This window comes from Aethalodelphis obliquidens, unplaced genomic scaffold (genome assembly GCF_003676395.1).
Source record: "Aethalodelphis obliquidens isolate GAN/ISIS:26980383/991018 unplaced genomic scaffold, ASM367639v1 scaffold1, whole genome shotgun sequence".
NCBI lineage: Eukaryota > Metazoa > Chordata > Mammalia > Artiodactyla > Delphinidae > Aethalodelphis > Aethalodelphis obliquidens.
This window is the reverse complement of record NW_020837945.1, coordinates 61,581,988-61,726,166: the sequence shown is the minus strand read 5'-3', so window position 1 is coordinate 61,726,166 and position 144,179 is coordinate 61,581,988. Positions and strand designations below refer to the sequence as shown.

Below are 144,179 nucleotides of genomic sequence, written 5' to 3'. Positions count from 1 at the left end.
CTTGAACAAGTAGAACATCTTCAGACACTGGTCCTAAAAGGCAACCATCGGTGGGAACCGAGGAGCAGGGTCAAGTTTGCCACAGTACCTGCCTCACCCTATTGTCTTACACTCAGCTTTTCACCTGCATGGCCTTGTGAGGCATCTGAACATGAGACTCCTGGTGTACTCAGGGATCATAAAAGCTGAGAACTGAGCTACCAGAGAAGAAGGAGCCTCGATGAGGAGACTCCTTTCTCATGAAGAGAAAGGGAATGGCTGATCTGAGGACGGAGTTGGATTCAGGAGCCTGGGAAGTACAGCCTGATAAAGGGTATCACAAACAGATCAGCACTCTGCTTCCACACAGTGCCCACCATGTGAGCTGGATCAAGGAGATGAACAGGGATCACCTACAAGAAACCTCTTTAGGGAGGTCCCTGATCCCCTGGGATTCTTGTATGATCCCAAGGGAGGTGGAAAGGACCCCCCCCCCAAAAAAAATTGATGGAGGTAAGTTTACTTGTCAATTTTGATATGTGAGAGCTGAACCATCATTTAATTTGTCTTAGACAAATAAAGAAATGTAATTTTTTTCCAGCATCCATATATTTGTAACACTAACATTTACAGAGGGCTTCTTATGCTAAATTTGATTCTTATAATAACCCACTGAAGTGGACACCATTGTTATCCCCACTTTCTATCTACGTGGAGACTTAGATAAAATGCTCACAGCCATACAACTAGTAAATGGTGGTGGCCAGTCTTAAATGCAGATGAGTGTGTGACTCTAGTTCAGGAATCATCAAACGTTTTCCAGAACGGGCCAGAAAGTAGATCTATTATAGACTCTGTGGCCATATAGTCTCTGTTGCAGCTACTCAACTCTGTATTATTGCATGAAACAATGCATAAATGAATGAGGATATCTGTGTCCTAATTAAACTTTATTTATGAACACTGAAATGTGAATTTCTTGTCATTTCTACTTGTCACAAAATATTACTCTTAAAATTTTTTTTCAACAATTAAAAAATGTAAAAGCCATTCTTAGCTTAGCTCTCAGGCTGTACAAAAACAGTCAGGGAAAAAAAACCAACAACAACAGACTAGATTTGGCTGTGGGCTGTAGTTTGTCAACTCCTCCCTAGGGCCTACACTAATCTATACACTTTGCAGGCACTCCCTGCCTAGTGGAGAAAAAACAAAGATATTTTCCCTACTCACGTTTCAACAAGCATAAAAGACTGTCTGCTCCCTAAACGAGTAGCTCTTCAACTCCAACTCATCATTATATCAAGCTTATAATCCACGAGGGAGTATGATATATTAGAAAGAGCAGTGGACTTGATGTCAGAAAAGCTGGCTTCAAATTCCAAGCTGTGTGATTTTGAGCAAATGACCTAAGTTGTCAGAGGTTCAATGTCTTTATTTGACAATCGCAATGCTTGCCTCAAAGATTAACTATGGGCCATGCTCTAAATCAGAAAAGGCACCTGAAATACATAATATAGACAGGAAAATCCAGAATTTGGGGTGCCTAAACTTTATTCAATTTAGAGAACCTTATCTAAGAAAAAGAATATAAAATTTTTATTAAAGAAGTAGCCGCTGACAGTAAAAGTTTAGAATTTGGGGTGGCTAATCTTATTCCGTTTAGAGGACCCTATCTCAGGACAAAAATATACAATTTTTATTAAAAAAGTTGCTGCTGAAAGTCAATGTTTATTTAGAATGAGAAGAAAATCCCAACAAATAATAGAAGCCTCCGACATTCAGGTTGTTTTCTTCTGAGATTTCTTCAGGCAATTTACCAAAAATGTTTACATGCACAATTGTCCTAATTATGACTTGGCTTTCCCTTCCCATCAAAAGGTGCTAGAACCCCCAGCAACTCGCAGCATTCATAGGTGTCTGTGCATGTCAGAGGCCCTGAAGCTTAGTGTCACAGTGTGGTGGCAGCAATGGGAAAGTAGTAACACAGAGGGGAATTGATCAAATAAACATATTGAGGGTAATGGGAACTAAGTTTCTCATTGTCAGAGAAGGAAGGGGGGATATTGAAAACAGAATGAACTCTACTGTGACAGGATGGAATCAGAGGTACTGGTGTGAACTCAATTTTCGATATAGGCAGATACAAATAGAGATGATAGATAGATAGATAGATAGATAGATGGGAGTAGATAAATGTAGATGTAAATGTACGCACATGTATGTGTGTGCACACAGCCATAATCCTAACACTGTCCTCTAAGAGCAGCAACAACGCAAAGTAATGAGCTCACTTAGTTCCCGGAACTTGCTTTCTAAATATCATTCTCCAGTAAAAGGAACCGGGGTCCTTGGAGAGATAGCTGATTCCAGAGTTGGGGCAGAGAAAGTATAAAATAAACCTGGAGCATTTTACTGTGTCAAAAAGTTTTTTTTAAACAAAAGCTCAAAGAACGGGAGAGATATAGGAAAAGGTCAGAAGCCAGCTTGAAAGCAGTATCACTGGCAAAATATGGGCTAATGTGAACATTAAAATTAAGTATGATAGCAACAGATTACAAAACACTGAGTAAAATAGGTGAGTCCACACTGATATAAATAAATCAATGAATAAATTGACATTTTAATGAGGAGGGAGATATTTACATAGTTTCAGGGTAACCGCTATCCCACCTCTGCGACACCCACACACACCATGAATACTCACTAATCATAAAGGGAAAAGAGGAACTATGCAGTGGAGAAGTCTGGAAGACATTACTTTCATTAAGGGATCAAAGTGGACATCATCAGTAACGGGGCAAATCAAAATCATGGGCTCCTGGGCTTCCCTGGTGGCGCAGTGGTTGAGAGTCCGCCTGCCGATGCAGGGGACACGGGTTCGTGCCCGGGTCCGGGAAGATCCCACATGCCGCGGAGCGGCTGGGCCCGTGAGCCATGGCCGCTGAGCCTGCGCGTCCGGAGCCTGTGCTCCGCAATGGGAGAGCCCACAACAGTGAGAGGCCCGCGCACCGCAAAAAAAAAAAAAAAAAAAAAAAAAAAAAAAATCATGGGCTCCTGACAGGATGCAGAGAAGGAGCACAGCATCACTTCTGTGATAAGCATAATCATGAGGAAACAGAGATAAGCCCAAATTGAGGGGCATTCTACAAATTCTTGACCTACAGTCTTCAAAATTATCAAGGTCACGAACCAGGAAAGACTGAGGAACTATTCCAGATTGAAGGAAACTCGAAGAGACAACATCACTAAATGCAACACATGTTCTGAACTAAATCTTTTTCTATAAAAACCAATGTTAGGATAATTGGTGAAACTTGAGTGGGATCTGAAAATAGGATAGGAGTAAAGTAACAATGTTAATTCCTGATTTGATGATTATAGTGTGATTCTGCAGAATACATTTTTTTTTTTAAATATACAATAACGGACTCAGGGATTATGAAGCACTGTGCTGGTAACATTCTCTAATGACTCAGAGGAAAAAATAACTTTGTACTAAACTCAAAGTTTTCTGGAAACTTAAAAGTGTTGAAAAATTAAAGCTGCATATTAAGTATAAAAAGAAAACTATTAGATTATAAATTTCATGAGACCAGGAACTATGTCTTATATTTCTTTTGAATCCCTCATAGAAATTCATAGATCTGGACATATGGTAAGTATTCAACAAATGCTGTTGAATGGAAATTTATTGAATGAAATGGGCAATGGGACATTATTTAAAGTGTCAGACTACCATAAATGTGGCCTCTAGTATTTTTTAAGAACTAAGAAAGCATTTATACAGGGCAAACCATCTCTGCTTTATGGAGGCATAAGTAAAATTTGATGTTGAAAGCAAATAAAATGCACAACAAAATTAATGTACGTTAATTATGAAAAGAAACATTTTTGTTTCTTAATGATTTGACATAGTAATAATCTGAGAAATACTGAAAAGGAATTTAAGTACTCTTTTTATAATTATTTCAATCCATAGAAAATTTTAGGCTTAAACATAGAGGTAAAAACATTGTGATCTGATACATAAATCAAAATGGTAGTGTAAAAAAATTAGTAATCTTTTATACTGTATAGAAATCCTAGCTATGCAGCACTGCACTATGTATTTATAAGTTACGGTTCTATTGGAGAAGCAGAACCACCATCAATGACACAGAATCAGGAATTTATTATACAGGTGATTTGTATGAATATTATCCCCATATATGTAATTATGGGAAGGAGTTAAGCAGTCCACTGTCTCTGCATCTGCTCTTGGGACTCAGCAGTTCAGGAAGGATAGATGTATGTGAAATGGGTTGAGCAGGGACAAACTGGGACCCTTGCCTGTTTTCTGTGGTCCCCATCAGAGTGACTTTCAGGATAAACCGAAGCTCTTCCTCACAGAGCTGTACACACACTTAGCCCAGGATTCAAAGAAGCTGAGCCAGCAGACCGGCACCAACCTGTGTGCGCTGTAACCACACCTGGGCCTGCACCCACCTTCAAAGCAGAAGGATGGCTGTGCTTCTCTTCTGCCTTCAAAATATCATACGCTTTTCTCTTGTGGCCAACCATAACCTGGAAATGAGGGAATTCTTGGAAATGTGGTTCCGTCTTAGCCAAGCAGACATAGCACAAGGCCACCAGACATACATAGGAGTCTTTATGATTGTAGCATAAAGTTCACTGTATTTTTTGCTTGGGAGAAAGCAGTGCATTTTGAATATTCAAAAATAAATCACAGATCTATGGGCTCCAACAATATATTTTCCAGATACTTATCAGATTACTTTCCTAGTTTGGGGGCTATGGAGATTCAGTGGGAGAGAGATCAGGAAGGAGGAAAGTGCTCTAGGTGATTTCAGAGCATGGACTCCAGAGAGGATGACAGGCCAACTTGGATGGAGTCACATAGTCCAGGCCTTTCAACGGAAATCAAGACAAGGATGGTTCACTAAGGTCCTACAAGATAAATACGATATCAGCTTCAGGAGCCATCCCAAAAAATAAGATGTAAGAAAAATTGCCTATTGCCATCTGTCTGGCATAAGTGGCAAATTCAGAAAAGGCCAGCCACCAAATGTGATGCTGAATGATGCTTGACATGTTGAAAATTGTACTTTAATTTTTCCTTCACTCTAAACTTTCACAGTCTGCCCCTCTTCCAGATGTCTCCATTTCTGAATTGACCCTCGATCCACCCCATTTCTTAAGGTAAAAATCTAGGTGTCAATCCTGATTTCTCTCTTTCCTTCAGCCCGTCAACTCACTTTGTCAATTCTATCACCAAAACACATCTTAAATAGTTTCAACTCTGTTGCCACCTGCAAAACACAAGCCTGATCCACTGCTAGAGCTTTCTAACTGGTTTCCTGCTTCCATTGTTCCTTTTCTAATCCACTCTCTGTACCGCAGCCAAAATGCTAATAAAAAAGATGAATCTTACTAAGTATTAAGTTCATAATATCTGTATTTATGAGCACTAACCTGGGTGTCAACACGAGGTTTCTGAGCAGATCTAAATTACTGAGAGGAAAGGCGCTATGGCAGAAAATGCATGGGCTTTGGAGTCAGAGTCATGGGTTCAAATCTTTACTGCTTACTTGCAAGGTAACCTTATATGGATGAGAATCCTGAGGCTCTTAGGAAAGGAGTGACTTGTCTAATGATATTAACACCAATTTTATAGGATCTTTGTAAGAATAAAATGGAAAGTATTCACCTAAATATCAGGGCCCTTCCATTCTTCCCATACCCATAGCCCTCTATCTCCAGTCCCTTACACACCACTGAAATAGTGATCCTTGAGTCCTCTGGGCTCTCAGCCTCACCCAGTTCAGCAATCGTTGACCATCTGCATATATTAAGAATTTTAATACACATGAAGGGCCTATATGCTACAATTCCAAGGCATGCGGTACATATTATCTAATGGAGTGGTCACGAAAAACAGATGCCTGCCTGTCTGGTTCCCTGCTCAAAAGGTACCAAGGAACACTGTAAGCTGATACAAGCTGATACTCAAAGGCTGGACCTCACCCTGGGTTGATTATGAACTTGTTGTTTCAAACTTTCTGATTCAAAATTAAACACGTAAATAAATGACCATAATCCAATCTGTCTCCCAGTGTTTCATATGAAATAAATATTTAAATAAAGGGTGAGTGGTTTGAAAGCATAATGTGCTGAATAGTGTAATGTGCTATGGGACCAGATCTTTATGAAGACATTAGAGGCAGAATTGGCCACAGGCCCACAATGGGAACTATTCATCTTTCTCTAGATAGAAAAACCATACTGTAATGCCCGTTCATTGGGATTTCAACACCAGTGGGCTCCAAACTTTAGATCATGTACCCAATCTAGAAAATAACTTGAGCATGTACCCTCAAACATGTATATTTATATGTAGCTGCATTTCTGTACTAATGTGTTGTACATAATTTAAAATATAATTTAAAATGATAAATCTTTTTAAAAAGTGAAAGAAAAAATATACAAATAGAAATTGTAATATTTTCTTTTTGCACTCTGTTGAATCAGCTGGTACTGTGCTATTTCAGAGACCACTGATTAACTGAATAGACCTATTTATTTTAAAATATTTTAACAGATAGAAAGGTTAATCCTAAATGTTAGAAAATGTGCAATTAAACAAGGAAGTTACCCTGGGCTTTGGTATGACCAAGAAGGGACGAGAAAGGAACAGTGGATCTGTGACCTCTCTCGCCACCCCTACCTCTATTACCCACACTGCAGCTAGTACAGAAGGTACAAAAAAGGTAAGATGGGCAAAGACCGTACACCAATTCCCTTTGGACATAAGGTACTTTCTCTTTACATAACCAGACAACGAAAAGGGCACCTAGTTTGGAAAAATGGGCTAAGGACTGAATGATGATAAAAATGTGTGTCAGGACTGTGGCTACTCCTGCTGCTTTTGGACTTAAATGAAGCTGCAGGGCATGGCAGCACCTGGGTAACATAAATTGTAAGTGTGGGGTAACTACTACTCTCTGGGGCTAATTTTGACTAAGGGGAAACAAGATGGAAAAGAACCAGGAGATAAATCTCTTTTTTTTCCCCCAAGAGATTCTTCTGAATAGGTTTGGACCAACCTGCCCTGTCTTGAAGACATCCCACCCCACATGACCAAGCAATAGGCTATTTTCTTAAGAAGTATGGCTAGCTAGGTGGCATGCCACATTTGAGTGATGGTCTGGTCACCTTTGGAACCTCTCCCCACTTGTAACTCTTATGCTGAAGTGTCCCACCTAAGATCTGTACCAAGTGTCCCCACACCTCTACACACACCCTTTGGAACAAGAAACACTTGACTCAAAGGTCATTTCTAACCTTTGAACACTGGACAGCTGCCTGTGACAGGTCAAAGAGAAGAGCTGGGTCAGGTTCCTTTCCTGGGATTTTGGGTTTGGGCAATTCAAGTGAATGATGTTTACCATCCGTGGATGCTGAGTGATTAACTCTGAGGGCTGGAGTAGCTGCTTTGGGCCATGGTGGAAAAGCCTCTTCAGAGAGAAGAAAATACCGGATACAAAATGGAAATACAAATTGGTGGAGATGACGAGGTAAGCCCAGAGAAAGAGCTAGGTAAGTCAGCTGCTTTTGTTTCTTTGCAGTTCCCAGATACATTTCCCACAAAGCCCAGCTGTTCTTTATTTCTCATATTTAAATTGTGGGAGTCTTCTCTGTATCCCTACATCATTTTCTTGTACCAGCGATATGGGTCTCTGTTCCCTCCAATGAACAGTGTCCCTGACTATAGCATGACTGCTGCCCAATAGCCATCACAAGCTTAGCTGAGAAGAGCAGGTAAAGCCTGATGGTTTGCAGTACATCCATTTCTCCAGACACTGTAAAACTCTGCCTCTGGATTAAATGAAGCCAACAGAGCCGCTAACTTGATGGATTTTGTATTACCAACCCCTTTCCAAGCCCTCTAGAGTAGCTTTTTCAACATTGTATCTGTTATGATATCACGAGTCTTTTTTTTTCTTGAGGGACTTTTTAAGAAGCAGCCCTACAGTATGCAGTGCCTCAAACATAAGAATATTGTTGAGGAATTTGTTCCTGATAATGTGGCATCCTTTTTGTAAAAACCCTCAGGATAAATGTTTTTATAGTCTAAGAAATAAACCTACTCCTCGCTAAGAAAAACTTGTTTCCTAAGCCCTTATAGTGTTAGAATTTATATAAATGGATGCTAGAAAGCTTAGAATAGGAATCTGTTCTTGCATTAGTTTCATTTCTGATTCTAATTTATGTCCTGACACAGTGTTTAACTTTTCTCTTTCTCATTTGCTTCTAATTTATCTTATCTTGATGTATGGCATGTGTCCTTGAAGCCATCTTAAATCTTTCCTGGAGTAATGCAGATGTAACATAAAATATCCCTGATACTGATAACCCAGAAAGCAAAAACTGTGATGTTATTTATGATAATACACTTGAAAAAATTCGAATGGTTAAACTCACACAAACTATTGACTAATTTTTAATGTAAGACAAGCAATCTAATGTAACAAGTCCAATAAATTGGTTAGGTTTCAAAATTGTTGTATATGTCTACAGCAGAGAGTCATCAAAGGCACCACCCAGTACCCAGAGAGTCATTACAGAATAAACTCACGGAGAACATCAAGAACCTAGTGACAATCCGTCACAGTTTGTCTCATTGATCTGGAATTTTAACATCAGTCTGGGACTCTCATAAAGCATAACAGCATTCAGTAATAAAAAGGAGACAATGTAGAATTATTTTTATCAATATAGCCTGGCTACAAAGCTGCATTCGCTAATAGAATTGAGTGGATATAGGAAGCCCTGTTAACGGCTAATCTGAGTACCCCTTTCTTTTTCTTTCCCAATACTTAAGGGAAGGATCAAATTGACCTTTCTGAAGGCTCTCGAAATTCACAGCAGAACCAATGCTTTTTATATTTCCTGTCAATTTATTGACATCCCTCCCTGCTTTTCCAATTATCCTCTGTAAATTGTTCTCCTCTTTTCTGTCTATCACCATCTTAGAATTATTTAAATTCATGGTACCAGGAGAAGGAACTGTTCCTGGCCTCTAATTTTATTGCTACCTACCCATGGAGGACTGTACAGTAAAGGGAGGGAATCCTCACAGCTAATCCTATATTTTGTATCTGATTAAAGAAAAAAAAAATCCTGTTATCCTGTCAATGCCGCTACGTCCATATTTGAGGCCATCATTCTCCCTGATAAACCCTTTCCTTTCTTTTCCTATTTTTGATTGGAGACAATGGTAAAGAATGGGGAGGGAGAATCTGGCTAATAAGTTCCTGCGTCCTTTTCAGCCGAAGCAGCTCAAATTATGAGTATGATTTCATGAGAGGAAAAGAGAAAGTGGCCTCAGGGGGTAGAGTTTTGAAAACCACAAAGCTATGTATACGATGGCATGGAAAGAATCAATATGTTACCAATTCATAGAATCACAAAATTTCATGAGTGAGAGATGCCTTAGAGACTATCTAATGTCCTTTTACAGATGAAAATACAAGCTCTAAAATGTACGACTTCTCCCCTCCCCCACCAAATCTCAATTGGTTGGAAACTGAAGAATACTAGGCACATGGAAAAAGGTCCAACTTCTTCTGCAGAAAATTCAAGGTATGGACGATCTATGCTCCTATGCCTTTTAAGCCTCATTTCTCCACACATACAGTCTACACATCAGTCTCACAGAATGCAACATGCACATTCAGACTTCTGAGACTTTGCTGATTCTGTTCCTTCAGCCAGGAACACTCTTCCCTCTTATTTCTGCCTATTAAAATCTAGCATCTGATTTAGATCAAATGTCCTCTTTTCTATGAACATGCTCCTGATTCCCCACTAAAATTATTCTGATTAGGGGAATAGAATGGTAGTTCTATTCCAATCAGAATGGTAGTTAAGAGCAGATCCTTTCTTGAGAGGAAACAAGATATTTTCATAGTCTCAAAGTACATCTCCCAAGATACTTATCAATTACAAAGGAAAAAAACAGTAATTTTATGGTAGGGAAGTCTAACAGACATCACCTTAGCCAAGTGCTCCAGAGTAACATCACTAATCATAAGATATATGGACTTTGTGTACCCCCTGAAATGATGTACTGAGAAGGATACACCATCACTTCTGTGATATTCATGTCCAAAAGACATAACCTCCATTTACTTGTGAGAAAACAATAGGCCAAAATTGAGAGACATTTTACAAAATAACCAAGCAGGACTCTTCAAAAGTGTCAAGTTCATGAAAGAAAAGGAAAGAATGAGAATCTGTCACAGATTGGAGGACACTAAGGAGACACAAGAACTAAAGGCAATATGTGATCCTGCATCGAATACTGGACCAGAAAAAGGACATTAGGGTAAACATTGCTTAAATCCTAATAAAGTCTGTAGTTTAGTTAATCATATTCTACCGACATTCATGTCCCAGTTTTTCATAAGAGTGCTATGGTTATGCAAGATGTTAACATTAGAGCAAGCCAAGAGAAGGAATATGGAAACTCTTTGTACTATTTCAGCATCTTTTCTGTAAGTCTAAAATTATTTATAAATGAAAAGGTTTTTAAAATTTTTTTAAGAAGAAAAGCACATCCCCTAGAAGCTGTCTCCCTGTATGACCATGGGCAAGTTATACTTCTGGCTCTTGATTTTCTCATCCTTAAAACAGGGGTAGTCATAGTGTTTGCTTCATTGAATGGTTATGAGGATTAAATGAGTTAAAACATATTAGTGTCTTTAAGATTATGCCTAGCAATTAATAAGCTCAATAAGCTTTGGTTGTCTAATCATTTTGAGCAGCTATTCCCCGTTGCCACTTTTAGACCATTCTCCTTTCCTTCTCTCTGAAACTCCCCCAACTTTGAATCCCATGACATTAGGTTATAGCCTCCATTACCCTTTACATCTACCAACACCTAACACATTTTCCTCTCCTTTCATGAGTGTTTGTACTTTTGGCTCATTGTAACTCTCTCTAATAATATGATTGCCTTTATTCTTCATGATTTCTTAATAAGCAATTAAAAAATTTTTTTTCTTTTATTAAAATTTATTTTATTTTTGGCTGTGTTGGGTCTTCATTGCTATGTGTGGGCTTTCTCTAGTTGTGGTGAGCGAGGGCTACTCTTTGTTTTGGTGCACGGGCTTCTCATTGAGGTGGCTTCTCTTGTCGCAGAGCACGGGTTCTAGGCACACAGGCTTCAGTAGTTGTGGTACATGGGCTCAGTAGTTGTGGCTCGCAGACTCTAGAGCACAGGCTCAGTAGTTGTGGCGCACGGGCTTAGTTGCTCCACGGCACGTGAGATCTTCCCAGACCAGGGCTTAAACCCGTGTCCCCTGCATTGGCAGGCAGATTCTTAACCACTGTGCCACCAGGTGAGTCCCTCTTCATGATTTCTCTATGCACTGAGATGATCCTTCCAATACCCTCACCTCTCAGTTTTTTTTTAACTCTCTCCCTCCAAGATATCTTGTTCTTCCCCAACTTCAATCACTTGTTCTCCCATTATTTTTCATTACCAATAACTGCAGATACTCAAGAACCTCATCTTCTTGCCTCCCATTCTCTGACCTTCATTTTCTAAATTTCTGGCGGAATTTCCTCTAGTATCCCAATCTGAACAATGCTTTGCTTTGGTGAATCTCCAGATTTTGGATCCTACCACTCTGTTATTGCTTCCTGCCCCCTTGTGACCCTCACTCTTCTCCTTACCCACCTAAGTTCTTCAGCCATTAAAATCACTCTCTTAACTCTCCACTTTTTTTGTTTCCTTGTACATGCTTAGTTAAATTCCATGCTGGAATCTAACTGTGTTTGCTCCAAACTGCACCTGTGCCATTGAACATAACTAGAGAAAAATACACAGCCACACTAACTTTACATTTATGATCTTGAATCTGAAGCGGGCTCTCACCAATAGCAAGCAATCAAACTATGTGATTCACTTCTTGCTCCCAAGCTCCTCTACAACTATTCAGATTTTTTCTTTTCTTGCCTCCAACATCTCCTTGTCTCACCTGATGACTTATTTCCCACCTCCCTGAAGAAGCTGAAACAGTGGAAAATATCCAACTACACTATCATCTACCAGCATCTGTACCTACGTACACCTCTTCCCTCCTGTTACAATAGGTAATTCCCATACTCTTATCCAAAGCTAATTTCTGCATTCGTGGATTAGATTCTATTCATTCTTGTCTGTTCAAAGACATTGATCCAGCATGTTCCCTTTTCTCTCTCCTAATTCATCAAATGTTTGCTCTCCACTTATTTGTTCCCATAGACATATAAACATGATGTTCCTACTCCTGTTCAAATTTCCAAAAGAAACAAGGATGAATGGCTGAGCTTGGATTGAATGTCCAGCTATGGTGAAGGGAGCAAGGCCATGTAATAGAAATCTGGCTTCCAGGGGATTAAGAAGAAAGGCCTGCTTAGATTTGACTAATACATGTATTGCATGACTATTTTTCAGGAAAGAATTTGGTTATAACAGAGCATGGGAAGTTTCAGGAACAGGATGATTAGAAGGAAGCATGGTCTAGCAGGTGCCATGTGACTAGAAAGTCAGGTTCCCTAGTCCAGGAAGTCAAGGAGAAGTGTTTAGGAATGACGTATCAACTCGACACTGATTGGCAAGGGTCAAGGTCTATAATGGCTGGGAATAGCCCCCAAATAGAACAAGTGGTAGAATCATATCAGAAATCTTTAATATGATTTCGACAGAATTAAAGACATCTTGAAGAGACTGATAAAAATAAAACTTGAATTAACCAATGTATAAGTGATTTTTTAAAGTAAGTTCCAAATATAGTGACTCGTAGAATCCGAACAATATTTGCTATCAAATGAGACTTCTTCCACAGAGACCTCTGATGTTGGAGAAATTACTACAACAACATGCCTCAACACTGGTGCACATTATAACTGCAAAACACTTGAAGCCCATAATTCAGCAGGCTCCTCTAATACACAAGATAAGAGAAAAAAAAATTGTTCTGCAGTACAAAACAGTACAAATAGTACAAAACAGGATCCGTGAAAATGAGTTTCAGCTTGAATCATCTGGGGAAAATATCTAAAGCACTATATACTCAATAAGCAGGAGCACATGGAACACTAATGCTAATGAAAGAGACCTTGAGGTGACTGTGGGTGGAAAATTCAATGTCAGCTGGAAGTCAGAAGAGGCTTGGCCCACAGGACACAGGAGGAGAGGGAACAGGGTGACCCCTCCAGTCCACCCAGGGAGGTTGTATCACCCACCGCTAAACCGGGGTCATGGGATTACATCATTAAAATAAGAGAAAAATTGGGTCTTGGTAGAGAGGCAGGGGGTAAGGTGAAGGCAGTAGCCAAATGGGGACTGAAGATGGAAGACTTAGTTCAATGCCCCAGAAGTCTTTCAATTTGTTGAATTGGTTTGCCCCTAAGTAGAAGTGAGAGAGGGTTTTTTCCTTCTTCTGAAACAAAACAGAGGACTGCCTTAGTTTTCCTCCCCTGAACTATTTATGTAAAGATCCGATAGATCAGAAGTTGTTTCCTGAAATTCTCTTGGCACTTTCAGGTGGCAGAATTGCTGAAAGTTGTTCTGTCTTTGAGATGAGGGCAATTATGGAAGTGTAGATAAAAGGAATGGCATTGAAACAAATGGTTAGGAATGTAAGAAAATGAAAGTTGAGGGCCCTTCTGACAGATGGTGTGAGAAATGGCAAGATGTATTTCAGGCCTGGCAAGAAGGCTAATCTGGCTGTCCCTAGGGAATATTTATTAGTCAGGGGCTGTTTAGTTACAAGAAATAGAAATTCACTCAAGCTAGCTTAAATGAAAGGGTATTTAGTCTAAGTACTAGAGTACTTCATGGAACCCAAGAGCAGGAAGGCCGGCCAAGCCTCATATTTGTGTAGAGCTAAGAGCAGGTTATGCCTTCAAGAACCAAGGCATCTACTTTTTTTTTTTTTTTGCATCTACTTTTTAATCTCTCTCTCTCTCGTTCTGGGCCTCTTATTTTTGCTGTTTTCTGGATTTTGTCTCCGTTTACGTGCTTCTCTCTGCAGAGTGCTGCTTTTATCCAGTTCTTAGCATCCATGGGCTCCAAGTAGCTGTGGCAAAGTGACAGTCACACACTCTTGCATCCATGTTACCATCTAAGCCCAGTAATATTACAAAACCAACTGAGTCGTTGTGTCGTAAACCCAAATTCTTTGGACAGAGAATCCGATAGGTCTAGTTGGGTCAGTTGTCTACCCCTTGTCCAATCGTCTGTGGTCAGATGGCTGGAGCCTAGGGCTACTCAGGAAGATCTGGCATAGTGAGCTCAAAGAGCTTTTGCAGAAGGAAATATAGAGGCAGGTGGGAAATGATGGATCAAAGGAGGGTTAGGAAAAGGTAACTTGGGCCTTTTACATTGAGGGCGGTAAATGCTGGGCTGAAGGGCTTTTTTTATATGATAAATAATTTAATTCATTTATTTAAGCCAATCATTTAAGGTATTTAAGCAAAAGAGAGTTAAACCAATAATTGCTATTACAAGATTACTGTAGCAGCAGGGGAAATGGAAGAAAAAAATAACTGAATATACAAAGACCAGGATGAAGATGGCAATAAGCTTCGCTTGGCATAATAAGATTTTAAGCTGGGTGATGGCTGTGAGAATAGAAAGAGAAAGAAGGATTTGAGAGAATCCTGATAGAATTTGTTACACCCCAGTTGCAGGAATAGAGATAATGTACTATATGAATTCATGTTAAGAACAGAGAGGAGCTGTATAAATGTAACAATAAATGTATCTGAAAATAAAGACTGAAATGCATGATGATGATATTTTGCTAACAGACACCATGCATCTGAAGGAAATTCATGCCATAAAGTCTGACAAAATCCTGGAAAAGCAGGCCTAGCAAGCTGAGGAGAGAGTACAGGTGGAAGACAGGGACAAAGGACGATCCTCCTGGACTTGATTGTAGTAGAAGGGAACGTGGGAGGGTTTCCTTTAAAAAGGCTGGTTGGGAACAAAGGAGCATCTAAGGGAGGTAAAATTATTTTTATCTGTTTATAAAATAATTATAAAACTCCTTCCTCTTACTTTCTCTTCTAAAAGAATATAGGATCTCTTTCCTGGCTTGATCATGAGACTTCAGCTCGGAAGCAAAAATCTATCTTGCTGGCCTTAAAGTGATTCCTCTCATCTGCACAAAAGAAAGAACGCGTATGACCTCACATAGCTGCCGTTCATGGTGCTTTGCTAAACTTTTGATTGTGTAATTTCCCTATTGCCAGATGATTATGCATGGCAGACTGATTCAGAGGCCGTTGTCTGTTTTGTAATGAACCCCTAGAGTGCACTAATGGGATTTTATGCCATTAATGCTGAATAGAGTGGGATGAGAAATCGCTTTTCTGATCTGTCTGCTCCTTGGTCTTGGGGCTCAATGAGAGCACAAGTGGCTACCATGAGAAAAAGAATTCACTGAGATGTTGGTGCCTTCATCCTCTTCCCAAGCTCCTGCCGTGAAGTAATGTGGCTTTACCTTTCTCATCTTTTTATCGTTTCTGGTTTTATTTAGGACACCGAGTCATCAGCTCCAATTTGTCAGGGTGGGTGAGTCATCTATCACCTTCTTTATAGCCCACATCATCCAGAATAAAAAGCCTTGTGCTATGGAGACATTTAAAATCAGAGACCATCAGTTTTGTAGATCAGGCCTTGTAATGTTTTTTTTTTTTTTTTAGAGAAGAATTTTCTTTGCAGATTTTCCGTCTCTGGTCCTTCTAAGTCTTTGAAGAATCCACCATTTTTTGGGCCCTGTAGTCAAGGAGGAAGGTGAGCTGAGCTATAGCTGAGCTGTTTATACTTCTTTTGTCTTGCTACCATGAAAATCGTCCTCCAGCTCTATCCTACAAGAAAGAAACCTGAGAGAGGTTGAAGCTCAGAGCAGAGTCTGGATGCCTCTTTCTCTGCAGGACAGCTTTTCAGTTATTAATTTACAACTGGGGCTCAGCCTGCTGCTTCTCTTTTCTGGCAACAATCTAGAGTGCTTGTTTTCAGTACATCCACATTAACAAAATCCCTTTGCAACAGAACCACCACACTGCTTTGGCGTGTTTCTTACAAATTGGTTTTATCTGCATCATCTTTCCCTCTTGCTGTGGAGGACACCTGGAAAAAGTAAAGAGGAGCATCTGCACCTTCATCCAAAACCTTTGGTGAAAACTAGTAATCTATTGGGATCAGCAAGGAGGGGGGAATCGCAGTGCTAGAGGGGTCAGTGTGTGGGAGAGCTTCAGAGACTAGCAGAGGAGAGATTCTGAGCACTGCTAGGACCTGAAGAACCAAGGCTAAGTCCAATGACTATTACTCCTACTTGCAGAGCTCCTGCTTCACTGGCACAAAAGCCATCTCTCTCCCTTGTAGTCCAGCCATGCTGAACGGGATGAAGATTCATGTCACCCTCCCTCACATGTCCTAGAGGCGGTGAGAGGCTCTGAACTAACCTCTAGAAGGTGTTGAATTTAATCCCAAGATATAGGCATTGTTATTACCAATTTACAGATATGAAAACTAAAGCTAAAAAATAGTAACTTGGCTAAGGTCACACAGTTACTAAATGCAAAAGAAGTTTAAAATTCCAAGCTTTTTGTGTCTCATACCCTTTCTACTACACTACACTGATTTCAAGCTTTTTTAAAATTAACGTAAAATGTTATATGTAAAAATTGAAAACTTGAGGAAGAGATAAGTTTTAATTATATACAGATAACAAATGCTAATTCATGGAGATCTTTAATTATAGAATGTATACATGCAGTTTTCTGAATTTTATTAAATAATAGCACTCATTAAGCCCTCAATTTTATAGGCAATGATCCACGTGCAGGGGGAATTTGAAATAATACTAATATTAAGACAATTCTATTTTAGGGTGGGAAGGGTTGTTGATAAATTGAGGTGGGAAGTAGAAATAAAAACCTGTCTCTCTCCTTTTTATGTTTTCCAAATCCAGAGTATGGTAAAACCAAGGTAATATATTTTGTGTCTATAGGAAATTGAATTTAGGAATTTGTACCGCCACAGAGTAAAAAATGAAAATCGGACTCAGAATTAATACCCTCATAAAATATAAAACTAAATCTATGTACTGAACGTCACCTGGAAGGGAACATTTCCACCCCTGTGGACTAAAGCACTGTGGCAACAGTGGGAGTTTACTCTGCTCTCCACCAGGAAAGTGCAGCCTTCTGCCTGCTCTTCGCTGTCTCCAGACAACTGCTCCAACCATGCGGCTTCCGGATGGCTCTGCATCTGGAAACGCAGGTGGACAGAAACAAGACACCTCACTCAACGACATGCCCCTGTAGAAAGATCTGTGGGAGGCATATGAATACCTGGTAGTTGGGATGATTCTGGGCACATTAGGATGATTTCATAGCAGCATGGCACAATCTGTGAACACTTTGATAAACATTTCACTCTTGCAAAGTGCGTACACAGTCGGACGAATATTTTCATGCTACAAATAAATATGTGACTGTCGTGGCCTCCACTCCCACCCCACTCTGCTACCTTTCAACCATGCTACGAGAAGGGGGAAATGTGTATATGTATATGTAAGCACATATGAATGTTTATTATGTATACAAATGTATATGTGTGTATATAGGTATGCAGGTATATGTACTGATATATGTATAAATACACATACACTTGCTCATCCATATAAATATATAGTTTGCTTAGGAAAAAATAAAAGAAGAAAAGACTTTTATATCCTAAAATAGAGGCTTTAAAATAAATCTTTGAAATGATGAGTTCTGGATCCTACCTGTAAACAGGACAGGCTAACCCCCTGGACATCTCTGTAGTCTTGAATTAGTCTGTTTTGCTGTTAAATGTCAGGGGGACAGGTGATCCATTTCAGACAACTTGGTTGAAACTTCAGCTGTCTCACACAAACATCTGCCAACACCACCATTCCCTCAAATGTTCTACATTGAATCATATTGTCCCTAAACCTCAGACAGGATGACATCTAGGTAAATAGTAGGCAGTTTAAACTGTACGACTGTAGCTCAGGAGAGGTGTCGTACCTCAAGATACAGTTTGGTTTTTTTTTTAACTCATTGGCACACAGGAAGTAGATGAAACAATAGACAGGATGAAATTGTCCAGGGAGGCTGTATAGACTGGGAAGAGATAAGAATGGAGGACAAAATCTAGAAACATTAGCATTAAAGAATAGATGAAGGAAAAGAAGCCTTGAAGAAGACTGAAAGTGAACTTTTTAGAGGTGGAAAGCAATCAGAAGAAGCCAAGGGCTTCCCTGGTGGCGCAGTGGTTGAGAGTCCGCCTGCCGATGCAGGGGACGCGGGTTTGTGCCCCGGTCTGGGAGGATCCCGCATGCCGCGGAGCGGCTGGGCCCGTGAGCCATGGCCGTTGAGCCTGCGCGTCCGGAGCCTGTGCTCCGAAACGGGAGAGGCCACAACAGTGAGAGGCCCACATACCACAGAAAAAAAAAAAAAAAAGAAGCCAAGAAGAGAGAGTTTTGAGAGGGTATACTGGATAGAGGTCAAGTATATTTTTTTAATTCTTCTGAATAATTAATAAAAAGAGAAAGCATCTTAGTGAAAAATGCCAAGGGAAGTACTAATATTTTTGAGTATCCACTGCATGAGCTAATCACTTTGCATATGTGTTAGAATACGAAAACATTTCCTGAACTTGGATTTTATGGATAATAATTCAAAATTTAAGAAATTTTTAAAATGTGGAACTATAAGTACATTTTCTGAGGAATCATGGATCCTAATTTTATTGCTGCCAGAAACTTGCACAATGACCTGGAACAAATCACTTTAACTTTCTGAGATTTTGTTTTCTCATCCATAAAATAAAAGAGAGGATTTGGAAATACCTCTAAGTTTCTACCCAACTCTACATATACGCTGATTCTGGTAAGTGGCATTACAGTACATTGCATGCTACATATAGCAATATACTCTAGAGGTTGAGTCTATCAGCCAAAGATCCAATCCTGACTCCACTGCATTTATTTACTTATTTGTTGAGGGACCTTTATGGAGATTATTTAACTTTTCTGTGCTTTAGTTTCTTCATGTGTAAAATGCAGATAATAATAATAATAGTTCCTATATTACAAGGCAACTGTAAGAATTAAATAAGTAAGTCAATGTTTATAAGGCCTTAGTACAGTCCCTGCAATATAGTAAGTGTTCAAGAATTGTCTTGTATTTGTTGTTGGTTATATTGTCATAATCATCACAGATAAGGTAATTTTGAGCATTAATATCTTTAAATTCCTATTTCACAATAAAGACTCAGCAGGAAAGAACCAGTCCAGTAGAAGAGTTGTTTCAGCCTGTGCTTGATTGAGTAATTAAAATCACAGCTTTAAAAATGCTTAGTTATCAGACGAGTTGGCAAAAATTTTAAGCATCAACCTGTGTGCTGTGTTCTTTCTCTTCCTATCCTTGCTTATGTTAAGGAATTATATTAATCTAGTTTTCAAATAATAAGGGAAGGTGGTGGTATGGGACTGCACATAACACTGCATTAGTGATAATGATGACACTTTAATTAATCAAGGCATCTACTCATGGTGATGTTTGTAGAGTTGGCCATTGTCAACCAGGACTAAAACCATTTAAGGCTATGGCAGGATTGCTCTTTGTTCAAACTAAGATTCCTCATCAAATATGTGCTCCAGTCACAGTTATAGACAATGCACTTAATGCACTGTGAAAAATACTCCTAAAATAAGTGCATATTTCTAAAAAATATGTGTAGAATATGTGTAGAACGCCCAATGGTCAAATCATCCAAACTTATGGGAGAAGTTACTGTGTTAGCAATTTAAGAAGGATCTGGCCAGATTTCTGCATCCCATGATTCCTTCCAGGCTGCTGATAAATGATGTCAATTGAGCTACAAATCTTCCTGAAGAGTAGGTAATTTGGACCATCATAGGGAATGTTAATGGCCACATGACACACACCTGTTTTATTTGATTTATTAAAAGCTTTTTCTTATTTAACTGGAAATGGTGCTGCACAGCAGAATTTAGAGTTGTGGTTCTCAAACTCGGCTGCACGCTAGAGTCACCTGGAGATGTTTTAAAAACCCCAGCGCCCAGTCCATACAATATAGCAATTAAATTAGAATCTCTGGGTCTGAGACTCAAGCTCAGTTCTTAAGGCTCCCCAGGCGATTCCAGTGTGTGGCCAAGCTTTACAGTCAGAGCCTTTGAACCTTGCCACTCGTTCTTGCCAAAATCTGATTCATGAATTTTTATGTGTAAATATGTGTGTTTGTAAACTATTGCATAGTTTTAGCTGTAGCATTTTTCCTTCCTAATTCAACTGAAGGAGACTTTATTTTTAAGTCTGAGATTATAGTTCTATGTCTCTAGCTAGACAGAGATAAGTTCACTCAAAGTGTGGTGTGTACTTTCAAGTTTGAAAAGGGCTGTCTTAGAGCATTGGTTCTTACCAGTCATTGAGTCATTTGAGGAGCTTGTTAAACATGCAAATCCCATGTCCCTTTACTTCTGATTTCTGATTTAGGCCTGAGATAGACCCTAGAAAAGTGCATTTTTTAAGCTAACATCCCAGGTGTGGAGCTGGGATATTATAAAGTTGCAGAAGCCTGTGTTCCATCCCTATGTCTTCTGATCCAGAGGATCAGGGTAAGGCTTAGGATATCACTAAGTTCCTGTTTCATAATAAATCATCCCAAAACCTAATAGCTTAAAACAGCAACCATTTACTATTGCTCTGAAGTCTATGGGTGCCTCTTTTGGTCTCAGTTGGCTTCAATCATGCATCTCCAGTCATCTGGGTAAAGGCTCTGCTGAAGTTGGATGGATTCCCTCGCTGGTTGGGGGTTGGCTGTTGGCTCTTTGTTGCCTGGTTGAGGACAGCCTTGGTTCTTCTCCATGTTTCTTTGACACCCCTCCTGCAGGGTAGCCCAGGCTTATTCATGGTAAAAGCAGCAGGACAATAGAGAGGGCAAAAGTCTGCAAGATGCACCATCTCTTCTGCCACATTCTACTAGCCAAAGCAAGTAGGAGGCCAGTCCAGATGCCCAGATTAGGAAATAGGCACCACCTCTTAAGGGGAGAAACTCCAAAGTCATATTACAAAGGACATGAACACACAATGGGCTCAAGAACTGCAACCATTTTTGCAATAGACTGACCACATCTGGGCATCTATTTTGTTAACATTTTTGCATATATTATTTCATGTAATTGTCACAGTAATCTGAGGAAGTATGTAGTATTAGCTACATTTCACTGAAAACAAGGGACCAGAGGGATCCAGAAGATATAGAATGGTTGCTAATGTTATGTAGGGACAGGCTGCAGGTACAATTTGCAGATAAATATTTTAACTTAAATGAGCAGCAGATGATGAGGTCATTACCAGTTTGGCAATGAGATTGTCTTAAAGCGTAAATGTGCTGATTTTGTGAGATGGAGGTATTTTATGAAAGAAGAGGTTGGCATTCAAGATTCAGTTTCATTTCACTCTCACAGCCCTCTTTTGGACCCTAATCCTGATGTATTTTATCAGATTCTGACACGGCGGGGCATATGCAGTTGAAACCTGATGCTTATGTTCAGCTCCATCTCAGGCCTTAGAGATGGGAAACTGGAGGATTCTACTCATTTGACCCTTGTAGAGAAGTTGACTGGTGATCTGCTTAACTGAGGCGGCAAGGAAGACGCCTTGGAGGCGGCTCTCACCCAAGAGAGCCTTGGAGTTATTTGATTTCTCTCAGCCTCAAATTCCTTCTCTCTCAAAGAGGATTTACTTGACAAGATAGTTATGGTACCTGGCACATAATAGGTACTCTGTAAAGGACAGCTGTTAAAAGAGCTAGACTTTGCTCTAGAAAGGATTCATGTTTGGTAGATAGGCAGTAGTATTAAATGAAAGCTACATATATATATTTTTTTTTTCCTGTTTTCACTTTAGTAAACCAGGATTAAAATCATCGAGGGTCCATGCTATGTCACTGTATGAGGCTATGTTACTCCTGTGACTGAGAGACAACAGATGGATGATAGCAGGGAAAGGAGCTGGGTGAACAGGTCTGAAGGTGGAACAGGGGCCCCAAGGTGGTGATGCGAAGGTGCCCTCTTGAGAAGCGTGAGGTCCATTCATGCTTTAGTCTTGTTTGCTGACCCTTCACCAAGCCATTTCGTGGAGGCAATTCCTCATTATTTGATCCCTGGTAGACTCTTGTCTAGTGGGGAGGGCAGACTCAGGCAGAGAAAAGACATAGTTAAACGCCATTTCCCAGAATGCGCCATTCCTCACTCCCTTTCTTTCAGATCTGGGAGAGGCTGGCAAGATCCTTGGGGGGATGAGCATTTTCTTTCTGCTCCTGGACCTGGGAGTAAGCCCCTGCCACACACGCACACACCTCCTACTGTGCTGCTTCCTCTCAGCTGTCTCCTCCAAGGTCTCTTCCCTAATGGAGGAGAAGGTGAGCCTGAAAGAAACTGTTAAAGCCCATGAATATTTCAGAGGGAAAAGCCAAGGGACTCCATTAAACCTTGTACACTTTTCTGTAAATGGAGAAGGAGCTGAATAATGAAATGCTCAGAGGTACTAAGGTGATTTCAGAGCAAAACAGGCAGAGACTAAATAAAATGCTTCTCACAGTGACAAAATCTCCATTTCTTCTCTAGCCTTTCTCCCTCTAGTTTCTCTTGGCCAATTCTTTTCAGGCATCCAACATCCTTGTGCCTATCAGCACGAAAAGGCACAGAGAAGCCAAATAGCAAGTGGTTAAAGATAAACCTTTCTCTTCCAAGAGTCCTGGTTTCTCACATTGACTGGCATTATCTTGAAAGGCATTTTATTTCCATGTTAAGATGAAGAAATTCAGGATCAGGGAGAGAGTGACACAGCACTGATTTTATTTATTTATTTATTTTTAAAAGTTTTTTTTTGATGTGGACCATTTTTTAAAGTCTTTATTGAATTTGTGACAATATTGCTTCTGTTTTATGTTTTGATTTCTTGGCCGCAAGGCATGTGGGATCCCAGCTTCCTGATCAGAGTCAAACCTGCACCCCCTGCACTGGAAGGCAAAGTCCCAACCACTGGACTGCCAGGGAAGTCCTGACACTCACTTTAGAATAGTGTGATGAGACTTAAACATGGCAAATCAATGCATCTCAGAGCACAGATTAATCACTTATTAAATGTTCCTTCTTTTTATTATGTATTCCTCTTCCACACGTTTTCCTATATTCGTAGAAACTCTCTTCTTTACCCAACTTCTTTCCAAACCACAGCTGTGCACCACCTCAGCCCCATCGGTCAAGTCTGCAGCCAGGCCTGGCATCTCCGACAAGCAGTCACCGTTGGCCTGACAGACGCATATGTCATAGCTGACCCAGTCCTCTTTCTAATGGCCCTGGGGAAACAGGGCTTTTAAGCCCACACATGCATACGACAAGCTAGAAAGCCTTTATTAATGTCAGGACCAGTTAATTCAGTAGGTGTATAATAGGGGATACCTTCTGCTTTCCGGTCTGGTGGGAAAACATGCCTCTTTCCCTTTCTTTAGCCCCCTCCATACAATATAAAAATCAATTCTGAGTTGTCAGACCATCCATGTTTGTCATTATCAATTCAGAGCCCAAATGGGTGTCTATTTTGAACTCTGGCATTACTGGAGTAGGAGAAATGGAAACTCTTTTCCCACTGATGAGTTCTGTGTAAACTCCTCAAGGGTAGAGATGGCTTAGGCACTGACCAAGATGTTTTGGAATCAGTTAATCTGTAAAGTATTCTCCAGATTAAAGAATTTTCCCTAGGCCATTGAAAAGTACTGCAGTTTCTACTCGCAAAATATCCTAGTCAGTTCAGGCTGCTATAACAGGATACCATAGACTGGATGGCTTATGAAAAATGACAATTTATCTCTCACAGTTCTGGAGGCTAAAAGTCCAAGATCAAGGTGCCAGCATGGTCGGTTTCTGGCGAAGACCCTCTTCTGGGTTGCAGACTGCTGACTTCTCCCCGTGTCCTCACATTGTGGAAGGAACTAGAGAGCTCTGTGGGGCCTTTTTTATAAGGGCACTAATCCCATTCTTGAGGGCTCCACTCTCATGACCTAAACACCTCTCAAAGGCCCCACTTCCTAATACCATCACATTAGGGATTAGGCTTTAAGATACGAATTTTGGGGAGACACAGATTTTCAGTCCACATCACAGACGTTATTGCGTGACTACTGAATCATCAGCCTCAGCATTATATGCTGGGTGTGCAAAACACACTTGGTCCCTGCCCTTAGTAACCTAGAGTCTAATAGATAACTGAATTTAACATCTAATCAGCAACTCACTGGGTAGACAATTAAATGGGCAATTTTAATGTTAATACAGTGGAGTGTTAGCAGAGAAGTTAAGTGCCATGGTAAGAGGAACCTTAAAGCAGATGGGGACAGTCAGGAAAGACCTCTCAGCAGTGGCAGCATCTGAACTGAGTCCTGAAATATGAGTAAGAATTAACCAATTGTCTGATACAATACATAATTTGTAGTTTCATCAGAGCAAATTCTTTCAGACAAAATGCTATATACCTGATCTCAAATTTCGTCTTTTTATGAAGACTCCTGCTTTACTCCCCTATTGCAAATTAATCTTACCTGGTTTTGATCTTCTGTAGCTCATTCCCTTATACCTATAATTTAGAACTTAAACAAAGTCCAAGCTTTCATTGCTGCTTTACAACTATTTCAAGTCTTTTCACTCCCATTGAATTTGTAAGCTTCTCAAGAGTAGGAGTTCTATCAAAGTGAATTATATATTTCTAATATTTCCTGTGTGGTTTTGTCAAAGGTCAACTATCTGGAAGACAAAAACCATGGATTCTACTCCCAACTCTGAAAATTTTTGCATAACTTGCTGAAGTTCTCATGTATATAAGATGGGGATGATATCCCTCCCTCAGCCATTTCATGGTATTATGTAAGGTTAATGAGAGAATACCTCTAAAATTCTTCTTAAAGAGTAAAATACTGTAAATTGGGCTTATTGAACATGCCTCCTGATAATTGCCTTTTATTGAATAGAATGCTAGACATTCTATCCATTACTGCCTCTATCAGTCAGGACAGGTGAGATTAAGCTGCAATAATGAACATCCCCCAAATCAACTAAGGTATATTCTTAAATATTTAACTTGTCCCTCCTAGATTGTGGCTGGGAGGTGGGATCTCTGCTCTGTAGTCTCTCAGGGACACAAACCATTGGCCACCTTGAGTACCACCAGTTGCAGAGATAGAAAGAAAGAATTTGAGAGTTTCACATGGGCACATATTTGCTTATGTCAGGAAGCCACTACTACTTATAACTCAGTGCCTAGAGCTAGTCACATGACCCAGACACAGCCACAGGGAGAACAAGAAATACAACCCTAGCACGTGGCCAGAAGACAGAGAGCCATGAAGAGTTGGCGAATAGCAGGAGTATTCTGGTGGTACAGGTATTAATGGTCCACTGCTTTTGAGTATCTCCCAGTGTAGTGAAGAAGATGGAAACATAAAGACTGCACAGTGATGGTGAGAAGAGGTGACTTCACAGAGCTAAGGGACACAGTGGACCAATTTATTCATTCAGAAAACATTTATTGGGTGCCTACACTGTGCCTGGAACCAGGGATCCCAAGAACCCAATTCCTGCCTTCAAGGAGCACATGATCTTGACAAGATAAAGAAAGAGACAAGAAGAGCGTTAATTAAGTGCCACCTTTGTGCCAAGCTCTGGGATACCTTTCTGATTTAATCTTCACCACAATCCCACAGAATCGCTAGTGTCCCCATATTACACGTAACCTAGTTATCTCTGAGTTCTCTGTGTTATAGTGACAGAGCGGGATTGGAACTAGGTCTGTCTATTCCAAAGCAGTGCTCATTTCACCATGCCATGCTGACTCACTGGTCAAAGAGAGAAAGTATATAAGCAGCAAATTACAGCATGGGAAATATAGCAGCATGACCAGTGCATGCACTGTGTACTCTGTGGGCCCTGGAGAGGAAACTAAATGCCTGGGGAGTGTCTGAAAGGTTTCTCCACGGAGGTGACATTTTAGCTGGGGCTTTTGAAAGATGAGTCAATATTTGCCATGCAAAAATCAATTCAGTCTAAGTAGTAATAAATGGGGCTTAAAGAGGCAAACAGCCAAGTTGTTTATCTAATGTCAAATGTCCCTGCGATCACACAGTTCCATATGTCTTCCTTGCCACCAGCATCATTCTAAATTCTCAGACTGACAACCAAACAGCCACCCTCAATTTCTCTCTTTCACCCTTTACATCCTGTTGGCAATCTATCACCAACTTCTGATAAATTCTTCCCTGTGTTATTTCTCAGGAGTCCACTACATGACCAAATCCCAAAGAGGGCGGTTTCCTGGAGGAGAGGAATGTTGCCCAGCGTAATCATGGACCTCCAGTCTGCTTAAGTCACAGAAGTAGACCTGTCAGCAGAGCTGGAGTCGATATTGTGGGAGTTGGGCAAAACTGTTTCTCTCACCCCACTTCAGCACCTGCCACTTTAGCTCTGCTTGGTGTTGGCAAAGAAAGAAGAACGATTGTTTCTGAAGGTGTAATGTGAAGCTGGAATAATGGTAAAGGGAATCCTACTTATAATAATTATGCTTCAGCATTTCCCTGCAGATATTTCCTTCTTTTAGCTCCTTACAGAAAAGTAAGAGAAGATTTCTGTCTTTCTAAAAAAATTTCCCCTTTCGTTTGCTAAATAAGCCAACTTAATATGAGAGAGATGAAAAAAGAATCAGCATAGAGTATTAATATAGATTTTGAGGACTCTGGATTTATGCTCTGCTCACTCTCTTCACTATTCAACCTGGTCATACCAATCAGAACATGTTCTTTTCTTTTTTCCAGTCGTCAGCTTTGTAAATTTTACCATCAGCAGAAAATCCAGCTATTCTTTCTTTTACTTATGACGAAGTCTAATACAAAGACAAAGCAATTAGAAATGATCTGGAAATTTTGTCAGTGATGCATGATTCAGCTTGCTATTACTTTATATAACTTGAGATTGCTCTCAAGGTAAGGGCTTACCCGTGTTAAGGAAGATTTAGCCGGCAGGATGCCAAAGCCAAGGAGGGAGGGGCCATTTTGCAAATGACATTATATTTACTTAAGTTTTCTAAGCAATTTCATGTTAATTGAATATAGAGTAGTTATAATAAACCTGGAAGGTGGCTTCTAAACTGGGCTGAAGATGTTTGAAATTGAGATTTTGGGGAGTCTTGAGTAACAGGAGAAAGTGTCAGTTCTGAATCTACATAGGAAATGGAGTGTAAAGGTCCTCTCTAATATATTTGAGAAAGATTTAGGGAGGAACTGAGAGGCAGGAGGTCCCTGAGTGCTAGGACAGTCACAACCTGGAAGGTAGACAGTTTGAAGATGGGTACAGACAAATTATGTTTTCTGATTCCTAAAATGTGGATTTTTCGCATGTTAATATTTCTAAAATGAGATTCATCTTCAAGAAATGCATATACCTAATGTGATACTGTTCCTTTATTTATTTATTTATTTAGTTAGTTAGTTAGTCAGTTAGAAAAGAAGCTGTTATTTAGAATTATTTTAATGGCTATTGTATGAAAGCTCTGTAAAAATCTTTTGGTGTTTCATTGGATCATTTACATATTATATACATTTTATAGATCTTATATGTACTTTTACTATTGAGTTGTAAGAATTTTCTTTCAATATTTGTCTCAATGTGTAGTTTGTCTATTCATTTCCTTTCTACTGTTTGGAAGATCAGGTGTTTCAAACTTTAATGAGATTCATTTTATCAAATTTTTCTCTTATAAATCATGATTTTTTTGTCTTATATAAGAAATCATTGCCTATCCCAAGATTACAAAGATTTTCTCTTATATTTTTTAGATGTTTTATAATTTTAGCTTTTACATTTAAGTCTATTACACATAGAGTAATAGACTCTACGTGTAATAGACAATGTTTGAGTTCAATTTGAGTATGAGTTCAATTTCATATATGATTTGATGTAAGGGTTGAGGTTTATTTTATTCCATACAGTTATTCATTGTTCTAGTGCCTTTTATGGAAATAACTATCCTTTTCCCCATTGAATTATCTTGACTCTTTATCAAAAATCAATTGAACAAGGCCTTCTCTGGTGGTGCAGTGGTTAAGACTTCGCCTTCCAATGCAGGGGAATTGGGTTTGATCCCTGGTTGGGGAGCTAAGATCCCACATGTCTTGCGGCCAAAAAACCCAAAACATAAAAGAGAAACAGGGCTTCCCTGGTGGCGCAGTGGTTGAGAGTCCGCCTGCCGATGCAGGGGACCCGGGTTCATGCCCTGGTCCGGGAAGATCCCACATGCCGCGGAGCGGCTGGGCCAGTGAGCCATGGCCGCTGAGCCTGTGCGTCCGGAGCCTGTGCTCTGCAACGAGAGAGGCCACAACAGTGAGAGGCCCACTTACCGCAAAAAAAAAAAAAAAAAAAGAGAAACAATATTGTAACAAATTCAATAAGACTTAAAAAAAATGGTCCACATCAAAAAAAAAATCTTAAAAAAAAATCAATTGAACATATTAACTGTGGGTCTACTTCCTAACTTGGTATTCTTTTCCTTTGACATATGGCAATACATATTGTCTTGATTCCTGTAGATTTATAGTAAATTTTACATTTATATTTATAGTAAATTGTACAAGCTAATTCTTTCCCCAAATTATGTTGCCTATTTTAGGCCTTTTGCCTTTCCAAATAAATTTAAAAATCAGCTTGTCAATTTTTCCCAATAAAGCTTGCTGGGATTTTGATCACTAATCAGTGGAAGACAAATTACAAGCACAGTGACATACCTCTACACACCCACTAAAGTGCTAAAATTATAATGACTGACATTATCAGGTACATTGGTGAGGGGCGATTTGGAATAAGTGGAACTATACCGCATTGCTGATTAGAATAAAAAAATGGTATAACCACTTGGGAAAACAGTTTGTCAGCTTCCTAAAAAATTAAATATTCACTTACTGTATGATCCAGCAATTTCACTCTTAATTACTTACCCAAGAGAAATAAAAACATGTGCTAGCACAAAGACTTGTACGTAAATGTTAACAGCACTTTAATTCATAATCGCCTCAAACTAGAAACAATCCAAATATACAACAATAGGTGAGTGCATAAATAGATTCTATTGTATTTATACAATAGAATAATATTCAGCAATGCAAAGACATGAACTACTGGTACGTTAAACAAGCCGGATAAATCTCAAAAAGATGCTTCTTGAAAGAAGCCAGACACAAAAGCGTACATACCATATGATTCTTTTTATGTGAAAATCTGGAAGGGACAATTCACATATATAGTGAAGAAAGAGGATCAATGTTTGCTGGGAGTTGGGGTAGGGTTGGAAATGGACTGGGAAAGGGCAAAAAAGAAACCTTTGGAGGGGTAGTGAAAATATCCTGTATCTTGACTGTAATGAGAGTTACACAGGTGTATACATTTATCAAAGCCTATTGAATATATAGTTAAAATACATGCATCTAATTATATGTATATTATACACCAATAAAATAAATTTTATATTTAGTACAGTGAACCCATATTTCCTTCCTTCTTGAAACACTCCTCTTTTTCAAGAATTTTACACTTTCATGGCCTTTCTCCTGACTTTCTTGGTGTTGCCTCTTGGTTTGTTTTATTAGTTCCTCTCTATGAGTTTCCCAGGGCTTAGTCTTCTCTCTTCAGTTTGACTGAAATACTATCTACAGCATTCAACTTTTATAGCTCCAGCTCAGCTCTTTCTTCTATGTTAGAGTTCCATAAATTCATCTTCCTACTTGACATCTCCAATTAAATGTATCATACGCATATCAAAATTAACATATCCAAGCTGAACTCATTTAATCTTTCAAACCTGTTTCTCCCTCACTCTTTGCTTCCCCAGTGAATAGCACCATTGTATACCTAGTTGTTCATGACAAAAGTTTGAGAAACATCCTGTATACCTCCCTTTCTCTCGCACTTCAGATACAGTCTATCAGCAACACTTAACCGTACCATAGGTATTAGTTAGTGTTCTCCAGAGAAACTGAACCAACAGGGTATGTACATAGAGGAAAAGAGGTTTTATTATAAGGATTGGCTCACATAATTATGGAGGCTGACAAGTCCAAAATCTGCAGGGTGAACTGGCAGACTGGAGAAACAGAGGGGCTAATGTTCCAGTTTGAGTTCAGTCTGTCTACTGGAGAACTCTCTCTTACTTGGGGAAGGGTTAATCTTTTTATTTTATTCAGGTCTTCAACTGATTGGATGAGGTCCAACCACATATTTAAGGGTGATCTGCTTTACTCAAAGCCCTCCAATTTAAATATTAATCTCATCCAAAAACACCCTCACGGAAAACCTAGAATAATGTTTGATCAATTCGCTGGACACCATGGCCCAGCCAAGGGACACATAAAATTAACCATCACATCATATTTAACCTCTCCCCTCTTTCTCTACCATCCTGTCCCCTGTCCTAGCCACCATCATCTTTCAGCCTCCCACTTCCATTCTTTTTTGCCTGCAATCCTCACTGTACACAACAATCAGAGTTTACTTTTTTTAAGATAAATCAAATCACACTGACTCCCTTGAGTTCCTAAGCAGCCTCCTGTTCTACTTAGGGTAAGGCGCAATCTCCTTATCAAGGCTACCATGACCCAGTGACCTGGCCTATTCTACCCTGGCAGTCTCACACTATCCCACCCTCCCCGCTAATCATCACCTCTAGCCGGACTGCTCTGCTTTTGTTGCCTAGAACACAGCCAGCTCTTGCCCACTTCAAGGCTTTGCACATGCTGTTCCCACTGCCTCATCTTTTCCTCCTCACTTCTTCCCACAGCTTCCTTCTCACTCTCATTTCCAGTGTTTCTGTTCATTCCCCATCATATCTCACCTAAAGAATAACTTTAGCCTCCTCGCAAGAGGCTTCACCTTTTCAACTTCTTTGTACTCTGCAGTATTGTCAGTTTTCTTTTTTTTTTTAAACATCTTTATTGGAGTATAATTGCTTTACAATGGTGTGTTAGTTTCTGCTTTATAACAAAGTGAATCAGTTTTACATATACATATGTTCCCATATCTCTTCCCTCTTGCGCCTCCCTCCCTCCCACCCATCTAGGTGGTCACAAACCACCGAGCTGATCTCCCTGTGCTATGCGGCTATTTCCCACTAGCTATCTATTTTATGTTTGGTAGTGTATATATGTCCATGCCACTCTCCCACTTTGTCCCAGGTTACCCTTAGTTTTCTTTTTAAACCACAAATCTAGTCTCTAAAATATCTCTAATATAAAGTTCTTAACCTTTTTTCTTCCATAGATCCTTTGGCAGCTGACCAAGAATCAGCACTCATTATTCTCCTTCTCAGACTATTGCCTGAAAATAATCAAATAGTATGCATACAATTACAGCACAAATTATTGTGAAATAAGTTACTGAATTTTTTCAAAAATTTGTGATAGTTATCAATGTGCTTCTTTGTTAATAACATGATGTAGCAGTAGATCTCATCACCAAAATTTTGAAGATGAGATTAGCATAAACATTTTAAGGTATCTGTAACAACTGTAATATGAAATAAAAATACCTAATTTCTTCTGATAACAGGGTCACAGGTATTGCTAGTACTGCAACCGAAAGTGGGGTCCGGCTGCTCACGGTTCAAAAGCCACTAAAGAGGCCAGGTTGTTGGAAAGGAAAGTTTGCTTTATCTTGGATGCCAGCAAATGGTGGGGAGGGCGGACGCCTGCCCAAAGGCCGACTCCCCTCCCGTCAGTCAGGGGGCAAGAGCTTTTATAGACAGAGGGAGGGGGCTACATGCAGAAATAATACAGTCAGCTCTGACAGTCATCTTGAAATTGGTCATCAGTGGTCTGACCTGCATCATCTTGATTGTTTTAGGTACAGTTAATCTTCAGTTCCAGGGCAGGTTTGTTTCCATTTCTTTGAGGCCAGTTCTTGGAATTGTGGCAGCTTATGTCATGGCTCCAGCCTGGTCATCATGTAGTTAACTTCTTCCACTTGGTGGGGGGTTTCAGTATCTATAAGACAGCTCATGGGATATGGCTCAGAATATTATCTATAGCCCTTAAGGAGGAACTAAAGGTCCTTGACTATGCTTAATACTAAACTACTATTATTTGGTCTCCTTTGACTGTTTTCCTTTGTTTCTGCATTTTCTCACTTGTCCAATTAAACTTATTCTTTAGCTAAATTTTTTCCACAGACAAAAGGCAGGTTGAGGACATGGGGGTGGTGGGGGAGGACCATAGGGTCCTGCTCTGTTTCAGTACCACTATATTTTGTTAGTTACATTAATAATTGAAGGTGTTATGACTCAATGTTTCTTTCCCCCCAAAAAATTCGTAGACTAAAGCCCTAACTCTCAACATTACAGTATCAAATATGAGGCTTTGGGGAGGTAAATAGATTTGGATGAGGTCATGAGGGTGGAGCCACCATGATGGGATTAGTGCCCTTGTAGGATGAGAAAGACACCAGAGCTCTTTCTCTCTCTGCCATGTGAAGATACTGCAAGAAGGTGGCAATCTGTAAGCCAGGAAGAGGGTCCACATCAAGAATCAAATCTGCTATCACCTTGATCTTGAATTTCCCAACCTCCAAATCCATGAGAAGTAAATGTCTGTTGTTTAAGCCATTCAGTCTATGTATTTTGTTTTAGCAGCCCAAGAAGACAAAGACAGAAGGAAACACTATAATAATTATTATTTTACATAATAATTAGTAAAAATAAAGATGTATTTTATTTTCCATTTAAGTTTACAAACCCCTTGAATTCTATGCCAGATGGATTCTAGTAGTTGAGTCCCTATATACCAACTATTTTTACAATAAAGTCAAAACTCCTTAGTTTTCTAAACAATTTACAAATAATTCCAGCACTTTTTTCCAGCCTCATCTGTATACAAAACCACATATCCCCTTATAATCTAATCTCCAGACATACAGACCTCTTGCCATGTCCAATTCTATCAAGTTGTTTTGTGTCTTTAAGTCTAAGGGTGGTCTCTCTGGCTGGAATATCTCTCTCCAACTTCTTCACCCAACAGTCTTCTTCATTACTTAAGACTAAGCATTTCTGACTTCTTCCTGTCCTCCAGGAAGTCTTTATTATTCTCTGCACAGTTTAGGTACACATCTACCTGGTTCTCACAGAACTGTTTATTCCCCTAGAGCAGCCCTCACAACCCTGCCCTGCCCTTGTTTCAGGTCAGCATCCTTTAACTGTATGGAACACGTCTTATTTCTTGTGCTATCTCCTGTGTTTAGGGCAGTGTAAGGGTTTAATACATTTCTGTGGAATCAATTGATGTCCTGAAACTGTAGCAGCTTCTAGGCTCCTGTGGAGTAGTCAGAAAACAGAGACTGAGCATGTATAACTAGGAGAAGTGAGTCCATCTGAGTTGCCCTGGTAATGGCTTTAAAGTAGCAGGTAAGGATTTGAACTTAATAATATACAACATGACACAATAGCACCAATTTATGCATCACAAAGACTATTTGGAGAAAAGGCCAGCAAAGAGGAGAGGCAAAACATCATGACTTTGCCTGTTCAGGAATACGATAAAGCCCCTTTCCAGAGCAGGCCTGGGGTGCTCGGTAATCATCCCTATTTTAAGTGATACCCTGGTTAAATGAGTTCTTCCTATATCCTGATTCCTTTAGAAAAAATCCAGGATAGATACTAGTGACAACTGGTTTTATTACAGCTGTTAAGGTGAGGCTCCAGTGTTTTAGTTTTTATTTTTGTTTTCAATTTTTTATTTCTTATCTCACTTTCTACACCTTATCAAATTATTATATACACATATATATATATACACACACACACACCATACACATATTAAATATGTATATATGTATACATGCATATATACTCATATTTACATATATGTGTGTATATCATGTATAAATATATATATATAGTATCTTTCTCATCTGGCAAAAAATTATACTAATTTTTATGTTATTAAACACATACTCTATTGCAGCATAACAGTAACATACCCAGAGTAAATATTTAAAAATATTTGTTTAACATAATTTGCTAATAGGAAAGGATCCATGTTCATTAAGATGTATAATTACTTTCATACCATATGCTGTTCTGTTGTAAAATAGGGTTTGATATTTAAAGGTGATACCTATGATTTCAAAATTAGATCACATCCAATATCCCACTCTTCTAAATATACAACATGCTTTATGACTTTCATTCCGAGTTTGGGGGTGGGGAAAGTGTCATTGCCATCCCTGAAACTCACTTCCAACCTTGGCTATCATGTTTTTCTCCTCAGTAGCAATAATGGTATTGTCTCTCAGCATTTTCAGTTTGTTAGTTAAATCTTGAAAATTTCAAATCAACATGTGAGGGAAGAATGAGGATATACTATATACTTTGGACAGCAAATCACCATGCTTATACCACAGATATTGTGAAAATGTCCAGGGGCCAAGGAACCAGGACCAACTGGGTGGAAGGTTACTGGAGCTGGGGTAAGAATGAGGGACTGATGTACCAGGAATCTTTTACATTGTACATGGCAGAAGCACCATTCAAACTAGCTCAAGCAAAAATGGGAATTAACACACATAACTGAAAAGTCCAAGAATAGTACTTGCTTCAGGCATTGTTAGAACTAGGTGACCAAACAATGTTACCAGGACTGTGTCTCTTTCCATTTTGGGGGTAGGCTCTTTCCATGTGATGAGAAAACAGTCATCATCTGTGAAATGCATTCACTTGTCTAGAAATGCTACCAGGAAAAAAGTTTTTTTCCTGCTGTCTCTGGCAGAAAATTCCATGGGAGGACTGGCTTAATCCAATCACTGTGTCCAGGAGATGTAAGGTCTGATTGGCCAGGCTTGGTTCTTATATCTATCCTATGTTGAGGAGGAGAGGAAAAGATTCTGAGTCAGCTCCATTAAAACTAAACAGCATAGATTCAACGTAAGAAAGAGGTAGTCTATTGTCAGAGGAATGGAAAGGATGTCAGGTGGGCAAGAACAACAGATGTCCACTGCTAAGTAATGTTATGAGACACTGCCCTATGGATAACTCTATTGTTTTAAAAGTGATAAGGTCAAAAAGCATGTGCCAAATTTAAATAAAACACTTAAAGTAAAATTTGTGATTACAGTTTTGAGAGAGTCATTCATTTCCATTTACTGAGATCCTACTAAATGCCAGGCAGTGTCTTAAGAGCTGGAAACAGAAACAAAAGAGAGAAAGTTCTTAATTTCATGAAGCTTATAGTCTAGCGATCTAGTGATGGAAGATAGGTGAATAAAGCAATTGAGTAAAGGATACAGTATTTTAATGGAGATAAGACTTATCTCTACTTGAAATACTTTCAGAGGAAAGGGTGATAGAAAATATTGAGCAAGCTGCTCTTGGGAGGCTCTGATGAGAAGATGATGTTTCAGAAACGACTTGAAAGAAACACATGGATTTCTAGGGAAGAGCATTCAAGCAGAAGGAATAGAAGGGGCAGAAGTGGCAATGGAGGACCAAGATGCAATGTCAGGAGTGGAGCAAGCAGGGACAATGAGGAGGCTGCAGTGGATGGAGTCTCTCAGCCACCACTGAGTGACTGAATCAAGACTTGAGAGAGTCATGTAGCCATTGTTACCCCAAGTTCATCATTGGGTAGATACATGAGAGTCCTAGGTTCTCAGGCAAATGCTTCTCTCTCTTCTCGGACAAGGGGCCTGAGTTGTAACTTGGAACTCCCATGGGAAGTTTGCAAAACTGAAGGAAGGAGAAAAGAGTTAGAGAGTGACAGGCAAGAATCAAAGCCCTTGTATTCATTTATTCATTCGTCCATTCGTGCATTCTTGAAGGGTTTATTTCGTATCTGCCTGCTATTTTCAGACACTTGGGTAACCAGAGTATAAGACTAAGTAGGACAAAAATCCCACACCTAAGCAGTTTGCAGTCTGGCAGGAATCGTTTATGCAGACAGGGTGGGCTACATCAGGGATGGGAAGGCAGGATTCCTAGGTCCAGGCTGGCAGGAGCTTAGAAATTCGGCGAGGGCAGCACTGCAGAGCACTGTTGGTGACCCCATTGCTAAGGCAGAGGCTGCCTTCCCTCCTGGGTGGAAGCGATACTTAGAGCCTTCCCTGTCTCTTGCTGCTGAAAGAGCTGAGACCCAGGTGCTGCTTTCCTCACCCTGCCACTGCCTATCCCCCCTTGTTTAATTAACACTCCTGGGCTTCTAGGTGCTACTCTATTCTACTTACTAAAGGAAGAAGGGGGAAGGACCATGAGGGTAGAAAAAAGAAAAAAGACAGACACAAAACTCTTCCTTTTGTTTCTACTCTGCATCATTCTTTGCCTAATATGGTGGGGAATTTTTAAAAAGTATAATTCTTCCCTCCAGGCTTAAAAAAAAATTCCAGGGGACAGAGATACCTTCTTTTTACTTCACTGCATAAAATGAAATATCCATCATCTTCTTATCTAGAGTTTAAAAATAAATTTGTACCAATGGTGTACAATCAGTGAGCCCTTCATGAACATGAGTTTTGAACTGACTGAGTCTTGCTTTGTAACAGTGCTCTCCCCAGCATAGAGATAAACACAGCTGGGACGGGTGGTGAAAGTCCACCAGGCATCGCAAACTGGTGGTTTGGTTTGGCAGCCCTAGATTATTCGTGTTTATTTTTGATTTATTTTCAGAATGTTAAGGTAGGTCATGAATTCTTTACATTTATTTATTTTATTTTTGGCTGTGTTGGGTCTTTGTTGCTGCGTGTGGGCTTTCTCTAGTTGAGGGGAGCAGGGGCTACTCTTCATTGCGGTGCGCAGGCTTCTCATTGCGGTGGCTTCTTGTTGCGGAGCATGGGTTCTAGGCGCAGGGGTTTCAGTAGTTGTGGCTCACGGGCTCTGGAGCGCAGGCTCAGTAGTTGTGGTGCACAGGCTTAGTTGCTCCGTGGCATGTGGGATCTTCCCGGACCAGGAATCGAACCCGTGTCCCCTGCTTTGGCGGGCGGATTCTCAACCACTGTGCCACGAGGGAAGCCCAGGTCATGAATTCTTCAGTTCGTCCCAGCCCTGACCAACTTGGAACCACTCCATGGTGTCTATATCTGTCGAAAGCAAGGAAACTTTTGGGAATATTACACATTTAATTCTCAGGTCCTGATGGGCCAACCCACTCTCAAGCCTTACAGTCCCTGGGTATCACCAAGACCTCACATAATCACAGCTGCCCAACCATCATTAGAAAATGTTTATCTAGAGAACACGATTCTAGCATTTCCTTTGGGAGCAGCAGAGCCAGGGTTAGGGTGAGGGTAGTGAGGTATATCAAAAAATGAGTGATCAAGATAAATAATATTTAATGCAATATTTTAAAAATCAAAATTAATGTAAAAATATCTATGATAAACAGAATATTAAAATTTCAAATAAAAAATTTTGTTTGTTTCATGACCCTATATTATTGCACAATGGCACCATTCCTTCCCCATCAACCCTCAGCTCTCTGGCCAGGCAACACGGCCCATGTCCACCAGCAGGCGGGTTTGTGAGGGCTGACGATGGTGTGCCAACTGATCGGGCAATGTGGAGCTTTCTATATAGTTATGTTTTTCATTGTAGAGCTTTTATTAAACTTCCCATTTGGTTCAAAATACAGAATGATATTTTAATAAGCGTATACAGAATCGCACACTTTTCCTTTTACCTCAGGCTTCACTAAGGCACTGGAAAGCAGACGTGGAAACCACAAGGTCCTCTCTTATTTAGCAGTCTGAATGAAAATGTCTGCAGTGGGGAAAGCAGTTTACAAAATAATATGTACAGCATGAGCCTATTTTAGCTTTAAATATGTATCTATATACACATAAGAATATAGCTCAATAGATAAGTGGATAATCTATGGGAAAGGAGGAAGGCAGATAAGCACACAGTCAATATGAAGATGTATCTCTAAATGGTTAGATGCTCAGTTCTGGGTGGTAAACTGTAGATTATTTTTAACTTCTTTTTTTAATTTATGTTTTCTACCTTTCTACACTGAAAGAGTATTATTTGGGTAATTAAATAATAAAATTATTTTAAGGTTCTAATGACACTCCCGTGTGCTTTCATCGCCTGATTATATACAAGGCAATGTTAATTGGCAACATTTTTCTTTGTATGGAGGCATCTCGCTTCATCAAAGATGTACTTAGTAAGGTACCATCTGTGACACTAAATATGCTGTATTTACCAACAAGGACGCACACCTGTAAGAAAAAAACCAGGTAACCAATCTGCTAGAAAGTGTACATTTAAAATGTCCTTGCCACTTTAATAAAATTCTCCAAGAACATTTAATGACTCATCGTTCTCATAGCTATAATCTTGCCCTCATTCCTTATGACTGTGAATTTCTTTCTAGGAAGGAAGCACAAAATTGCAGTTATATACAAGTAAATATGTGACTGAAAGAGATGGTGAGTATGGATGCAGCCTTTTCCTACATGATAGGCAGGCGTGAGTTTTAATCCCCTACGGAAAAAAAGTGAGTTTTTTTGAAATAAAGAAAGCCCACAGTTTTTTGCGCTACGCGGGCCTCTCACTGTTGTGGCTTCTCCCATTGCGGAGCACAGGCTCCGGACGCGCAGGCTCAGCGGCCATGGCTCACGCGCCCAGCCGCTCCGCGGTATAGTGGGATCCTCGCGGACCGGGGCGCGAACCCACGTCCCCTGCAACGGCAGGCAGACTCTCAACCACTGCGCCACCAGGGAAGCCCCAAAAGCCCACAGTTTTAATGTTCATTAGCTAACATTTAGCTAGAAGGGTCACCAATCATTAAATTATTTTCATAGGCAGCTTAGCAGAAGCTGTTTCTATGACAACAGACAATGTATGGAAGGTAAAAAAAAAAAAGTGAATGGACTTTGTGGTGATCTTAATAATGCTTTATGAAAATCATTCATTAATCTGATTTTCCTGTTGCTCAGGATTCCGTGCCAACTGCAAAACCAGCTTTCCTGGAACTGGCTGATGTTGGAAATAATGCATTTTTGAGAGCTCCAGTGTGCCTTTCTCTAGGGAGTTGAGATAGAGAGTTTGGTAATCCCCCCTCAGTCTCTCTTATGAGCTGAATATGGGAAGAGACTACTACTAAAAAAAACAAAAAACAGAAAACCTTAGATCACCTCAAAGTAACTACGGAAAGTGTAGGTTTGGTCAGAACAGCAGGCACAAGTTTTATCCTCATTCTCTTTTGGAATCAACATCAGCAGGTTTGCTCATGAATTCAATGTTATATGAGAAAAAGAGGAATCAGGCTGCTTTCTAGATTTCTGAACTAAGCCACTGGGTGGATGATGGTGGAAAAGGTTGAAGGATGAGCAAAGTGTGTGTAGGGCAATGGGAATAAAAGGTTCTATTTTAGAAACCTCTTCATCTCCAAAGAGATCAAATGTATTACGTCATGCCAGAACATTTTAGACCTAAATAACATAGCTTGGTCCAAAGAGTTTACTTCATGCACAAATGGCCATGGTTTTGCTATAAATTGAACATTGGGCCTGGTGCCCAGAATATGATCTTATTACCACCTGAAAGAATCACTTGTCACTGTTGAGGGACTTTTAACTTGTCCTCAACCTAGTTTTTATTTTTTAAACAGTAATCCAGATGTAGATGTTTTGGAGTCATCAAATTCTAAACAGAATTTAGAATCTATTTGTTTTTGTATCTTGAATGGTCCATATTTCCCAGTATCACCTGACTTTGTGTGTGTTGTGTATATATTTGAGTCACATTGTTTTGCACCAGTGTGAGGGCTGCAGTTATCCTTGGCATGTCCTTTAGGATCATTCCAAGCCTCTCTGATGTGTCTTCCTCCATTTTTATAATTCTATTCAGGAGACAAGATTTTAAAAATCAAATAAAAATAGATATTCATAAGTAAAAACGAAATTCCAACTCTGACACAACTAGTAAGACCACTGAACAGCGTATGTTAATATAGACTTAAAAGGTCATATGCTATTATTTTCTATGAATATGGATTCAGTGGAAGAAGTTTAGAATTATACTTTGAAGGAGTTGAATTGTGTCAGGTCACAGGAATGTTGCTTTGCAGTGTAGATTTGGGAAAGAAATGAAAGCATTTATCCGACCAAAAAACTTTGGGGTAAAACAACTCTTAAAGCAATATCCTGCCAATATGGCTCCAACCCATGGATAACATTTTTCAACACCTTTTCTCACATCTGATGAGACCATAGTCTGAACAAGATTGAGTCCCAGATACTTGCAAAGTCTTCTGTGGAAATCATACCAACTCAGAATAAATTCAAAACTCTTTAATTGTTTTAATATGTTATTGATGCTTTCCTTTTGACCTTTTTATGCTTTTCCTTATAGACCTTTTTCCTTGTGATTTCTTCTTCCACTTAGTGTCAGTGATGAGGAAAAATCCCTTGATCCAGTAAGGACTCACCTTTCATGTGACATCACCTTTCTTCAAAGCATTAACTGGGCACCAGCTCCACACAAAGCTGAGGAGAGTTCCCGAGGTGTAGGTTGTATCTCCTAAGATCACTTATTTCCATGATCTTCATTATTTTGAAGGCTTTGACACAATTTTCTCTTCCTTTTTGGGAAATTCTATGTGCAGATGAATGTAGAAAGCTTAAGGGAGTCCATTGGCAATGCTTGTCTATGAGAATCAGGGTCAGGACAGAGTATGACATGTTAAGAATTTGTACCAGGATTGACTTAGGAAATTTAGAGGGAGAAAGAACACCATCAGATGCTTCAAGATTTAGGGACATTGTTTTGTTTCTCATGGGAACTGTTTACCTTCTGGTAGAGGGTATTAGAAAACAGAAACTGGAAGGAAATTTGAAAAGGATAGATGTGCTAAATATAGACCCTTTCTTTGTATACTATCACCATTGGCAGGAACAATGATTATGACTAATCAAGAGTCTGTCAGCTGCCTTGTGTGGGGATAAGTCTAAGAGAAGTTAATAAACTGAAAAAATTAAATGGACCATGTCAATACTTGGGTTAAAAATAAATTATCTAAACAAAAGCCTGGGGGTTTCTAAGAGTTATGCATGTCTTACATTATTTAACTTAGCAAAACCTAGAGTAACTTTCCATTGGATACTTCTCCTGAGTCATGAAAATATGCTGAAGTGATTTTAGTAGAAGCAAGTCTTAGTGCCTGATATGGGTTGAATTGCGCCCCTCCTCCCCCAATTCACATGTTGAAATCCTAACCCCAAATACCTTCAGATGAGACCTTATTTGGAGACAGGGATTTGACAGAGGTAATAAAGTTAAGGTGAGGTCATTAGGGTGGGCCCTAATCCAATACGGCAAAAAGGGGAAATCTGGCTATTGAGATACCCAGAGACGATGTGAAGAGATGTAGGAAGAAGATGGCCCTTTACAAGCTGAGGAGAGAGGCCTGGAACACATGCTTCCCTCACAATTCTGAGAAGGAATCAACCCTGCCAGCACCTCGATTCTGGACTTCAAGCCTCCAGAACCGTTAGCAAATAAATGTCTGTTGTTGTTTAAACCACCCAGTCTGTGGTACTTTGTTACAGCAGCCCTACAAAATAAAATAGCACCCAAGAGCCCCATCAAGGACCTACGCCATTGGTTCTGACTGAAGCCTTATGGTTTCATCCATCTTTTCTTTGTCAGGGTGGTTGGTGTCAGACTGGGAGGCCAGAACAAAGATAAAATGTAAGAAGCCCAGTGTGTCAAACCAACTCATGAGAAGATGGAACAGAAACACAGAGCCATTGGGAGTTTGATTACTCTCATGGTTTATTAATATTCAGATTGAAAAAGGAGCCTTAGAGCCGCAAGTTAACGCTAATTGGCACATTTGCTTTATTTCTTTATTTTCAAAACAAACTGGGTTTTGAATTTTTTCCTTTTTGTTCATTCCATCACATTGAAAAGGAGGAAAAGAAAAATGGTTTTGAATTCACTCGATATTTTGGACTCCTCAGATGAACGGAACATTGCACACACACTTGGAACAGAGAGAGATAGAGAGGAAAGTGGACTCCCACAGGGCCACACGCACCAGATCAAAAAACTTGGATACAGTGCAAGAATTTCCCAAAATGATTGGATCATCATTACCAAAAACTCGCCATAACAACACCAAGAAACAAAAAATGTTTAAGCCACACTGTTTGACTTGGGATCTTTCCTGCTTTTTTTTTTTTTTTTTTTAAATGTTTGCCACACAGAGAGAAAGAGGGCTAGTGGGTGGGAGAGGACAGACTCACAGACGTGAGTAGGACAGGAAGGGAAACTTCAGAGAGGAGTTGAGAAGAGGGTGAGGAGCGACAGGGTTCAGGAGAGGGGAGAGTGGGGATGTGGAAAGCCATTTCTTAAAGTTCAGGCATGTTCTTGGTCCGCCTCACGTTCTTCTCCTTTACCCTCATCCTGCCGGGCACTTTCCTTAGGTTTGGTTTCGTCTACAGCTTCTGAGGAAGAAAACAGATGGGGTTAGGGCAGGGGAAGCAGAGTTAGTATTTTGTCTCATCTGTTCAGATGATAGTGCAATGCATTTCTTCTTTTCATACCACTTCATAAAAGATTTAAGATAAAAAGAGATTATTGCTATCTCAGTAATGTAATTTCCAGGTTCAGAAGAGCTTACCCACAGGAAATTGTTCAGTGACACATAGGGAAGAGCTCAGGAACAAAGCTGTGATATCGTGGGCGAGGAGTTCACTAAAGAGAAACTACTATGGTCTTTAATCTCTCAGCCTTACAGTTAAGGTATCCACACATGGGGGGTCCACAACGATCATGTATTTCTTTTGCATTAATGTCAGACTTATCATGACAGATATTTTATGTGGATCATTCAACATCCATTCCAACTCTCTCACCCCTTATTTCTAATATTATAAAGGCTGGAAAGTGAAATACTTGCATTTTCAGCTCCCCTTGGAGCTAGGGATGTCCATATCACACAGTGATGGCCAAATCGGTAGAGACAGACTTCCCTGGGAAGGCTCCAGAGGAGGTGTTTGCTCTTTACTTTCTCCTATTCCTGATGACTGTGACATCAAACTACCTGGTAGTGTAGCAGTCACCTTGTGACCACGAAGATAAAAACTATACACTAAGAATGGTGAAGCAGAGAGATAGAAAAAAACCTACTTGTGACCGACCATACTACTCCTGGACACTTTTCCTCAGACTTTTTCTTATTAATGTGAGACAAATAACTAACTTCTTTAAGCCACTGTAGTAGTTTTTAGTTTCTGGCAGTCAAAAACATTCCAAATGAGTACACTTATCCATAGGGCAAGTGTGTTTTGCTTAATAAGAAAGACTTTGTTTCTTTTTAAAGATCATTTTTGTCCTTAGGAAAGAGGTGATTTTCTAATTACTCTTCTGCCTGGTTTCCTGCTAGAACTCAGTCAACTGATTTCATACTACAGACAGCTTACTAGTATGCCAGCTAATGGAAAGAGAATTTGCCTTGGCATCACATCTGTTATTAAACTAAACTCCTGTACCAGGGTCCCCAAGACTCCCCCCAGATTCAGCGATTTGCTAGGAGGACTCACAAGACTGAGCATATAGTCCTACTCATGGCTACCATTTACTACAGTGAAAGGATATAAAACCAAAAAAAGCAAAGGGAAAAGTTGTATGGAGCGATGTTTGGAGGAAACCAGGCACAAGATTCCATGAGTCCTCTCCTCATGGACTCATACAAGATGTGCTTAATTCCTCCAGCAATGAAATGTGACATGTGTGAGATGTCATAGACTAGGGAAGCTCACCTGAGCTTACAAGTCCAGGGTTTTTATTGGAGACTGGTTGTGTAGGCATCCTCTACCTAGCATGTACCAAATCCAGACTCCCAGGAGGAAAACAGATGTCCAGCATAAACCACATTGTTGGCACAAAGAGTTTAGGCACAGTGAAAACTCTTAGTTAGGAAGTGGTGAGAACCCTCTCAAAATTCAAGTTCCCGGATGCCAGCCAAGGGTCAATATTTCACACAAGTATTTCTAAGACTTGAGAGATGTTGAGACTAGAGAAATGGGGAACTTTTAGGAGACCATTAGAAGAGCTCATAAAAATGTATGTTTCTTTGAAATCAGTCAGCTATATATTTATATTCAGATAAAGCTGAACATTTATATCCAAACAAGACCACTGCTGCTAAATATAATTTTGGGGATTCCTTCTTTGGACACCTGTCTATTAATATTCTTTTAAGTCTCTTCAGTAGCAGAAAATGCTTATCGTTTTGAAAACAGATGTGTTTTTTTAAGAATCAAATGAGGCTGGTCTGGTAAATAGTAACTATGATAGGTCATTTTACCTTACAATGACTTGTTTTTGATCAAAGTTTTTAAGTCTGATTTATTTTGTGGGATTTGCAACAGACTGTAAGTTACTTTCAAAATGGAGTTATCCTAGTGAGGCTATCTACTACTACTCATAAAGAATTTTTTTAAGGCTAGATCCCTCCAAGGTGATCATTATTAACTCTTGAAGAACCAGCACACTGATCACATTTTCCAACAAAAATTTTTGGGTGAAACTAACTCAGTTCTGATCTTCATAATACTCTATGTACCAGCAGTGTTCCTCGTGTATTATAGAACTTTGGTGCGCTAATGGATCATTTAATTTTCTATCAGAAGAAAGCTTCCATATTTGTTAGATCTTTTTATAGTAATTTTCAATTCTTTCAGATAATTTATTTATTTCCCTAGCTATGCCCAAATTTTGGAGACTACAGGTATGCCCACAGTGGTTTATCATCTTTACCAGTTCCAAGAAACCACCTATTTAGTGCCCTCTTCAAACTGCAAAAGAAACAGAATATTGATTTAAACTGTCTAGAAGAACATAGAAGGATTAGCTACAGGAGCAAGAGAAGACTTCAAACCTCTCTTACTAAATAAAAACTTTGGAGCTATTATGTATGATTTGAAGGAGATTAGGAAACTCAAGAGAAAAGGTGAAATCAGGCTGGTTAAGGTGAGAACAGAGGTATATTTGTGAAATAAGGGAACACAGTTCAAAAGGAGAAAAAGAAGGAAAAAAGATCCAGATAATTTTAAATAGCCACAGTTTCCGTCCACTTCTGGAGTGGAATCAGGTTAAATCCTTCCAAATTCCCCCACTTTCTCTTGTCATTCTTTGCCTAGGCCCAGGAGAAACAGTGAAACTTGACATGCATCTGTTTATTGTGACAGGAAGTCATTGTTGTCTGTTCCTTATTAAAAGAGCTTCAATATCTACATATTCTTTCTCTCAAATGCTTCTTTCTCTCAAATGCTTTCAAGTGTTTGAAATATAATTATTTAGTTGTTCTATAAATTGGTATCGAACACCTGCAATGTGCCAGACGTTCTTCTAGGTATTGAGAAGAAAAGTGAGAAAACCAGTAAATACCCTCGCTCTTGTTTAAGCCTTTTGTAATAAACATTTAATAGGCAATGGAATCCATAATTATAGAATATTGGCAGTGAGAGGGACCTCTAAGATCACCCAGTGACTAAACCATAAGTCTTCAAGGGTAACGACAGTATCTACTTTTGTACAACTTTGAATCCCCCATGTCCAGTGCAGAACCTCGTGCAGGAAAGGCCTTCAATAAATACTTGCTGAATGAAAGAATGAATGGACATCCTCATTTCATAGAAGAGGAAACTGAAGTTCAGATAAAGAGATTTTTCTCTAAATCATATGGTTTGCTCATGTCAAGCCAGGACTAAAATCTAGGTCTTCTACTTGTCCAGGTTTCCCCATTATATCAGGTAGTCAAATTCGACCAGAGAAGGTCAAGAAGGTCTTTGTGGAAAGAACCATAAATTGTAACTTTCCTGACCCCTTGTATAAAGTGTTTAGCTATAGCTACCATATTTGAGTCTTTCCTACATGTTTAGAACAGTTCTAAGTGCACTTGTGTCATTTGATTAATTCTCACAGCTACCTTTATCATCCCAGTTTTATAGGCGGGGAAGCTGATGCACAACAAGATAAAGGAACACACTCTCTGTGAATGGCAACAGTGAATTTCAACCTAGGACAGAGCCATCTAGGTAGCATCTATTTTACATTGCTCTCCCAGCTCGTCCCTTTGCCCAAGAAGGGTGGATGGGCTCAGAGTAGGAGCTATAGCAGGGGGTCCACAGGTATGTAGGCCTGGAGACTATGAAGTCTAAAAATTGGTCTTTGTAAAAGCAGTTCAGAATGGATGGAAGAATTCTGATTAGTCTTGAATAATATGAAATCTGGTCTTGGCCCTTTCTGGCACTAATTACATAATTTGTAAATGCTAGAGATGAGTTAATATGTATTCTTTTTAGTATTTTATGCAAAACCTTTGATCATCATGGTGAGTTCAAAGATGGATGAATGGCTGAGGCCAGCTGGGCACTCCAGTGATCATGATCCAATTAGCGTAAATAATCACATTCCCCATCTAGAGGCTCAACCTCTCTGTGAGACAGTTGTTGCTTAAGAAGAGGCTGTGGAAGCTAAAGACTGAAAGGGATTTTCAGTACCAAGTGACATAAAGCAAGTGAGGGAAGTAAATGGGCCCGGAGCTGGCGAATGAGGAAAGCCTGATGTGACAGCTGAAATCCAGCAAGTTAAAGAACAGAAAGTGTTCTCCTTATTTCAGTTTAGCTCTGAATAGTACTTTTACTCATATTAAATATGAAAACCTAACATTAATACTGTTATTTTTGTTAAGGCATTACAGGAAAAGAAAGATCACAAAGCAAATCACAGTTGACCCTTGAACAACAACTGGGTTGGGGGCGCCGACCCTCTGTGTAGGTGAAAATAATCCATGTATAATTTATAGTGGGCCTTCCATATACATGGTTCATCCGTATCTGCAGTTCCTCTGTATCCAACATCCAACGTCCATAGATTCAACCAACACGGATCGTGTAGTACTGTAGTGTTCACTATTAAAATGAATCCACATATAAGTGGACCCGTGCAGTTCAAACCTGTGTTGTTCAAGGGTCGACTGTATATATCTCCTATCTATGTGTATATATCATGTGACTAGTGAGCATCCTCACTAGGAATCATTATTATTCTACCTAGGATGGGTTTCTTCCCCAAAATCAGTCTTCACCCCAGAAATCAACCCTGGAATCCAATTTTATTATGATATAGACTATGCCCCCAAATAAATAAATAAAACAAAAACTGATGATGTGTCTTAGCAGTTTGGTCTAAAAGGGGGAAAAATTTGCCTCTTAATAAAATAAAATTGAGCAATTTTAATAAATATTATTTGTATTAAATAAATTCTCAAAAATCACAGTCAATTTGAAGAGATAATGTTAGAATCTGATAAAGAGCTATACCCTTCTCCAGCCGTGGCATGTTAGCCTTGACAAAAATATTACTTCTTCTGGGCCCAAAGACCTCTTAGAAATAACTATGTTCACTAGCAGCTGCCATGAATTTTATCATTTCTATGTTACTTTAAAAAGAGAAAGTTAACATCATGACAGTAAAGGCATGTATTCTTCATGTTCTAGAGTTGAAGGTTGCTTCAAAAGGGAAGAAAGAAATGTGTTCATTAATTCATTTATTTATTCAGTAAAAGGTCCTGGGCTTTACTACATGCTACACACTGTGCCATGCATTTCTAATAGTTTTTTTTTTTAATTTTATTTATTTATTTTTGGCTATGTTGGGTCTTCATTTCTGTGTGAGGGCTTTCTCTAGTTGCGGCGAGCAGGGGCCACTCTTCATCGCAGTGCGCGGGCCTCTCACTGTCACGGCCTCTCTTGTTGCCGAGCACAAGCTCCAGACGTGCAGGCTCAGTAGTTGTGGCTCAGGGCCTAGTTGCTCCGCGGCATGTGGGATCTTCCCAGACCAGGGCTCGAATCCGTGTCCCCTGCATTGGCAGGCAGACTCTCAACCACTGCACCACCAGGGAATGTGCCATGCATTTCACTTGATCTTAGCCAAAAGGCCGAGAAGCGATATGTGCCATGCATTTCAAATGCAATGCAGTGCAGTGGTGATACAACAATGAAAACATCAAGCAAAAAGCACTGCCTTCTTGGAATTCATATGCTAGTAACTATTGTTTGTGGGAGAAGGGGTGATAAAGGAAAAAGTAATATCTAGACAAGAAGAGCTCAGCCCAAAGGGGCATATTTTCTCCTAGGCCACTTCTCTTGGATTTGCAAAGTTGAACGTCTCTAATGAATCTCATAAATTTTGAAATATGGAAAACTCTAGTAGTTTTCTTATTCTTGACCCACAACTACCAGTCCTAAGAAAGATCAAGACCACATTAAGTCAGCAATAAAAATAAAAGTCATTTCTATATCCATTTGGAACCGGGTGGTGGTAGGGGACCCCGGTGGATGATTTCACAGTGGTCCTTGAAATATGTGATTCTAACTGGCTCTCTGATTCTTGCTGAAATAGATTCTGGAAGCAGCTCTTCTCTTTATGCATTCCATTCATTTCCTCGAAAGGGTGAGAATAGCACGTCTGCACATTCTGTTGGTGAGCAAATACCAGGAGCATATGCAGCAGCGGCTGCTTGTGTGCTCAGCCAGGCAGCCCGGCTGCAGTGCTGCTGGAGAGATGGCGGTGTTCCCAGCTGCCATCGCCTACACTGAGCTCTAATGGCCCTGTTTACTGGCACCGGTCCAGGCCCCTCCACAGCCCTCCATTACTGAAATTAGGTTGAGTGGATTTCCCAGTAAAACATTACCTCTTGGGACCTGCCCAGCTCTCCCCAGCCTTGTCAACATTGATTAAATAGAAGCTGCTATCATCCTGGGGCCATGCCCACAATTACTCTACCAATCACCACTGGGCTGGGCTGTTTGCTTCCTTTCCCTTTTGATTTTCACTTTTCTTGAATATTAAGCATCATTACCTCAAAGGCTCAAAGGAAAGTAATAAAAAAAACATTCTGTAGCTACCTCACATACGTCCCTTTGTTACTTACATGGTCTTCCTCTTGAGCTGTGTACCAGATATCAGTCTGGAGCCTGGATCATGGCTTTGGGTGGTCACATTTTGCTATTTTTTGTTTTTCATTTTTACCATGTTTTCCATTTCAAGTCCCTCTCAAAACACTGAGCCAGTATACAGCATTTTGTGTCAGCAGAGTGGTGCAAGTGTCACCTATGCTCCCACTCAGTGCTTTCTGAGACTTTGAAAGCAAATAATCCTATTGCTTATCACACTACTCACTTGAGGATTTCAAAGAGCAGCAGACAAAAACCTAACCAAGGAGAAAATTCAGAGGCGAAGTCCCAGTGATATCTGAAACATACATATACAAGTCTTCTTCTCTCCAAAGTTTCAGCCTAGGACCAAGCTGATTTCTATCTAGGCTTGCTACCAATTAGTCATCTGACCTCAGAGAAGTTACTTTTCCTTTGCCTCCATTTTCTAATCTATAAGAAGTATGGATAATAATGACTGCCTCACCTTATTGAAGGAAGGTATTTAAAAGCAATTTATAAAATTTAAAGTGCAGCATATAGTATGTTGAGATTTTAATCCAGCCTGTGGGATTCGGAAAAAACATCCATTAAGTTTAACAGTTTCATCCCAGGAGGAAAAAAAGCAATTTCCCACAGGAAAAAAAAAAATCATCTTTCTCAGATAAACGACTAAGAGGACTTCTCCCCTAGAATGTTCCTATAAAGTCTCTAAATAAGAATACAAGCGATTTATTAGTTAAATAGATCTACTCTGTTACAGAAATTGAGAACGAATCTAGGATTTCTAACCTTTGGAACAAAATTTAGTGTTTTATTCTGAAACACAAATGACCCAGAGATTTTAAAAAATTAAAATAAAAGTCAAAGACGGTACAAGTTGGCCTTGAAAACATCTTAAACATTCTCTCTACAAAATGTCTATCAAACCATCAAAAACGAGTGTCCTACCTTCTTCCTCCATTAGAAACACACAGAAAGATCAAAAATTACAATTTATGTGGCTTGCATAATTGCCTTAAGTCATTTTTGGAACAAGATGGGATAAGCATGTAAAGCTGAATGGAGTTAACATGATCTCTTATCATTATTACAGTGAATAAGTCAACTTTTAAAGGCTGAAAATAAAAATAAAAATTTGGGGGGTATTTCCACTCTAGCATAAAAGTCAAGTACACTCACTCCTTCATCCCTCCCCTCAGCTACATTGTGCTGAGCTGGAAGTTGAATCTGTAGATCTTCCGAGGCATTCCTTACGGTTAGGATGCAGGAGGAGTGGAGGAATGGGGAGTCAGTACAAACAATGACGGCTCCTATGACACTGAGACATTTTGAGAAGGGCTGTGTCAGGGATAGAGAAGTGATGTGATATAGTGTGCTGCTAGTAATGACTATCCGAAGACGTTCAGCCTAAAATTTGTCTTACCCTCTTCTGTAGATTATATATATTTTTAAAAATTCAAAATCCCATCTGACCAGAGTTCAACTCTGCATCTCCCCTTTCACCTCATAGTATCCCAGGTGAGGAGAATCTAGCTAGGAGAAAATCTTAGCTGCATCGCTCTAAGCCTTTACAAACTCAACTGTCTACGGCGCCAGGCAGCTAATGTGAATGTGAAAATCTAGCCATAGGTAAAATCCAGTGGCGGGGTCAACGGAGGCCTTGTAAGAGCAGGTATTGCCTAAAGGCATTTAAAAATTTTAAAACATTATCACTGGAAAAATAAAAGGGGAAGGAGTGTCTGACATAAGACTCTTAAATTATACCAGGAAGATACATTTCTGGACTCTGACTTCAAAATGGAAGCAGTTCCCTTTAATCAGAATAAAAGATAGTCACACTGTATTTGTCTTCAAGAACTAACTCCAAATCAGGAGTCCTAACTAACAGTGCGAACTTTTCCATTTTGCTAAATTTAAATTACTCACATCTCAAGATTTTTTTTAGTGAATGAAGTAAAAAATAAATAATGACTGTGGCAGATATTATAAATGGCCTCAAAGCAAAAAGAGATACCAAAAAATCCAATTCTCAATATTCTCTCTCCCCTCACTTGCCGTTCAAATATTCTCAACATCTCTACATCCCTACCTATACCTTCCAGGTGTCCTAGGCTCCTTTTACAGATGTTGTTGGTGACATTCTCAGATCCCTTTTACCAGGCTCATGTCCCCAGCTCCCAGCTGCTGGAGGGGTTGGCTGCCAATGACCCACACCTGCTCCTTGGGCGGGGGATGTAAACTGAATCACCTCAACCTGAGGTGACTGAGAGGTCATGCCCCTTCTGCCCCCTGTGACTCCAGACACAGACAATCTCTGTCTGTGATGCAACTTGTGCTTCAGCACAAATTGTGGGATTAGGCTGAGACCGTGCTTTTCCTGAATCTATTTTGCTGTCTTCTTCCCCTGGCTTCTCTTCTTTCTTCATTCCCTTATGGATTTCCACCAATAAAGTATTCGCACAAGAGTCCCTTCTCAGGCTCTGATTCTGGGGAATGGGACCAAAGTTATTCCTTTAACCGAAAATCAAGGACTGGAGATGGGAGGCAGGCCAGTCAATTTCCTTAGTCAATGTACATAGCAAGTCTTCAAGGTTTGAATCATTTGGGTTTGCAGCTTAGCCCTCATGACCCAGCTCAATTGTTGTTTCCATACCTCCAAACCTATCCTACATGGAATTAATCACCTCCTACTCTTTATTTGTATAGAAATTATATCCCTTGCATTATATCCTAGTTTGTGGTATCTTTTCTAGTCTTCTTGACTGTGAACTAATTTCTCAAATGAAAAGTCTGATACATTTGCCATAATTTGAACTCCACAGAGGCAGAGATTTTTTATTTTGTTCACTGATGAATCCCAAATGCTTAGAAAAGTGCTGGCAAATATATATATTTTTAATGAATCAAGGCATCTATATTAACTTCAACTCCTAGCGTCATGCTTATCACAAGATAGGCATTTAATATTTATAGGAGGGACGAAAGTGATGAAAAAAGGGGACAATTCCAAATATGCTTTGTGTCATGTAGATAAAACTTTAATTACCTCAAGCCTAAAAACTGTGGACCTGTATTGTTGTCATGACCAAATAGCAGAGGTATGCCTGAATTTCAAAATATCGTATTATGAAAAGGAAACAATATTATTCTGATTTATAGGCATCAGGCATGGAAAGAATTATTCCATCATCTTCCTTTTTTTTTTTTTTTACTAATTTTAAGTCTTCTAATTTTATAACAAATTATTCAGATATAAAAAACCCAAATGTAAAAAATAGATATCTACTATAAGCATCACTATTTTTAGATGTCACAGGGTAGGGGTTAGGACAGCTGGCTCTGGAGTCAGCTATTTGCATTTAAATTCTATCTCTGACACCATGACTTGGAGTGAGTTATTTAACCTCTTATTGCCTCACTTTCCTTATCTGTAATTGGTATTAATATTGGTACCCACCTCATGGGGTTACTAAAACACTCAAATGTGTTAATTATTTAAAGTACTTAATAATGAATGGCATGTTTCAGTAAACTGCTCAATAAATATTGGCGATTATTATTAAGTGAGTGGGAGGGAACTAACATTGGTTTAATGTTTACTATGTGCCAAGCCCAGTGCTAAGGGCTTTCACATACTGGCGTTCAATATATATCATCCGTGCTCTCCTAGTCCTTTGTCAGTAAAGTGGAAGTAATAATATCTACCTCATAGATTTGTGATGAGCATTAAATGAGAGGAAAAAAAAGACAACCTCACACAGTGTCACTCCCTTGCTCACCTATGTGCCTAATAAATGAGAATTATCTTCTCTCTCTCTCCACTAATTCATGCGTATCCACTCTTAGACTATAGCCAAAGAGAAACTTTCTTCAAGTATCCTGAGAAAGGGAGAGAGAAGTTTGTTCCTTATAAAGTTTCTGCTCATAGAGTAAAAGAAAAATAATTCTTTGAAAAAAAGGCTTTGAAGTCAAGGTCTAAAGTCCAAAAATGATCACCAGGGCAAAGCTGACTGTTGGCCAAACTTGAGAGGCATGATTCTATGATGCAAGAATCAAGGCTGCTAAATAGTAATGTCTCAAAAGGCAGGAACTTCTCTGCTATTGCCTCTACTTCCGAAGAGGACAGTCTTCTCTATTTCACACTTAAATAGCAGTCAGTTGATTTCAAAGGAAACCACCTTATCCTTGGGCTTCGCTCCATTGGATTCCCTCCAGTTTGTAGCAAAAGTACATTTACTATACTGACTCAGCAAGAACCAAGGAACCCCTTGCCCTCAGATGTGTCGTAAATCTTGTTCCAGTAGGCAAGTTACAGGGGGGATGGCAATTACCCAGGCTTAAGACAGTACATCCAATTTTAAGAAAAATGCCCTGATTCATTATAATTATTGAACCCAAGACTTGAAAGAAACCTAGGACTTTTTGTCCCTTAACCTTAAGGAAAATGATCATTTACAGTGAAAATTTTCAGCTTTATTATGAGAAAGAACTTTCCATTTCCGGAAAGGCTTGGAGTCCTCTGTAGACAAGGCATGTTTTGGGGGAGAAATCCCTAGGGCTGTGTGGAAGACTGCTCTGAGGGGGTTATTCCTTCTGCCTATGCACTGTACTGTCTCATTTCTGGGACTTCTCAAGCATGGAGTTCCAGCAAACCTTGAAGAGTAAAGAGATTAAAGATGGAGTAGGAAGTGGCCACTTTCTTACAAGAATTACAGGCAAAGAAACGCCATACTTCTTTTGGAATCTTGATCAAACATGATTGAAGTTAGCATTGTTTTTCTCCACTAAAGTTTATTCATAATTCCTCTTCCTGCATTTCGGAGAAAGTTAATAATTTTCTAAAAATCAAACTTCATGTATTTGATGTTAATTATGTAGGTCCATACTTAGGAGATGAGGAAATGTCGGACAGGCTAATTGTGTTTGTTGGTCATTTTTCACTGAATCTACTCTCTTAGCTATTCTTTCTTGAAGTTTTTCACATTTATCGAAACAAGCTGCTTAGGTATTATACCAGCCATTTCAAACAATTGTGTTTCCTTAGACACTTTTATTACGCTCACTGTTTTCAACAATGAGTCATCCTAGATCTTATCTAGTGATCAGTTACAAAAGTGTAGTAATTTGTGTTTGTCAGACCTTGAGAAAGTTAGTGAACTATTTTCTAGATTATACTGGTTTTAAAAATTCAACCAATGATTTGTAATGTTTTAACATATATTGAGTTAACATGCCATATTACAAAACATATTACAAATATTTTCAACATTTGTCTTTAAAAGCAAAAGCAGATCTAGATCTGCCAAATCTCATGATCTGATATTTGATTACATGATTTGATTATCTGACTCCACAGTTAAAATATAGAAACCCGAACTAGAAATAATTCCAACTCTATAAGGGTCTCTCCAGTAGTGACTACAGCTGCCTAAAAATTTTTCCTACATATGAATATCTATTGCTTGGATAACATTTAAATTTTAAAAGAGAAGCACTATACTTGTGAGTCATATTCAGCTCATGCCTTGCCATGTCTCACCATGATGTGTTTGGGTAGTAACTGAGATTAGCTAAACAATTATTTATCTGTGTTGTTTAATTTTCCCGTATGGCTCTATCTACACAGCACAAAGAAAACTAAAGACTTGGCAGTTGTCTTGCTAATTTTATCATTGCAAATGGATAAACCACATAATTCAGGACAAAAATACAAAATCTGTATATATTGTTACGGAGTGAGCTCCTAATTGTAAAATTACAGAATAATGAAAGCTGAAGGAGATCTTAGAGATTATCTGATCTCAGCCCCTCACTCTCTCTGAGAAAAACTGAAGGTAGAGCATTTCTGTGACTTGCCCAAAGTCTCACAGCTAATGAGAATTCAGTGATCCTCCCATAACACCATAATGTCTCTCACAACCTTTGGGGATGATGAATTCCACTGCTTGATTTTAAGTGGCATCTCTCTCCAGTAATCCTAAATGCACTGTGTAAGTCTGTTCCTCCCTCCCTCCTTCCCCCTCCCTCCCTCCATTCCTTCTCTCCTTTGTGGAATAAAAGGTAAACTCAATATCATTTTACTTTAAGAGCTACCAGAAGTAATTTTAGATACTCTGGAGGCTTGCAGAACCAGGGCTGAGGATTACTGTTGCATCAAACTTCAACACATTATGCACAACTGGTGAGAGGTGATGTGAATATTCTATACAGAGAGGGGAAAACATGGGGACCTCTAAAATTGGTGGCGTAGGCTGAATAGTAATCACTGATTATGGCAGGTTTCATAAACTCAATGACTAAAGAGTTGCTGAGTAATGAAAGTCCAGAAGTAGCTGAAATTACTACAAATGCTGTCATACCTAGAAATCTCTAAGAGATCAGTACTATGTCCTGATAAGAGCAAATAAAAGTGCATATCATTCCCCCATCTATCACCCCCTCCACTTCCCAATGAAAGCAGAGTGTTCAAAAGCCCACTGAGAAGGTTAACTCAATTTTGAAATTAATGAAAAAAATATTATTGTAACAAGAAAGCCCTATAAAAGTTGTTTGTTGTTATATGCTTGTGTGCAGGTAAATAGATACAATCCCCATCTCTTGCTGGGACAATTCATTTTGCACTCATTGTGTACTTTGGCTTCCTAGGGCCTGTCAAATTATGGCACTGCCTTTGAATGAAAAATTGCTCTAAGAATCAATAGTACTCACTGGAACACAACCAGAACTATATCGAAAAAGTAATATTCATATTTGTACTGATTTCTCTCTTTTTAGTGAAGATCTCAGAGCTCTTATATTTAGTGGCAAAGAATGTAATAGTCTTGGCTATTTAGAGACATTGGGACAATTAGTAGTTAAAGAATAAAGATTCATGGTGAGTCTATAGCTTACCTTAGATAGAACCATAGAACCATATGTGTCCTGCCCATCCTATAGCACTGCCATCGGAAAAATCATCCTGCTGAAGGCTTTCTATCTTCTCCACCCAGTGTTTTTTCTCCAATAAAACTATTTTCTAAGACATACCTTATGTCTAGAATCTACCTCCTACTCTCTTCTTTCTTTCAAAACCCTATTTATTTGAAAGTAATCAGACTGCATACAGAGACCTTAGAATAGAAAGGGGGCTCTGGAGACCCGCCAACAACAACTCACCTAATACAGGAATCTCCCAGAATCCTCCTAGCAGACAGGCAGACTCTGCTTCAACAGGCCACTCCAGCTCTAACTGTAAATTCTTCCTGATAGTCATCTAACACCTACCTCTCCTAAGTTTTTATGGAGTTCTTTCCTCTAGAATAACACAGAACAAAATATGTCCTCAATATGTTTTCTTTTGTACAAGACAGTCCAAAAATGCAAAGATAACAGCCTCTTTCTTCAAGAAATTTACCAACCTGTTCTTTTTCTCTTCAATCAACAAACTTCATGAAAAAATAAATTCAAATTACGCCTTTTCTTCATCTCACCGCTCTTAGTTCTCTAGGAGCTGACTTCAACTCTATCATTTTTCTAACAGTGCTCTCCTCAAATTCAACCCCTCCCTCAAAATGATATCCACATCATAAGGCCTTTTCTCATTTACCATTGCTCTTGATCTTTTTCTGACTACTCCTTTTGACAGTGTTGACTTTTACTTGAGCTCTATGCTCCAGAAAATAGGGGCAGTTAAGAAATTCTCCCAAACTTTTGTTTTCTGAAGTCTCCCCATCATTATATGCTCTAGGAAATGGCTTACTGTAAATACTCTTCTCCATATGATCTGCTGTCCACTCTCTCTCATGACTCCAGAAGACTCATGAGTGACTCCCTTGTTTACCTGCAACAAGGCCAAACACAGATCTTTCCTCCTTTGCCTTGAACTTTCTATTCTTTGTTTCATGAATGAGGATAGAATTGTTTGTCTCTTTGAAACAAGGTAGACCAGTGATAAATAAATCTTGTTCAGCTGACTAGACTTCCCCTGATTGCAAAATAACCTCATTTGTAAATCACCCCACCTGTAATTTGTCTACTCCTCCTATAAAAGTCTAAGGAAAAGCTACCCTGCCAAGACACTGTGATCTTGGGAGCTGGGGTCCCTATTGCAATAGTTTGAACAAAACCAACTCCTTAATTGTTGGTGTATTTTTGTTTTTGACATCTTCTTAAAATAGTCCTTTTTTCTTAACTTTAATGAAGACCATGTTCTGGATCTGTGTTTGCTGTTTCCTTACTTTTCTTTGCCATTCTGGGTCTAGTGTTTGTTCCTTATCCCCTAACAAGACACAATCCAAGATTCAATTCTACATTCTCTTTGCAGGCTCTGCATCAAATAACTCATTCTCTCTAATGACTTTGACCCAGACCCCATAACCAGGTAACCACCACATTTATATTATCATTGTCATATTGTTAATCCCTAGACATCACTGTAAGCATAGTACTTTCTTTAACACAAGCTTTAATGACTCCTGGCCTCGTATACATCAAATTCCAATTTCTACTGCCAAATACTTCTCTACATCCTTGACTCTACTCCTGGCTCCAATTCTATATCTCAGTCTATATTGGACATCACACAACCACTATCGCTACAAATATAATGAGATTGGCCTTATCATTCTTTCAGAGATCCAAATTTAAAATCCTCCCTCTCTATGTGCATCTATCTGTGTCTATTGATTCTCCTTTCTCAGCAACACATATTTCCAATTGAGGCCATGAAATGGAAAAAACAATTAAATATAAGTACTGTACTGATATACTTGATGAAAAATGTGCCAAACTCACAGGGAAAAGAGACTAGCAATACTACTACAGCTTGGGCACGGAGCCAGTAGTAGTCAGAGGAAGGAAGGACAGGTGGGTAATAATAACACAATATCTGAAGTATATATGGTTAAAGGCAATGGTCAAATGGAAGGTCAACAGCAAGGATAGTCAACAGGCGTTGGAAGCTGATAGAACACAGCAGCTAGAAAGAGGCCAGTATAGATAGACCATGGACATGTGGGCAAGTCTCTCAGCCAGCAATAGGGTCCCCTAATCATGGAACCAAGAACAAGATTCCCATCTCTAGGAGACAGGATGAGAATAAGGCAGGGTCTTAGTCTCAAGAGAAATCAGAGTACAAATGAAATGAATGAGACAGGGACCTAGGTAGAGCAAAACCAAGATGAAGTTTAGTTAGTAGAACTGTTCCCAAGTGAGAGACTAATTATTGGTGTTTGGGCACAAGTTGACTTGAGGCTGAGTCAATTGTGTGTAGGCCTCTTTAATTCTTCCTAGTCTAGGAATGAGAATGACATTGATTCCAGAACCAGACATAGAACTCAACTTGGAAAACAGATGGCAAGTGACCTCATTGCTGTGGCCTAAAGGGACACAGCACAGTACACCAGGCTAGCACTTCAGGGGGTGGTGGCAACACTAACGTCTGAGCCAATAGAGCCACCTCTTAGCACATCTTTCTGCCTCCAAGGTGGCCCTCTTGCATGCTCCTCCGCTGTCCCTGATAGGGGTAACTATAATAGTTATTTAAAGCCTATGGATGATAATGCGAAAAGAAAGAGGATATAGCTGCTATCCCAACAAACTAGTGTACATCACTGAGTCTAAAAGAGGGGACATGACTTCCCTTGCGATTTAAATGAAAGTGTACTAAATAAAATTTTTTGGTCGTAGTCTCACTATAATTTGCTTGGACATGTTTTATGTCTGCTGTCTGACCCTCATGTCTTTGCCATCACTGCTAAGTTCATAGAATTCCCAAAGGCTTTTAAACTCATCCAGGGACCTGGGCCTTCTTGTCCAATGTTGAGACCAAACACAAGAAAATACTAGGGATAGGAAAAATAAAATAGCAGTTAATTTTGTTTTTTAGGTTAGATTTTTATGAGATCTTAGAAGGAGAATTGGTGAACTCAGGGAGAGTTAGTAATAAATTTGGGGATAAAGTATTGAAAATATTCCAAAAATGTGGGAGAAAATGACTTTTTTACTGAAGCTAACTTGAGTATAAATTATAATGTAGAAAGAAATTTTATGTGGCAGAGTCTCACAGAAGACTACTAGAAACATACCCATAGTTGAACACAGCTTGGTCTATTGACACGTCACAGCTCGCGAGAGCACACAACATGGAATCATGAGGAATGGCAGTAAGAGGGGGTTAGAAAGGACTTATCTGGGCTTGTGCTACAGGATTTGGAGGTAGAGTCAAGGAAGCAGAGCTTTGCTCTTTATTGGATGCTATCACAAAATAGGTGTCATTTTATGATTGGGCATCTTTTTTTTGGCATCACTTTTTAAAAATTATTTTTAAATTTATTTATTTTTGGCTGTGTTGGGTCTTCGTTGTTGTGTTCAGGCTTTCTCTAGTTGTGGAGAGTGGGGGCTACTCTTCATTGCGGTGCACGGCCTTCTCACTGCGGTAGCTGCTCTCGTTGTGGAGCACAGGCTCTAGGCACGTGGGCTTCAGTAGTTGTGGCACACAGGCTCAGTAGTTGTGGCCCACGGGCTTAGTTGCTCCATGGCATGTGGGATCTTCCCAGACCAGGGATCGAACCCGTGTCCCCTGCATTGGTAGGTGGATTCTTAACCACTGCACTACCAGGGAAGTCCCTATGATTGGTCATCTTAATAAATATTATCTAGAAGGAAGGAAGAATGAGGTAAGTATTATCATTCATACAGCCAGGCTAGGGAAATATTTGGCCATTTTATGGTTTAGACAATGTCTATACTTAGTCCGTATTCAGACGTGATTACAGGGGTCTTGCTTTGTCTGGAACCATCACACAAAGTCCGATGTTGTGTCCTCTGAAACTGTGTATGTTAATAGGAGAAGACTAAAGCCCACCTGTGGGTGCCAGGCCAGATCCTGGCTGTTAGGAGCTGCTTTTCTCTTTCTTGGGAGAAACGGGAGAGATTAAACATAACTTTTCCAGATTTGAGGTGTCAGTGTTCAGGTCTTTCCTTGTAATTGCCTGTATCCCCCTCCAGAGTTCTCCCTCTTGTCATACTTAATGAATGTGTGATTCCCCTGAGCATAGAAAGAGAAATTACATTGATCGCCCAGAGACAGTGAAAAGATTCTACCTCAGTCCAGTGTCATCAGCCGAAGCCCTATCCTGAAAGGTTTTACTGGCTCTTAAAGAAGCTGATGGTTCCCAATGGACTAGTGGCACTGTTCCCTAATTTAACATATTTTAATTAAATAAAATCTTTCCTGAGGAAGAAAGAGCGAGCCACATCGGGTCTGTCATTTCAGTTGTTTTCTCACTTCCCTGAGATGACGAGACAGCAAGTTTGAGTTTTTCACCCTCTCTCTCTTCCCCTCCTTCCTTTAATGGCCTGTCAAAAGGAAATTCCATCCTGTGTTGGCATTACTACCTGCTGTAAATAAAGAGGAAATGGGAGGAAAGAGGAGGTGGGAGGGGGAAGGGTGTGTGTGATAGAAGCTAGATCCACAGATCAATTGCAAGGCATCTCTCAGAGTGTCTAGACACCAGCTGCCTGGTAACCATGGAAACCCACAACTTTGACTGATGGGCTGAGGAGTAACGACTCTCAGGAGATCCTGTTGGGAGCTTGGTGGCAGCGGGGAGAGGAAGGAAGGTTGGGATAATGGCGAGAGAGTGTTAGAGTAATAAGGGAGAGAGCAAGAGGAAACACAACTCTCTGTGAAATGGGGGCATTACCCCGCTTACCATTTTTCTCATGCACATTCCACAAGTGGTGACAAGACACAAATGTGCCATCCCCAGCAGGTGTCAGGACACAGGTTGCTAAAGATGAAGAGCTGAGTTGCAATGATTACATTCCCTTCAACTTCCTCAGTAAACCAGAGCTTTTGACAGTAAACAGACATGATCAACAATTGCCTGAGGCAGGCTTGGGAGTGGGAAATTCCGGTCCCCAAGAATGGTTGTCACTTTTACAAGCACTTAGAGATAAAGAATACTCACAGCTCTGTACATGAAGTGTCCACCCTTCCTGTTGCTCCCATTTTCCTTTGTCCTAGGAAAGGGTTAGGATGCTGTTTAAATAAAGGAGGTTGGTGGTGGGATTGTTGAGGGAATGAGTAAGAAATGAAGAGATACCAGTTTAGGGCCAAATCATCTGTCATATAAATGTATATTGTTCTCTTCTTCATAGACAGATGCCTATCATCAGAGGTTTCCAATCCATAGATTTTCAAGTGTTACAGTTGTTTGCTGTAACCCTGGTCCCTTCCCACCACACATTCTTTTTGGATGGAGATTTTCAGGTAGCCTTGTCACCCCTCCCCTCCACCCCTCTCACCACCTAATTTTGTACCCATTCCCACCCCCCCAACCCCATCTCTCCACTCCACTTCCTTGACCAAGTACCACCACATACAACCCCCCCAGGGACCCCCAGACCCTTTGGCGATGCAGAGCAGCCCTTTCTCACCAGAGTTTGTCTACAGCTATACGGACTACATTTATTGTCTGTCTCACAGTGTTTTGCCTTTACTCAGGCAATCTTACCCATCACAGTTAGAGTCTAACAGAAGACCTGCTAACTTTGTTGGTGTTATCTGGGTCACAAAACTGTTTCCTAAATTGTGCAAAGCTAATAGATGGTGTGAGAATTAACCCTTGGATTCTGACTGATCAAAACCAAGAGATGTGTGTGTATATGTGTGTGTGTGTATATATATATATATATATATATTCTGTACATTTTTATGCAGTGTTTCCTCTGAAGAAACGCTCCTGTATGAAAAAATGTTCCAACCATATTTAGCTATAAGCAACATGTAGGCAAATTCAACATACTCAGAAAGGGCTACTAATAAGTAAATACTGAGTTAACTATCATTTGTAATAAGTAGAACATTTTAATCCACCAGAGACTCCTTATTAGACATTAAAGCTTTCATGACTTTGATTTGATGACTTAACCTGAGAGAAAGGCAGCTCCCTCCTAAGCAAAAATGTGTTTATGTCATCTATTTTCAGTCAGGGCAGAACTCCCAGTGGTCTGGAATTGCTAAAATGGTCCTCTTTTAGAGATGGATACTTTGCATGGGGAGATGAAACCACTTTCTTCCCTATGATTGTGTTCCATGTAGGGAGTGACTATAACGCAGTGAGACTAGGACACAGATCTGGTCCTCTGGTGCCACTGACAGCCCGGTTATAGTCACTGCCCAGCTGCCAACATCTTCCAATCCCTAGGAGGGATGGTATTACATGTAAGAATTATAGGAGTCTCCAAGGAACTTGCAAGGGAAGAGGAAGATGGAGGAATGTCTGTCCAGGAGGCAGAGGAGAAGTTCCTTCAGTGGTGATAAGGAGTAAACCAACTGAGTGTGAGAGGGACTTTGGGTCACCTTTGCCACCTATGCATTGACCATCAGCACTGACTCAGCTACTCTGTTTGACTAAGGAGGCACCTTCATCTTCACACTTCTACTGAGCGTTCTGTTCCTATTCTAGTTGCTGGGGTATAGCAGTGTACAAAATAATAATAAAGCAAACAATACCCTGTTCGTGGAGCTTATATTATTCTATAGATGAACAGGTAAAATATATAGCATGTCAGGTGGTGATAAGAGCTATGAAAAACATAATGTGGGGAAGGACAATAGAGAGTGATGGAATGAGGGTGTTGTGACAATCTCCATCAGAGGGAAAGTCTCGTTGAGACGGTGACATGTGAATAGAAGCTGAAGAAGGTTAGAGAGTGGAATCTATGAGGATCTAAAAGGCGGGGGTGGGGTGGGGTGGTTCTAGACAGAGGGACCGGTAGTTCAAACGCCCTGGATGTGAGCACATGTGGTTTGCCGGGGCTGTAGCACAGGCATTATGTTGCTGGAAGGGAGCAAGAGAGGGGCGTGGAGAAAGTGGACTTCAAGTGGTGACCTCCATGGGACGCTAATCATGGAGGGCTCTGAGGCCATGTTAAGACCTTGGCTTTTATTGAAATGAGATGGATGCAAGAGAAAGTGAAATTGTGCTCAGATTCTAGATATATTTTGAACGTGGAGCCAACAAGATTTGCTGACAGATTTAATATTGGAAAAGACAAAAGAGTTGGGGATAATTCCAAGATATGTGGCCTGAGGTTCAGGAAAAGGTGAGCTTGCCATTTCCTGAGGTGAGGAGACTCAAGAAGGAGCAGGTTCAGGGAGAAAAGATAGGAGTTTGGTTTTCAAAATGTTTAGCTTGTGGTGTCTATTCGATACACAAGTTGAGTAAGCGGTGGTCTGGAGTGGGGAGAGAGGTCTGGGCTACGGAGGGATCATTGGGCTTTATTAGGTTGTAGGCAATACTTGAAGCCACGAACTGGGAGCAATCACCAAAAGAATAAATGTAGATGGAGAAGAGGAGGTCCAAGGCTGAGCTGTGAGAGACTCCAACAATTAGAAACCAGGGGATGAAGAAGCAAGGACAAGAGAAACTGAAAAGGAATAGCCAATGTGTTAGCAGAAAAACTCAGGAATAGGTAATACGCTGGAAGAAGAGTAACTAAAGTACTTCAAAGAGTAGAAAGCGATCAACTATGAAATGCTATTGGTAGGCCAAAGAAGATGAGCCGTGGAATGGACCACTGGATTTTAGCAATGAGGAAGTCATCTGTGACTCTGGCAAAAGTTTCATTGGAGGGTGAGAGGGTAGGTGTGATTGTCGTGGATTCAAGGTTGGGAAGAAACAAATTTGAGCCACTGAATGTAGACAGCTCTGATTAATACAGAGTCAGGAGCTTGACAGCCTGAGTTTGAATTGAGAACCCACCGCTTCCCAAATGTGATACTCTGAGCATGTTATATAACCCCTCTGTACCTTGATTTCTTCATCTACTGAATGGGGATAGTACCTACCTCATAGGATTGCTGTAAAGTATGATAATATAAGATGCTTAGTCGATGTGATCAGTAAGTATTAACTTGAACAGCCCTTATCATCACCTCTCTTAATCCTTAATAAGATATCGTCCTTGTGAACAAGTTCTATTCCTGGTTCTGGAGACTAAAAGCATAAAGAAAATTGTTTGAGCAACTATAATGAAAATTCTGCCAACCTTGATCCACTCCCACAGTGCTCTATGGCAGATTTGGATGGAATCACCTCAAGGGAGTGTCATATTTCATTTTCCACACAGCGTAAGGTTCTGGTTTAATAAAAACTTAGTCTGGGGATCCACAGTGTTTAATGAGTTTGAGGTTTTCCAGGCACTAATATTCTTTAACTCTGAAAGACCCCACAAGATTTTTTTCTGATCACATGGTGGTTCACATAAAGTACTTTGAAATAGATAAAGTTCAAAGTGCTAAGGCATTGATATCTCTATGTCACAAAAACAGTTCATCCGTCATGCTGTCAAACAGACATCTTTATCAACTAACACTTCTGCATCACAATAAAAATTGACATTCGTATAATGGTCCTGAAGCATTTTATGACTATGCTTACTGTACTTCTAATGGTGTATATATTTTATTACATCCCAAACCTTTCCCAATTGGAAATCCAATAAACATATGATGGCAAATATTAATCAAAACATTTGATTAGCCAGAATGTCCCATTCCCCAATCACACTGGAGAACACGGAATTTACTGTAAACGCGCTGCTCCTTTTCTGTCTTGAGGACGCCAAATTAAATAAAAGGGGAGAATAAAAATAATTATATGCAGGGAGCAGCAATGAGACCCTGATGTATTCATACTCACTAGCCATGTGACCTAAGTCGTTTAAGTTCTCCGACTTCTGTAAAAGGGACAATGATACCGCTCATCATAGGGTCATTACGAGGCTTAAACAAGGAACTCCATGTAGAGCATTTAGCAGAGAGCCTGGCACAAGACAAGTAAGTGTTATTTATATTGTTATCATCCTCAGTATTACTGTTGCTATTGCAGTTACTCTATAGTGAAGACTTAATAAGCGAACGCCAAACCAAAGGCTGAGTAATTCAAAGCTATCTAATATGCATTAGGTTGGCGTCACATGTTAATTAAGACTTGAGTTAATATTAGTAATATAGAGTCACCACTGTCTTTGTGAGGAAGCCTCAATTAATTATAGGAGCTCAATAAGCATACGGGGCATGTGATATATTCATATGGATTTATTCCAGATGGATGGCTTTTGGGGTGGGGCTGGAGAAAATCTCCATTTCGATTTCTGCAACAGCGGCCGTTGCCACTCAAGGCTTCAAGAGCCACTCACACAGCCTGCTGTACGGCTGCAGCCCCCTAAGTGACAGGGGGACAAATAGCTGCTGTCTCATCATACATCTCCCCTTCCCATCTCCTCCACCCTCCCGCCAGCCCGCCAGGCACGTGGCAGCAATAAGCTGCCTGCCTCACTGGGATCCTCAGCTCCATTAATAAGCCCTGCAAGGCTGATAATTGGGGATTTGCGGAGGCTGCAGTCTTTCAATAAGCCAGGTTGTTATGGAAACCAGAGGCAGCCCTCCATGTCCAGGCTATTGATCCTAAAAAAATAAAATAAAATAAAAGTGGAGTATTGGAAATGATCGTTTCAATCTATCCTCTCCTTCTCCATGCCCATCATTTTATTTTAGAAGTTTGCCTCCAATTTCCACACATGAGAATTCACAGCTCTTCGCTCTTTTGGGTTCCTTCTCAGCACTCCCCTACCCCTTTCCTAATTATAATTACAACTGATTTTTTTTCCCCTCTAGCAAAAAATCAGCTGAGCAGGGTACTACAGGAACACCAGAGTAGGCACTCTAAATCTAATTTAACACCATGCCATTAATTCTGATGATCTGAGCCAGGAAGTCAGCGATGAATTTCAATGTGCTTTCCCCGCCATTAAAAGAAAACAATAATTGAACAGGATAAAAAAATGGTCTCAGAGTCTCTCCCTGGCCTCTCAAGAGGTATTGTTTGGTAGCAAGATGGCCACCACCCACCATGAGTCATGGTATTGTGTTCAGTGAAAGGAGGGTCCAGCTCTCAAACTGCTGGGGTAAAAGGGGACAGTTTTCTTGGACTATTTTAAAAAACTAGCTGACAATTTCCTTACAGTAAAAATCTGATTACTCCTGGTTAATGAATTTGGGCATGATGCCAGAGCATACCTGACTGGGAAGTCTGTAAATAGCACTAAATGAATCCAGCCTGGAGGCTGCCGTGGGCCCAGAATCACCGACTCAGCCCCTACAGTGCAAAGACCAGGACACCATTGTTTCCTGCTGAACTTCCCATGTTCTCCCAGCAGAGGGCACCAGCGTAATTCCGTTCCCAGCCTGGAAGCCTGGGTGGAAGGCAAAGTCCGGAATCACTCTCCAGGAAGAAAGGGCTTCGGGCAAGTGACAGAGCCAAGCAATAGGGTTGGAACCGCCTATTGTGACTGGATTCTATTTTTAAGCTGTCCTGAAATTATTTTTTATTTTTCAGTCCTTCCAAAACGATTGAAAGCTCAGTCTAAAACTGTTCATTGGAGCTCCTTTAACGAATAAGCTAAAATTATTAGTACGTGTAGATTGTGCTGTGTGTAGAACTTGTAGAAACATCGGAGTCATTCTTGGAGCAAAAATAATATAATAAAGTAAAAACTTCAACCACCCTCTATTCACCCTCTATTAACTGCTACACTGAGGGTGAAGTCCTCTGACCACTTTAAGGCTTCTAATAAGTAGGTTCAGCATATCCCATCCTCCCACACTGACACGAGCTACTGGGCCAGCATCTTCACCAATCCACCATAGAAATGTTCATTTCTTTCCTTAGGACCCTACCCATCATCCCAACCTCAGAATTCCTTCTTTGCAATTACAGACTGCAGCCTGCAAACTGGTACTTCCTTACATTGCTCTTGACTGGTCCTGGATTTGTTTTTCTTTTACGACCCGTACTTTTCTTTCTCAACCGGATTGTAACTTCCATGATAACAGATATTCACTTTTAAGCATGGATATCCCCCACAGTGCCTAGTGCAGTATGGAAATTATGCATATTAATAAATAAATACAGTCTTTGCGACTTCTGGGTTTATCTCCTCTATTCTGATCCAAACTCAGTGTGTGACCATGGACAGACCGTGCAAGCTGGATCCCAGAGCATGTTTCATCTTTCATTAAAACACACCACAATACAACATCTCCTGGAGGGTGTCCGAGTACAGTGGATCTTAATCTTTACGTGTCATGGTCCCAGTTGAATATCTGATAAAAGACAAGGACACCAGAATATCACCCATATTCACACCCAGTATAACATTTTGCAAATAATTTCAGGGGATTAAAGGACCCTTCTGAAGTCCACCCAGTTCCCATGTCTAGGAGGTTTTTAAGTTTCCTTTTAGGTGTAAGTTTGTGAGATTGAAATCCAAGATGCGACAGTTTATAGTTGGTATCTACCTAGAAAGAGTTTATTAGTTATTTCCCTTAAGGGACCCCAACATTTTCTGTTGAATCCCTAGATCGCAGTTTCCCAGGGACCAATTACATGGGCCTAAATTAATCCTAACATCACTACCTGGTGGCCTTGGCTGGCTTCCAAGCTCCATCATTACTGATAATGTAAGGACTTGGTAATCTTGCTGAGCTACAAGGTAGGCCAAATAGAATAGTCTCTGACTCCCAGAAGAGGCTGCAAATCATTACGTCTCTCCTTTTGGCCATAAAACACGTCCTATTTGCTCATCAATTTCCTTTATAAAACTAGGAGTAGTACCAAGGGAAAAAAAAAAGTTTCCCAGTAGCTTCAATTGAAAGAAACCAGAAGCAATGGTGACTTTCTATCAGACACTTACTATGTGTTCAATAAAATACCATAGTAGGCACCTTACATGTGATCTATTTAGTACTAGCAACTACCAAGTTCAGCAACGAAGATATTATATTATTTCAAAGACGACAAATCTGACGTTGAGCTAGTGGCATAAAGCTGATTAGAGACCAGGCCTTTGATTCAAACATAGGTAGGTCCAATTCTAGCACCTGTGAGCTTTCCCTTGCACTGCAGTCTTCCAGGAAGAGAGCTGGCTAAAGCCACGGCTGTCGCAATTCTCTGTCTACTGTTGCAGCATCCACTAAGTAATGCATTTTTCTTTTGTAGTACTTGATACTCTTTGAGATATTTTACTTTGGGTCACCAAAAAAAAAAAAGGTGGTTATTTATTTACTGAATAAAAGAATCTCTTCTACTAATAAATGTACATATGAAAGGATGATAGAAGATCCTTGCTTTCACCCTCTTCAGTTTGAAGATCTGTCCAGAGGATTTCCATATGGGGAGAGGGGAGTATGAGAACTCCTTATTTCAGATTATCAGAAAAAAAGGTAAAGCAAAGTAATGTTCTTTGAAGACCTACCGTGTACCAGGTTCCTTAAATATGTTAAATTATTAAATCCTCACAGCATCTGTTTGAGGGTGGTGTTATTATCTCCATCTTATAAATAAAGAGGTTGGGGATTAAACAAATCATGAGAGCCACACAGTGAGAACCCAGGATAATACAGTTCCAAAACTGTTTCCCTGTGAGGCATTCTAAGTAAAGAATGTTTCTGATACGTGCCTTGGAGTCCATAACGTATTAGGATGAAAACAGAGCTCCGTCTAAACTTGTGGGGCAGTAAAGCTCAACTCCTCTTTTCTTTTCCTGCCTGGAAGCAGGCAGAGGCAGCATCTCTCGCTTTGCTGAGGCTGCACTGGCTGCTGAAGCTGCGTTGGCTGCGGACTGATGCTGCAGAAGGGCTGGAACAATAGTGAGCCTTGGGGGTGGGGAGGGGGGACGGGTCTGTCCTTGGGGAGCCGAGCCCCATCTGCCACTAAGATCTGCTCCGAGACAGAAAATCCATTTGCCAGAGAGCCTTTTAGCGCCTGCTATTTGTGCAGTGGAGAATAGAGAGTGCTAGACAGGAAAGACACCTTCCAAACCATATCCTCTTACCAGAGGGGAAGGTACATGTGTCCCGCCCACTCCAGAGGGTGTGCTGGCAGCAGAGTTAGAGGGACCCACAGCTCTCATGCCTCTCCTCTGCTCCGCCCATCACTGCCCCTGCAGTCCTGCTTTCTCCCCTTTCTCCTTTCATCTTCTCTTCTTTCTGTCCCCTCTGATATTTCCACTGCTGGACTTTTCTTCTCCCTTTTTCCTCTGCCATTTTCTACCCCATTCTTGTACCCTTCTACTTCCTCTTTCGTCTTTCTTCAGGGCAGAGTTCCCACCAACACCTCACCTGGTTCTTCCTAGGGGTCCCAAATTCTTTTCACACTCAGACCAATTTCCCTTCTGAGCCAAACACCCTCCTCCAGATGCAAAGTGTCTGCTGCCTGGATGACAAGTCATGGAAAAGAGGATCCTGATTTATAAAGTCTATGAGAGTTTGGCTGTAAGCAATAAAGTTGGACCCTTGCCTAAAAAATTCTTAGCTTTTTTGGCGGGTCTTCACATTTCAAAATTAAAATGATGTTTTTCCTTTCTCAAGTTGCTTACGAAGAAAAATCTCTCCATAGGTGAAATTCATATTATTAATCAATGATGTCCATTGAGGGCTATCTACATGCTGGGGTCCATTCTGAGCACTGGGGATGCTGTGCTGAAGGATGCCACATCCCTGCCTTCAGGGAACAGAAAGTCTAGTGAGAGACAGAGAAGTCATTTTAGGTAGATAAACACAGTCATTTTAGACACTGAGAGTGATAGTGAGAACACAAATTGGGTAGAACTGATGGGGCTGGCAGGTGTGGTGCTGTTCTTGTCAAAACCGTCAGGGAAGTCTTCTCTGAGCAAGTGGTATCCAAATGGAGACCTCGGGGCTAAGAAGTAGCTACGGGAAGATTGAGGGAGAAAGCAAATGCAATGGTCCTAAGTAGGAACAAGCTGAGTGTGTTCAAGAGACACTAAGAAATGTGGGATGGCTGGAGAAGAGTGAGGAAGGGCAGAGTAGGACACACGATCAGAGAGAGAAGCAGAAGTCAGATCATATGGGGCCTTTTAGGTCATGGTTATAAGTTAGATTTCATTCCAAAGGTAAACAGTGGAAGGTATTGTGTAGGGTATTTGTATGGATAGGTGTAAGGTATTTGTAGCTTTGTATGAGTGGTCTTCAAGTTGCCTGTTAGAAATGACCAGTCAAAACCCCTCTAACCCTAAGCCTAAGATTATCTTGTAGTTATTGGATCTACTCCTTTTTACCCAGCTGGGCTGTTTCACAACATGATGTTAATCATTCAAGTGACATTTAGGATGTTAATCTGCGGAGTTAAATAAGAACTGACTGTTGCACACGGGTATTTCACTTTCGGCATCCTTTTTTTTTTTTTTTAACATCTTTATTGGAGTATAATTGCTTTACAATGTATGTTAGTTTCAGCTTTCGGCATCCTTTTACGCAGAGGCACAGACATCCATTATTCACTGGGATTGAGGAGCAGAAGAAAGAAAGGTGACAGATTTTTTAGAACTCTTGAGACAGATTTTGGGCTTTAGCTTTCTAGAAATCTTATTTTTGTGGCTATTTCACAATTACATAGATGGAATTCCTTAAGTGGTATCTCATCAGAGAGAATGTTTTGTTTATACAATTATGTTGCAAATTGGAGTAGAACTAAAAAATATTGTTGCATTATTAGTCTGTTTCCTTTTGTTTAAGAGTCAGAAGCTATGGATGTAGTAATCTTATTTAGCCTTGGTAAGTAACCCCGGGTGAGTCATCCAACTTCCATTTTTTAACAATTTGAATAAGAAACAAATTCTTATAGAATCTGAACAATCCGAACAATTCCTATTTGAATTTGAACAATTAGAATTTGAACAAGTCCTGTATCTGGGAGGATCATCTGTTTGTAAAACAAACAATTGAAGCTGAGTATAGAGTGATGCCCAAATTAAAATACGGGTTCCGAATTACATTCAGTTGACTTTTAATCATGCCAAAACTCAAAGACTTTTGAAATGGCCTTAAGTTGACAACAGTAATTTTCAATTATTATTAGTTAAAATGCCAAAGTTTTACTAAGATTCAGAAATAGTCAGTGGAGGAATAGGGGATTGTGGGATGGTAGAGGACCCCGATGCCCACCAACCTGGCCTCTGTGAAACAACTTAATTCCCAGAAACCACTTCTGAGTTCCTACTCCCTGAACTTCAGGGCTCCAAGGAAAACGATTCAAAATTCACTGAGTTAGGATTTTAAAACAAAGTTTCAGAAAATAAAACTTGGGCTTCTTGTTTATAAAATAAATTTGCATGGCTTTAATACTATTTGGAACCAAAAGAAAATAGAACATAGTTTAATGTACCTAACACCGTGCCTGGAGGTTACTCAGACCAATCCTATCTATGACTAAACAGTTGCACTACAATATGGGGTGTGGGGGTAGTTCGCTTCACCTTATAAATAATATACAGAACCTACTACTTAATCAGTGTGACTGCAGCCATTCATACTCATTTTGAAGACCACTACAGTGAGACTGACAGGTTCATATCTGACTTGACCATTTTGCTGGACATGTGTAGAAAGTCAGTACCAGAGAAATTCCTTAAATTTATATTTTTCAAACTATACTTCAGAGCCCAGAGAAGGTCCATTTAGACGGGAGGGAGAGAAGCAGAGTAAAAGGAACTCTGGGCCTCTCCAGCCATCGCCATTTCCCCCTACCATTCTCAACCAGATCAGCTCTGTTTGGGGGATTAGTATATATATTTGAAACTTATTTGAACAAATGATGCCCAGGCCAAATTTTGAAAGCTTCACTCTTCAAAAATTACTCCCTAATCTGATCATACCGTCTGTGAATTCATTGTTTCACAATGCTCTGCCTAGAATTAAAAGCATCATCTGTGGGCTCCCCTGGTGGTGCAGTGGTTGGGAGTCCGCCTGCCGATGCAGGGGACGCGGGTTCGTGCCCCGGTCCAGGAAGATCCCACATGCCGCGGAGCGGCTGGGCCCGTGAGCCATGGCTGCTGAGCCTGCGCGTCCGGAGCCTGTGCTCCGCAACGGGAGGGGCCACAGCAGTGAGAGGCCCGCGTGCCGCAAAAAAAAAAAAGCATCATCTGCACTAAAAATTACTAGGAGGAAAGGAAAGAGGCAACCCTTCCTGTGCACTAGAAATAAGAAAAGTCAGCCATGGTCACAATTCATTCCAAATGCTGAATTCATCTCTGAAAAGATAAAAGGCCTTTCAATTCATTAAAAAGATATAGCTCAGATCATTTTTGAGGGCATATATCCATCCATCCCTTCAGTAGTAATTACTGCAATCCTAAACTTTACCCTTTTTCTTAACCTTTATAATAAGGGTACAATGCACAACAGAATTCACTGCAAATGTTAAAACTAGTTCTCAAGGCCTCACATGCATATGTATATAAGTAAGTGAACGTTATAAATTGATATTTGTGTGTTTCCATACTAATACATTGTTTGGGAACTGATAATTATTGTTCCAGTATTTTAGTTACCAAAAGTAAAGTTTATTAAATTATTAAAATATATTGATTTGGGATACGATGGAGTTGGCTCCCACTGGCTACTGAGAGCAAGTTGTCAGCCTCGCTTCCCAACTGTGTGTTCAGTGGCAACACATGGGTAGCCTGAAATCAGCCACAATGGGTGTATTTGCAACAAACACTACAGATCAGGGCTTTTTGAGTTTGGGGTTTTTTGTTTGTTTGTTGTTTTGTTTTGAGAGCCAGTTTACCAACGCATTACTGCAGATATCTAATAAAACCATCAATCATGAATGATTTTTATGTTTTGGGGTTTTTTGTTTTTTTTTTTTTTTACATTGCAACATATACCCATGTATAGTCACAATCATCATGTATCTCAGGGCAGATGGCCAGACAGTGACTAAGAGAAATACAGGGAGAGGAGTGGGAAAGAGAAATATTATTCAGTAGTATCTGAAAGTGTGATAAATGCTCATTCTAACTCATATGTCAAACTAACCTTTTGGTGGAGACTCCTAATGGGATAAACACGTAACCAGAATTCCAGATTAATCTTGAACATGCAAAACAATTTCTTCACTTATTGTATGACACTCTTACAAAAACCTGCTCTATCAGGATGTTAGGAAAACAGAGAAGGGTTCCTCCTCCCAGGCGTTACATACCTTGACAACTACACCAGCCTTGTATCCAGACCACTCTCCATGTACTACAAATACAATGGTACATCTTAAACGTCTACTTTTCTGCCGAGGTAAAAAGCATACATAAACAGCCAATCAGAAAGTGACAAGGTTTTGCTTCATTTTTTTACCCTCTGTTTTTCCTTTTTTAAAAACAGGCTAGAAAAAGGAAACCGGCTTGTATCTTCCCATAGAAGCCAGGTTCTCTTCTCCACCTACTAGAGTTAAGCCACCTGTATTGAAGGAGAAGGAAGGAGGGAGACAAACATCTTTCATAACTGCTTTTTTTTCTCACAGGATCTGATTACAGCACTGGGGAGAATGCTATAATCACATTGCTAAACCTGGCCTTGCTTAGCCCTTTAAATTGAACTAGAGTAGTTTCACAAAGAGGAGTCCTTTCTGTCTTTTTATCAAATACGTGAGAGTTGCTGCAAGTTACAGTTTACGTGTGGCAGGGGGAATCTATTCAGCCTCCCAGTCCAATGTCCCCTGTGGTCTGCAGTCTGAACAGCTCACAAGCTGTATGCAAATTATGTTTACACTACTGTGGAAAAGGAGAATCAGCAACGGGAGTGGGAAAGACTATTTTCTGGTCTCTGTCCCAGCGCTGTTAGTTTGGGAACATATTAACAATTCACCCTATAGCAGGGGCACAGCAGGTTCAGGAGACTCTTAACACCCTGCAAAGATTACTTAAACGTGTCAGATGAGGAAAAGGTGCCAAGGAAGCTGGCAGATCATTCCTTCCCTGGGTGTACCTGTCACACACTGGCAAGAGCCACACAGGTCACTCATGGGGCTGGAATGAAATTAATCACCTGCTTTCAGAAGGGAGCAGCTTTGGTTTCCTCTAGTTTTCAATATGTTCCTGAACATAATGCAAAATGCTCACATTGGTCTCTGAAGCCCTAAGTGCTGTGGATTCTGGCTACCTCGAGGATGATGTATGCCCCTGAGTAACCACAGAACTTTCTGGGAAGCTTGTGTATTCAGCTTCCAAAATACAAGAAAGGGGGACAGCGGCACAGCTTTCTGTTTGAGCAAGTGTCTGCGTCCCCTTGTCACTTAGAATCTGCAAAGAAGTTGGAATGTGTCATAATGGGCATTGTTGAGCTATCTTAGAAATGGTAGCTATCTTAGAAACGGTATCTTAAAAATATCTGTCCAACATTTTTGTTTTATGAAAGGGTAAACTCACACTCGAAGTAATTTGAGTGCTTAAAGTTAGAATTAGGTTAAGGTTAGAATCCAGTCTTTTAGGTCAATTTTAGTACTTTCTCTACTGTGATAACATTGTTCATTCATTCTTTTTTTTTTAATGATATTTTTGATGTGGACCATTTTTAAAGTCTTTATTGAATTTGTTACAATATTGCTTCTGTTTTTTGGCGGCGAGGCATGTGGGATCTTAGCTCCCTGACCGGGGATCGAACCCTCACCCCCTGCACTGGAAGGGGAAGTCTTAACCACTGGACCACCAGAGAAGTCCCTGTTCATTCATTCTTAACTCATTCAGCAAATACTTACTGGTTGCCTTCTATTTCCCATTGTTATAGGGGCAAGAGTTTCAACAATAAACAAAACACACGATGGAGCTACTTTTTCCACTGATGGTTAATCTTCGAAAGCTGCTGCTGAATTATGACATGAATTAAGTTATCTGTATTTTTGTGTTAATTTGAATGAGAGGCGGTTTCTCGAGTTTTTTTAAATAAAAGATATCCCTTTTTATTACATACATCTTGTCCTTCAAGATTCAGCTGCAGTAACTCTACGCCAAGAAGCCTTCCTGGACTCTCTCTCCCTAATTAGCCTAATCAGGACTTTAATTTTCATACACTATAAATTTCATCATAGGTAGCCTTAATCCTAATGCCTAGCTCTCCCCATCTCATTGTAGATTGACAAACACGTCTCAATAACACAACCAGCATAGAAAAGAGCTTTACTCTCCCCACACCCCCTCTAAGAGACAGAGAGATGTGCCTGGAGCCATTTTCCACTTCTTGTTGGCCTGAAGAGTGAAAAAATTTAGATTTTCTCTAATGGCCTGAACCTCTGAACAGGCCTTTCCCTACATATTGAATCTGTGTATGTGTGTGTGTGTGTGTGTGTGTGTGTGTATGTGTATGTATGTGCTTGTGAGTTGGCAGACAATTATGCTATAGTCATGGAGACGGTCCTAAAACATATCTAAATTATATTCTTCACTTTTTCATACCCCAAGGCAAAGAGAATATTCTTGTGGATCTATCAAAATGTTCATCTCCACTCTGAGAGACACACAGAAGGGACCACTTAGGTGAATCGTTTCTGGTTTCTATTCCGAATTCCAAAAGATTCTACCAACTCATACTGAAAAAAAATAAAAACCAAAAATTAGCCTCAGGACTTACTTGACCATATATATGCCTCCAGGAAAGAACATTAATATTGAACATGATTCATAAGGAAAGGCAAATAGCCCTCCTAGGGTACTTTCTTTTCCCCTGAAGATACTGCAGTTTCCATTCCAAATAGGATGGTGTGAGATGATCGAACTAAAATATTTTATCTTCCACAGTCTCCTAATTTGTGATTCAAAAAGTGACAATACATGTGAGAATTGCTGAGTAAGCATATCTAACTTGGGCATCATCTACTGCATCTTTTCTTGGGATGTGCAATAACCCAATTCCAAACACTTGGGCCTGTTAGTCAGTTTCACTGATGGTGGAAGATCCAATTATGTGACTGTACAGTAAATAAAAGAATTGGAGGAAAGTCGTATTAGGCCTATTCCTATCATTCTTATGTTTTAATGAAGGTCTACTGACAAAACCTTTGAAAAGCTTATCAACCACAGTTGTCTGTCAAATGCATCCATTGCTCTACACAAGAATCCAAGGCTTTATATACCCTTGAAGCTGTTTAAATTACTTTAATGAAATAATATGGGTATTAAAAAATAAACTAATAATAAATTAAGTCTAAGATGAAAGTGAAACTATTGACAGGAAATTATAGCCACTCGAGCTGTAGTTTTCCATCTCAGGGAGGTTAAAAGCAAGTCTAACCATATCTGAAAACATCATTGTCAACTCTTTATTTTCAATCTCAAGTGTAAGGTGGGTTAGAAAATTCCACTGAGATTTCCTTGCAGTCTCCTGGGCTTCCAGTGTAACCATAAACTTTCTTAGTGCTGTCTCTTCGTGAAATCTTCGCCCGTCCATCCAGACTTCTACTATCTGCCCTGTCCCCTAAACCCACCATCTAATAGTTTAGAAAATAAGGCACTACAGGGAAGTGAGAATGGTTGAGTAAGAGGCCATATGCCCACTCTTCCAGATGCCTCTTTAGTCTACCACTGCACACTTGCCTTCTGAAGCTAGAAAGCAGAGAAAACCTAGTTGAACCCATTTACTTTGAAGATGTTGAAACCAGGCTCCTCTAGAGGGCAAAAGAGCTGGCCTGAAATCACCAGCAGAATCTGAACAAGAATCCAGGTCTCTTGACTATAGGCAGTCTTTAGTCTATTATGCTGGAAATACAGAGCATTTGCTCTATATACTTCCTACAAGATACTGGATCTATTAAAAAACATGATGTTATTCATCATCCTTGTGAAAACAATTTACGGGCAATTCTTTTAAATAAGACTCAAAATAAATTATTTGCTTAGAGAGCCAAGCTTTAGTGTTGTGAGATTAACAACTGGCTAAAGACTTTTTGAAGAAAGCAGTGACTCAAATGTTCTTGATGATATGAATTGGCCTGTGGTTCAGCACCTGATTCAGTCATTTTCTTAGGGCACAAAATTAAAACATGACTAAGACGGCTGGCAAAACTTACACATCCTTCCAAACCTTTCCCTCCTCTGTGCATACTGTAAACCGTAGAGTCTTGGGAGATCTTCAAGGGTTCCAGTCTTGTAGCTTTAAGCAGCATTATTGGTTTCCTTCTTCCCTTCCTTTTATGCCTGGTTATAGAAATCTTTTCATTCTTTACTTAATGAAGCTATGATTGTGAGGACAAAATAAGAGTAACGACTACTCAGTGCTTTCTAGTCCATTAGATCGGGTGTTCTGCTCTCTCCCCATCTTCAGCCAAATGGACTGACTATGTAACTCTTGCTACTCTTGGTTCTTCCTCCTTGTAATCCTTTTAGAATTGGGTAGATATGCATGTGTGCATGTGTGTATGCAGAGAAAAATGAGGAAAAGATATTTGATAAACATGCATTAGTGTCTGAAAAATATTCTACACTTTAAGAAATATTGTTTGAGTTTCACTTCCAAATATAGTTTCACCACTTTAAAATTGGGGGAGCTACATGCTTTTCTGTTTATTGGCTTTTTAAATAAGGTGATAGTAGTTATTAAATATGAGCTATAAAAGAATGGATAAAAAGCCTCGTAATATGAGTTTCTTGACTCTAAATTACGTCTCTTCCTATCTTCTGTCTGCTTAAATTTTTTGTTTGAAGAGACAGTGATTGCTCTCCTATCTGTTCTACCTATTAAGTTCTCTATACTATTCTAGTTATAAATATAAAGGTATCGGGGGTCCTTTGGAAATATGCTTGCCAAAAGGGAGCAACAATATAAACAAGAATTTTGAAAGATACTAATTCTGATAAATTTAGGATAGAAATTGTCTAGAATACATGAAATTGCTTTCATCTGACTGAATTCCGAACATTTCAATTTCTAAATTTCAGCTCTGGTATGTTTAATGGGGTCAGCAGTACTCCTGTTAAGAACAATCAATTTTAACTGATCTTACAGCTCTCTGGGGCCTAATCAAACAGTACTTGAAGGATTTTCAAACTAAAAACTCAAGACTCAAAACCAGTTTAATACCCCCAATAACTCTGGGGTGACGGAGCTGTGAGAAAGTTATGACCAAGGAGTGTAGTTAGTTACTGGATACCTGCCTATAAATGCAATCATTAATGATTCCCAGACAAGAGTCTGGAGTATCCAATTATACAAATGAGGGGGATGGTCTTAGATTAGGACACGATGCCTGGGTTCTTAGACATTCCTCTCGTCTTCATTTCTCCCTGGGTGTGAGGGTTCAATGTATGACCTCGGCAATCAAGCTGCCGGGGTTCAGCTCATGGTTTAGCTACTTGCCAGCTGTTGATGCTGATGAGGTGCCTCAATGTCTCTTAACCTCAGTTTCCACATCTGTAAAAGTGGAAGGGGAAATTGAAGCACTTACACCACAGAATGGTTCTGATGATTAAATAGGATAATCCCCACATAGCACTTAGCACCGGGTCTGACACTTCATAAATGCTCATTAAGTGCTACCTGTTATAGAAACTATATATTTTATTATTTATTTACTTGGCTGATCTTTTTTTTTTTTTTTTTTTGAAGTTTATTTCTTAAATTTTTTATTTTTGGCTGCATTGGGTCTTTGTTGCTGCGCGCGGGCTTTCTCTGGTTGCGGCGAGCGGGGGTTACTATTCGTTGCGGTGCGGTGTCTTCTCTCGTTGAGAAGCACGGGCTCTAGGCGCGCAGGCTTCAGTAGTTGTGGCACGTGAGCTCGAGAGCGCAGGCTCAGTAGAAACTATATATTTTAAACCTTAAAAACCAACTACCTTAACCCCTTCTCTTAATGAAGAGACAACTGAAGCCCAGAGAGAAGCAATGACTTGCCTCATATCACACATCTCATTAGTAAAATTATTGAGGCTATACTCCTGGTCTCCAGCATTCTTTCCTTGGTATATCTTACTGGGCATGGAGGGCACAGAATGTCCTAGGACCTGGCTAGTATTTCCTGACAATAATCAGAAATTTTCACAACTGCTAAGATAGAGAAAACGCAGGAATTGAGATAAAACATAGCACCTTAAAAGAGAGGTAAAGAACTGCAAGGCCAAGATTAAGGTGAGGATTTAGGGGGTCTATCAGTTTGACCCCTACTTTGTCACTGTGTCTGTGGGCAGAATATTCATTTACTTTGCCCCTGTTCTCAGAATGTAAAAGCAGAAAGAAAAATATTATCGAATGTCACTGGAGTGTTTTCAAGAAAAGCCAATAAAAATGATTACTAGAGCAATATAAAAGTGCTCTATAAAAGCTTACCTATCAACAGTATTTAAGCAGCGTGCTACTGAGTAGCTGACAGGGTGCTCCTGTTTTATAGATAGCATTTATGGACTTTCACACCCCAAATTTTCACTCTTTATGAATTGTGTATAAATTTGGGAAGTGGTTGAAACCGCATATCAAATCAAAACTGCTTCTGAGGCACTGTGTCAAATAAGTGTAAATATCCTTGGTTAATCTCACATGTAACACAGAGTGTGGTGGAAGTGGGTCTATCCTCTGGAGAGCTAAGAATATTACGGATGGTTATCTTGGGCCTTTGGAACATTTTGTTCTGGGGAAAGTAAAGAATTTCTCCAACTCCAAAAATGTGGGTTGGGTATTTCATTTTTTTACACATAATTATCTTTCCAGAAACTATAAAATTTGCATTATTCTTTTGCTAATAATTTGGCTATAGAGGCACACATTACATAAAACCTTTTTAGCATGTAGCAAACTGCAGAAGCACTGTCTCATCCATATTTTGTCCCACAGTATATAGGCATATAAAGATACTCCATATCTTTTTGTAGAATTTAACTGAGTTGAGATTATTACTGTGATAGTTTTCAAAACCGCTCCCTGAATTTCATCCCACGCCTACTACCAAATCAGAACTCCTTAAGATCAGCGACCATAACTAATGCATCTTTGTGACGCTAATGCCTAGCATGGTAGGAAGTTAATATAAATGAAAGGGAAAAAGGAAAGAACAAAGGGAGAGAGGAAGAGAGGGAGGAAGGGAAGAAGAAGGAGGAAGAAAAAGAAGGAAGAGAGGTAGAAAGATACTGAGTTTCTATTCAGAGGGATGATGAATAGAACTCCTCTCTTTCCTGGATCATTATTGATGGCCTCAGTTAGAAAAGGGTAAAGAGACCACGAAAATAAAATGCAGCCAAAATCAACATACAGAAAATCTAGGATAACCCAGTTACACTTTCTACTAGTGCTAGTCAAGTACCCTGTGAGAGCTACCCAGTCAACATCTCTGATTTCTAGCCTCCGGGATGTGTTCCCTTGGTAATACGACATCACTGAATATAGCCAGAGCAGAAGTTTTGGAGTCCTCTACTAGGGAAAGTCAGCGGGTTATCATGGAGAAGAAGAGACATAGCAGAGAATTCTTTTACCGTGAGTCCAATGAGCACTGTCCAATGAGCACTATACAATGAGCACTATCCAGCAGGAGACACCAAAGACATTATCATTCAAAGAGGCTTGAAAGTCCTCTCCTCATGGCTGAAAGGAGGCAGTACCCTAAAGATACCACAAACACGTCTCCTCCTATAAAGGAATCATCATCAGAAATGCACGGAAGTTTTTTGGCCGTAGACATATGCAGAGATGTGCAAACAGAGTGGCAAAGCAGAGACAGGAAGATATAGTTGGAGGATTAAAAAAAAAAATGAAAAAAAAAGTTCCAAATGTCCTAATGCAAGTGGCATCCACCTGTAATAAACCCACTAATAGTAAAGGAAGTAAAATAAAGAAAACATTTATAATTTAGAAAGAATTCCTGTTTGTATTAAAGTAGTGATCAGAGTGGTCCAAAATTCTGACCCTCTTACTGACAGCAATTTTTGTCTTGAATCTCTCTTTTGGCTTGTTCTGCCCCCCAATCCTACTCCACCGTATCAGACTGTCTCTACACCCCTCCAGGCAGTCACAGAATCCTAAAGCCACCCAGGGTAGCCGTCCATTCCCAAACAGTAGTGCTCAACTGGGAATATTGTTCTTTTAACCAGGATTAGAATGAAATCCAATACGAGATAGACGAAAATGTGGTACAGGGCCCATGGGAATTTGGGCTTGCTATGCTGTGACAGATCTCCTTGTCACCTGTAGCTTCTGTGATTCCATAAGACTCATCATATTTGGGTAATTTGTGCTTGTCACCTACAGCAGGCAAGGCTAATAGATACATCGGTCCAGAAAGGAGCTATAGGCAGCATTTCAAGATCTAACCAAGAGGGCAGTACCTACCCAAAGCTCAGAAACAATGTAAAATAAATTGCCCTTTGTGATTACCTTCAAGTTGAACTTCATTTATACTTTTCAATTACCTTTCAATGTACATATTAAGCTCAGACTAACTGAGGCATTTTTTAGTCAGAAATTGTAAGATTTAGGACAGAGCATGATCCCTATTGCTTTTACTGACCAGACACATTCTTAATTAAATAAGTGAATGGAGTAAGCAAGGCTGCACAAAGAATATATGAATGAATAAACAAATTATTATCTATAAATTGAATCTGTCCAATTTTCATTCATTCATCACTTGACATTTATTGAGCATGTACTACATAAAATAGTTCATTGATTCATTGGAATTATCATAACTTGAAAAATAATAAAACTGAATTTCCTTTAAAATATATTATTTTTAGACTTTCCATTGATTCAAGCAGTCTTCCTTTCTATTAATCCAAATCATGAGCATATACCTAAAATCACATTATGTCTTTCTGTCTCTACTTACAATTTCAGAAATCCCAGTTTAAAAATATGATCTGAGTAATGTCAAATATTTTCTATATTTAAAATCATGATTAATTTCTAAGATTTATGAAAATTACCAATAGGTAGTCGGTCATATGCAAAGTGATTTCTAGCCATTGTATCTAAGGCTGGAACTTAAACCTAAAGAAGAGTAGTTAACAAGGTTTGTTTTGCTGAGTAAATTAAAACCAAAACCATTCTTATCACATGCCTTACCTTTTCCAGGGAAATATTCCCATCTTCTTAACCTCAAGGTCTGGCCCCTGGGGCAGGTATATAGTTAGAATAAAGATTTAAGATGAGCCACTGGTAGAAAGAGGTGTGTGCTTTATCTGAGGTTAGATAATGCTAATAACAATAATAGTTAATATAATCTGGCTGTTTACTCACAGAATTTGGGGGGTAAAATGAAAGAAGTAGACCAGAAAATATCTAGAATAATCTTCCACTATCCTGCAGTATCTAATGTGGAGAGATGGATATCATGGCAAATACTCAATAATTACTTTCTCAATCTAACGGTCAGATAGCAAGGCATTTCCCAGAGCATCCTCATGGTGTAGGTGTTTTCCCAAGGGCACAGTGTGGGTGTGTGCCCAAATTTGGGTCCTTGGACACATAGTGGGTTAAATCACTAAATTCTAAAGGAGTAAACCCAACCTTTTCAACTGGCACAGAAGCAACTTTATCTTAATGTCTGGGGCTGAAAGGTATTCATGGGTCACACTAGGCTAGAGAAAGACCTTGGAGACCATTGGCCTCCTTCACCACTATGGATGGGTTGGGGTGGAGGGACAGATCTAGTGCTGAGGGGTGAAGTTCCCTTAAATTTATCTTGTACTGTGAATGCTCTATTCCAATTCTGCACAGGCTCTTTGGGCAATAATAGTGAAAACACTCCAGGTTAGAGCTCTAAACCAAAGAGAATCTAGTAACTTTTTAAAATCACAGTCAGCCCTCAATTATGTATGTGTATGGTAGAAAGTAGTGTCTTTGATAATAAAATGATAATTTATGTTTGACTTCACAATGTGTTCTATATTTGGGGTTTTTCTTTTGTTTTTGGCAACATCAACAGACTTATTTTCCTAATTAGTCTGACCCCGATTAATGTTACAATTAACATTCTCTGAGCGTACATACACATACGCACACTGCTCACCAACTGATGGGGGAAAACGCCCAGAAACACATTGTGGGCTAGGAATAGGTGGTCTGAGAGTATGTTTTAGCTGCTGGTAGTTCACAAACTACATCATCTGAATCAATAGGGAGTTGGCTGCATTTACACCAGGCACTTCCCAGAGCTAAATAATCACATTAGCTAATTCCCATCCATAAAATATATGTAGCCTCAGTAATTACTTATTAAACTAAGTCTATCCAGCACACGGAATATTTTTTTCAACCAGGATTACCTAGTTTTACTCTTTATGCCAATCCAGTTAACAAGGTAATTGTCAGACCTGTCTAGTACCGGCTGCTACACAAACCTGCCCAAGTTCTTTCTCAGGCTTGGAGATATTTGGGAACGTAGTGGCCAGAGTTAGCTCTCAGCCCTGCCACTTTGGGGAATTCAGCGCAGCTTCCCTTGATTTCCTGAATACACCTTCTAGAAATGTCCCCTCTCCCTTGAAGGCACAGGGGGCCTGGCCTTCCAAATAGGCCCCCAAGTAAAGGTGGCCTGGCCCCCCATGGCGTCTGACCCTGGAGGTCGCTCACCTATCTTCTCCTCCGCTTGGCTGCTCTCCGCAGTCTCCGATGGAGGCTGGGCTGTTGCCTTGGCAGCAGCATCCTCTGCAGCAGGGGTGGTGGCGGCAGCAGCAGCAGTGACAGCAGCAGGCACGTCGGCTTGTTTAGGCTCCTCCTTGGCTGGCGCGTCTTCGGCCTTGGAGGACGGCGAGTTGTCAGTGGAAGCTTTAGTGGCACTTTCTGTCTCAGCAGAGCCGGCCTTCTCCTCCGAGGGGGCAGGAGCCTGGGGCGCTGCCTGCTCTGTGGCAGCCTCGGGGGCGCCCTCCCCCTTCTTCTCCTCGGAAGGAGTTTCGCCCGCTTTGCCGGTCTCTTCCGGCTTGGGGCCGGCGGCTGGGGCCGCTTCAGCGGGAGTGGAACCTTCTCCCTCCTTCTTCTCCGCACCCTCAGCGACGGGGGCTTCATCCTTCTCATTCGCCTCCGCCTCAGCGGCTGGGGCATCACCCTTCTTCTCTCCTTTGAGCTTTTTCCTCGTTATGTGTCCACGGAAGCTAGCCTGAATTTTGGTCGCGGCCTTATGAGCTTTATCTTCTGGTTTGATGCCATCTTGTTCAATCTTTTGGTCCTCATCATTTTTTTCAACCTTTATGGAGAAAAGGGGGGGGAAAAAAGGAGAGATGGAGCAATGTTCTTTTCCTTCAAATCACAGCATTCTATAAATGCATACTGAATGACTTATTCTGTGCCAGGCTCCATTCTTGGAGTTAAGAAATCAGCAATACCCCGGAAATTCACACCAAGCCCCCTCTCTTTCTGATGAAGAATTTAGGAGAGAACACATTAGTTTCTGGGAAAATTAATGTCCTTCTGGCCTTCCAGAATCACTGGCATTATTTTATATGTCTTTCTTCCCCCAACTCAATGTCTCTCCTTTGCTAAACTTAAATCAGCCTTTTTGTGGATGTACTTTGACAACTCAAGTCCACCCAGCCTAGGTTTTCATCAGTGACCTCTGAAAGATATTGGTTTTCCAGGGTTTCTGAGAGGGTCTCTGTGAAAAACTTATGATTTAAAAAAATATTGTGGAAAAGCCTATTTGTTTCCCCAAGATTTCAGGTCTCATCAGGAAACCAGTAGGTTCGGGGCAAAGAATATGGTTCAGGTTTAAACAGCAAATTCCATCAGGGTCTTGTGCAAAATGCAGATGAGTTCCAGGGCTTTGAGGGGTTTGTTCAGGATGTGACAAGTCAGAATGCTGGTCACAAAATGACGTCTGCTTTCCTCTGTGTGTGGTCCAACATCAGTAATGAACATACCAGGCCTTCAAAATTTGAATTCAGAAAATGGTCATTATTCTTGAGTTTTAAAAAAAGAGTGGAAAACACTGCTTCCGCTTTCGAAAGAGTGGCATATATTCACTAAATCACAATTTCTTATTCCCAAAGCAATTTAAATTTAAAATTAGTTTTATATTATCATCAACAGAGCCATCCTAGCACTGAAGGCAAGAGACTAGAATACAAAATTTTTACCATTTGATCATGTTACAACGTAACATAGGCTGCAAATAACTTTTTTCCACATGGAAATTAAATCACAGGATAGGAATAGAAGGTATAGTCATGAAAAGAAATGCCTAGGCAAGTACTCAGAATTCTATATAGCTCCGTTGCCCACTATGGTGCCCCAGTGTGGTCACTTATAGTCCCCATATAGCCATTATATTAGTTTCAGGTATACAACACAGCAATTCAACATTTGTATATATTGCAACAATAAGTCTGGTTAACTTCTGAGAACGCTGTCTTAGCAATAGGGAAATACAGCAGTGAACAATGCAGCAAAAGACCAATAATTAAAGAATGCTTCTCATGTACCGAGTCCTCTGTTTGGCCCCAGTCTCGACCTTGGCCTGACCTTGGCTTTTGCTCCAGTTTAGGATGCAAATCACAGCAGGCCAACACAAGGCATGCTTTCCACCTGTCATACAAGCTCTGCCCGAGGGACCCAGATCCTGTTCATCATGATGTAGACCTGTCTGACATTCTTTGGACAAGCATATGGGCCTGTATTGCTTAGGTCCATCAACATGCTAGTGAGTATACAAAGGTATTTTTGAAAATAAGCTGCATGTGAGAGTAAAAGCAGGATTAATAAATTTCCAGTAAAACTCAAGGCAAGTTTCTCTTCTTCCTCAGTTAATGGTGTATGTATCCATACAAAAAGTGAAGGAGTGCATGAAAGCACTTTGGAAGGGCCCATTCTGCTGCCTCTTCCCAGTGCCATGCTGCCACACTGCTCAGTGCTCTGATGCACTACCACCTTCCCGCTCTCCTACTGCTCTTGATGACTCCTACTGGGATGCACACAACACGATCTGGGGCACGGGAGCAGCTGTCCCTGCCAGGAGCTCTCTGCTCAGAGATGGCAGCATAACCCTCTTAAATTAATAGTTGTGAATGGAGCATGCAGCCAAGATGTTGTTAATTTATTTTACTCTATCTTGCATTTTCTGAATGAGGCACCATCTTACATGATAGGACATCTGTACTTGGGCCTTGATGCGCAGTGGTTCTTTAATACAAATACTGCTCCTTGTGAAGGTAAACAAACGAATTCTTTCAGAGTAGGCAAGTGGACAGAAAAAACCCTCTGGTGACTCAAGAAAGCTACATCACCCTTTTCTCTTTAAGAACACAGAGAAAAGGAGATGAAACTTAAAACGCTAGAAAACATAAAAAGAAGGAAACCAAGAGTCTGAATGACATAAAGAAGATACTTTACAAGGATAAACGAAGAGCCCCTCTAAGTTCTTTACACCTCCAACTCCAATCTCTCTCTCTCTCTCTCTCTCTCTCTCTCGCTCTCGCTCTCGCTCTCGCTCTCGCTCTCGCTCTCTCTCTCTCAATTTCTCAGATCATCTGCCACTGTAACTTTCCACGTGATCAGGACTTAAGCTTCTGTGCACAGCCTCTATGTTGAAATGACTATTTAGAAAGGCTCAGACTAGACTTGGGTGCCAAGATTGTGGGATCAGTCTCATCTGAAAAATCCAAGAGTATAAGGGACACAAGACAGAAAGGTGTGGGCAGGAAGGGAGAGAATGTGAAAAGCCATAGTTAGGAGAGAAGTGAGACAATCCTGCAAGAGCTGGATACCCAAGTAGGTGGTCAAAGTACCCCCACAGGCATGCAGCTTCTCCAGGAGGAATTGCTGGGCCACTTAATATTATTAGAGATTTAGGGGAACTGGATTTTAGAAATTGGTTGGAAATAGACAACTAATACAAATTGTACAGATAGAGGGAAAGAGACAGAGACAAAGAGGGAAGGGGACGAGAAGGGAAGAGAAGGAAGGAAGGGGAGAAGGGGAGTGGGAAGAAAGGGAAGGGAGGGAGGAAACCAGCCTAAGATGAGGGGATTGAACAGAGGCATCCAGAAATAAGAATACTTTAAGTTAAAACTGGGTCTTAGGCCAGACAATTCTGGATGTGTTTGTGTGTATCTTTCTTTTGTACCTGTAATTAATTCCATAAATATGGCTTAAACTACAGGTTATTTTCTGGTAAAATTCCTTTCACAGTGCTAGAGGTAATTGCATCGGGAGTGCATTTTGCTGAGAGAGGTGACAATAATAAAGAGAACATTTCCCAAGACTGGCTGTGGGGGAACCCCAAGATGTCAGGCTACATAGACCTTTTCCCAACTGGAAATAGAAGAGCTTGCCTAAAACAAAGAGCATGTGAGCCCAGAGAAACTGGAGATTACTCACTACATTCAGCACAACCCTTTCAGCTTCTAAAAGGGAAAAACTGTGCCCTGAAAAGTTGTCACTTGTTTCACTTGATAGCATGAGTGAATCAGTCAGTGGCCCCACTTGTATTTGAACTCAGGTCTTCTCCCCTCCCACCCAACCCCAAGTCCAATTTTATTGCATCCGTGACCCAGAACAACTTAGTCTTTCTTGTAGCCGATTGTGCGTAAAGCATCATGTCAACATCCTGATTCATCTATTCATTTAGCAATACTGAGTGCCTATGCTGGTACCACAGACACACTAGTGAGCAGACAGAGACTGTATCTATCCACACAGGACTCTTTTTTAAATACACTTAAAAAAACTAAGCTCATAGTATTTAACAATCAATAATTCCCCAGGAATTCAAGGAGACACCCGACATTACACCTGTCTATAAAGCAAGGCCAATAGTCTAAATATGTCAGTTAGAGATGGAGGAAGTCCAGAAGAAAGGGGATCCTGGTACTTAATGGCTAAAAAGAGTTAGTTCATAGTCTCATAAAAATAGATTTATTTTTTAAACTCAGCGTTGCCACAAACAAGCTTTGTGCTGAGCTCTGATAAAATTCTTTCATTTTTACATGGAATTGTTGCTATCCATGAATTAACTAATGTGGACATGCCAATGCAGTTCCTTACGTGTAGGAAGAGGATCATTCTTAGTTGCCATACTTTTGTTTTCCAGGAATCTTCATTGCTATATTTTAGAATTTTTACTGATTCATTTGTTCAGGAACTCTGTAATTTATGAAGTCTTAAAGGAAACAAAGTATGGGAAATGTTAACTGTTCAACCAAGGCTAAAACCTTGGATGAATATTGGTTTGAAGAAGATGAAGGGTACCACTCTACTAAGTTGCTGGGATCTGGTCAAATTTTAAAGTCCATTAGGTGAAAGGGCAATACTTTTCATCAACATTTAAGAATCACAGATAAGAAAGCCAAATGTAAGAAGTACTATTTCATACCCAACATTGTTGCTCTGGTTAATAGTTTCCTTTTCCTCTTGGGGGAGGAGAGAGTGAACAAATTAGGATTCAGTCTAAGATGTCCAAAATTTGCATTTATTATGTTCCAAAAGAGCTTTAGGCAAAAAAATCTATAAATGCCTAACTTTCAGGACTTAAAATAGCGTCATCCATTCATCTGGGACACTTCAATTCATTTAACTGTTTCTAATTATCATAGGAATACTTCAACCTTCCAAGCACAGAAAAATGTGGCCCTGAATCTACTTCTGCTAGCTCTAAACACTACGATGATAATACTTCAAATTTTCTCTGAAACAGGATTGAACTTTAAATGCTTTTAAAAATCATTAGTGCACACCAGTTCTTCTTTCTAAGAACATCTTTAGTAAACCAAAATATTTTCAATTTGATTGAGCAAAAGATATTTCCGAGAAGCAAAATTGAAAGGCCAGGGACATCAGAACCAGAATAAAGTGTGGGTGGATATGTACGAATCTAACAAATACCTACTTATGGCTCACTCTAGTTTTTATTAATAATTTAGTGAGGTGAAATTCACATAAGAAAATTTCACTCTATTTTTCAGCTTAGTTGGCTTTGAGCACAGTTGAAAGCATATACTTTAGGAGAAATGTCCAAGTATTAAAGAAGCTCCCAGTGGAGCTTCTGTACCTGCTTTGAATCTAGTCAAAGATCAGAAGTCCAGAGAACTGCCCCTTATGGAGGAGCCAAAGGAGGATGCGCAAACCTTCTCCAGTTCTGTAGAGGAAGTGTCTTCAGGTTTCTGGGCAGTTCTAGGGAAGAAGGTGTCATTTAAAAGATGAATAGGCACAGCTGGGATACAGGGGTCCCTTAACACTCAATGTGGTTTGAAAATCCAACTAACAGTGTGAGGGGATGGGGGGCAGGATGCAAGTAGGTATAATGAAACAGTTGTGCATTTGCCAGCAATGGCCACCATTTTTTTAAACTCTTATTTTCAGTCCAGTGAAGAGTCTTCTTTTAGTTCCTGGGCAGGTGGGAGCACTGACATATGATAACTGAGCAATTCTCCAGGGGAACGTGAGACATCAAGAGTGACTTTGCAAATCCTGGCACAGTGGTAGCGAGGGGATTCTCTTTTCCCCTTCAGATGAAGTGTGCAGCATAACGCTGCAGCTCCACAGTCCTAATTAAGTGGGCAAGAAATGCTCATTGATTGGCTGACTATATAGAAAACCAAATATCCCACATTGGAAACTGGAATAGTAATGTGAACTTTTCAGAAAATAGCTGGTGATCAAAAGATGGGTCTTCAGCTCACTTTCATATATTATTTATTTAACATGTATAGCCCAGCTACTTCCTAAAGAATATGAAGTGGTATATTCAACCCAGTATAAAGTACTACTGGCGGAGAACTCAGTTTCCATTCAAAAGACTTATCTTTTATTTTATTTTGTATATGTAGAACTCTAGCTGTCCCACAAAGATGGAGATGAGGCAAAGAGCATATTATCATTGGCACCTTCTAACAGACAGAAGTCAGCAAATGAAACACTTTGTCTATTTCATTCATGGCTGAATCTCCAATTTCTAGAATGGTGTCTGGCATATAGCAGATGCTCACTTAATATTTGTTGAATGAGTCCAAAATTTGAACCTCTCAATGAGTGCCATTTCAGAAAGATGATGATAGGCAAATTAATATGGGATTCCATTTTGTCAACTTTTAATACCCTTCATTTCCCAGTGATGGACTTCAAGAGCATCTGTCTAAGACAGGTATATGTTTCCCCAACACCTAACTGAGGAACTGACTTCATGCAGTGAGGTTGAACAAAGAAGCCAGTTATGGAAATAAAGGTACAGGAGTCAGACAAGGAGAGAAGGCACAAAATGACATTGATAATAATAATTTTAAAAGCACTTGGAAATAAATCTAAGATATAACAACTGACATTCATTTTCTCCATGCGTTGCCTGGAATCATAGCAATCAAATTATTTTTCTAATATATATCTCTGCTTCTTCATAAGTTAAAGAGGCGAAAATATTCATAGAGGATTGTTGGAGACTCTCTCCTTCCCTCTGTTTAGAGTTGATCTGTATAATGAGCCCCATGTCCTAAGGTTGTAGGCTGGAGATGACTAGTCCCTTAGATATTCAAGGAAGGAAGGCCCTCTTCCTCAGATGGGGGCTGGGAAGATGCACATACTTATGAGATGAGGCACACACTTACGCTGGCCTATCTCTCAGGACTCATGCTAGACAGAATAATTTGACTAAACTCTTTCAGAAAAGCTTTAGGTATGGCAAACAGAGATATAAGTCACCTAACTGAACAAAGGGTCAAAGTCAGTGATGCCTAAGCAAATATCTGCTGAGAGTTAACTCTGAAAGGAAGGGGCTCGACCGTTGAGCAGCAAAAGCAGACCCCCCGATGAGAGTTGCTGATTGTAGTTCACTACCTCTGCTAGTGTTCACTACGGTTACTAGTGTTCACTACCTCAACAAGTCGTTCACTACCTCTTAAGTGGCACACTGGAAGGAGGGAGAGGTGGACAAGGTGAGGGGATACTAAACCTTGCTCTGGGAGAGGTCTCGGTGCCTACAGTGGCCACTGAGCTGGGAACAAGATAGAGGGACTCCCTATCAGGCTGCTGAAGAGGCTGGACTCACACACCAGACTATGAGAGGGACTGTGAGGCTTTTGCTAACAACTGGGGAAAGACAAGAGAAGAGCAGGCAGCCAGTACATCTGGGAAAAGATAGAAAAGCCGCCTAACCAGCAGACAGCCCATTGTACCACCATCACAGGGGAATTCCACCCAGTTGAGCATTCCCGAGAGCTGCTGGAGAAGGTGCTCAGAGCCAACCAGCAGGAAGAGAAGGCCCAGGTAACTCTGCCAAAAACTGCCTTCCTTTCAGGTGTGATGCCACAAAATGTCTCTGGTTGGATGTTCAGGAATATAAAACATGATGAGATAAATATTTAATTAAATTGCCATTTCTTCCTGCTCTACTGAATAGTGATTATTGATTTATTTTTTCTTATTTAAACCTTTTTCATTATGAAATGTAATTTATTACATTCTAAGTCAGCAGTACCTGATACATTTTGTTCAGTGAACAAGTGAGTGAGAGAGACATTCCTCATCCGCTCTACTATATGCCTTTCTCCAAATATTGTCACTGTTGGTCTGTTTATCTTGTTTTTCCTTCTCTGTGCTTATATTCTCCTGACCTATATTTGTATTTCATTTTTAACTGGCTCTTCCCCTGGACTATAAACTCTCTGGAAGCAGGACCTTGTCGGTTTTGTACAATCCTCAAAGCCTTGGTGGCTAAAACAGTGCTGGCACATGGCTGATGCTCCAGAAATATTTATTTGGAGCTGTTGTTAAGTAACTATGTGCCGTGTTATGTTAGTGATCAGAGAGCATGTAAATGGGCAGTACACAGCCAACTGGCTGGGTATCAGTGCTTCTCTCTGGGAAACTAATGCTCTGGGCCTTCGTCAAACTGTTCTCCAGCAGCCATATCCCTCTCTCTTACTTTTTTTTTTTTTTTTTGCGGTACGCAGGCCTCTCACTGTCGTGGCCTCTCCTGTTGTGGAGCACAGGCTCCGGACGCGTAGGCTCAGCGGCCATGGCTCACGGGCCCAGCCGCTCCGCGGCATGTGGGATCTTCCCGGACCGGGGCACAAACCCGTGTTCCCTGCATCGGCAGGTGGACTCTCAACCACTGCGCCACCAGGGAAGACCCCGCCTCTTACTTTTATAATGAGTATACCACATACAAGTTAGTATTTCAGTTTAGTTCTCATCATAACCATGTGAGGAACACATCACTGTGCCTGTTTTATAATCGAGGTAAATTAGGAAACAGAAAGGAGCTCAGTGTGATCCAGCTTCTAAAGACCAGGCCTGCCCTCAAGCCCACTCCTTGTTTAGTGCTTTTTAAAATAGATTGTAGGAAGCCAATATTCCCTGGTGGGTAAGAACATGGGCTGTAGAGTTAGATATGTATAGGTTCAAATCACTGCTCTGCCACTTAATTACCAGCTCTTGACCTTGGGCAAGATAACTTCAGTTTCTTTATCTGTAAGATGGGGGAGTAACAGGGCTATCTCACTGGATTGTTGTGAGGATTATATGAGTTAATGTATATAAAGTACTTAGCACAGTCCCTGACATACTTTACGTGCTCAAAAAGGGACAGCTAATTTTCTCATCATAATCATTGTCATCATCACTCTCATCTCAGAGTAATTTCTACATTACCATTACTGAGTCCACGAGAACTTATTCATCCTCAGAGAGATAAGCAAAAAATCATCTAAAGTATGCCACATACTCAATCTAGTTCTTCCCTGTCCTTGGGAAGGGGGCAGATCTGTTTACATTGTCAAGGATAAATCCCACTCTTCTACCACCTAACACACACCAACCCTCTCTAATCTTATCCATGTCTAAACCTCTACCTGGTCCAGCAACTTGGTGATGGAAATTCACTTAGACTAGAAGTCTGTTCGTTCTCAAAATATATACCTTTTACCTGACATCCCTCATCCCACAAAAAAAATCTCATATAGCTACTATGTCTTATTTCTATCTCACCATCTGGGTATATCCCTTCCACATTCAAGAAAACAACTGCCCTGCAGGTTCTGAGAGCTCCTCTATTTACACATCATTGGTAAAAGCTGCGGATGCAGATGCCAGACACTTTGTGGGGAATTAGCTTAGGAGCATGTGGCCCTGAGGAAAGAGGGACATAGAGATTTGGGATTTCCAGCTCTACCCAGTGTACCCCCATTGGCTAGTTAGTGAAGCCTCTCCGAGTGTCAGTGTACGTAATATGCAGGGGGGTACATAACATGTCATCAGAGCTCACGTCATCATGAAGCCTAGCTGATGGGAGCTGGAGAACTCGAGACGCCATTTGCTTTAAAAAAAATGACAGTAACTTGAATTTTTATATTCCAGGTTATGAAGTACTGTCCACCTCATAAAAAAGTTCCTCGAGGAATTACAATGAAGTAGGCTGAGCAAGTGTGCTATCCCCTTTGTAAAATGAAGAAACCAAATCCCGGATTGATGGAAGGCCCCACAAATGCTAGAACAGGTCTTAAACCCAGGCCTCCAATCTCCCTACATTTTAAGGAACCTAACAGAGAATTCAGTCTAAGAATTGAACACTAAACACTCAGAAAAAGAAAAAAGTGTCACCGAATATGCAGCAATCCTAATATCAGTACTGAGACTAGTTGAATTACATTTTAATGAACAGAATTGGTCTATATTTCTGATCTTATAACAGAGGTGCCTCCAGAGTCTCTATATAGGAGGAATTAGGGGCAGGAACATGTTTGAAAAGGGGAACTAGGTGATTTTTCTTGGAATTGCACTGGCACAGCAAGCATATTTCTTTGTACAATATGCTTATATCTAGGAGGTGGGATGATTTTGCAGAGACATTGCTATCTGTCAACAATAGTTTGCAGATGCCTTAATGGTCTGTATCAATCACCAGGTAAGTGATTGCACATTTAGAACAGTACCTGAGAAATCTAAAGAAAAAAAAGAGCAGCTATGTTTTCTTTCTGATTCTAGAAGATATGTTGTTTTATTCTTCCATGCGTGGAAAAAACAAATGAATGTTTTTGGTGGAAAGAGGTGAGGATGTCAGGTAAATGGCGTACAGTTTCAAGAAAAATAGACTTATTTCCATTTCAACTGGATTTCGATCCCCAAGCTGTTGGATAGTTGAAGGGCAAATACACAAAACCCTAGAAAAATCTGTAAATCATACCTGAGTCTAAATTTGCTAATGTTGTTATTCTTGTCATTCTTCTTTTCTTGCCTCTCCCTTTGTTTTTGGCATCAAATTCTCTCTAAGTCATCGGGCACTGACATTCATTGATTACATGGTTTGGCATAACTTTTGGCTCAAACAATTTGAGCTCAAATTCTGGTTCAGCCATGGCTCAAATGTGTGACCTGGAATAAATTTCTTAATTTCTTTAGAATTCGGCTTCTTCATCCCTCATACTGCGATACTAATACTTACTGTGCAGAATTTCTTGAGGATGAAAGAAAATAGTATTTTTAAAATGCCTGGTATTTAAGAACTCAACAAGTAATTGCCTAGAAGAAGACAATACAAGTGAAGTGAAAATTGCTGCCTTCTGGAGACTAGGGATTGGGTGAATTATTTGATAAATATTTTATGGTTTTCTATCTCTGATAGCTTATGGAGGAATTTTTCAGGACTATGCATATTTCATAAAAATAATAAATGATCTCCTAAAAAAAAACCTCTTTAAAGGTACTATAAAGTACCCTCAGATCCTTGCAGAAAATAATTCTAATAATAAATTGAAAAATTATATAGTACTATGTGCCAACTACAAATAGATTTATTAAATTTAATTCTAGTGAAGCTATGCAATGGGTACTATTATTTTACAGGTGAAGGGGCTTAGGCACAAGGACATTAAATAACTAAATCACACAGCTAGTAAGTAGCAGAGCCAGGATTTGAACTCAGGTTGCACGTGAGGTAAGATGACCCTAGGAAGACAGGGCTGGTCTACTCTCTGCAGACATTTTCTCCAGGTTCCCAGGCAGGGTGAAAAGTGGAGTGCAGGCTGGGAGAATCCAGAGCATGACTTTGTCACTGCCAGTGCCTGCCAAGGCTGAGCTAGTTACCAGTGTCTAAAAGACAGCTTCAGAGCTGTCACCCCAATTTCATCTTCCCCTGTCAAAATCTCTTTACAGTAGAAAAGTACAAATACATTTTCAAAGCAGGGACTGTGGTATCATGACCTCATCACCCAGGCGATGCTGTGACTCATTTTCCTTGTGAAGATCTTGACAGATTCACACCTGAGACGTTGAGAACAGCCTAGAGACCAGGTTTGCTATTAATTCTGAAAGCAGGAGCAAGAAAATATAAGAGAGCAGAGAAAGCAATACTGGGGGAAGTGTGGGGGGAGGGCTTCAGGTCAGGAATCATGACTATCTAATTAAATGAGAAAAGCAGATGAATAAACTGGAGTCACTCTTATGCTTATCAGAGGGAAGGGGCTGAGCAGGTGGTAAAGATTTATTCCCGAGGCTGAGGATTTAAATCCAGCCAGAGTTCCTGAATTAAACACTGCCTTTTTCTTAAACCAAGTATCCCTGTTACTTGACTCACAATTGTACTGAGGCAGATAGGGAAATCTATCTAGAACTGTTCCATGGACGTCATACTTGTTGCTCTGACTATATTCTCAAAAAATATCATACTGGGCTTCCCTGGTGGCGCAGTGGTTGAGAGTCCGCCTGCCAATGCAGGGGACGCGGGTTCGTGCCCCGGTCCAGGAAGATCCCACATGCCGCGGAGCGGCTGGGCCCGTGAGCCATGGCCTCTGCGCCTGCGCGTCCGGAGCCTGTGCGCCGCAACGGCAGAGGCCACAGCAGGAACAGAAAAAAAAAAAAAAAAAAAAAAAAAAAAAAGAAAAAAATCATACTATTTATGCCACACAGCTCCTTGCAGGAGTTTAGTGACGGTGTTCATCATGGCACAAAGAACCGGCTTTGTGGTTCTGCAGGGGGAAAACACTGCACCCTTTGAAGCCATCAAAGAGAGAAAATTCCCTCTTATCTGTTTTTGAAGCAGATTCTCCAACTTCTGGATTAATCCAGATGAACTTACCTTCCAAGGATTTATGATAACCTGATCTTTGAGCCAGAACAATTAGGCTGGGTAATTGGGTAAAATTAAGGAGGTATTAAGTCTGATTCTGAGGTCTTAAAGTCAATGAAAATTCCTTTCCTTTCTTCTTGATGCAGAGACAACTATGAGATGTGCCATAACCCTCTATGACCCAAAGAGCCGCACAGAACACCAAGTTCGTGCCCGGCACTGTGAAACTCCAACGGGGGGCTTTACAGACGTGTAGTAACATGGGGAAGCCCTGTCCTGAACTCCAGAGTTCCAGGAAGGTAGGATGATGCAACCACTCTTCCCACAATTCTGATTTACTGATTGGAAATCAATGATACTCCTACGTCAGCTCAGGACTAGACCCAAGACTAAGATTAAAGATTCCCAGGGCTATTCAGTAGCTATCTCTCCCTTTGGTTGGGCCAACTTGATGGCTCTAGGTTAGAATAATTCCCTAGCTTCTCCCAAAGCTGAAGTCATAGCAAAAGTCATATCAAACCCTGGTACCTGCCTGGTACCTCTGCAGCCTCTAGTAAGTGGGTGCACATCAGCCTGGCTGTGCAGCCCAGAAACATACAACAGAAGGTTTAAATCACTGTGGAGAATCAAGGTAATAACGGCATAGCGGGTGGCAGCAGCGGAGTGGGTGTACAGGAAAGACATAGAAAAGATTCTCCTTTTACCAAATGTCTGAAATTCCACCTTGGAACATTATTCCCTTATTTTAAGGTTTAAAACAGACACTGAAAGCTAACACTATAGAAGCTCTCTTAATTGGTCTGTCTTCCACTCTATGCTACATAATTGTATGAGACTAAGCTAAAATAGAGTTATGGTTTCATCATAATGTGGTCTCCCCCTCCCCCTAAAAAAATCTTTAAATATTTCCACTGTTTAGCAAGCTAAGAATATATGCATTGCTTCAGCATTTGAGAAATTCATGGAATGGACCCAGGCTGCCCTTCCTGCTTCTCTCATGAGCACACCCGTTACTTTAGCTAAGTAGATCTGCACACTGAATACACTCCTCACTCCAAAAGTCTGTGACCTCACTTACAATTTGGCCCTCCACAGACATCTTTCCTTCTTGCATTTCTGCTGAAACCCCACACACCCTTCATCACTCTGTTTGTGAAAGTAGGTAAGCAAATTCTTACCAATCCTTACCTCATTGGCTGGAGAGTTTTCTTGCATCCTTCTAAATGGGCAGTCCAGAGATCAGCAAACTTTTTTTGCAAACGGCCAGGTAGTAAATATTTTTGGCTTTCTGAACCATAAGGTTTCAGTCACAACCACTCAAGTCTGTCACTGTGGCAAAAATAAGCTATAGCTGCTACCTCAATGAATGAGCATGGCTGTGTTCCAATAAAACTTTATTTATGGACAGTGAAATTTAAATTTTACATAATTGTAAGGGATCATGAAATATCATTACTCTTGATTTTTTTTGTCAGCCATTAAAAAATGTAAAAGCCATTCTTAGCCTGAAGGGGTACTTTGCCAATTTCTGGGGCAGGGTTTACCTTTATGTTAAACTCCTCAGGCGGCTCACTAAAAACTGCTTTTCTCTCCTTGAGTTGTGACTTTTTTGCATTGTAGTAATGGATGTACTTATTCTTCAAACTTTCCATTACTCTGTAAACTCTCTGAGGACAGGAATATTGTCATCTTAATAGAGGCTGTGATATTGTGATTTATAATAAAATAATATATTGATCTTCATCCCTATTTTTGACACAGAGCCCCTAAAGCCCTTGGAATTTCCTTTAATGAGAGCAATAAAGGTGTCTTTTGTTATATTAATGAGGTGACTGGGTGGGAAAACCAACCATGTGATTAGAGTGTTGGAACTTTCAGTCCCACCCTCTGACCTCCTGGGAGAAGAGAAGGGCTGGATGTTGAATCAATAACCAATGGCCAGTGGTTTCATCAATCATGCCTGTGTAATGAAGCCTCCATACAAAACCCAAAACAGGGTTTGGAGAGCTTCCAGGTTGGTGAACATGTGGAGATTTGGGGAGAAAGGCACGCTCAGAGCGTGGAAGCTCCTCACCCTTTCCCCATACCTTGCCCTAAGCATCTCTTCCATCTGGCTGTTCTTTAGTTATATCCTGTTATAATAAACCAGTGAACGAGTGAGTAAATGGGCTTCCTGAGTCCTGTGAGCCACTCTAGCAAATTAATCAAATCCAAGGAGGGGGTCATGGGAACCTCTGATTTATAGCCAGTCTGTCAGAGGTACAGGTAATAATGTGGATTTGCAATTGGCATCCTGAATTGGAGGGGGTCGTTGGAACCTCCAATTTGTAGCCAATCAGTTAGAAGCACAGGGAGCAACCAGGGCTTGTGACTGGTGTCTGAAGTGGAGAGTGTCTTGCGAGACTGAGCACTTCACTAGTGGAATCTGCTATCTCTGGGTAGATTGTGGTGGAATTGAGTTGAATTGTAGGACACCCAGCTGGTGTCTGGAGAATAGCTGATGGTGTGGGACACCTCCCCACCACCTCGCCACGTTGGATTTGGGTTCAGGACCGTAATTTTAGAGGCTAACATTTATTGATCTCTTTGCTAAGGCACGGAGCTAAATGTTTAGCATGGAAAATCTCATAACAAACGCATGAGGTAGGTATTATGATTGTTATAATGTATAAGTGGTATTATTATTTTTACAGGTGATAAAACGAATACTTGGGGAGGTTCCATATTTAATAAGTGTAGAGCTATGATTTAATTATTTAGGCAGTCAGAGCCCAGAGCTCACCTTCTCTATCACTCTACAGACTCCCCACCCCTGTTTCACACAGTAAGGGCTTAGTAAAAGTCTGGTGAATGTGTGTTATATTTTGGATTAAATTGTTTCTCTCCTGAGAACAGCTGAAGCTGATAGTAAGAAAGAGTGAAAAAAAGCTCACAGAGCAACTTAAAGAGCCACGGCAGAGCACCTCGGAGGCAGGCAAGCATCAGAGAAGTGAGAAGTGGGTGCCACTGAAGCTTGCCTGCCTTCGAAGGGTCTTGCCCTGTCGTTGCTCAGCTGTTTGCTCAACTCAGAGAGGCATTCAGACCTGAATCCCGGTATCACACGCAGCTGGAGAAGAAGTGCAGGACAGAAGCAACCCGTGGGGAAATGCACAAAGAGACCTGCTGAGCCCCAGGGGCCGGGCCATGGTTGTGAGCATGCAGCACGCCAGCTGCATTCCCAGAAGGAGAGAAATGAGCTGCAGCTGGGAGGCCACTTGTGCGAGAGAAAAAAAAAAAAGACTTTTTTAACCATCAGACTTGAGCAAGTTGCTTATGTGTGAAAGGTTTTGTTGGAAGCAAGTTAAATGGTGCTAAGTCACTAGACAAAAGATCACACCCTCCGGCTCAAGATGCCTGTCTCTAGGGACTGTTTCTAACAGTCTCAGGTCTGGGTGAGGACAAAGCAGTGAAAGACATCCAGATTAGCTGAGGGAGCACAGTGACCTGGTAACACGAAAAACAAGGGCTCCTGAAATCCCCAGGGCTGTTCTATCAGTGAGAAAGGAAAGGCAAGGAGGAAAGATGCTGGCCACAGTTTTGCAGCTCAACACTTATGGAGTGGCTGCGTCCATACCTCCAAGAGCTGGACAGCAATGCGCTCTCACCCTGCCCCAGATCGTCAGGATCTGCATTTTCACAAATCTTTTGCACATCACAGTGTGAAATGTACTGGCCTGCCATGCTCAGACTAAACACACCTGGAAGACCCACAGTTCCTTTTGAACATCTCTTCAAAAGAAAGTATGATTTCAGGGGCTTCCCTGGTGGCGCAGTGGTTGAGAGTCCGCCTGCCGAAGCAGGGGACGCAGGTTCGTGCCCTGGTCCGGGAAGATCCCACATGCCGCGGAGCGGCTGGGCCCGTGAGCCATGGCCGCTGCGCCTGCGTGTCCAGAGCCTGTGCTCCGCAACAGGAGAGGCCACGACAGTGAGAGGCCCGCATCCCGGAAAAAAAAAAAAAAAGAAAGAAAGTATGATTTCAGAGGTGCCTGTATTATGAAATTCAGAGAAATAAGAAGCAGCAGGTAAACTAGCCAAAGCCCTGAATTTGCAATCAGGAGACTAGGGTTGTGAATCCAACAGGTCCTATCCCAAATGCAACCTCATGGAAGTCTTTTCGCTTCTCTGGGCCTCAGTTTCTGTGTCTGTACACTAAGGGAGTTGACTAGGAGATTCAAGACTCAGACATTCAAAGTATCAAAGTCCTAATTTTGTGCAAATGTATATATGTTCCATTTTTCTATTTCCCTAAATAAAGAACGCATCAAAGCTGACTGTGACCTAATCCTACTCTGGTATGGACAGCGTCTCTCCCATACACTTTAACCTCTACTGTCACTTACCTTTTAAAATTAGTTATATAGTACATTGAACATATCATGAGACAAAGATCTTTCTCAAATGTGCCAGTCCCCAGAAAGAATCACCAAAGTGAGTGAGCACAGAATTTGTCTGCTGGCCAGAATCCTATACACCAAGACTCTTGATTCTGCATAGTTCAAAATGCCTTTACTTGCATGCTCTGCAAACTAGCAAATGACCCACCTTATTAGGAAAGCAGACACCATCTTCCTTTAAGCACCTAATTCCAACCCTCTTAGAATGCAAGAGCACATCATCTATCAGTTAGCAAAAAGCTGTGCACCTTCCCCAAAGCCTTTGTATGAGAGAGCAAAGCCTTCTAAAGGAATGCCTTACTTGACATTTTTTAAAGTCAACTTGTCCGTCTGTATGGAAAATCTGAATAAAATCTACTGTCCTAGTTGGGGAGAAAAATAAAAACCAAGACTGCTAAAAATAAATAAATAAAATATGCAAATCACTCATCCCATGCCACAATTGGCTTCAACCTATTTAAACAAGAAAAAGAGGTCAGAACACAGAGAGAGAAAGCTCTAACTCCCATCAACTCCCTACCCTTATGGCTTGCAAACGGGGTGGATCTTCCTTCCTCAGCATCTCCTCAGTTCTCCCAGGTCAAGATAGAGCCAATCCTGCCCAGGGTGCTAGGTCAACAAACAGAAATTTAGATAATTTTCGTGTCCTTGCAAATGATGCGTTTGACCAGAAACAGTGTAACCAGTCAGCCAATCTGGGCTCTATACTTACTTCTTTGTTCCTTATTCTTTATCCTATAAAAGCATCCTGCCTTCTGCCCCGTTTTGCAGGTGTCTGGGCCCTTGAGACCAGAGACTGCTGGCTTCGTGAAGTGTTGAATAAAGTTTGCTTGTATCACCTATACTGTCTTCTTTCATCATTTTTAAACAATATTACTGAATGAACGGAAAATACATGCTGCTGCCCTGTTTCCAGACTAAGAAAAAAAGCTCACCGCGGGGTAAATTTGGCCACACCTACACAAGTCATCTCACTTCCCATCTGCTCCATTTACCCGCCTTCCCCCCACGCCACCCAAAAGTAACTCATTTGCAATTGTCCGTGGAGCCTGTATTTCATCGTGGGAAATGGAAAGCTCAAATAAGGAAGCCTGCTTATCTTTTTTTTTTCAGTGATGAAGGATCATTGTCCCTGGCGCTGACCTTAGCTGATTTTCTCGCCTTTGTTGTACGCTAAAGACAAGGTATTCCTGTTTAGTTTCCAAAGGTCTTTTCCTGACGATACATAGAAATCTTCCTGCCCGCTGCTCCGCGTCTCCCCACCGCCTGTCCTAGAGAAACAGGTGCCAACAGCCAGAGCAAAGCTAACGTGCTCTTTGTAGCCCCCAAGCAAGGGAAAACTGGGAGGGACAGGAGTGCGACTTGCAATTGACCCGGCTTTCTCTCCTCTGCCTTCCCACCCGCTGTGTAACCTTGAGGTGACAGGGGGCTCGGTTCCTGGAAGCCCTGCGGCTGTGCCGCTGCCGTCTAGAGGTGGTGACGCCCGCGGACTGACGAGGTCGAAGGAGGGAGCCCGCGAATCACGCCCCCGCCGCTGCTCTGCCGCCGACAGGCCTGGGGCGCCGGCTTATGCTTTTGTTGTCCGAGCCGCTGAAAGAAGCAATTATCTCTCAACTAGAGTTTGTGAATGTTCATTAAGATAAAACAAAACTCCCCGTGTTCCGGGGGCGCAGGAATTCTCCCCTGAGGTTTGGATCGTCGCAGGAGGGGCTCCCTGGGCGGCTCTCGGGGCGGCGGGTCGGAGCCACGCCTTGCGGTCCCCAGGGTCCCAGCGGCCGGGCCACAGCCGCAGCCGGGGATGAGGGCGTAGGGAGGGGCTGACGGGCGAGACAAAGGGATGAGGTCACCCTAAAGAGAGGCCGGAGGGAACGCCTAAAGGAGGCAGAAAATGAGTCGCGAAGAGGGACTGTGGGACGGAAACTGGAGTCAAAATGCAGGGGGAGGGGCCGGGAGACAAAGGCCGAGCGGCTTGCGGAGGAGAGACCTAGCTGTCAGTCGTCAGCTGTCTGCGCTTGACAGAAACCGGGGAGACACGAATCAGAACCTGTGCTGCTTAGGGTAAATAAGAAAGTTTGCTTAAACCCTTTCCGCTGCTTCCCAGAATGCTGTGCCACAAGCTCCCACGATTTGTGTCAGTTCTGTGAATGAGATAGATAGATAGATAGATAGATAGATAGATAGATAATAGATAGATGATAAGATAGATAGATGATACAGAGATATATAGATGATAGATGGATAGATAGATAATAGATAGATGATAGATGATAAGATAGATGATACATAGATATATAGATGATAAGATAGATAGATGATACATAGATATATAGATGATAGATGGATGATAGATGGATGATAGACAGATAGATGGTAGATAGATGGATAGATAGATAGATGATAGATATTAAGGCTGAGATGGTCTAAGAATGGGCTTCAAGTTGTCCCTGAATCTGAAGTAATATGCCTTGTACTTTGTTTACATGATTATTTTGCTGTTGAATGTCCACAGGTTTTCTAAGAATGTCAGAGGTATCCAACACCCAAAAAAGGTTAAATGTTGCTAGGCTTTGGAAGCACTGTGGAAAAGGAAAAAAACGAAACAAAACAAACAAACAAACAAAACACAAACACCAAAAACCCAACAAGCTTACCTAAAATGCAGATGATATCAGAGGTGAGGAATTCTGTACCACCTCCTCTCTAGGTTAATCCGATTAATACCCGACATCTAAACAAGATAAACATTTTGAAGGCAGGAGGCCAAAGGCTAGTACGTTTTTATTTGAGGAAAGACTGAAGCCTGGATCATGAAAGACCAAGGGGCAGGTTGGAGGGAAAGCTGGGAGGCAGTCTTCCAGGTGTGGGCAGGTTCGTGGAGAAAAAGAAGTACTGGCTTCATGTGTCTTTGGTTTTGTCTGGGCTGACACTGAGGCAAGTCACCAGAGGAGAAAGCCTGTACTTCACTACATTAACTAATACTCTAGGGACATTCTTGTGCCAGTTTAGCTTTCCCCCCCAGTCGTAAGTTCATTGAGGGCAGAGACTTTGTTGTGTTGGCCATGTCAACATCAGTTCCTAACATACTTCATGGCACAGTGGGCGCTCAGTAAATATTTGTGGAATGAATGAATGAATTACCAAGCGATGCACATATTCTTCTCCCTTTTTCCCAATAAACTGACCAGTAGCAAGAGGCCTGGGATCAATTTCGCCATCTGGTGGTAACTATTGAATTGACAAAATCTCTTACCCACTGTTCCTTTCTTCTGCCTGGGGTAGGGTTGGGGATGGGGGAGGGGCGACCATACATCCAACAGGTTCTTCTCCTTAGACCTAAGCAACTCACCTCTCCTACACTTCCACTCAGGTCTTCACCTGCTCACACAAACCACTCATTTCCTCTTTAATGTCCTTTTTCTCAGTCTACCCCCTGCCCTGAGTTCACCTCCCCACAATGGTACTTCTCCTTTTGCCCAATGGGCATGGGAAATTTCCTTTTTATTCATCCCTCTTCTCATTCCTCTTGAGAATCCCAACATGATACAAAGTTAACTCATAAACAATAGTTTTGCTGTAATTTCCATTCTGGCTACTGTTGAATGGGGCTAGCATAACACCTACAGATCAGAAAAGGGAAGTTTTAAGGGTGTGTGTGTGTGAAATTAGATATAAAGAACTGGTTCTATTACATTCCCAAACCCGATATCATTATTGTTTTCTCCTATGTTTTCACTGCAAAGGTACAGAATTCCAGCTACATTTGAGATCAACCTGAATTTTATAGACAGGTCTGGAAACATTAACACCATTTTATGTTATTTCTGTGGCAAAAGTGTCTTAAGTTTCAAGTTTATTTATTTTTGAAAAACAAGCCATTCGTAACTAAGAAATTGCTTGCTCTTCTAAGAAGCTGTTTTCTAAGAGGCTGTCCTACTAAGGTACTAACACTTTCTGGGAAACAGGAAAGATGGATAATGTTTCCATTATTATAAAACTGAAGTTTAGGGTGGGCTAATGATTTTCTCCCAACCAAATTACAGATGAGCAGAAAAAGTGCTCATTCACCTAGACGAAGGATTTCCAACTTCAGCTTGTGTATTTTACCCCCAGGGTTCTTGTGTAAAGCAGATTCCATGACGCTGACTGAAGAAGCCTGGCATAGCACTACAGAGGGCCTGAAATGCATTTTAATAAGTACCCTAGTGGGCTTAGACCACAATAAGGATGATAAGCTGAGCCACATTCCTGTTTGGGAATAGTTTCCTTGATTTTACTGAAAATGTTTATATCAAGCAACAGTCAGAATTTTCTATTCCTACCCCATTGCCTCCTGCTTTTAGAGACAGTTGGAGCTATCCCACACACATGACCAAGAATTCCTGTCTTAAATTTCAACATGCATAGACTCACTTAGCCCAACATGTGAGATCTAGGAGAAATCATCAAACCATGTTCTTTCATAGCCATGGAAACCAAGGCCTAGAGAGAGAGTGATGCAACCAGTGATAGAGCTGAGGCTAGGCCTCCTCACCTCCTGTGTTTCCCTTTGAGTCCCTAGGGCCACAGAGAAAGAGAAGGCTGAAACTGGGACAAAGTAGATAGCTGAATTAGATCATTAGTGTCAAAAGGCACACTTTAGCCTAAGGCGTTTGGCAGGTCTCTTTATTATCAGTCCATTCTGGGCCTGAAAGATTCAGATTAGCAGACTAGATTGCTCCTCTGTTACATTTCAATCACAGACACCCAGTTTGGTGCTACTGGGTAGTTTATATGGTATCATGAAAAGCAGAAAAGCATAGCCTGGAAAAAGAAGATTACACTTTTTTTGCCCCAGAGGCAAAATTCCAAAGTTAGGCATAATGTCATGGCATATTATTGTAAACAACATAAATGCAAATTAACTTCCAATGTTTCATCACGATTACCCATTTATAGGATACATATTGTCTTCTGAAAAGTTTTGGTCCATGTGAAGGCACAGACAGCCTTGGTTCAGGAGAAATCTCATCCTTTAGGCACACACTGGATCTCTGTATACCATTCTGCACATGATATATGACATAGATTAGATTTCATCTAATCCTTCTTGTTACATCCAAGGTAACATTGGCATTTAAAATAAGGAACCGGGCTTCCCTGGTGGCGCAGTGGTTGAGAGTCCACCTGTCGATGCAGGGGACATGGGTTCGTGCCCCAGTCTGGGAAGATCCCACACGCCACGGAGCGGCTAGGCCCATGAGCCATGGTTGCTGAGCCTGTGCGTCCAGAGCCTGTGCTCCGCAACGGGAGAGGCCACAACAGTGAGAGGCCCACGTACCGCAAAAATAAAATAAAATAAAATAAAATAAGGAACCATTGAATTCTAGTTTTCAGGAGAGGACCAGTGACCCCTGATCCCTGCCAGACCCTGCAGTGGTGAGTTTAAGAATATTTTGGTGTTCACAGGTCAAAGTACGATACCTTGATGCAATCTGACCTCACTGAAGTCTTGTTATAGGTAGGATGCAGAGACCTCAGTGGTGTGTGGAGCATCAGAGTTTTTCTCATTCGATTCTCTTCTCAATACCTATTTCTTGCCCGGAAAACTTTAGAATCAAAGACCTTCTTGGGCTATGGAGATGTGTCCAGTATCACTAGGAATTTTTAAACGCATCAAACGATCTGCATCATTTTCTAGGTGCCCCTGGACTTTTCTGCTAGGTGTCGCACAGAAATCCCATATATTTGAATGTAAGCACATGCAGTTACAGACACTAAAGAGACCTCCGCACAGAATGTTACAGCTGCATTGCACTGTGTACATTTCTGGAAAGTGGACTTGGCATTATTTCCCCCCAAGAAACCACCAATTTCCACATCTGTTCTTTACATCAATGGATATAATTACCATGATGTTGTTTGTAGACACATGACCCTCTGAAGGGGCACTGGTTAAACATCTGTAAACAGGAATAAACATCATATTGTGTCTCTTTCTCAAGTAATGGGAGCAATTTTTGCTGGAGGAAAAAGAAAACCATCTTTTGTCCAGTCAACATTCAGCAGTATCTACCTTTCTGAGAGTGTGACACTGTTGAGATTGCTTTTGCCCCCAGGAAGGCAGATTTTGCTGAAGCACTCTTTTGACTTAGGAACATAGTGATCAAATAAAATAGGGCTTTTAAAAAAAGACTGTGAGAGAGGTGTGCTGAAGTAGTATTGGGTTTGCCCGTCATTTTCTCAGATCGTCCTGGGAAGAGCTGGGCTCTTCAGTAAGGAGAGTTTATATTTCCTAAGTCTCTTTCTCCAGAGAAGAACTTTTCAGATAAACTCTTGTAATTTGCTGTTTCGTCCTCTGTAGGTAGATAAGTGGACAAGTAGGGGAATTGCTTAGGGTCATACTAAAAACGAGTATAATAGTCAGTGTTTGAATAATTTTGTACTTTGCTCTGAGCACCAATTCTGTTTTGTACCTATGGTGGCCAACTGCTAAATTAAACTAAAACCATGGAATACATGAAATATAGACTATTTTACATCAGAGAAAATAACTTCAAGCTAATGAGAGGCAATTGAACTAAGTTTTCCAGCCTTAAGAATGGTAGAATCACTGCAGAAGCAATGCATAAATTCTTATATGCAGTGGATTTGGGGTAGAGGGAGGAATGGACAGGGAGAGATGGAGAGTGATATTTCCTCCCTACTATTGTTCTATATATTCTGAAAACTCTTCTTTAGGACTAATTTTTAAATTTCAAATGTTTAGTGGTTGGAAAGTGAGAAATCAATCTATTTTTTTCATGGGAAAGTATCTACAAAGTGGAAAGTAAATCGTTTTTCATGGGAAAATTTATTAAATATGAACAGGGCAAAAAATGTTATTTTATAATATAATAGCAACATTTCCATTTGGGTAGAATTACCCAAACTCTAGGGCCAGTACAAATTCAGGGCTCCAAGGATAAGGCCCAGAGGAAGCAAGTCGCATATCTCTAAACAAGAGGTTTGAACTAGATGGTCTAGTTCTTTCCAGCTCATTAATTCCGAGAATCTGTAAACCTAGTCCTGGGAGATACAAAAGTTTAAGAAGTAGAGGTTACCCTTGGTAAACTAATGGCCTAAAACACAAAGTGAGAGCAGAAACTATTCCTCAAGTCTTTTTCTAACCTCTAACACTGAAAAAACTTCCTTATGTTTTGGTCAATAAAAATTAAGAAAATGCATATGCCCTGCTGTCAGTATTCTCCCAAATCAGGTGTAGACATCCAGTTTTTGATGTTTAGCTCAGCCTTACCTCTCATTTGGATATCTGCATAACCTAACCTAACTCTAGATTCTTCCATTTAACTCAAAATTTTTTTGACTTGTAGCTTGCTCTATCAGAGGTTCTGAATAGCAGGACACATTCAGTGCAAACATGTATAAGATTATACAGAACCCACTGTTAACACTGCTAGAGAAAATCTCTTATCAGTAAATTTATTAGCTGCCATTTTGTCTCAAGATTGTGGTCTGAACCACAATTACATCTTCATAGCTATTGATTTTCATCAAAATCTGTCAACTCTTTCAAAAATGACCACAATAAGAGAGGTATATGCAAAATATTAGCAACTTAGTTGAGACATCTTAACAATAAAAATCATTTATTGAATACTGGGTAGCAAGCAGAAATATAGAGATGTAAAAAATGCAACTCTTGCCCTCAAAATATTTATGATTTATGTATGGTAACAAGAAATAAAATTAAATAAATAACAAAGTAGCATAAATTCAGAGTTAAATGGGTGGTACAGCTAATATGTGCTTTAGAAATTAAGATGAGAAAATCATCACTGAGACTGGAAGAATTAACAGAAAGGGGAGAATTCAAAGGGGAAGATGGATTTTGGAGAAAGGTGATGAACTCAGTTTCAATTACAAACATTTGGAAGGGGGAATCCAACTAGAGATGTAAGAAGCATTTGAGTATAGGAAATACAAACCTGGGAGATATATTTATGGAGAGATGATAGTTGAAGCTATAAAGGTGGATGGGATTTCTGATGAAAATTAGAGGTAAAAGGTCAGAAAGACTAAGATCTTGTTCTGGGGAATATCTGCATTTAGAAGACGAAAACGGAAAGTTGATCTAGTGAAAGCCAGCCTAGACAAGGAGAGTAAGAATTGAAAAGGGCCAGCATAGGAGCCAAGAGAAGAGAGAATCAATGCCAGGAAGGGGTGTCCAGCAGAGTCCAGTGGGTGAAAATGTTAAGTGAACACCAAGAAAAGGACTTCGGAAATGGAAATGAAGAGGCCACTAGGGACCTCAGAGGGAGCAATTTTAGAACAGTGGGCGGGGGAGGGGGTGGGGGGGAGGTGTGGGAGTGGGGAGGACCAAGTAGAAGTGCTTAAGAAAAGCATGGCTTGGGTAAAAATGGAGAAAATTACTATACTCTTTTGAATATATCAGTATACTCGAAGAAAGAAATAGAGAAACTAAAACCTCCCATTTCTGCTTTGGTGAATAAAATGTAGAGAAAGGAAAGAAAAATATACAATTTACATATGAAATGAGCTTAGGGTATGCTTACTGTTGTTGACAGGGTCCAATTTAATGTTGTGGCATTCAACAGTCACCCCTTCTCACCCTAGGCAACTCATAGTAATTTTTTTTTTCCAAACAAACAAAAATACCAACCAAACGAACAAACAAACAAAAAATTAATGAGATAATTTTCAACACCAAGCCTAACTTTTCAAACAAAATAAAAAGAAACAACAGCTCTTTTGTGTGTATAAGTGTGTATGTGTGTGTGTGCATGAGAGAGAGAGAGAAACTGAAACTTCACTTAGCAGGAAACCTAATGCTACAATTTACAGAACTCCATCACTTATGCCTATGCTTCCCTATTGTGGGCCTCCTGACATATGAGTCCCAAAGAATAAAAGGTACCGCAGTGTGGCAGAATTGGATTTTACTCTCTTCCACACTTTTTATTTCCCCTTTACTCTTTATGAGGAGTGAAGCTAGATTAAGAAACAATGTTTTTGATACATAACAATATATCAATGTAATGCTACAAGAGGTAGTCAAGTTTAGCAAGCAAATGTCAGTGAATCTTCTCCACGTGCAGCTTTTAAAGCTCTAGGGACCAAACGTCTGAAGCTTCTAATGCTGACCCTCTAGGACAGAACATGGCACAATGCACAGGACTGTAAAGATCTAACGTCCCATCTGAAGTCCAGGGGGGTAGGGGTGGAGGGGGGACATAAAAGTAGAAAATGTGGGTTGGGGGAAAGAGAAAAGAAAGGGAGCCCAGAGAGAGATGGGGACACCCAGATGCCTACCTGAAGTAAGCTCTTAATGGACTGAATGGAAATTCAGTGGAAAAAATAACTGGTTTATATCATCTAAATTTCACGTGTGCACATGATCAGTATTGAGGCTTTCTTTTTGGTTATAGATATACCTTAATGCTTTCCCATTTATTGTGGATCTAACCAAGAACTCATGCAGGTTTATGCTGGTGTGAGTTTTATTCTCTTTCCCATGGAAATACACCTAGTGAAAGGAACACTGTCAGGGATGTGAAGATTAAAATGGCCACAGGATGAGAGACGTTGGAGCTTCTTGCTAGCTTCCTAAATTAGACCGTGTTTTCAAGATAGTTCCACCTCCCAACAAGGCACTGGCTCCCAAATTTGCATGCAAAAGAATCGTCAGAGGAGCTTGTAAATGAAGTCTCTCCTCCAGGAAACTTCCTTTTTAAAAGCCTCTCTAGGTGATACACAGTCAGGTGATCCATAAACCACTGGGGAACATGCTGCTTAGTGTTGCTTAGTAAACTCCCCTGAAGGTGTTTGCTTCCCCATTTTTACTCTGAGCATCCGATCAAAGTTCTTCGCCTAGGAAAAAACGGGAGGGGGTTCAGAATTTTGGCAGGATCTCCTGCATATATACCACCCCAATTCAACAAACCTCTCATCCACTTCTGTTTCCTTTCTATTTCAAAGGGGTATCATTTTCCCACAGGGAACCCTCTTGAAATCTAAGAATTTGAACCCATCCCTTCACTGATGTGACATTTATTTCCTCCTTCAGCTTTTCAGTCTACCCTTCTCTATGCTTTCCTCCTTTTAACACAGGTCTCTCCCTAGCTTGAAAAAAACATCCTTTTCCTACAATCTCATTTCTCTTCCTCTGTTCAGTGCCAAAATTTTAAAATGCATGGCCTCTGCCAATTGTCTGCATTTCTTCCATCTCTATCCCTCCGAAGCCCCTGCTATCTGACTTTCAGCCTCACCACTCTACTAAATTGTCCACCCAGAGGTTATTAATAGTCATCCTACATTCTCATCCTTGTGCATCACTCTGATTTCATAGTGTTCACCATTCTATTTTGAAGCTTTTTCCTTACTGCCTTCTCTGATTCTGATTATGCTAGTTCTACTGATTTTTGTTTCTTTTAATGAAGTATCTTCTGCCATTGAAGGGAGACTAGGCCCTTCCCTCTGCTCTTCTCTTTCTAACTCTCCTTCGACTGAAGCCCATGAAGATGAATAAGCTTTCAATCTCCCTTTGAGTCACTTGCACCTGTTATCTCTCCCTCCACTTCTGAATCTTCAGCTGGTCATTTCTGGATGCCTCATTCATACTGATCATGCTGGAACTTAAAACCATCATCTTCCTTACAAACCAGCTCTTCCTTTCAAGTGTATGAATTCTGCCCAGAGTATTTCCACTCCACTATCTAAGCTGGAAATCTTACAATCATATTTCATTTCTCTACCTATCACAGGGCAAATTGGGGGAAATTGGCCTGGCTTCTAGAGTTCGGTGGGTTTGAAATGGGGTGATGGAGTTCCATGCTAAAGATGGTGTCCAAGACTAGAGAAGAGAGTAGGATTGAGAGTCCAGTGTCCAGGGGATCCCCAATCTCAGAGGCCCAGAAGGAATATTTGATGGGGTCCACCTGAAGGGGTCAGAAGCAGAAAATAAAGGTGGGATATAGAGTTAGCAATCCAAGAACTAAGGAAATGAAAATGAAAAGCGAATAGGTCTGCAGAAGGGCCCATAGTAATTGCCTAAAACAGGGATTACTTCTGCAACGTGCCTTGTCATACTGCCTATACCACATGCCACTTGATCAGAAAAATTAGAAGGGTCACAGACCACAAGTATTGCCAGAGACATTTCTTCATGCCCCATAGGAACTGAAAACAGTCCATTTTTCTCAAAAGGTCTGCAATTAGTTTTACATTTCAATTCCAGTTGTGAACACCCTAGTTCAAGGCTTCTTTTGCTCATTCTTATTTTCTTTAAAAATAACCTTGTAACTTGCTTTCCTGTTTCCAGTCTCCCCATGCAATCCGGCATGCCTATGTACCATAAATATCTCTTTCATCATGTCTTTCCCTTAGTCAAAAGCTGCTCATGGCACAAATTTCTTACCACAGCAGGCCACTTTTGTTTTCCTTTATAGCTAAGCCTCATCTCCACTCCTATTTCGCCTCCTAACCCTTACAATCAAACAGTCTTCACATTCTTCAGAACGGTCTCCTCAAGGCTCCACAAGAAGCAGCTGTGCCAGCCCACTTAGCTGGAATACTGTCTCTTCTCCCTCATCTTGAACACTCTCCTACTCTTCCCACCCTTAAAGCCCTCAAGTTCCTCTGCCTCCTCCAATGACCCCTCACTGATCTCTCACAGCGCTCATTTCCTTTAATTGCAGACTGCCTTGTTTTGCTATTTTCAAGAGTATTATTCTTTAGTTTGTACATATTTCTTAAACATCAGCCTTGTTTCCCCTTCTTGATGGTGGGGTTTATATTCCCCTGCCCATCCCAATATGTCCCATAGTACATATTAGTAACAGAGTTAGGTCCATAGTAGGGGTTCAGGACACATGAGTTGGTTGTTTAGTTTCCTGGACAGAGATACATAACATATAAAACAGGATGAGAGAAGGGTTTCTGACACACAATATGGCACCAAATTGCAAATAATTCTCAGTGGAGGGGTCTCTTGTGGTTGAGATCTTTCCTGATTATATCCTCTCTAGAAGAAGTGGCAATCTACTAATTTAGAGCACTGCAAATAGTTCTGAGGGTATGTGCTTAATTCAGAATAGCTGCAGAGCTTCCCCTCTTTTGTCTTAGATTATTTCTATTTTCTTCCATTTCTTCAGAATGATTTGAAGCATATGTGTGATCGCCCCCTCATGCTCTTTCATTAGACTCTTTCTGAATCTCCACCTATAGTAACCATCCCTGAGTCCTTGCTCCATCATCAAGACACTGTGCAAAATTAAATGCTGTAATGTTCAGGTCTTGCCCTTCAACTTCTATTCTTGACCAAACTCATGGGTTAATTGAACCTTTCTTGGCAAAGAAAGGAAAAAAGAAGGAAGGAAGGAAGGAAGGAAAGAAGGAAGGAAGGGAGGGAGGGAGGAAGAAAGGGAGAGAGAAAGAAAGAAAGAAAGAAAGAAAGGAAGGAAGGAAGGAAGGAAGGAAGGAAGGAAGGAAGGAAGAAAGAAAGAAAGAAAGAAAGAAAGAAAGAAAGAAAGAAAGGAAGAAAGAAAAGAAAGAAGAAAGAAAGAAGGAAAGAAAGAAAGTCCCAACACAGTAACAGCTAGTTGTATAAGCAAAGCAAACCTGGGAATGACAGCTTTGGAAGTTGCCACTGTGCATATAAACAGTTGGCATAAGCAGAGACGCTTGCAGGAAGAATCTTTATAGGTCACAAATGCTGGACAGATTGGTGGCCTAGGCCATACAATCTGTTTATCTAAGGCTGACTTACCCTTGGCCCTGAGTTTCTGGACCCCGACAGTGAGGGAATATTAGAAGAATCTTAAATCATGGTTTAAGAATAATCTTATCAAGAAGCATAATCTAATATGTTTTGGTTTTAGTAGCACATTTAAAAAACTTTAAGTTAGTCCTCTGTTCAATTTCTTAAAATTGTTATTAAACCAAAGTTCCGACAAATGACAGTTGATCATCACCTTAGACCCAAACTAGAAATCTCAAAAATCCCTAAAAGTCCATAGTCTGGGTTTTGTGTACATGTGTATATATTTGCATGCCATTTTATTTTTCATTTTGCGGGAACTCTTAATACCTAAATTCTTGCCAAGGCCAAATGCTGAAAAGCCTCCATAAGTGTTTTTCTTGAGATATTTCAAAGCATTTGACAACTGTAGGAATTTCATTTTAACGCTCTAGATTTATTCCAAAGCTTGATTTTTCTGTGCAAACAAAACTAAACTGAGCTGATGAGTCTTCATTCATTAAGAAGCGAAAGTGTTCTGAAATACATTAAGAGGTCTGGGGACACAACAGGGGACTCCCCTGGAGGTCCAGTGGCTAGGGCTCCGCACTGCCACTGCAGGGGGTGTGGGTTTCATGCTAAAGATGGTGTCCAAGACTAGAGAAGAGAGTAGGATTGAGAGTCCAGTGTCCAGGGGATCCCCAATCTCAGAGGCCCAGGTCAGGGAACTAGGATCCTGCATGCTGTATGGCAAAAAAAAAAAAAAAGAGGTTTGGAGATTTTTTTTGTGGCAACAAGAGAATAGAACTCATTGGTTACAAATATCCAAATTTGGTATTTAGCTCCCATCTCTGGATGAGCATGAAGAATGGCGAGGCACAGTGAAGTTTGTCAGGGATCAAGACAAGAAGACAAAGGTGAATGAGTTCACTAAATTAACTGTCCAGAGCTTCACATATTCGACTTTGACTTCAAGCATTCTGCATCTGACTTTTTGAATGATGGCGGGTAAGCAAAGTTTTGGTTGGGCCCTGCTACCCTTTTAAGTGAGGTTAACCTGCTTTCTCTCTATTGAGGAGTGCTATAAATGAATAGCAACAACACCCAAAATGTTGGAGATATTCCAGTGAAGGCTGAACTCCGACCTCATCATGATGTCATGGAGAGGAACTCATGCATCCTATAGAGGGGACAAGCATATGTGCTTCATTTTTTCAGTCTACATCCTTTAATTTATAGTAGACACTTAATAAATGTTTCCTAATGAATAAATCAATGATTTCATAGACAAGATGACTTCTAAAATTGCTTCTAACTTTTAGATACTATGAAAGTGATAGGTGATCTATTGATAGACCAAAATAATATAGGGGCCAGCCATACATGCACCTTAAAGATGTCTCTCTTTGGGGAAAGAAGAAAGATTGAATGGTAGCTTTTTTAGGCTCTCTGCCTCAATGAGAATGTCAGAGGGATCCAGGCATGCTGAAGATGCCCCACATTAGCAAAGTTACCACCTCCCTTCTGTCCTGGAATGAAGCCTCTGATGAAGATCAGGCTTCGAGAATGCCAGGGGATTAGGTTTTGATTCAAGATCAGGTTATAACCCCAGAACCCAGTGCCTGGCCACTGTGCCACCATTTGCTATTCTGCATTCTATTCTTTAATTCCCACAAATCAGTTGTTCTCTTAGGATGTTGGAATGTCTTGAAATTTTTCATTTTTATTTAAATCTCCATCAGATTATAAGTTACTGATGCTGAGAAAACGTAGATGCAGAATTCTAGCTGCAGCTACAGCCATGTGGAATCACGGCACACTCAGTAACCACAAAGGATTTTTCTTTTTGCCTGGCAACTTAAATCTTTTCTAGAAGATCTTGCTGGTTTTATCTTGGAATGTTTTTGCCACGTTGACTCTTTGAAGTGTAACCTGGAATGCAAATAGGACATGCGATGGATGTTCTATCTTATTCAGTGTTTAGAATGCCTCCTGGTGTCTGACTTATTGCTACAGGTTTGTTATCCTTTCTCAACCAGTGTTTGAACTCCTCCCACTCTCACCCATTCATCACGCTGATAGTCCTGTCCAAAGACTATCAGGTAAAATACAATAATCAGTCAAAGCCAGATGGTGCCAGTGGCAAATGTAAGCATTTCCCTTACGGCACCTGCATCAAATAAATAAATAACACCATCATATTTGACAATTTAATGAGTATAAATTTACCACAGCAGGAAAATCCTCCCCAAATACTTAAACAGTTAAAATGTAAAAGGAGAGATAAATAAGCATTTTTGTAGTGGTATAATGAAAGAGAATAAAGAAGGAGAGAAAGGAAGTGTGGGGTGGGGTCTGCTTTATATAGGATGATGAGAGAAAGCCTCCTTGAAGAGATCTACACAGGTGAGATTTGGGCAGAGCCCTGAGGAGGTAAGGGAGCAAAAGTCACTGAGAATAGGTGTGAACGAAGCATTTCAGGCAGAAGGAACAGCAAGAGCAGAAGCCCTGAGGCTGCTGCCATAACACAGTGAAAAATATTAGTAGCTTTGGTCTGATTTCTTGAGTACAGGATTGTACCAGTCAGATTCTTGCGTGCAAGCATAGAAACTAGACTGGATTCGGATAATAGCAGAGCTCACATTATTGATGGGAAGGCCAGAGAACAAGACTCAAAAAATAGGCAGGAACCAAGGAAAGCAAGCTGGATCCAGGAAACAGAGTCAAGGTGAGACCCCTGACTGGTTAGGACATCAGTTCGTGGGTACCACAGACCCCAGACCCCAAATGCCACCATCTCTGAGAATAATTTATCATTGCCATTGCATCTTTACATCATTCCTTGAAGATTCAGAGTGGCTGAGTCTAGGTCTTGAGATGCTCACATTCCAGTTGCCTGGAAGCAATAAGCCTCTGTACCTTCTAAGTGTGAAGGAAGCTTAAACTTCTATTCTTATTTTATTGACCACATCTGTAAGATAGGCTAATTATATCTCTGAGTTCCAGACTCCAAGAACCAATATCTATTAGTCCTAAAAACTCTTGAGAGCACAGGGTGGGCAAAATTTAAATCAGCAACGTTAGTATCTCATTTCTCAATTAACCAATTGTAAGTTCCTTAAACCTTAGACATGTATACACACACACACACAAAATCCAGAAACTAGTCCTTGAAGAATTCCTACCAAAAAATACTTGACATATGATTCCTTTAACATAGACCCCAAATCATCACCATCAACAACATCAACAATAACAAGCAATAGCTAACATTAGTGCTCACTATATGCCAAGTATAGTTCCAAGTATTTTACATATATTAACACATTTAATCCTTAAAAAGCCTCTGGCTTTGCAGTATTTAAGTCTTAATACCTATGAATGTTCTCTTATTCACAAAACTCACCCTCCAGGTCTCCAAGGCAGATTGGATAGTCACATCTACATGAGAAGAAACACTAGTGCATTCCTACAGTGGAAAACATCCCTGAACAATTAGGAAAATACACCTGAGATTAATAAAATTATCCAGGAGCACATTGTAGAATACACACTTTGAAATAGACATAGAGAGGTCTACCATACTATACTGTGAGCTACTTGAGGGTAGAGAGTGTTCCTTTTTCTAAGAAAATTATTTCTATATTTCCAGTATTCTGCATAATTTCTGGCTTAGTAGATGGTTAATAAATGTTTATTGAAAGAATAAGTGACTTTCATATAACATTTGAGGAAAATATTTTCTCACAAAGTTAGTCCTGATAAAAAAAAGACTAATTGAAAAATAAGATAAATGAGTCAAAAGGTGGAAAACACAAAAACTTCTAGTCTTCATTTGTGAAAGAACCCTGTCCATTTATGAAGCACATAAATGCTCACTTCACAAATTTATAATACTTAGGGATATGTACATCCAGAAACTGAAAGCATGATCCTCTTTTTACCCCTCTGAAAGAAGTGGCACCGACATAGGAAGAAATTCCAGCTCAGCCCTTTCTGAGCTGAATACCTTAACTTCCCAACATCCGCACCATGAAGGATTGGACATAGATCAGTGTTTCCCAAATTCTGCTCCCCAGGCTTCCTCAGAGGGGCCTCAGAGCAGAGAGGAGGGGACTGACAGGACAGAAGGCTGGGCCACCAAACTCTGCTCTGGCCAAATAGCACCTTTTACCTATTTTATGTATTTGGATTCTGAGAAATATCTGGGATCAAAAGTTCTGTGGCTCAAAAGAAGTTTAAAAAAAAACAGCTAGATAATCTCTAAGATCCCTTTACCTCTACTAATCAATGATAATTATTACCATCAGGTATATAGTGAAAGAGAATGACAACTTTTCCCTGGGAGATTAAATAAAAAGGTAGTTAGTAGGAAGCCTTGAACAGTGCCTTGTGAAATCTGGAACAGTGGCGAACCCAGGAATGAAACTTAAGCAGTGTCTAGGGGAAACAGAAAAGGACAGTAAGTACAAAACATATAAATGCTCTTTCTCTTCTCTCTTTTCTCTCTCTCTCTCTCTGTATGTATACATATATATGTGCAACATATACACACACACATAAACTATATGGGGGGAGAAGACTTACTAGGGAGGTTACTATAGTGATTGCAGCATGGATCCAGACGGAGAATGAGGAAAGGTCTGGAATGATTTTATAAAAGAGGTGATTTTTCAACAGAATTTTTGGAGGCAAAACATAGTTTGGCAGATGGAGGAAAGAAAGCATTTCAGGTGGTGAAGATAGAACCACTTAATGTTAGGAGGAAATAAAAGCTTATATGGATAGAGTGCCTAGTAGAGTTTGTTATCCTCTAGTCTATTTAGTCTATTCTCTAATCTTTTTGTACCATCTTAGGCCTGACCTGTTGACCACCCACTGGAATCCAAGGAAAACTCCCTTCTTAGTTCCAGAGAATTAGGCTGAAATTTTGTTTAATCAGAACAACCCAGATTTATTGGCTATTCCTGGAGTATGATAAGGTCATTGGCAACTTAAAATTTACATCTTCTAGAAATGGCTCCAAGGGTTCCACCCATGTCCAGTGGGTCTTTTAAAGTTCTACCATATCCCACCAATCCAACTTCTCCAACATTGAATACTTGCTTCTGTCATCTACTTTCTCAGCAACCCAAACTACTCATGTATCTTTTCCACCTCCCCTGTAATTACTGAAATAAAAAATGTACAACTGAGAAAAGTGACTCATTTTTTTCAGCTGAAGTCTGCTTCAGCTTGCCTTCCTTATGCTCATCCATTCCCTAAACTGGAAAATTATATTCTTTTGGTTCTTCCCAAATTTGATTTTGGAGTGAGCATTACTCCAACCTATAAATGAGATTTGTTTCCAAAGTTTGTTTTGCAAGTTAGCAGCTTGAAACTTAGAATATCATTTCCTGAAGAAAGAAATCTAAAAGAGTGTTTAAGTTTCCAGCCAGACCAAAAAAAGTATTTTTAATCTCTATGTTATATAGCTTTAGTTCAAAGGGACCTAGCTACCTAATGACCATGAAACATTCTTCTGTTTTCTTGATTCTCATATATATTCTTAAAAAGGAAACAGACTACACTGAAGATTATTTCTCCCTCTCCAGAATTCCAAGGGGGAATCCATTCCTCCTCAGCTCCACTCCCCAGAACGAATATTTTTGTAAGAGACATATGCTAGATATTGTTAAGTCAATGATTACCCGGCCATTTGTTTCTTCCTTCTCCTGTAGGAAAATTTTTCCTTTTGTTTATCAGTTTGGGCATAAACAACATCAGACAGGTGGATGCTTCCATAGCACATAGACAGTCACCAGAAAAAACAACAATTAAGCATCATAGTGCATATATTTTTTTTCTAATTTGAAATTAAAGAGAGTAAAAAGAGTAAGAGAATGTGTACATGCAACTACAAGTCATATCATTAACAAAGAGGAAGGGTGTGAAACTTCACCAGGATTCCTCTGGGAGGGGTTTCAGAAGTCAGCAGTTTTAGATATTATGAAAAGGTTGAAGGTTTAGCCCCTAGCTTGGAAGGCATATTAATGGGTTAAAAATATATAACTTTAAACTGCTCTTCATCCTTAGCCCAAATCATAAGAAGTTTATACTGTCAAGTATGGCTATCTTTCCATGTTGAAGTATCTCTCTACAAAATGGGGACTGTTATTTGCTGAAGCAACCAGCTGGCACCATTTGGGTGAAATCCAAGTCTGTGTAGTCTTAGCTCTGTGTGAGATATCTATCAGGTGCCTAATTATAAAGTGTGCCAGAGTGGGCAGGTTCCATGATTAATTGGTGGGAAGTGGGCAATGTTTGCCTTAGACTTAACCAAATTTTGCCATCACATACAACTCATTAGACACTGATATTTGGTCATATGTGTGGGCTCCATTAACTCAACTTCTATTTAATGGGAGCCTATTATGTGCAAAGCATTGAACTAAGGCTATATACATAAGACAATAAACGAAACATGCTTCCTACACGAAGGGAGATTTTAGAATAGCAAAAGAGACAGACGTGTAAATTAATATTTATAATAAAGTCTGTGGAATGTTGTAGCATAGGCATGTACTAGACACAATGATGGCACAAAGGAAAGATCAACATATCTGCTTGGAGGATCAGGGAGTCTCCACAAAGAAAAAAACAACTCTAGCCACATTGTGGAAATACATTAGAAAGGTGTTACGTAGAAAAGAAGGGAAAGGAAGGTATTCCAGGCAAAAGGAATAGTGTTTAGAAAGGGGGAAAGGATGAAGTAACATGGGTTGTTCCATGAAATTGTACAATTACAGTGGAGTGTGGGATGTGAAGAGGGGTAGATTTTGAAGTTTGAAGAGATAGGCAGGGACCAGAAAATTAGCAAGTAAATTTTTAAAAAATCAGATTGAGAACAATTCTTAAAGAAAACAAAAGAAGTGGGGTGATGTGTTAGAAAGTAACCTGGGCACCACTCAGATGGATTTGTCACAGAAGGTGTCTCAAGTAAAGAGTAAGAGAAAGAGAATTCTGGGTAGAGAGAGTAACACACACAAAGGCTTTGAAGAGGGAATGTGCTTGGTGTGTTTTAAAGACTAAAAGGAGGCCAATAGACTTGGTGAGCAAGAAGTGTTTGGTTATAAGAAAAATTCAGAGGAGGGGACAAGTCCTGGATTATGTAGACTTTTATAGGCCTTAGCAGTAATGAGTTTGGTTTTGGTTCTATGTGGAATAGGAAGCTATCAAAGGTTTTTAAATAGTGGAAACACATGATCTGATAGAAACTTTTTAAAAGACCATTCTTTCTACTGAGGGGAGAATGATTATAAAAGGTTGAGGGTGAAAGACAGGAGATTAGATGGGAAGGCTGTTGTGTCAGTCTCCATGAGAGACAACTGGGTTAGAGATGATAGTGGAGATGAAGAAAAAGGGACAGAGATGACGTATTTTTGAGGTAGAGGGTGATGGCAAAGGAAGAACGAATGGCTATTTTGTTTGTTTTCTACTTATAGAAACTAGAAAAAGTAGTAGCATCTAACAATAAAAGGAAGACTGGGGGAATTAATCAGGGTTCCATTTCCATTTAGATGACTGGATGCGAATGGGGAAGAGATTTGGGAAAAAGAGTTGAAGACTTACTTTTAGGACATGTGGAGATTGGGCTCCTGTGGGTCATCAGGACAAGATTTCTAGTGGACAGTTAGATACAAAGCTCTAGAGCCCGGGAAGTAGACTTGGCTAGAGAGCCTGGAGAATTTGAGACCCATTCGTCATGTAGGAGTTGTGGGCACAGATTAGATTAGTCTTGGAACTTCTGTTGACTAAGAACTTGCAAGAATAAGGACAAAAGCCTGCATAACAACAACTTTTCAGGGGCGGAGAGAGAAAGAGGAGCCAAGGGAGAAAAAAAAAGAATGTGAAGCCAAGGATAGAGAAGAGAAAAAACAGCAGAAATAGGTGTTATGGAGCCAAGAAAGTAAAGAGAAGGCATGTTTCATGGTTTCAAATGTCCCAGAGAGGTCATGCAAGATAGCTCCACTTGTCTTTCTGAGAGTTTACAGATCCATCTATTTGTCTTGTAAACTCCCTCAGAGACAATCAAATGTGTTTCTTGAGCCAGGCTCTGAACTTGATACCTTACCTTCAAAGACTTTGCAAACTAGTTCGGGAAGATCAGGTACATACAAATACCAATGGATAATCAAGTAGGGCTCTGTTTAGTGAAGGCTGAATAAACAGGACCGGTAGCATGTGACACTGAAGATCTAAGAGGGGAAGAAGTCACTGGCCATCCGGAAAGCCTTCACAAATGAGATAACTCATGATTCAGGCCTCAGGGTGTGGGTGAAATTGAACTCGGCACCAAGGGGACTTTCCAAGTGGTGGAAATGACAATAAACAAAAGTATAGGGACACTAATACTTAAATTCATGCTAAGTGTGGCTAAGACAAAGTGCCACAGTGGAGGAGGAGCTTTGCTATAGAACATGCTATTCTATAAGTTGGAAAGCCTTAGAGACAATTTAGTTCAATACTTTTATTTTATATAGAGGGAAATGATAGCCCAGAGAGATTAAATTTGTTTAAATTCACAAGTCTAGTCAATGGCAGAGCCAGTAGGAGGTAAGGCAAGAATAGGAGATTGGTACCAGATTCTGAAAAACAATCTGAAAAACAATTATAAATAAATAGATTGGTACCAGATTCTGAAAAACAACTATAAATAAATAAATTAGAATTGATGCTCTAAACAAAGAAAAACCATTGAAATATTGAGAAAAAGGGGATTGAAAAGTAAGATTATCCAGCAGGCAGTGTGCAAAGATGATGCCAAGAAAGCAGGGAATTTTGGTGACTATCCAGCCTTTCTTACCTGGGGTTTCTCATGTGAACCACAGAACCCTTAAAAAAATGATTTGAGTGCTTCCTCCATTCTGCAAAGTATGGTGTGTAACTAGTACTGCTCTAGATGTACAGGAAAGAGATTAATTCATTACCTACAATTATGGGCTTTAGGGCCTTAAGGTGTTAGGGCTTGGTTCTCTTGTAGAATGCTGGTTAAGAAAGGCTGGCAGAAGAAGGAAAAAGACATAAAAGACATTGCAAATAGAATTTGGTAACTGACAGTATGGCTTTCATGAGGGAAGATAGAGTATTTCCATATTATGAGCTGCATAACTAGGAATGTCTGGTGTCTCCAAAAAGATATTGTCAAGAGTAGAGGAGTCAGAGGTCTAATCTAGGGAGAAGATAATTAGCTTAACATGACACTTTCTGAGGTGGTAACAAAAAAATAAAAGAAAAAATAATAATGTTTTTAATATCTGCAAATCTCGGATTATGGGAAAGTTAATTTTTCTATTGGTTTTCCTGTGGTTCTCATAGTTTCGTCCTTTATGGATGGATTTTTACAATATACCTAAGTTCAGTAAAAATAGCAATTTTGATAAGACATACTTAATAAAATAAACTTCAGCTTATACATGAGCCAATCAGTTTCCAGTGACACTAGAATGAGAACATAGAATTATAGAGGCTACAGGAAAACCCATAATTACTGAAAGATACATAGTCTTTTTTTTTTTTTTTACCAAGAATCACGTTTCTTTTCACTTAAGTGAGGATAAAAACTGAATTGGGTCCTAAGTATGCTTAAGTATACTTAAGTAGACTAGTGCCCACACTTCTTGGATTCTTTCCTAAATACTCTTATTCTTGGGCTTACTGTATCTTCCAGATGATGTTCAGAAGTGAAGTCTGAGCCATCTGTGGTCTTACGTTTCCATGACAGTTTTCACTGGAGGGCAATGGCCCAATTCCAAACAGTAATTCTATTTTATAACTCCTCCTCCCTTTTCAAGAATAGTCCTCTTCATTTCTTCTTCTATACTGGTTTCACTCCAAAGGGGTAAGGTATGAAGTTCAAGATGAAAGAAAGTATGCAAGAAACTAGATCTTGTTGATGTTTTCTATACAGCTCTCCAGTTAACTGTCCATAAGTATGGAACACAAATCTGGCTGACTTATCTAAAGCTATCACTCCGTATTCTCAGTCAAAGGCAATCAAAGACATGAAGAGCACTGAATTTAGATTAGCATGAAAGATTTATTCAAATGAATACTAAATACAAACCTGATTTCTCCAGAGTAGCTTTCCAAGGCCATAAAGAAAACAGAATCGCCTTCTCTTTCATTGGAGTAAAAAAGTCCTTGGAATGCAGTGGTTAAGGGAAGATTGCAAATGGTGCTTACTCTTCAGAAAAAACTAAATAAATTACCAAAACGGAATAAATCAAACCCCCAAATCAGATTCACCTAAAGAAAGAGCCAATATTTTTTAAGTGAGATAATATTTTCTCTTTCCTTTTGAAAATCTCAGAAATTTTTAGAAATATTAATCCAGTAAAACTTTGGAAGAAAAATTCTCCAAATGCCTAGCTGAAGATGAAATGGGGGATGTTTAAGGTGGATGACTTATAAAGTCTCATTATTCCTTTACATCTCTCAAATAAAGATTTAAAGAAAAGGGCTTTGAAAGGCAATGCCCACCCTAAATATACTTAATGCTTATTTCCCTTCCCCCATTAGAACCCCACAAGAGTCTGGATAGCCAAAGTGGGGCTGCCCTCAATACAATATGGATCTAGAAATCTAATTGCAAATTAGGTATTTAGAAACTAATAATTTCTCTTTAAAGAAATCCTGCCTTGCTTTGTGTGTGTGTGTGTATAAATATCAGAGACAATTGCTGCCTCTACTGGGGTTTGAGTAGAACTGTGCAATGCATCTTTTAGACTAGCTGTTGAGGATCTAGTTTGGCTATTAAGAAGAGCTTTGACTTCTCAGTTTATACTCCAAACTGGTAAATTGGTTTCTGAACCAAAAAGCAAGTAGGAGTGGGAAGAGGATTTGCATTTTAACAGCTCCTAGTCTAGGCTAGTTCCTAGGCTGGTTGTGCTGACTAAGAGGTTCTGAAGCCATTTAGGAAAGCAGCCAATTCCTGAGTTTGCTTAACCTTTGGAGATCATTTCATTTATTTTTTCTTTACTTCATCTAGCTCTTTTATATAGTCATTACTGGGAAGACATTAGGGTCTTTCAAATTTTCATTTAAAAATAACATTTTGAATAGTTATTGGAACTGGGATTACAAATAATGGATGTAAAGCTAATTACCAAAATTCTACATTTAGAGCAAACTGGTGCATATGGAGACAACAGCTCAATGTTTTAGAAAGTGCCAATTTGCTAAAAATAGATAAATATGATGATTACTGCTGGAATTAATTTAAGGGCATTCAAAATGAGATGACTAATATCAAGGAGTAGCATTTCTCTGATATAAATTCAAGGGAGATGTTTTACACCCGTTATTGCCCAATCCTTTTGCAGAAACGAATCCCACAAACCAAAAAGGAGAAGTTAGATCAAAGTTATACCATGCCAAATTAGCAAGAGCATATGATAGCTGATATCCCTCTTAGTCAGGTGGAACCTGCCAGAGTCCAGCTTCTGGAAAAAAGTGAAAACAATGCTTGTCAACTCTAGCTGTGGAGATTTGCCCTAACTTTTCTTTTTTAGGTATAAAACCTCATGAGATCAGTTATCCGTGTGGTTACTGCTTCCTTTCAGAGTCATCGGTGGTGATAACCCTACCAATAATAAGCATATATAATACAGGCTAAATGAAAACAGCCAAAGGGAAAATAGTGATCTACTGCATCTGAGGTAAATCCCTCCTAATCCGGTAAGCTTCCCTATTATGGACATACAGGAGAATCTTTCTCAGCCAGTTTACTCTCCCCCTAGATTCACAGGTGTGAGTTTCCAGAAATTGTCTAAATCACGTGATCTGGCCCTTCATCCAGTTAGAGATGATTGTTCTATTGGTAACTAGCTGAACTGAGAAGGACCAGTCAGGTTCATTCAGTCTCATTCTTTCTCTCATATTCCCTCTCTCTTTTTCTCTCTCTCTGTATATGTGTATGTACATAGATACATTTCTGTTTCTTAGCTAGAATTCCTAATTGAGAGCCAGAGAAGCTGGGGTTGTTAGTAACTGAGTCTTTTAAATGCAGGGCTCCAGAAAGAAAGTCTATGAATTCCTTATGTTGAAGTTCCCAGATCTACCCTGGTTCCCATAAGCTTGGCTGTTCAGCTTCTTAATTTCATGTGATATCTAGTTTCCTTTCAATAGATCTCTTTTCTAGACCATTAAAAGTGGTGTCTGTTACTTGTACCCAACAAAAGGAGACATAAATAATACAAGTACATGGGTGTGTGTGTGTGTGTGTGTGTGTGTGTGTGTGTGTGTGGAGAGAGACAGAGACAGACAGACACACACACACACACAGAGACAGAGGCAGAGCGAGACAGAGAGAAGTGGCTAGAGTGAAAGATTAAAGGTGATCATTAACCAACTGTAAATATAATCCAAAAAATAATTGCTTCCCTCTGGACACCTGCATATTTGCAAATTTCTAGTTAATGTATCCTGCTATCAAACTCTATATAAGCCCCCTTTATAAAAGTAGTTTTCAAAATATCCATGATATTAATTTTTCTATGTTAAACTTCTGGCTTCTAGGAAAAGCAAATCTCTTAGACAAACTTGATCCCATTGTTATGCTTAAAAATATTTTCAAATATTATCCATACACTAAGAAATCAGATCCTTTGGGTTGCAAGAATTTATTGCTTGTATGAGAATTGGATAAATTTTGTATTATTAAATAGATAACATCCCAATTAACCAGGGAGGCAGGAGAACTGAAATGCCCTTTGTAGAGATCCTGAAAGTTTAGATTATTTATGGTATTAGAGTTGAGTTGGAAAAGGCTCAGGACTGTATACCACTTCTGATCAAGGTTAATTCCTGATGCAATGAGAAACCCTGAGGTTGTATGAAAATTGTGCTCAGATGATCATCTTTGAACAGTGCTTTCCCCAACCAGGCTCCATCCCCATTTTCAATCTCCCAATCAGCCCCACATTCCCTCTCTACTATTCTGCCTGACTGGGTTCTCATGTGATTGATGTGAGCACAGCATGCCTGGTAATCTTAGTGCTGAGAACCCAGTTTGGAAGTGAGGTGAGGGGCGGGGGAGGATGGGGATAGGGGAGAAGCAGCCAATTTAGCAAGTGGGAAGAGAAATTTAAATGTGCAGAACAGACTAAAACAGAAAAAGATAAAAAGAAAAATAGTGCATATTTCTGCCTTTGAACTGATCATTGGGGTCGCATGACAATTTGAATATCTGCTTATTTAAGTTCTGTCACTGAAGTTTTCGAAGGAAATGATAAAGATATGCTATGCTCCCATCCATTAGCACGTTTAGGTTAATATTTACTCTGTAGAGAATAGGAGAGGAGGGGTAGGAATGGGAAATGTATGTATATTCTATACAGAGAGCAAGGGTACTTCTTGGCATAGAGCTGTGAGTACTTTAGGTTTCAATATGTGGAATTCCTCAGTTAATAATACTTTACACTTGAAAAACACATCGTTTGCAAAGCACTTTTATTTTTACCACTTTATGTGAGCCTCACACCAGCCTAGTAGAAAAGGCAGGTTTGGATCTGGAGTATATTCTTTTTATGTGCCCACTTATATAGATGAATAAACTGAGGCTCAGGAAGATGATGTTACTTACCCAAGGTCACACGACAAGCAATTGGCAGAGCCGGGTCTAGAACCCAGGGTAGGGTTTATTCCACTACAAAGACATGAAACAGGACATTAAACAAACAACATCTAAGAAAATAAGATCTGTAAATAATTAAGGATAGGGAATCTGGAGGGTCACACTCCCATTCTACAACCTGAACTCACTGCAAGGGTATCACTCTGTTCTAAGCAGACAGGAGCTGGAATTGTAACTTTGACCACCACCACCTTGAGAGGACCAACAGAGCTGAGTGTGTATTTACACAGAGCCACCTCTCAACAGGTACATAGCTATGATCTTCTGTACCAAAACATATCCCCTAATGGCCCATCATGATGATCCCTCCCTTCCTACATTTATTCCCTCAATAAATATTTTTTGTTGAGAGGCTACTATGTGTCAGACATACCTTAATGTACCTGTTTTGCCTAAAATACCTATTTGGAAAGTTGGAAGGGACACACTTTTTCTTAAAAGTCTCCTGTTACGGTCTCGCCCACTAAACACTAGAATGAGCTGGCATTACTTAGACAAACTCCACTTGGACCAGAGGGGAGGAGAAAAAAAAATAGGACAACTCAAAGAGATCGAAAGAGATTGAGAGCCATGAGCAAGATATAAAATAAGGGTGTGGAGACTGCGAAACACTATTCAACTCCACCAATAGATCATTTTGTCTTACTGTTCTCAAGGCCATGCCAATTTAGTCAGAGAAAATCCACCACTTAGGGTCTGGCAACGAGTATTTTCAGGTAAAGCTGTAGCCGCAGTGTGCCCCATATTGGCCACAAGAGGCCTAGCTCAGAATCCAAATTCCTTCAGCCAATTCAAACCTAAGAAAGATAAACCTGACCTGATTCTCATTCATTTAACAGACATTTGAGGGACTACTTACCATTCAACCTCCCTTTACCTTCATGCAAGATTTCACTTTGTGGAATATTATCATGTGGCTAGTTCGGTGGGCAGAAAAGATACCCAAATGAAACTGAAATTAATCCTTGGACGTGGGCCCCTGAGCACAGGCCAACACTACAAGCATTTTTTAAAGTTTGTGTGATCAATGAAATAACTAAGAGTAGTGAGGGATTGAGTCAGGGACTATTTGGAATAGCTGTGCAACAAAGCAATAGGTGTAAGCACTTGGGGCCCAAAAGGAAGGGCACGAGAAGATCCAAGATGATGATAACCGTGTGTCTAACCTGGGACTCTCCTACCCTCAGAGGGTGCGGCTGGTACACTGGTTGGTGGACATCAAAGGGAGGTTTTCAGATAGCACCAGTTATAATAGTTTGGAGCAACACAGTATACTTGGGCTCTTTTATATTTTGTGTCTGCTTTCATTAAAAACTGATCGTTTTCCTGCTGTATAGCACAGGGAACTCCACTTCACTGTACAGTAGAAACTAACACAACATTGTGAAACAACTATACCTCAATTAAAAAAAAAAAACTGATGGTTTTCACGTCTATAGGTCAATAACAAGAATCAATGATGATTAGCTCCACTTCAAAATTTGATGCCAATAGATTAAAAAAAAAATCTAGTAGTGGTCCATCCATTTAGACATGCCACAACTTATGGAAAGACTGTAAACCTAGTTCTGTATTCATTTAGCAAACAGAATATCCACAGTTAAAATCCGTTACTTTATGTGCTAAGCATTGTGGTAGGCACTGGCGATAGAAAAGTAATCAAGATTTCACCCTTTCCCTTAAGCAGCTCACAGTATGGACACCAGTATGTGAAAAAACAAAGGTTGTATAGTGTAACAAGTGGTATAATAGTGATTGTACAAACTACAGTGTGGTCCCAAAGAAGGTAGAAGAAAACTTAACAACAGGGAGGACAAGAATGGCTTAAAAGAGCTAACTCTTACGGGGGGAGTGGCAATTTTCTATTCTGAGAGGGAAATGAAATTTTCTAGGCATAGAGCAAAGACATCAAGGCAGGCCTGAAATACTGATGTAGTGTTGTTGAGAGAAGAGGTGCTTGAAGATGGCACTGGAAAGGTAGTCAAGACTAGATCATGCCGGAAATCCCTGGCAGTCCAGTGGTTAGGACTCCATGCTTCCACTTCCAGGGGCACGGGTTCAATCCCTGGTCAGGGAACTAAGATCCCGCATGCCTCTCAGCACGGCCAAATTAAAGAAAAGATAAAAAAAAAAGGAAGACTAGATCATGCAATCCATGCTGAGGAGTTTGTATTTAGCTTACTGTTAACAGGGAACCATTAGAAGATTGTCAGGAGGGAAATAATCTGATCAGACTTGTGTTAGGTAAAGATAAGAGCAATGCTATTTGCAAGAGCGGAAGGAGAGGAAGATGGAGGCAGGGAGTCCATGTAAGAAGCTACTGTCTTTGTCCAGATGGGAGGTAATGAACGTCAGAATCAGCTTATTTGTGGTGGAGATGAAAAAGCAGAGGATGAATTCAAAATCTTTTTAACTAGAATCAAAGAATTTCATAACTACATTTGGGGACTGAAAGAAAAGAATACTTTTAGGATCACTCCCATTTTCCTAGAGTTTGGAAGCTGGATAGATGGAGTTACAGCAATAAGGGTGGGAATTTGGAGGAAGACTAAGTGGTACAAAATGGGAGACACTGAGTTTGACTTTGTTCATAAGGAACATAGGTGTCTCTGAAATCTATGGATCAGAACTCGGGTGAGAGATCCAGTCTACAGATTTGGAAATCACACAGGTGGTTACAAACTCTGGAGGTGGATGAGATCACCTAGAATTAGAGTGTTGAATAAGAAGAGAAAGGCATCAAGATAAATAACCAGGAGATAATTGATATTTGGGGAGGGAGAGAGTGAAAGAAGCCAGCAAAGAAGAATGGAGAAGGACCTATCTGAGAGGGAGAAGAGAGAGGGAACTATGATGGGGCCAAAGGAGGAGACAGTTTCAGGAAGAGGAATGGGCAACAATACAAAATACCAAAGACATGTCAAATGAGATGTGAACTAAAGAGTCACTGGATATGGTGTCTTTTTCAGAATATGTTTCAACGGAATTCTGGGAACAGAAGCCTTATTAAAGTAAATGGTATAGTGAATGGGGAGTGATGAAGAGGAGGAATCAATGACGAGCAGAAGGAACTACTCTCTAACAGGAAAAGGAAGCGTAGTAGGCACTTGACAATCCTGAAGGACTGGCAGTTTCTAAGCCAAGACTCATGTTGCAAACCTCAGAGAGAAAATTTTCTTACATTTGTATTGACCTTTGTTTTCATATCAGTTTTGTTTGGTCCCTACAAAAACCTTTAAGGTAAGCATGCTGGGTTTTTTGTTTGTTCGTTTTCTTTCTTTTTTTTTTTTTAAGTCTCCATACTATAGGGAAATTGAAGCCCTAGATTATGTGATTCAGTCAAGGATCACAGAATCAGTCAGTGGTATAAACTAAGGACTCTCAGTACAGTGCTCTTCCCAGTACCACAGAGAATGTTCTGAAGATTAACACAATGGTGCAGGGGCAACCAGACCAAACTTCAGAAATTCAGAAGGGAGAATTCCTGCCCACAGTCACTTCTTTGATTGACAACAGACATGATTGGTTGCCTAAATGCCTCTATGACAGCTAATAGGGAAGTGATTAGGTAAATGCTGTATCTTCTCTTTTGATGACCTGAGTATGCGCATCCTTTGAAATGCCCCTTTAATATTAGAGGAAGATTTCAGACTTGTCTTACTTTATCAATATGAGCAAGGGAAACATTTGGTTAATATATACACCTACCATTGCCTCAAAGACACTCCCCCCCCTTTCCTTGTGGAGCCAGGTAAAACTGAAGCATGTAGATTCATCAGCCCCAGTTTCACTATGATGGAGGCGAAGGAGACCCTAAGCTACTCTTCCTCTCAGTGAACAGGAGTGCTGCCCTTTAGCATAAAGCATGAATGGTTTTCTGTAGTTCTGCCAGCTCAGCAAGAGAGAAAGTTAACCCTATATTTTCTTATCCCAATTGCCTCAGCATGGGTGGGAAAGGAAGAGAGCAGAGTTACAGGCTGTCAGCATGAGAGAGCAGGGATCATTGTGTATGCACCTTGGCATGGGTTAGAAGGCATTATAGAGTCACCAGATATTAATGCATTTCTAGATTCACCATTAATTCTCTAAGATTCTCTGCGAGTCTAGATAATTTGGCAGAAAAAAAAATGCCCTTTAAATGATTTCTTCTTCTGTTTAAATTTGGAAATGTGTGATAGAAATCACCATTTAAAAAAGAAAAAAAAGAACAGTTTCAATTAGAGTAAGTACGATGCTTCCATTTAATTAATTCACTTAGTCCCTGGGTGACACTGGGTGTGGCTCGGTGAGATTCAGGAGGAATCCAGTTTATCACTAGGAGGAATCTGCACCAAGCAGCAAGGCAGCATCCTTCCACACCTTTCCAACACTGCAAGGGAAAAGCGCAGCCAGGTTGGAATTCTGAACCACAGATCCCGCTAAGATGAGAATTATTTGTTGTATGTGGAAAAATGCAGATGCTGATGGGGGTTGAAGGCGTGAGGGCTAGAAGGGCTTCTTGCTTGTGCTGGTGTTTTTTTTACTTCGATTACAAATTAAAGTCTTTAGTTTTAAACAAAAGAAACACCTCGCAGTTTTCTTGCTTTGTGGACACAGATCTTGCAAGTTTTTCATCATCTGTAAAATGCATGGTAATTAAGCTATTTAAAGTTAGCCTCAAGACATTTGAAAAATGAGAAGCCAATAAAATGTCAGGGATTCTTTTATCTTATTCCTCCTTTGACCACTCCTTTACCATCTTCTCCTCTCCACCCCACTCTCACTCTCTTCTTTCTGCTATAATAATCTATAGTGGTAATTAGTGGCTAATAAAGATCATGTATGCTTTCTTCTCAGCCATTCGCAATGTATTACAACTTGGAAATCCAGGACGGCTTCTTTATGCAGCTCAAGTGGAAGAGGAAGGAAGTGCAATCCCTCCAGCCCCCTCCCACGTTTCTGCTGGATTTCATGGGTGTGGCAGAGTTTAGACCTTTGCAGGTTTTTGCCCTGGTTTTATTCCCTATTAAGGGCTAGGGTTATGAATAGATGGCAGAAAAAAGATAAACACAGTCGGATTCTGCCATGAATGATATAGGATCATTTCACCCACAAGCACAAAACCTGTGTGAGATCTAAGTACTCAGGCTATAGAAATGCCAGTCAGTGTAGTGTGAGCCCACGCCCTGAATACACCATTTCCTTTAGTCTGACTTAATGGCATCCTAAATACTGACTTATGTGAATGATACACAGCAGTGGTCAGTAGGGGACATGACCATTTCACACAGAAGTACTCATGGATAAAATTTATGGCAAAATAGGATTATTTCTATACCTTCCAATTTTCTGTCTTGAATATGAATTATGCAAAAACACATGCCGGCATATGGAAACCACACAGAGTACACACATGACTGTTGTACGTAAAGTATGTGGATACTGTACACATTTACATGTGAATTTCTACAACTCCCTAAACACACAATTTCGGCTTCATCACTTTGCATATATCCTAGTGAATACTTGGGGTTGTCAGTAAGAGGACCCAAGTGAAGGCAGCTGTCCCTTTTTGGGGAAGGGAATTTCTTTAGCCTCAATTCCCTTTCGAAAAATCATGCTTGGTTTCCTTTGTCAGAGGGGGCATGTGTATACATGTATATGTATACATAGGGTGGCAAAAAGTTGTAAACCAGCATATTTTTTTCTTCCCCCAAATTAAAGCTTTTTTAATGAACAGCATTGTCTTCCTTAGGGCTCCACCTTCCTAAATTTTATTTCTGCAGCTCACCAGGTGGGCAACCTCAGAACATTTCCTTGACAGTGTGCTTAACCCAGCCACCTGTATCTACTGCATTTATGCATTAGAATGAAGGAAGGCAAGGAGAGGAAATGTCCTGGTTTGAAAAATGAGCCAGCGGAAGCATCAATCTCCGGAATCATATAGCAGTTTAGGGAAGTACCACATGTAAGACTCTCATGCTCTTCCCCAAACACCCTTACACAGACCACTCACAAAACCCCAGGTGCCTGATACTTTATCTATCTATCATCTATCTATCTCCCTATCTATCTATCATCTATCTGTCTATTTATTTTTGCCCTGCCTCTCCACCCTCTCCACCCTCTCCACTCACTGCTCTGAGATTCTGCTTCTGTCTACCTTCCCCTTCCTCTTCCTTCTTCATCCTCACTACCCCGCCCCCTGCCCTCCACCCCCAGCCCCGCTTCCAGGGCTCTGGCTAAATGTGCGAAGCTGGCAGCCTGTTCCTTCTCCACTTCTCCCTCCACCCCTTCGAATTCAGCGAGTGTATTACAAATTGCCCCCATGCAATACCTGCACAGGAATAATGCCCAATCCTATCTCTTGCACCCCACCCCGAAGGCAATCAACGTGCAAAGGTCTTTTTTGACCAAGACCGCCTCGCCTCGCAGGGAGACGCACACACACGTACAAGCACACGCTCACCCAAATCTCACACCCATTTTTCTCCTTAACCTTCGCCAATATCACTCAAACGTGTTCCGGTCAATGTTTGAAAGCTCCCTTTGCAGAATGCCGCGGCACTGTCGGTTGCTGCGGAATACCGTACTAGTCATTCTTCCCCACCCTCACCCCAATCAAGTTTCTAAAACGTCTTTCAAGAAACAAGTGAGCAATTTGAAATGGAAGAAAAACCTGAGCAGTGGGGGAGGGGGAGGGGACTCTGATTCTTGCTTATCTTGTTTGTGTCCTTCTTCCTGATGAAAATGAGTCACCATGCTTATTATCCGGAATGTTAGTCCGTCTTTGGTCACTACAATTCCAGGTAGGATGCAAAGGAAGGGCAGAAGAGACCTGATTTCCAACAGGTAATACTCGGCTCGTCTTTCCCATCCCATCGGAGCTCGAATCTCCTAGGGGCGTGGTCCACCCTCTCCTCGGACCAGCTGGTGCACAATCGGCTGCTGGTCTTGGGAAGGGGATTTTCCCCTTCTACTCGGCCAGTTTCTCCCCCCCCCCCCCAGCCCCAGTTATCTCTAGATTTTCTTTAAAAAAAAAAAAAAACTCCCAAATTACAGTTTCATTCATTCATTGAAAAATAAATAAATTAATTAAACCTTCACATGTGTTTCCATTAATACCTGCACCCATGTGAAGCTCATGCATGTAGGAAATAAGGCTTCTTCCGCAGCACATGTGAAAAAATTGTACGATAGAACAAGCAATACTCATAACTGAATATTATTCTTTCAACCCTGCTTTTTGCAAATAATATAAAGGATTGCCTCCCCATCTTGTATGTAGAGCTCACATCTTCTCCTCCACACCCATTTCCATATTCACATCCGCAAAACCAGAGACCTAAAACGCTGAACATTTACTAATAGCCAAAAAAATCTTTTTTTTTTCTAGCCAAACAGGCGTATTTTTTCTAACCTCATCCTAATTAGTAGCAGCATTCCAAAAGCAGACTGTGAAAGAATAGAATAAAAGCTGGGATGCAAGCATCAGTTACCATATGCTAAGGAAACGCAAGCACCATGGCCAGAGCAGAAGCGGTTCAAATATTTTTTCTACCTTTACAGGGAAATATTGCACTCTGGTAATTTCACAACAGCAAGAAGTAAAAATCTTTAGGTCTACCTGTTTGGTTCTTCTCATACAGCACAGCATGGTCGTATCGTCCCTCGCCTTCTTCCTGCCTTCTCTCCTTTCCTCCTCTCTTTCTTATTCCCCCCCTCTCCACCTCTTTTCTGCTCGCTTGCTCACTCGCTCTCTCGCGCTAGCGCACTCTCTCTCCCTCCCTCTCCCTCTCTCTCTCTCTCTCTCTCTCTCTCTCTCTCTCTCTCACTCTCTCTCTCTCTCCCCCTCACACACACCAGGGCAGTTAGCAGCAACTGTAAGGTCCACAGCTATTGCTCACCGCACATCCTCTCTCTCTCTCCTCTTCCCTCTCTTCCTCTTTTCTCTTCTCTCCACCCACTCGCTGCCTATCCCTCTTTTTCCTCCCTGTCTCTCGATCTCTTTCTCAGAATTGTTCACTAGCTTTCAATGACTAATCACTTCCCCCGGCCCCACCCCCATTCTAGACAGTCACCCCCTTCCAGTCCCCTGCCAGCCTCATGAATATTTAAACATCTCCAATCTGGACCCAATTACCCACCGACTTTCCCACTGCATTGAGAGGGTGATGGGGTAGCTGCAGAGAAGGATATTCCAGACCGTTCAGGAGAGTATATGGAATATGTTTTAGAGAAGACGGGCTTGAGGAATGCTTCTATTTCTTTACTAACTCTTTTCTCTTCCCAATATCATAAAAGCAAAGAACGGCTATTCTGAATGAGTAGTCAGACCTATACAGTATGTTGTATCTGCTATTTAGATTTTATGCACAGTTAATAATTGTGAGGGTTAAGCTCTCTCAAAAAATGAAATAACATGTGAATATCATATCCTGTATGTACACTGTACTCAGTACTCATATAACTTAAAATAAATACATATGTATAAAACTTAGATATGCACAAACATGTCTCATATATGCTCCAAAATACTTGAAAAATCCACATGAATATACTGCATTTTAAACATTCTAAGCACCTGGGTGCAGAAATAATAACTAATGTTTAGGAATTAGCATCCATATCTAAAATCACATGGTAGTTGTTTTCTTAATGCACATATACCCGTTGGAAAATTGGAGTTTCTTCTAATTTTACTGAAAAAGCTGAGCACATTTGAACAATAAATCTGTGCAATATGAATGGTGCCAGTTGACTGAAATAAAAACGTACAGTGTGAGAGCTCCGAGTTTCAGTTTTACTTGGGGACTTACTGGGAACTATAGCCTGGAGACATCCTCCCAGATAGCTCCGAGGAACTGCTTCAAAGAGGTAAGGGGGAGGTCTGCACATATGTGATTTTGGAGAAGGGGGTGAGTGCAACCAGCACTTACCCCCTTGGTAGAAGATTACTGCTAGTCACAAGCAGCAAATATCTTGGTTAATGGTTTTAGTGCTTTTTTAGGTATGGGAAGATGCAAGAATCCAAGTTCTTTAAAAATTTCTCCTGAAAATATCTATCTGAAGGCCTGTCCTGCCAGTTTGCCCAGAGCACAGTGTGCCTTTTTCCTGTTTTCCACCCTGAACTCCTTTCAGGGTGTATTAAAGTTCAGCGACTGCAGTGGCTAAGGATGTAATCCTCACAGAGCTGGATGGCTAGCGACATTTCTTTAGTTGGCATGCCCAACATGATATCTTACAGTTTGGGCAAGAAGAATAAAGTAAATTCACCTGTTATGAGAAGAAAAAATATATCATGAAGCCTATTTCTTCAATTCTTTCTATGGTTCTTCATAATTTGGGTACAGGAAAATGTGACTTTAAAAAAGGTGTACATAATATAATTTTTAGATTTATAGTACTGTGTGATCTTGGGAATGTTACTGAATCTCTCTGCCCTAGTTTTCGAATCTGTAAAATAGGGATAATAATATCAACCTTGCCAACATGTTGTGAGGACCAAACAATATAATGTATGCAAAGCACAATGAAATCATTCTCAGTACATAGTAGCTTTACCTCAGATACAGTACTTATCTGAAATTTTGGTGGTATTTTCAAGTAAATATCTCAAAGAACTTTTCAAACCCTTTCTTGTTGATCATTAGTGATGACAAGCATCCCCAATTAAATAGCACATATTCTTTCTAGTCCGTCCCAGATATGAGCCTGTTTAATACCTGTCAACCAGACTGCTTATTATCATACTTATTTTCAAGGTCACTGAGCTTAATAGGTGCTCTATACATTTTGACAAAATTCAAGGTACATCTACCTCAGAATGGACTATCTCAGACAGATACCCAGGGGGTAATGTGTTTTAAATTATCCCCCGAGGTCTTCCTAAGCATGAACTGCTTCAGATCCAGCCTTACTCTGTCTTTTACTCCTTTCGGCTTGCTTCTTAGTTTTCATATTTAATGATAAAAAGAAGAATTAAGTTCTAAGTTTAATTTTTTTTTTTTTTTTTTTTTTTTTGTGCTACGCGGGCCTCTCACTGCTGTGGCCTCTCCCGTTGCAGAGCACAGGCTCCGGACGCGCAGGCTCAGCGGCCATGGCTCATAGGCCCAGCCACTCCGCTGCATGTGGGATCCTCCCTGACCGGGGCGCGAACCCGTGTCCCCTGAATCGGCAGGCGGACTCTCAACCACTGCGCCACCAGGGAATTCCTAAGTTTAATATTTTTTTAATATTGTAATGAGCCCAATCTGAGCCAAGCTTTCAAAAACAGCCGTCTATGTACTTAAGCGATAGAAGAGGGCAAAGAATGGGTAAGAAATAGCTTCCTCAGAGCCATTCCTGCTGGGGTCTGGAGAGGGATAAAGGGAGGAAGAAGAGGGGATGAGAACTGGAAGCAAGAGAGAAAAAAATTGCTTATTTGGGTATTTAAACAGATTCATAGATAAGATTACTTCATCAACTCTGTGGCCTAACTTAAGAAACATAGCTGGCTATGGAAAGGGGCCAACTCCTTTCCCTTTCAATGCACTCCCCTCAGCCCCCATTTATATCTTCTTTATCCCTTTATTTGTTGGGAGGAAACTTGGAAACAATGTGGCATAATTAAATCACAGTCTAGAGCTCAAAACCAGGCATAGGCCTGGAACTTTGTGACTTAACATGTTAAACCACCCCTGTTAACATCAGTTTCCTCAGCAGTTTACATATATTATTTCACCTAACATTCAAAGTGAGATAGGTGCAATCATTATTTTCATTTTGATGGCAATACGAAAGCTAAGTAAATTAAGTACTTAGATTGGGACACACAGCTAATAAGAGGTAAAGTCACAACTCCAAACCCTGTTAACTACTAAAATACATTGACAGTCAACAGGCTTCTACACCTCATTACTTCGGTCCTTAAGAGTTTAGACTCTGCAGTGGAAGTTTTCATATTGAAACGAAATCAGCATTCTGAAAGGTCCACCTATTAGGCCCAGCCCTTACCCTCAAGAGCCATGAAGAATACGCTGATACCTGCATCCAATAGCGAGCCCTTTGTATATATATTTCTGACCAAACATTAGCTACTTCAACCACCCTCAGGTGCCTCAGTGTCTAGAGTCCTCACAATTTTGGATGCTTCCCTCTGGACATGCTGCATTCTGTCAATGAGCCTCTAAAAACTGCTTCCCAGGAGGGAGATCAAGATTCCAAATTTAATTTGAATAATATGGAATAAATTCTAATATATTATTTTTCCTCTGAGCACGGAAGGTTATAGGATGGCAAAAGCATGAGGAAGGAAAAAAGCACACACTGATATGATCTTGGCAAAAAATATATATATAAAATAAAAATAAATTAAATAACCGGTATTGCCCTGATCCCCACCAACTAACTCTTCAATGGACTCAGTAATCTGTATACCCTTATAACTAATCCCAGAAAATGCCTAAATTTAGACCCTTAAAGAATTTTAACTTAATGATTAATTCATGAGAACATCAGGTAACTTCCTGACTATAGGTTAGGTAATAATATCATTCTAGAAGAAGGTGAAGAGAGGTGAAGGCCAAGTCCCAGTTCCATTCTCAGAGCTCTTTGAATTTCATACTAAAGCGATGCTGCTTTTCATAACAAACTCAGAAGTTGCTAGGCTTTACAAATGGTTCTGTCACATAACCTGCCATTTTATGACTGGAACTTGAGAAAAGAATGTCATCCAATCAGGTAGAGAATATGTTCATCTTTTCTCTCCCCCTTGCAGGAATTTATTTTTTAACTCTTAGTCTTAGCCTTTCACCTGCTGTATTAGCATGGTATGGCTGCCATAATAAAATACCACAGACTAGGTGGCTTAAACAACAGAAATTTATTTGATCACAGTTCTGGAGGCTGGAAGACCAAGATCAAAGTGTTAGCAGCATTGGTTTCCCCTGAGGGCCATAAGGGAAGGGTCTGTTCCAGGCCTCCTGTCCTTGGCTTGCAGATGGCTGCCCTCTCACTGCCTCTTCCCCTGGTGGTCCCTCTGTACGCTTGCACCCCTGGTGTCTCTCTGTATCCAAATTTTAAAGGACATCAGGCCAACTGGATTAGAGCTTACCCATATGAACTTATTTAACCTTACTTACCTCTTTAATGGCCCTGGCTCCAAATACAGTCACGTTCTGAGGTACTGGAGGTTAGGGCTTCAACATATGACTTTTGAGGAGACAATTCAGCCCATAACACCTGTGTTCTCTACCAGTACTTTCTGACTTCATTCACTTATCCAACATTTTCTATGTTGCAAAAACATCTCAAGGACATACACACTTGTGAAAAGTAAAACAAGTGCCTTTTGAACAAAACAGAATTCAATGTCAAATGCATGTTTTAAGAATTCAGAATAGGAGAGAAATCACTGTGGACTTGGGTATGTCTTTCATTTCATAATTAGGAGTTGAACAAGTAGAGAAGACACAGTGAATTTCAGAAGAGGATAAAGGATTATGCCAGAAAAGACAAAATGGACAAATAACCATCACATGATCACAGGACTGTCAATATGCAGAGGAAGGGGAGTTGTAAAGGAGAGTAGTAAGAGAGAACCTTAGAAGGATTGGCTACACCCAGACTAAGAAGGACCCAAGAACCAGGCGAAAGGAGTGTATTAGTGTCCTAGGGCTGCCATAACAAATTTCCACAAACTCAGGTGCTTAAAATACTAGAAATTTATTCTCTCACCTTTTTTAGGTCTGAGTTTAAAGTATTGGTGGGATTAGTTCCTTCTGGAAGCTCTGAGGGAGAATCCATTCCATACCTTTATCTCTAGTTTCTGGTGATGGTGGGCAATGCTTGCTACTCCTCAGTTTGAAGATGCATCACTCCAATCTCTGCCTCCATCTTCACATGGTCTTCCTTTCTTCTTATAAGAACACCTGTCATCGACTCTAGGGTCCACTCTAAATCCAGGAGGATCTCATCTTCCTTAAACTAATCACGTCTTCAAAGACCCTTTTTCCATGCCAGGTCACATTCATATCCTGGGGGTTAGGACTTGGATACAGCTTTTTGAGGAACACAAGTCAACTAGCTGCAGGGGATTAGACATAAGGCTTGTGAGTAGGAACACTGTAGAGCATGCCTATGGTGACGTTGTATAGTACAGAATGGAGAGAGAGAAACAGTGGGGCTCAGTGAGAGGAGCATGGAGCTGTTCTAATGCCCAGAGCAGGAAGAGATGGTGGAAGAGAAAGTGAACTGTCATTGTTGAGTGCCTAGTATGTTTCAGGTATCACATATTTTATGCTTTACATATTCTGTCTCATTTATCAATACCTCACAGAAGAATATCAAGAGGGAAGAGAAAAATGGAAGAACCAAAAGTGGCTTGGAGATTCAACTTGGGCAGCCTGGAGAATGAGAATACAAAGCTCAGATGTGAGAAGGTCCAGAAAGGGACCTGGTATTGTAAGGGAGGTGATGAGTCAGTTTTGAAAGTGTTCATTTTATGGAAGCATTAAAAAGTTCAAGTGCAACACAGGATCAGATTGTAAGAAAGAAGACTCAGAAGTTGTCTGAGCCTGCCAAAGTCTTCCAGGCAGACAGGCTACATCTGGTTCCAAGGAAAGGTGAGCGTCTATGATGTGATGTCATCATATTAATTAGGCTGATAGCATTTCAGTATGGCCTCATCGCCAGAATTCATCCTGTTTCCTGCAGGCAGACAAGAGTCCAAAGCCAAGACCTGGATCATTTTTAGGACCCTCTAAATCTTCGTCTGTCTTTCCAGACTTGCTGCCAATCCTCTCAGAGTTTCTCCTTCCAGCACACTCTGGAGGCCATCTGAATCTCTGAGTAGCCAGTATCCCAGAATGAGGATATCTTAGGAAGGGAAGCATGTGCCGGCGGCAGAGGAAGAGAAGATGAAAGACATGTAGCCTATAAGCTAAGACTCAATAGCCACACAGCGACTAAGTTTGAGATTGCCTGCATGAACAAATTGAACTCAATGGTTTACTGAGTGTATTAAGCAGCTGAGGTGAAAAATTCCATCAAATTATACAAACCTCTGCCACCGACACATCATAAGTGGCTGAAATTAGAGCACTTCATCTAATTTGATCATTAAAGGAGCCACAGAACTTTTCACACACCTCTATTCTATTCCCTTCAAACTATTCACTTCCCTCCTCCCTGGAATGTACATTTGTGCACGGCAAGCACCATTTCTTAATTTGTTTAAAAAAATTGTTCTGGTGTTTCCTCCAGGGGCATATATGGGTTTTATGGGACCTAAAGCTTATATGATTTGGGGAAGCCTTCTTTAAGAGAAAGAATACAAGTTAAATATGAAAGGGAATATTTATTTGAAATAAGAAATCATAAGTGATATATTTCAAAGATTGATGTATACCACATCACAAAAGTCAGAAAAATAAATATATTTTTAAAGAATTGATACATCTCTATAATTCTTTTTTTTTTTTGACTGCATGTTCTTTGTTCATCTCTTTGTATGACAATGACTTTGTATATAATATTCTAAAGGAGAATGGAAAGGATAATCTAGTTTAACACAGTTGATTGGATTTGTTTTTATTATTGATAGCTGGAGGATTAAAACATGAGATTTGGGACTTCCCTGGCAGTCCAGTGCTTAAGACTTCGCCTTCCAATGCAGGGGGCGCAGGTTCAATCCTTGGTCAGGGAGCTAAGATTCCACATGCCTCGCAGCCAAAAAACCAAAAACATAAAGCAGAAGTAGTACTGTAACAAATTCAATAAAGACTTTAAAAATGGTCCACATCAAAAAAAAAATCTTTAAAAAAAAAAAGTGAGATTTCACATACAGATTTATTTCCAGTGTAGGGCACTAGCAGTAATACAAAACCACAGGAATTCTGTGAAATTCTATTTCAAATAATTGCTATGGAAAGAAATAAATATGTACTATACATTTATAATTGAATTATGTGCCATTATCAAATTTATTCCTGACAGAAAAGAACTTCGGTTTTGGTCAGACTCTGGTAAGAACTTAATCTCCCACTTAAAAATGAGCATAGCTGATGATTGGAAGATTGTCCCACAGACTAGCTTCTGACCTCATATATTTCCAACCTTCTTTCTCATCTTTACCTGAGGTGCCACATGATATAGGCCAGGTGCTGTTTATATTATAATTCAGCCTCTGGTTCTGCCCTTCAGGTTGCCATGTCTGGTGAGTTGGCACATGGTATTCCTTGGGGCCATGGATGGCTAGCATTAACTTAACTCTACACGAATAAATATAAAATATATAAATATATCCCATTAAACCCAATAGAAATGTAACACCAATGCAACCTTATCTTACCTGGTTCCCAAAATTGCCCACAGCCATTCAACACAACCTGATATGAGGGGAAGTGTTGCAGAGGGAGAATTTGAGTGGAAAGAGGTAGTAGTCTTAACGGATTGCCATTAAAATATCTTGCTATTTCAAATTATATAGAAACACACAAACATGTAGCACGTGGCCCATGCAAGTGAGGAAACCTGGAGGAATTAGCATCTTGGTAAATTTGCTTCTGGTTTCCAGTATTGAGTATAGTAGAACCATTGAGTCTTGAATACATAATTGTTAAAGAAGAGTAGGAGGGTGGGAGAGAAGGAGAGAAGAAGGGAAAAAGGGAGGGAGGAAGGTTGTTAGAACTAAACATTGATTCTCAGGATCCCCAATGGTTTTAATCTGCAGTTATTATTTTCTACACAGACGTGGTTATGTTTCTCATCATTTCCACTCATATCGTGATTTTGTCCCATTCTAATTTCCTTCTGGAACGTACAGGGTTAGAGAAATGACAAAATGCAGCTTCCTGGTGGTCTCCAAACATGAAGCTCCCCATTTGGGTTCCATTAAATGTAAACTGCTATCATGTGGGGAATTAGGCAAGTGTCCTTCTCCAAAGACAATATCCCTAATCTAATCATGTTTTATGTTCTCCCATGTCTTATGATACCTCTTTTACTATGATACTTTACTACCTCCTTCTAAAATGCACTGTTTTCTATAGACCAGGGCAGTGTTGGGAGGTTTTGTATACTATACATTTTTAGTTGGATAGTAAAAGAAATTTCAGATATATAGCTTCGTATTACTTTATTTACTCATCTTGGCTTGAAACCTTGACAGGTTTTAATTAAACATTATTGATTTCAATTCTCAAAGAGGGCATAATTCAATCCTTTGTGTTATTTTTCCCCCTTTTCCTTTTCTTCAGTCCATCATCATTCTATCAAACCTAGAACTGAGTGTTTTTGCTTAACAAACTTGGTCATTCTTTGTCTAAAATCCAAGTCTACTTTTCTTTACATTAAACTTATTCACAGTGAAGCCATCCAAAACACACCTACAGTGTCTAATGTACTCTGTCCACAGAATTTTCTTGAATATTCTCTGTCCTAAAGGTTCTGGAATATATATTCCCAATAATCCTCATCTGATCTTCCTTTAAATCCCTCCTAGTACCTGCAAGATCCTCCCAAACTTTTTACTGATTATTTAGTTTTCTACTTCCAAGTTCTTTATTTCTTCCTTCAGTTCAAAATCCCAAACTTCTCTAAAATTCAACAAAAAAATTCCATCATTTAGTCTTCTCAAGATTCTTTGTTGATTAAAATCTCTCTGAATTTCCCAGACAAGATTAGCATGTAATAATTCTCCCAGGTTATCCACAAGTGCACTATACCCTAGATCACACCATGGTCTCTCTAATCCACGTATAAATGTTGAACACTAGAAGGTAATATTATATTATTTCATGTTTTTTAATCCAATTCTTTAGATTATACAGCATTGAAAGATTGGAATTATAGAAATTGGAGCTCAAAAATGTTATCTTATCTATCTCCGTGATACTAACTAATCAAAGTTTTATTTGCTTTTTTTTTAATTGAAGAAATCTCTGTAAGGTTTTGTCATCCTCATTCCTAACATCTGATGTATTAGGAGTCTCTTTCCCTCACATTAGCAGATTGTCATCTTCTGCACCTTCATCAGAGTAGATGTGTTTAATGGTCTGATGGACAACGAGGATATATGCTCCCTCTTAATAAGTCTCCAAATAATTAGCTTCACAGAAGTCGGGCCCTGCACACCTTCAGTCATTTGCATTGCCTGTCCCTGAACTTCAAAGATCCCATGAGGTTGGATGACACCTGTAATGTCATCTCGCCCAAGCTCTCCATTTGCTGTTTCCAAATGTTAAAACATCCTGTGCTTGAAAGAAAGCATGTTACTTCCAAAGCTTTTCATTTTTAACTTTTGACAACTGTTGGGACGGTCTTTCCTATAGAAACTGATATTTGTCTCCCTCTAAGGGCCCCCTGATAGTCCTGTTTGCATTCCCTGGGGACACCACAAATATCTCTTTCACATATTATTCCAGCAAATGTTGAAAAACCATTCATCCAACCTCCCTGATT

At 40.3% G+C, this 144,179-nt stretch overlaps 1 protein-coding gene across 2 annotated transcripts; it reads right to left on the bottom strand.

Moving 5' to 3' along the window:
• Window positions 1-41,921: 41,921 nt before the first annotated feature.
• On the bottom strand, window positions 41,922-134,540 carry GAP43 (growth associated protein 43). 2 transcript variants are annotated; one of them, XM_027105239.1, is made up of 3 exons: window positions 134,365-134,540; window positions 83,506-84,115; window positions 41,922-42,617 (listed from the first exon to the last, which is right to left on the bottom strand). In XM_027105239.1, exons 1-3 carry the CDS (start codon window positions 134,392-134,394, stop codon window positions 42,529-42,531), a joined length of 729 nt encoding a protein of 242 aa, XP_026961040.1. In that variant the 5' UTR covers window positions 134,395-134,540; the 3' UTR covers window positions 41,922-42,528. The 2 variants fall into 2 exon arrangements, with proteins under 2 accessions (XP_026961040.1, XP_026961051.1); XM_027105250.1 differs by lacking the exon at window positions 134,365-134,540 and adding an exon at window positions 97,106-97,243 and having other exon boundaries at window positions 41,931-42,617.
• Window positions 134,541-144,179: the final 9,639 nt, after the last annotated feature.

Coding starts and splice junctions, on each gene's coding strand:
- GAP43 (XM_027105239.1), bottom strand. CDS start 134,394: ATGCTGTGCTGTATGAGAAGAACCAAACAG. Junction 84,116..134,364: donor GTATGAGAAGAACCAAACAG/GTAGACCTAAAG, acceptor TTCTCCATAAAG/GTTGAAAAAAATGATGAGGA. Junction 42,618..83,505: donor CCAAGCGGAGGAGAAGATAG/GTGAGCGACCTC, acceptor TTTCTTCCTCAG/AAGCTGTAGACGAAACCAAA.